Source organism: Melanostigma gelatinosum (genome assembly GCF_949748355.1).
Source record: "Melanostigma gelatinosum genome assembly, chromosome: 21".
NCBI lineage: Eukaryota > Metazoa > Chordata > Actinopteri > Perciformes > Zoarcidae > Melanostigma > Melanostigma gelatinosum.
This window is the reverse complement of record NC_136654.1, coordinates 15,040,191-15,170,124: the sequence shown is the minus strand read 5'-3', so window position 1 is coordinate 15,170,124 and position 129,934 is coordinate 15,040,191. Positions and strand designations below refer to the sequence as shown.

General features: G+C 43.5%; 5 protein-coding genes across 8 annotated transcripts; 1 reads left to right on the top strand and 4 right to left on the bottom strand.

Moving 5' to 3' along the window:
• Nucleotides 1-67,298: 67,298 nt before the first annotated feature.
• Nucleotides 67,299-70,583, bottom strand: cntd1 (cyclin N-terminal domain containing 1; the record flags this gene model as incomplete). Its single annotated transcript, XM_079292692.1, has 7 exons — nucleotides 67,299-67,418; nucleotides 67,620-67,716; nucleotides 68,452-68,596; nucleotides 68,707-68,869; nucleotides 68,955-69,126; nucleotides 69,210-69,285; nucleotides 70,415-70,583. 7 exons carry the CDS (start codon nucleotides 70,581-70,583, stop codon nucleotides 67,299-67,301), a joined length of 942 nt encoding a protein of 313 aa, XP_079148818.1.
• Nucleotides 70,584-70,805: 222 nt separating this feature from the next.
• Nucleotides 70,806-72,322, top strand: coa3a (cytochrome C oxidase assembly factor 3a; the record flags this gene model as incomplete). Its single annotated transcript, XM_079293272.1, has 2 exons — nucleotides 70,806-70,995; nucleotides 71,832-72,322. 2 exons carry the CDS (start codon nucleotides 70,806-70,808, stop codon nucleotides 71,933-71,935), a joined length of 294 nt encoding a protein of 97 aa, XP_079149398.1. The 3' UTR covers nucleotides 71,936-72,322.
• A 977-nt stretch (nucleotides 72,323-73,299) lies between these two features.
• Nucleotides 73,300-107,955, bottom strand: wnk4a (WNK lysine deficient protein kinase 4a). 2 transcript variants are annotated; one of them, XM_079293261.1, is made up of 21 exons: nucleotides 107,845-107,955; nucleotides 106,948-107,622; nucleotides 93,194-93,366; nucleotides 92,617-92,837; nucleotides 92,049-92,206; nucleotides 89,220-89,308; nucleotides 88,282-88,501; nucleotides 86,885-87,245; nucleotides 86,164-86,318; nucleotides 84,165-84,238; nucleotides 83,319-83,454; nucleotides 82,766-82,882; nucleotides 81,409-81,582; nucleotides 79,960-80,014; nucleotides 79,580-79,684; nucleotides 77,504-78,315; nucleotides 76,892-76,979; nucleotides 75,142-75,721; nucleotides 74,254-74,459; nucleotides 74,066-74,166; nucleotides 73,300-73,963 (listed from the first exon to the last, which is right to left on the bottom strand). In XM_079293261.1, exons 2-21 carry the CDS (start codon nucleotides 107,587-107,589, stop codon nucleotides 73,961-73,963), a joined length of 4,470 nt encoding a protein of 1,489 aa, XP_079149387.1. In that variant the 5' UTR covers nucleotides 107,590-107,622; nucleotides 107,845-107,955; the 3' UTR covers nucleotides 73,300-73,960. The 2 variants fall into 2 exon arrangements, with proteins under 2 accessions (XP_079149387.1, XP_079149388.1); XM_079293262.1 differs by lacking the exon at nucleotides 79,580-79,684.
• A 769-nt stretch (nucleotides 107,956-108,724) lies between these two features.
• On the bottom strand, nucleotides 108,725-114,212 carry vps25 (vacuolar protein sorting 25 homolog). Its single transcript, XM_079293271.1, has 6 exons — nucleotides 114,137-114,212; nucleotides 112,221-112,366; nucleotides 112,073-112,126; nucleotides 111,888-111,976; nucleotides 109,978-110,053; nucleotides 108,725-109,526 (listed from the first exon to the last, which is right to left on the bottom strand). Exons 1-6 carry the CDS (start codon nucleotides 114,181-114,183, stop codon nucleotides 109,414-109,416), a joined length of 525 nt encoding a protein of 174 aa, XP_079149397.1. The 5' UTR covers nucleotides 114,184-114,212; the 3' UTR covers nucleotides 108,725-109,413.
• A 637-nt stretch (nucleotides 114,213-114,849) lies between these two features.
• arhgap27 (Rho GTPase activating protein 27) lies at nucleotides 114,850-127,428 on the bottom strand. 3 transcript variants are annotated; one of them, XM_079293265.1, is made up of 17 exons: nucleotides 127,281-127,428; nucleotides 124,139-124,600; nucleotides 123,059-123,277; nucleotides 122,539-122,619; nucleotides 122,232-122,354; nucleotides 120,818-120,904; nucleotides 119,394-119,461; nucleotides 119,175-119,262; nucleotides 118,624-118,725; nucleotides 118,287-118,385; nucleotides 117,736-117,835; nucleotides 117,476-117,610; nucleotides 116,790-116,888; nucleotides 116,618-116,695; nucleotides 116,357-116,488; nucleotides 116,109-116,214; nucleotides 114,850-115,985 (listed from the first exon to the last, which is right to left on the bottom strand). In XM_079293265.1, exons 1-17 carry the CDS (start codon nucleotides 127,353-127,355, stop codon nucleotides 115,808-115,810), a joined length of 2,232 nt encoding a protein of 743 aa, XP_079149391.1. In that variant the 5' UTR covers nucleotides 127,356-127,428; the 3' UTR covers nucleotides 114,850-115,807. The 3 variants fall into 3 exon arrangements, with proteins under 3 accessions (XP_079149391.1, XP_079149392.1, XP_079149393.1); XM_079293266.1 differs by having other exon boundaries at nucleotides 119,394-119,455; XM_079293267.1 differs by lacking the exon at nucleotides 122,539-122,619.
• Between the last annotated feature and the right edge of the window lie 2,506 nt (nucleotides 127,429-129,934).

Here is a 129,934-nt window from a genome sequence, read left to right as displayed (position 1 = left end):
TGTATCTCTCCTAGGGCTGGGCGATAAATCGATTTAATCGATTAATTCGAATGTGTGCTTTAAGGCGATGTGTTTTATTGAAAATCGAGAAAATCGCCCCCACCCCTTTTTCCCGTAGTAGAGTGCGCGCGCATTGTTTACAAACTAAAACAATGGCGGCCAGCAGCTTCACTGCTGCCGCCGCCACCTCACAAAAACAACCCAGCATTTTGGAGACATTCACCAACTGTACTCCGCATGAGAAGAAGAGTGCCCGGTGGAAAGCCATCACGGATGCAGTCGCGATGTATATCGCAAAAGATATGGTGCCCATATACACCGTGGAAAAGCCGGGGTTTATTCACCGTCTCAAAGCTTTGGACCCCAGGTACGTGCTACCAAGCCGTAAACATTTTTCTGACGTTGCCTTGCCTCGGCTGTACAATAGTACACGCCAAAGGATCTCTGCGGAGCTGGAGGGGATGTCATTCTACTCCGCAACAACTGACCTGTGGTCCAGCAGGTTGACCCAGACACCGATCCACTTGACTGGTGGAAGCGTCACCAACTTAACTTTCCAAGGATAAGTACTTTAGCAAAGAAATACCTCTCTGTGCCAGCTACAAGTGCCCCCTCTGAGAGGCTTTTCAGTGTGTGGGGGGGGGCATTGTTACATGCCACCGTGCATGCCTGAAGCCAGAGGTAGTAGACAGGCTTGTCTTCCTGGCAAAAAATATTTAGAAAAAACATGCACTACTGTTTAATACTGTTGGTTATGTTGTGAATGCACTTGATTTTGTTTACATGCACTTATTTACTGTGCAAAATATGTTATGTTGATGTTAGATCAGATGTTGCACTTTTGAAAATGTGAATGTTAAAGGGTCATATACATTTTATTTCATGCTGTGTTTGTATCAGTGTATTCAGTTAGAAAAGCTTACTGTAAAAAGTTACATTTGCACAGTTGTTTACAATGGAAGGCTACTATTTAATGCCATTTAATGTTATGTTTAATTTAATTTTATATTTAAATGATTCAGGCAAACAAAAGAGTGACCAAATACTTTTTGTATACTACAGGCACCTTTCTACAATGTTCAGGTTTTGTTTGCACTTTATTTTTATCAACCTACTTGGGAAAATCATCACAAAATAAAAGAAAAAATTGTTTTCAACAGCTTCTGTCATCTGCAAAAAATTTTGGGGGAAAAAAATCGATTTAAATCGTGAATCGGATTTTTTGTAAAAAAATCGGAGATTTTTTTTTTAGGCCATATCGCCCAGCCCTAATCTCTCCCATCGCAGATTCACACACTGTGTGCCGGTAGCCAAGCAGCGGGCCGGATAGACCCGCTGGTGGACGGGTCGAGCTCATCGATGGCCGGATAGAATGAGCTGTGGGGCATGATTGTGTGAGAACTGGGCCAGCCTGAGATTGCCACTGATTGAAGGAAAGGAGTCCTCTGCAAGAGGATTTACAGTGTTCACACAGGAAGGTGTCAGCACAGATGTGAGATGTTATGCAATCAAGACATTTAATTTGGAGTGATTTTGAGGAGCAATGCAACCTTTTACAGGGTCTCCGCAACTTCTTAAACCTCAAATTCCAGGACTTTCTTCATAGTTTGTGTCACGGATCAAGTTTAATTACCGTTTAAGTAAACCAGATAGATGATAACTTCCTGTTGGCCTACAAAGAACATCATCCCTGCGGCACAAAAAATATTTTTCTATTGCTATTTTTGCACAAAATATATCAATCCAAAACCCTTCAATTACATGTCTAGTGAAGTGTATTTCACAAATGTTTTAAAGGCCTTGCTCACAAATTTAAAAACCTTAGATTCTGCTGCCAACACCTCCATTTCTTGCCTGTTCAACACCAACAAACCCCCAGCAGCTCGTTTCTTGTCAGTAGCTCAAAATGTCATATTTGAGGCGTTAATAATTCAAATGAACAGAGGACAATGCATGTAATAGATACATAGACGTGCAGTACTTCCGATTGTGACTCATACTGCATTACACTTGGCCAGTAGCTTTGGTGTAAATGGAGCAGATTGTGCCGGAAATTTAACAACTTTTATTTCGGTTCAGTTGACGTACATTCCAGCCACCACATGACAAGTTAAACCTTTAATCTAAATTACATTGGAAGTGAGGTTGTGGGAAATATCCACAAAGCATCGATGTGGCTCTACCTCCGTCTTTTTCTTCTTCTCTCCGCTACCATTTCTTTTAAGGCGTGGCAAACTTTGTACCTCTTTTATTCTGCACAGAAAGCTTATTTTCTCCAGTGCAGATTGCTCTCTTGTTGCCAGTGATCACGCTACAATGTCCTGCCGCACAGATCAATGGCCTATTAAGCGGGGAACATGAAAGGGGAGGACCAACGGTCGACAGGAGACAGAGACGCGTTTTCTTTCCGACCGCGGAGACAAAACAGCGGACATCATTCTAGTTCCTTGGAGAACGTCCGTCAACCACTCGGTCGACAGCAACGTGAGAAGCTCAGTATCTCAGTATCAGATTCAAAGTCAGAACAGACAATCTGCACTCTGTAACCGCATCCTATTCAGCCGGAGAATCAAAGCTTTGCTCTCTGAAGCTAAAAAGACCACCTCCGTAATGACGCACTCGCTCTGTTGCCGGATCTTCTGGCCTGTGGTAGGATGTCAAAGGAGCAAGCCAATTTCGCACTTGGACATAGAGTCATTGTGGGAGAAGTCAGTGTGACATCTGATAGTGGTCCCATGGAGCATGGCAGAGGGCTTCGTGATCATTACCGCTGAGACTTTGATCAACCTGCCGGTGTTCACAGTGTTCGATGTGACCTCCGCTCTACAATGAGGTTTCTTTTCCCATGGTATATTGGTTCGAGGGTGATTACTATAAATCGTGCTCTTTTGTGTGATCACCTTTGGTATAACCGCCCCCCAAAAAGACAGGAAGCTAAGTCATCATTAGGGGTTTTGATCTTCACGCTGGATGTCCAAAAAAACTCAGAATAACCAATCGAGAGGAGACTAGGTGGAACAAATTACGATTTGAAACGGTTCCGGTTCTTTTTCCGTCACTGATCGATCACGTCACACTCTTTTACTTGCGATACCCCGTTAAAAAAAGAAAAATCCATGTACCTGAGACACATCCCGGATATTAGGAGGGGCCCAGAGAATTACATCCTTCGGCTCAATGACTTCACTCAGTGACAGCGAAGGGATTCAGTGTGTGGTTCAGGTACTTTATCTCTTACCTTTGCTGATTGCCTCCGTTGGGCCCTAATGTTGCTGTGCTGCCAACTTGTTGTCAATCCCCAGTCAAATCTCAGGAAGTAAACTAAGACTCATAATTAAACTGTGCTCTCCATGTCACAGCAACTTTCTCTCACCGCTCATCAGAGTAACATTCCAGGTTAGAAATAGAGCGAGAATATTCAATGAATTCTATTTTATCGCAGTTTCTTTTGAGTGCTTTACACCTGGGCCTTTTTGTTTTTTGCATACTTTTACAGCGTGACAGAACAATAAATAAATGTCCCAAGTTTGGTGCAATAAATGACCCATTTCTAATTAAGTGCACACCATCCATGCATTATTCTGGACTCCTATTATACGTCGTCTTTCTCCAGAGAGCTCAATGTTAAACTATCTAAAATCCCTATAAATCTGATGAGGAAACAGAGGGATCATGTGTGAGCTGCGATAATAAAACACACTGACATTTATTCAGCACATGGCAGCCCACACACAAATAAAAAACGAGCGAGCGTGCCATATATCACATGGAGTTGTCGTGTGTGTGTGTGTGAGCAGATGTGCGGTCGCGGGCTATTTACCAAAATAGAGATTGATTTAAAAAGAAAAGTTTGAAATTGGAAACGGTAAATGCCAAGGAGTGAATCAGTGCTGTGTGCCGACTTCTGTAGGGAGCAACGATCGCTGCTGCCAAACTGAAACTTTTTCTATGTCACGAGAGAAGAGGCTGCTGGGATACGACGTTACGCGTGATGTGCGCATAAGGGCTCCATCTAATGAGGATTCTGATTAGATCACTCATTTAGAAAAAAACAGATCAGAACATAGTGAGAATTGTCTTTTAAAAGTCTTTGAACTATTTGATTGGCCCAACCAACAATCCAAAGCCTAAATACATTCGATTTTAAACGACACAAATCAGAAAAAAGGTGAAAATCCTCCTTTGCACTATTGTTTGTGTCTAAAGTCAACTTTTTGTCGGCAGCCACAGTGGCAGCACAGACAATCTCCATCCAATCAATTAATCCTCAAAGAATGGATGCCGTGTGTGCTCGAGTTTGGTCTCAGACAAACACGGTGCTCCTCTGCGTTGACATTCATTTCTGTTGGATTGAATCAGATTCTCAACAAAGTGGAGCATCTTAATGAATCACAACGCCACAGTGAGCTGCAGTGAGCCGCACGAGAGCACAGACATCTGTTCGGTTGGAGGACATCTTCATTAGCATCCGCCTCAGTGTACGATGACACAAAAAATGCACATGTGTATACACACACACACACACACACACACACACACACACACACACACACACACACACACACAGTCCTCTATGAGAAGAGCTTGGTCAAGTGCTTTCCCTCCACCGCTGCAGTGAGCCAGCCCTGGTCCACCACAGGAAGTGGCGGGTTCTGACATCCAGCCAATGTAAAACAATAGAGAACCACTTACATCCAAACCACAACACACACACACATATTACTACTGCATATTACACACACACACACAACCAGGAGCAAGGCTGCTATACTGAGATCAGACCAACAACAATTCTTATATTCTTTTTTCTTGAACAGTTCCTATCCATCAATTTTATTTGTAATTGCAAAGTTTCATTGTGGTAAATCTGAGCCGTCATGTTTTCTGTTTTGGGTCCATAACATTGAACAAAGCTGGAATCAACTACTCCGGCTTCTGTTTTGATGAATCACAGTTAAAAGATGAAGTGGTGATGGAAACACAGCAAGACCGCAAACATTATAGATATAGAACAACAAAGATCCATCACCAGCCAGACACAGAAGTACTTTTCCTTTAAAGACCCTTGTTTCACAAGGATAATACTTCTTAAATATTCATTACCAAATGTACTACAATTCAAGTTTAACGGTCAAAAACTCAGCGAATCTGCTGCTTCATCAGGACTGTGTGGCCGTGGTTTTGATCATATATCATATCCATGAGTTCACCTGGAACACAACAAGAAATCTCTCATGTGGTGTGTGACCAGAACTGTTGCTCGTGTAAAAGGACGGGTGAGGCTGAGACTGAAGCACGCTGAACTGCTCGTTTTACCTGCAGTGACAAAAGACAATCCTGTCAACTCTCAAGCAAACCTACTTTGAGGGGAGGACAAACTGCACCAGTTATGAGGGATCCCAGCAGAGGGGCCGCACCGTTATGGACAGTAGATGTTGTGGGTCTGTGGGGAGAGCATAATGCAGGTGTGCTGAGGGGAATAGCAGGAAGGAGACCGAGGGAGGGAGGGCGAGCAGCAGCGCCGGCACTTTCACAAGCTGTTAACGGCGTTTAGGACAATGCTCATTTCAGCTTTGATTTAAAATGTGTGTATCCTACTCTCTTACAAGCAAGAAAAGCAGCCAGCCAGCGTAAGAGCAAAGAAACCGGTGTACTGTGTGGGTAGCAGACACTTGTGAATGTTTCTAGTGCCTGCTGCCTGCGGAATAGTCCAATAATATACAGAAATAAAATGAATTCAAAGCATAACAAACTGGAGTTGTTTCGACGGATTTTCCTTCATACTTGAGTCTGTTTATGAGGAGTGAGTGCGCTAAACACCACTGGCTCAATGTACCAAGTAAATCAAAGAATGCTGAGTTTAAATTAAGAACACCACAGACGGAACAAGCCAGGGAATTATAGTAAAGGGATGGATTTTACCGCTTTTTGACATTCCCAGCAAACTATAATGCACCATGATTAGCGCTCTATATTTGTGGTCTGGTGCCAACACATTTCAATAACAAGATTTCACGGCACACCTGCGTATGGGATTGAAAATGTGACCACCAAACAGCCAATACACACAACCATATGGTGCAGTTTATACGTTTTGGCTTATTTGCTTGAGTCCTCAATATGAATCCAAGCTGAGCCAGTACACGCTCGACCAATGATGTGGGCAAAAGCACCACGGCGTAAACACAGTATTTAAGACAATACAAACACTGCACATAATTGAGATGAATCTTTGTTGTGGCTCATTTGTTCTTTCTGCATATTGGTTTACGGGCCGAGAGCAAAAACTAAATCAGTGGCGTCTTCTAATCATGCCCAAAGCACTACAGGAGTATCGCTATTTGTCATGTTCTTACATAACTGTTGATTATGAGTACAGTGGCTATGACAAATTATAATACAGGTCTATTAAGCTCGTACTACTGCTGCTGCTCCTCTATTTTAGCCTCACATTATTCCGAGCTATAATATGTATGTGCTATTATATATACTTGTCAAAAATGTTTGTTTACGAGTGTTTCTTCAATGTCAAAATATATATATATATGCCAACATATCAGACCTCTGTATTGGTATTGACCTCAAAAACAGTATTGGTTGGGCTTTAAAACAAGTATTTCTAAGGTTTTTAACTGATATATCTTCAGTATATATATATACCTGTATGGTGGTGTACTTGCCCCAAACATGACCCAATACAAATCTGTTTCCTTGGCTTAAAATAACACTTTGTATCCCTCCCACCCTCCAGAACAGCCCGGAGCCCATGACCCTGGCCACCGAGGTATATGTGGAGGACAGCGAGCAGCACGATGGTGGCGCCGGGCCAGCGAGGTGACGCATATGCGAGTAGCTGAGTGCGTCAGGCTCTGGCCCGACAGCACCACAACTCAGCAGTGTCCTGGATGGATGGAGGTGTTATGATGGAGGAAGTAGGGAGAAATAGAGAATGTGTTTGTATGTATCACACACACAGAGAGAGCGAGAGAGAGAGAGAGAGAGAGAGAGAGAGAGAGAGAGAGAGAGAGAGAGAGAGAGAGAGAGAGAGTGTTCTGACTCCTACACTGCCATCCGATGCTGAGAAAAGCTGTGTCGCAGCACTGAGTGGGTGGGCTTCGTTTGAAAAAAATAAAAGAAATAAAAAGGGAGTGAAGAAGAGTCTGGGGAAAAAAAAAAAAGCATCTCCTACCTTCAGTCTGACACACCACTGGGGTTACATCACAGAGCGGAGAAGTGAAACGCATGCAGTGAAAAATAACCAAACGGAAATGGAAGTGATATCGGGATTTTATCTTCGACTGCGTTGAGACTCGGAGGGAGAACCAAAAAGCTGGTATGGCTCCTGGTCTGCCTCGAGTCCAATGAAGAGCAATGGCTTTGTTTCTATACATTTTTAATCCCTGACAAACACACACACAGGGACCACAAAAGAAGGGAAAAGCAGACATCCCACCTGTGCCAACCTCCAGCCTTCTTTCTGCCTCTTGCATGGTTTCTCCATCACTAATACTACCAGCATCGAGACTTCTCTTTGGTTTCCGCCTCTCATTGAACATTGATAGGTTAAGATCAATCGTTTAGTTGTTTAAATGACAAGAAATACATTTGCCCAGTACAATCTCTGAGAGACAACGGTCTTCAAAATTGATTATTTCGCTCGAAAACGAAACACTCCAAAATCCATATATATTTTCAGTGACATAACGCTAAGTGTTGCTGAGTAAACTAAGGAGTAGTCAGAGGTTAACATTGTTTCATTTGATATGTGGACCACATGCGGGACCAACACCACCGCACTGCATCTGCTGTCGAGTAAAGAGGATTTGTGTTTCCCAGTTAATAATGTGCACGTCTGAGTCTGCAGCACGAGAGGAACACCACCTCCGGTTCCCTTTGACCTCGGGCTGTCGGCAGCGAGAGGAGGAGCACGTGCGACTCCTGCTAAGGTTGCAGATGTCTCTCTCTCTGCACCGACGAAGAGTGTTTAATGAGAATAGGTTGGGATCCGGATACGTTCACAAGGGGAGGCTGAGGGGCCAAGAAGGAGCTCATGCTGCAGTCAGTGCTTGTTCACTGTGTTGGGAGATATTTACTGCCTTTTAAATCACTGCCTCGGTGAATGACAGACTGTGTTCTTACCACACAGCGGCTTAAAGAGGAATACCGCTAGATTTGATCCTTTATTCACGTTGCTTAGGGCCCTCTCTGCACCGCCAGGATTTGTAAGCTTCACAACAAAACCTGAAATATGGAGGCAGAAGTTTGTACCACACCCTAATCTCGTCTTTACCAGCTCCACTGATGATGAACTCATCCTTTGAAGATCATTCAAGGATGTTTTCCAACACTCAAAAGATGTTATTACACCCAACAAGACTCAATAAAATGGGTCTAATCAATACAGTTGATGTTGGAAATGTAAAACAGAAGGCATTATGGGAACGCCCTTTGGTTTTGCAATTTAAATGTGAATGTTTAGAATGTGATCTGCCTATATCGCCACGATTGTGTCTTTTTGGGGACAAAACTGGTGCCACGGTTAAGTAAATCTGTATTCAGAGTATTAACTTGTGCTCGGATAATTCTTAGACGTTAAAAATAGCCTCAAAGTCCAACAGTGAAGATGTGGATGGAACAAATGATGGAAATAGTCGCATGTGACAAGATATTGGGGAGACTGAACTGCAATATCAACATGGTGAAGGAACAAAGGGACAGCTTCAGTGGATATATATGAGTGACCTGAACTTGGTTTAGTACAGTGTTGTGTAATTTCTGTCACGCACAAATGTCCACCACATTATTGTAACATAATGATCTTTCCTCTATCAATGTTGGTTTCGTTACTTGGCTGTTTTGATTTATTCATTTCTATTTTTGTTTAGTTTTACCTTTTTATGTTGTGTTTGGGAATATTACAATAATAAAACCCAACAAAACAGTCAACTTATTAAAAAAAAAGGATGTTTTCTTCCACTGAAACCCATGAATACAACACCAAACGTGGAGGAACTGCCACTGCTATTCTCTTTGCAACTCTGCAAAGTTATGATGCTGCAAAAAAGTTCTGCATTAGTTCTCTCTAACAATGCCAAAGGCAACAATTATTTTTCCTGTTTACCTCTGCCTTCCATTAAGAGGAAAATTAGATTCGGTTACTTTATGGTTACAGATATCTCAAATGAAAAATGAAAAAAAAATATATACATGTTAAAGCCGCAACTGTGGCTCGACTTTAAAAATATCAACAACATTCAGACAAACAAGCCACAAGGGCAGCACTGTGTTCGGTGTCAAAGACAACTCCAGGCGGTAGATTCGTTTACGATCCCACATTTACCGACTAAATCCTCTCTCGCAGGTTCAGACAGAATTTAATTTCACTTTTCACGGACTGCCTGCAGGCTGTATGACTAATGTAAATCATTTTGTGTCCATTTGTCGTTTTTTGAAGAGCGACGATTCTGAAATGAGTAATGTTTTGAAAGAATTCCACCCAATTGAGGGGTACTGCATGCTAGTGCCACAAAAGACTTCTACAACAGCCTGAAGAGAATAACAACAAACACAAAAGCTTCTCCAAAATAACAGAATGCAATCACTCGATTATCTTTTATATAATGATTTAATGCTCGGTACCCTTTTATTCGGCCCACAGCGTGAACCTCTCCTTGTGGAACAACCAGCTAAATGCCAAACAAACAACCAGATATTTTTTTAAAGCGCAGCGTACAGTGTCTCCAAAATAGCCACAAGCACAAAAACACTGCCATAAAATAAAAAAAGGGTGTTGGAAAGAAAAAGGCCCGGCGGCAATGGAGACAAAAGAGAGAGAGAGAGAGAGAGAGAGAGAGAGAGAGAGCGAGAGAGAGAGGGAGAGCGAGAGCGAGAGCGAGGTGGCCATGGTGACAGACAAAGCATGGAGGACGGAGAGGTGAAATACCTCTTTCATAGCGCCGAGTGTTATTCTTATCCTTTGCTTGCCTACAGCGGTGCAGTAATTCATTCAGTTCTCAATGTCATTGTCACGATAGGAGAGAGAAACACACACACACACACACACACACACACACAGAGTATACCCACACACCATCTCAATTGCAATGTAGATGGGTCTACAACTGAATAATGAAATAACACATTAAATATAGAATAGACTGGGGGATTGTAGAAGCTACAGTGCCACAGCAGACACCAACACTTACTGAGAAAGTAAGCTACAGTATGTGGCTGGATGTCGTTCATCATTAACATGACAGCTACAGCCTGTAATACAGGAAGTACATATTTAGAATAGTGTAAGTGTAAAACTCATAACCTGATATGACATTCAACTGAACCAGTAGAATTTCACATTTCAGACGACTTTGAATTGAATTAATTGGAAATAAACTAAAGTTTGTATCGAAACTTTTAATCCAAAAAAGCAACAAAAGGTGTGTGTGTGTGTGTGTGTGTGTGTGTGTGAGAAACAGTGAGGGAGAGTAATGTTTTGTTTTTCCATTGTGGAGGTCTCACATTCATTTTGCATGTGTAGCCTTCAGCTTCACTTTGTTTTGCTGCGGTGTTGGTCTCACTGTTCGGTACTTTCCTTTGCAGCTGTAGCTCTGCCGTCTAGTCTGATGAGTGAACGCTGACATGTGGTGTGCAGCACTTTGAAGGGTGGATCAGACTAGAAAGCTGCGATATGATTATTAAATGTCCGTTTACTTCATACCATCTAAAGAGACAAAGAACAACGCAATAACATGCAACCAAGGGCTGAAACGCCACCAAAATACCTGGAGCTACCTGAAGACATCGGATTCCAGCATCTCGAAGGATTGTTTTAGCACCTCATGTCTATCGGGTGCAGCTGATAATTCAAATCATGGTGGGATGACGTAAGGCTGAAACTAAATATTTCTGTGTTAATCAACTCTTTGATTGTTTGCCTATAAGATGTCGTAGTGGAGGAAAATCATAGTTTTCTTAAAACTTGAGGTGACGTCTGCAAACTTCTCAAACCAACAGTCCAAAACCCCAAAGATATTCAACTTGTAATAAACAGCTTCATAATCAAAAGCTGGAAGCTGAAGAATGTTTTGTTTGAAAAGTGACTGAAACGATTTAAAGATTATCATTATAAGTACGTTTCTCTCACTTTATACGTCCATTAATTGACTGTTTAAGCTCCACCTATTAATAATCTGTTGTTGCACATAGTCCAATCCTTAAATCCCAAAATGAACAACCGGTATACATTGACATGAAGTTTGGTCTGTTTTTTCTTTTTTTTTAAATTTAGATGAATGAATGAATTTATGAATGAATTTTATTTATATAGCGCTTTTCACAGACAGTACTATCACAAAGTGCTTAACAGAGCAGACATTTAAAAGAATAAAAAACACAATGTGACCCTACGGTCAATAAATTACATACACAGAGTGAATAAAAAATGTTAAAGAATAAAATAAAAATAAAATAAAAATGTAAAACAAATGTTAAGAGCAGGTCTAGGACATGGGTTTACTTTTACACAAACGCCAGCCTAAACAGGTGGGTTTTGAGCTGGCTTTTAAAAGTATCCACAGTATCTGCGAGGCGTAGAGTTGCAGGCAGAGCATTCCAGAGCCTCGGGGCCACTGCCTCAAAGGCTCGGTCACCACGGGTCTTAAATCGTGTGCGTGGGACTGACAGAAGACCTAGAGCGTTTGACCTGAGAGTGCGGGCGGGTGAATAGGGGCGAAGTAGATCAGCTACATAAGTCGGAGCCTGACCGTGAAGTGCTCTGTAAGTGATGGTGAGAATTTTGAAGTGTATCCGAGATGCTACAGGAAGCCAGTGGAGAGATCGGAGTACGGGGGTGATGTGAGACCGTCGGTTTGTCCTGGTGAGTAATCTGGCGGCAGCATTTTGGATGACCTGCAGACGGTTAAGAGCAGATACACTGAGTGATGTAAAAAGTGAGTTGCAGTAGTCAATGCGAGAGGAGATAAATGTGTGTATGATCATTTCTAATTCAGGCGTTGATAATACAGATCTCAGTTTACTGATATTTCTTAGATGGAAGAAACATGACCTGGACAGCTGCTTAACATGAGGGTCAAATGACATGGAGCGATCAAAGAAAATCCCAAGATTGCGCAGGTTGCAATGTGCAGCAGAGGAGAGTGGACTAATAATCTGCCTGATCATGGGGACAAACTCCTCTGGAGCAATAACTAGGACCTCCGTCTTAGAGTCGTTGAGTTGCAGGCAGTTTTCTGCCGTCCAGTCTCTGATGGCATTGACACAGTCCAGGAGCCGAGTTAATGTGAATGCCTCGCTGGGTTTGAATGACAGATGAAGTTGGATGTCGTCTGCATATAAGTGATAGGACACATTATAGCTTTTTATGATCGGTCCCAAAGGTAACAGATAAAGTGAAAATAACAGAGGCCCCAGAACCGAGCCCTGCGGTACACCACAAGACAGTGGAGAGGTAACAGACACAAAAGCACCCACAGAGACATTGAAACTTCTGTCACTGAGGTAAGATGTAAACCAGTCTAACGCTATGCCAGTTATGCCCACCCAATCACGTAGCCTCTTAATCAGGATGTCATGGTCTACAGTGTCAAATGCAGAACTGAGATCCAGAAGAACTAACACAGAGCAGTCACCTGCATCAGCACACATGAGAATGTCATTTGAAACCCTCAGGAGAGCGGTTTCAGTAGAGTGTTGCTTACGAAACCCAGACTGGAACTTGTCATACATGTTGTGCCTCTCCAGTGCAGCAGTAAGTTGTTTGGCCACCACTTTCTCTAAAAGTTTGGACAGGAAAGGCAGTTTTGATATGGGCCTGTAGTTCATGGGCAAAGCTGGATCTAAGTTAGGTTTCTTTAATATGGGCTGGATAGTGGCATGTTTGAAATAGGAAGGGACAATTCCTGTAGACAATGAGGAATTGACAATAGATGTTACTGCAGGGCCAATAGTTAACAGAACGTTCTTAAATAGAGAGGATGGAATTATATCCAGAGGGCAAGTTGATGGCTTTGTATTGTTAATTAAGTCCATCAGGTCTTGAAGGCTGATAGGCTGGAAAGAGCCCATAACAGCAGGAGATTGCGAGGAGCTACAAGTAGCCGAACAGATCCCAGGCCGAATGCCAGACCTAATACCTGTTACCTTATCATTAAAATAGATCAGGAATTTGTTGCAATCGTCAACAGAATAGCATGGTACAGTGGAGACAGGTGGTGAAACAATTCCTCTAATTGTGTCAAACAGAATCTTGGGATTTTTCTTTGAAGAAGAGATTAGGTTGGCAAAATAAGCAGTTCTAGCTTCCTTTACTGTGGTATTAAAAGAAACTCTGAGGTCTTTGAGATATAAACGATGCACTTCTAGCCCAGTAGCTTTCCAGAGTCGCTCTGCCCTGCGACACTTCTGTCTCACGCTGCACACAGCTTCTGTCATCCACGGAGTAGTGTTATAGGCAGCCCTGGTCCTTTCCTTAAGAGGTGCCACTTTATCCAGCAAAGTGGTGCAATGTTCATTAAAAGATCAATTGTTTCGTCAAAAAAATATTCCCAGACCCCAAATGATGTCAAAATGTTTGTGTTGTCGACCCAACAGTCCAAAACCCCAAAGATATTCACATAATGACATGAAACAGATCAAAGCCTGTGAATGCTCACATTTGAGAAGCTGGAGTCAGTGAACACTGATAAAGCCGACCAATCGATTATCAAATTTGCTTTAGATTAGTTTTCTGCCAGTCGACTGCTGATTCACGCTCTGGTGGGGATGCACCTGTTACAGTGTTACGTGCGTTTGTATGTGCACATGAATTCATCCGGAGGCCTGAGAAATCCAGAGTGTCAGCAGGAGTTACAGCTACTGAGAGTGAAAAACATGGCTGACACAGACTGGAGAGGAGGAGGGGGAGGAGGGGGGGGCACCAGACAGTTAGACAGACACGTACAGACATAGACAGACTGTGGACTCCAATTCAGAGACGGCACGATGACTGCCATCAAACAGAGACAGGCGGCGGGACGCGTTTGGACACACAGCTGGCGTGGGTTTCAGTCCACGCCTTGCTGTCGCGGCCCTTGGAAACCAACGCCGCCGCCGCTCGCTCATGCAACCTTGTGTTTTGCTGCGTTTATCATGCGGTGTAAAGCGACACAATATCCCTCAGTATGCTCGGCTAGCACGGGCACTTCCTGCCATTCAAAGGCACACAGCGTTGAACAGCGACAATGAGCCTGTCCACATCAAGAGGCACAATGGAAGCCCAGTTTCACCCGACTGGCAAAAAAACAGCAGGATGCCACTGAAGGGGGGGGGGGGGGGGCTCATAAGTCCTGCATGGCGTCAAACATTTAAATGGGCCACAATTATGTTATTTCAAATTTATCACGGTCGAATGCACAATTCAGCAGGCTGTTTTGTTTATGGAGGATTTTGGGTCGAGGAGAAGAGAACAGATGGATACATTTAGAAGAAAAAATAGAGATGGGATGGATTGAGGATGGGAAAGAAAGAAAGAACAAGGGATGGCAAATGGTTAGCACCTGTAATAATGAGAATAAATGCACGATGAAGGGGTGGAATGAGTGGGACTTGACAAAAAAAAGGAAGAGGAAGAGGGAAGTGACTCTGGAGGTGGGAGATCCTGAAAGGAAGGAGTGAGGAGGACAAGTTTGGTCATGAGATGATGTGGATGAGAAGGAAGAGGACTCATTAGCCTACGTAAGGCTGGTACATTAAGCCTTCCCCGCTCTACCGTTTCATCTCCCTCTCTCCTTCCTTTTGTTCTCCAGAAATATCTGAGTGGGTGGGAGAGAGAGAGAGTTACAGTAAGTGAAGTGATGACAGAGTGAGGGGGAGAGAGAAGGAACAACAGCGACAGAGGCAGCAGATGAGTAGTGAAGCAGGCATGGCATCTTTAAAAAATAAAAAACGTTCAATATAATACCAGCAGGGCGCCTGATCTCTCCCATGTCATCCAAACCATAACCGCACAACTAAATACACACAGTTCAAGAGCATCTCTGGAGGGTTTCAGGCAGCGCTGGTTATTTCTCCTGCTAACCGTAGAAGAATTCATATTTTTTTATTCACTATATTAATAGGCTCATTGAGCTTCAGGGGAAGTGGGCGGTGGCACAAAATCACAAAGCAAAGGCCAAATATTCCATGAATGAGGCGTTTGAATCGTCTGCAGTGGAGGCGAGCGGTGAAATGGTCACTTAGAAGTCAGGTGAGAACATTAATCTGCACTGAAATGATTAATCGATAAATCGATTGGTCGAATATTCAAATGACAACTATTTTGACATTTCACTGATGCTTTTAAGACATCTTTCAAGCAGCTTCTGAATCATGATGTGCTGTTTTTCTTTGTCTTATTTGGTCGTGAATTGAGATTCTTTGTGTTTTGGGTTATTGGTCAGAAGTCATTTTTGGCTCCAATATATTGTTATGTTGGTATTTGTCACTATTTTACAATATTTTACAGCCCAAACGATCAATTGAAAATTGAGAAAATAATCAGTAGATTCGTCGAAAATTAAACTGATCTAAATCCTTTATTCCTGTGCAATGAGGAGTTATTTACAGCATTTAAACTTTAATTAAAGTCATTTGGATAACTTGGAAAATGTTTTGTCTTGTTTACAACCTGATTGTCTCACTACTCGTGATTTTTAGAGATGTTACTGTCTTCCCAGATCTCAGCAATTAACTCACTGTGTACAACGTAAAGCCACAAAATGAAAATCCCGGCTGCAGAGAAGTAGAGACATCCTTCACAAAATCAGGATTTAAATTGGGAAATATCTGATTGAAAGAACAAAAAAGTAAGACTAAGAATGTGACAAAGTATTTGGTGACAACTTGGGGAAAAGAGAAAAGTCATTTAGAGTTTTTAAGGGATGAACAGAAAATGACAGAGAGAGAAGTAAAGCTGAGTTTAGTGTGATTCTCCAGAACAAAACCAGAACAGAAATTGCCCGTTTTTGGTCGTCTGTGCTACGGACACACTTTAGTCTGTATCACAAAATATCGAGGTTGAATACGAAGACCTAGAGTTAGATGGAGAAAAATGAAAACAGCGACATTATTTTGTGGAAACCAATCAGTAGCAGCAAGCAGAGATACTTGTGGTTGTTAATAAAGTTGAAGACAAAAAGAGCGACTGATATGACATGAAGTCTTTTCTTTCAGTCTGTCACACAATTTCCTCTTCTAATGGCAATCTGTCACACAACATGGCCTCTCTGCTTCTCTTAGTCCTTAGGTGTAGTCAGCACACACACACACTCACACACACACACACACACACACACACACACACACACTCACACACAGTGGTCATGCTTAAGGTGTGGCACAAAGGCCGCCAAGCCACTTGATTGCTGTGAGGGACCCACTACTACCCGGGTCAAGGTGACACTAAGCACAGCAGCCACAACAGAGCAAACACACCAGAGAGGGTTTGACACATGCTGCTGACACCAGTGAAAAAACAGAGACACTCAACTCTGCTCTACTTCAAACCCTTCACCTTTAAAAGAAAAATACACATTCCACCACTCCCCACATTCACATGCAGAGATTCCTACATCTGCATCTGTGCAATCCACCCACCCACCCAATCCACCCACCCTCCCACCCTCCCATCCTCCCATCCTCCCATCCTCCCATCCCGATTCATCCGGCTCACCTTTGTCAGTCGAGCGCCGCGTCTGCCCAGGCAATAAAAATCCTGCACCATAGTAAGGGGAGATCCTACACAAAAGGAGGAGATCGTCGGGGCACGGAGAGGGGGGGGGGAAACAACAACCCGGGGACAAAAACAAATAAATAAAAGAGGATGAAAGATAGAGGGAGGGAATCGAAGGGAAGAGAGGGAGAAAGAAAGAGAGAGAGGTAAAGAATGACCCAGACAGCCAGAGAGCTCTCCACAATGCGAGCAGCGAGGGAGGGCGAGCGCCAGGTGTCAGTACACATACACTCACTGAGCCGCGCATGCACGCACACACACACACACACACACACACACACACAGACCGGCAACTCTCTCTCGCTCTCTTCCTCCCCCTCCTCCTCTCGCAGCAATAACTCTCCCTCATCCTCCTCCTCCTCTCTCTCTCTTCTTTCAGCCAGTACAGAATTACTTAACTCTTTCAAAGCCAGTGATCTCCAACCACGATTGCTCTTTCCACTTCTACTCGCGCTAATTGGTTTTCTATCAAAATTGCGATTTGAAAGAGGGCGACTCCCGAAAAGCAAAATAGGCAAATATCACGCTGCTTTAACCAATTTCCTTTTGACACTTTGGGGCTGCTAAATGCTCCACTTTGTTCACCAGCTAGTTGCTAACTTTGTAAAATTATATTATTTTAAGCTTATCACCTTAAAAAGTCGGAATCAGGAGGCCCCCTCTGATGTAATATCTAGATGGATGTGGGCTAAATTGGTTATATTTTTCCAAGCCAGAATTCGCAAAGTTCGCTAAGTTTTACGCAGAATTAACTGATTATTTCTATTCACAAAGAAACAAGACACATTTGTGATTACGCTTGGCAGGAATATGTCTTGTTTCATGCTATTTTGACCATACAGGCCGAGCGTTTAGTTTACGGGATAAAATTGCAATTAAAATGATATTGATCCGACGGATATTTTTCTCAAATTATTCAGGCCAAACGTTTTCATAACTTGCAGTACAAGAGAGAAGTGAAGGAAAGTATCTTCACTGTATTCTATTTTAGTCTTACAGAAGAGGGTGCTGAAAGTCTACATGGCCTTCTTTAAGGATGTGGACCACTACGTCGCCATAGGCAACATCTTTAGAGCTCCAATATCACAGAGAAATACCGGCAACACAGCGCTCAAAGGGTCCATAGGGGAGTTAGAGCTGAAACATGCCTCTGTGAAGATTCCTCAAATTGTCTTGTGTGTCAGGACGCAGAGAGGGGGCTTCTGGGTAACAGTAAGTCATGGAAGTTTGCAGAGATGCACGCATACACACATGCATCAAACACTGTACCTGCTGTAGCATACGCCTCAATAATGGGGTCCTAACTACTATATATCATGCAATCATTAGTTTTTTTCCCTTTAAGTTTCCTGCACAGTCAGGTTTAGTAAATGTGTGCACGTGGTAGAATTATATAAAATGCATGTAGGCAGACACCTGAGCAAAACGTCACAGGTAACACAAGAGCAGGTGCTTCATGCATCGAATACCACACCCAGCTGATCGGAAAATGATATGATTAGTCTGTTGTATGTCATTTTTTTAAACAACATTTAAGGTGTTTTCCTAATCTTCTGCGACAGCAAGCTGAATATCTTCTTGTTTTGGACAAGACAAAACATTTTAATTGAAATAGAATGAAATGAACAACCTCTTTTCAATTTTTCAAAAAACAAATCCATAGATATATTGATAAAGAAAGTAGCCCCAAACTGAACAGTCAGCAATTTAAAGATAGCCACAGATAAGACAAAAATTGTGCGTCCTGCTCCAGTAAGACGCTGTTCACAGCGACGCAGCAAATACACGCATGAATGGTCTCACCAGTGTTCACATGTTCAAGGCCTATCGCTTTCTATGACCATAAAAAAAAACCTGCCGGCGTTATCTCTGCTCAGTCACCACCTAAGAAAAGACACCATATCTAGGTCACAGTAACACCAACTGCTGACTATCAGTCACGCCTCCCCTTCAATCAAGCTGTCAACATTAACAGAGTAAAGAGTTGACTCAGATCCAGTGCAAGTTATCGGATGGAAGGATTGAAGCACGTGCTCTCACATAGCGATTACGGACTTCCTGTCTGGAGCCGGCGTGAACGACCAATAAGGAAAGGAAACGAGGAAGAGGAAAAAGGCCAAAGAGAGACAGCAGGAAAGTGAGGAAAGAGAAAGAGGTAAGGGACGGGAAAAGGAGTGAGACTTCCCACTATTGACGTTGTGATCAGAGCGCGGAGGAGAGGTTAGACCGACGCTTCTTTACCCACGCACCGTGCTGCCCACTCCCTACTGCCAGAACTGGAACGCAGCACGCTTCCCTCTTCACAAAAGAGCCGCATGGGAGAGACGCAGCAGCCGACTCTTGCGAGATGAATTACTCGGAACATTTGTGGAGAAACAGCCTTCGAACGACCCGGGGATGTCAGTGGGATGTTCAGGACCCCGCTGTGGGCTAAGAGCTGACAGGTGGAGTCTTATGGAGTCTTACACGTAAGCGTACTGATTTTAGACACGCATCAGGCCCTTCATGCAGATTTATGATGGCAATCAAACCAGAACCGCTGAACGCAGGGAGGCAGACTGATGGCTCGACAAACTGAGGCATGATTCACGCCATCTTTCACACAGAGTGCCCTGTAGCAACTAAAAAAGCACAAGAGGATGTGCTTCACTGTGATTGTTGCGAACAATGTGCAGCCGAGTACAATCGACAGCAGTGAGTATGCGCTATTACAGCAGAGAATGCACTTGACAGTATTGGATTTTTTTACTCAGCGATTACAGCAGTGGTTCTCAAACCTTTTCGGTCGCGCCCCACTTTGGAGGAAGAAAAATGTTCATGCCCCACTGCCACAACAAAATTGTAACAAAATGGTCGATGTTGAACTTTTATTGAAACAACATTTTGTGACTCCTCCGTCTGTGCTTTTTCAAAAAATAGAATAAAGAAAATTGCAATCACTTTTAAGTAAACCAGATTACTCCATCAGACAAAATGTGCAATCACTGTGTTAGAACAATGCAAATTAAGTTATATCTGTGCAAAAAGGAACTACAATTTGGCAAAAAGCCTCCTGTGGGCAGGTGTCGTCAATTAGCATTTCGCTTCAAACACTTAACACAGTGCATCTGGGCTTTGTGCATAAATGTATGTTACAATTATAAAGCTACTGTGATGATCAAATAAAATAAACATAACATTATTATGAGATAGTAAGTCATTATTGTGAGATGCTACGTCATTATTTTGAGATAGAATCTCATTATAATGACTTACAGGATCTGTATTTTTCCTCAGTGACGGAAACGGGCTTCCATACATTTCGCCATGTATTTATTAATTACTTTTAAAAAAAAAGTTTAAAAAAATCTGCATTTCCCCCTGCACCCCACCTGTAATACCACCGCGTCCCACTAGAGGGGCGCGCCCCACAGTTTGAGAACCACTGGATTACAGTAACTGGATGTCTGACGCTTTCTACAAAGTACTGCATGTACTCCATGAGGACAGGTGACAAATGAACGGGAAAAAACAGCAGACATTTTCATTTGTCATAGAAGGAACCGTGTTAATTCTATTAACAAAAACTATGAGATAATCTGTACTCAGGGAGTGCAGTTAGTGACAGTGTGGGCTCCATGATAACGTAGCTGTGATAGATGTGTCTGATGGAGTAGCAGCGGGGGGCTTAGTGAAGGGTCCATTGCTCTAATTTTGAAAGAACTTCTGGTTCAGTGACCACCGTAGTCCAGCAACAGTATCAATTGAAAGTATAATAAAGTGACGCTAACCCCCTATAAGACATAGATTACTCTTTAATGTCATGATATTGATTTCAGCCACATCTCCCGGCCTTCAATAGGCCTCTCAGAAAGGACCGTAGAAGAGGTTTTCAGGCCGTCACAATCTTGTCCCTGAAGGACTCAAAGGAGGTATTTCACTAGAGGCACATGGGCGGTACGTGCATCGAGAGGCCCCCTACTGAGCCATAATGACGGCCCCTATAAGTGCCTCCCACACTCCACCAGATAGGAGAGTGCCACCGCTGACACTTCGGTCAAGTCGTCTCTCCGGCCCACGGTCCTCTCGACGGGTCCGTCTGAATTGTCTTTGACCTTCAGCGCACTTTCGTTTTGCTACAGCTTTGTTGCCATCGTTACCCGGTGACAATAGGCCACAGGTGCCCCCCCCACCCACCCACCGCTGACGGGGTTGGCAGCTTCCAGGGAGCCGCGTCGCCCACCTGCTCGACACTCGTTATATTGTCTGTGACCCGGCACGAGGAGCCACCTCTCCTGTCCTTCGTTGTTTTTGGGAGGAGGATGATGATGAGGCCACAGGCGAGCGAAGTGATGAGGTCTTCCTGCTTGTGGCCCTTCATGTCGGCACTCGTGACCCCTTCACAGAGCGACTCCTCTCCGAGTTGTCTGAAAAACTATTATAAGCAACGAGCTTCGAGAGAAGAGGAAAACATAGAAGACAAACCTCGGGGAGGAGATGAATTTACCTCTCAAGCGCTGATGAGGAAAACAGATTACACATATGTCAACGTAACAACTTTACTCAGACAGTTCCTGGTGCTGCACCGTTGCTTAGTCACCATCGCATAAAGGCACCCCAGAAATGAATGTCAACATGCTGAAAGGAAGAAAGCTAAGTGACACGTCGCAGCGGAGCTCAAAGAGGTTGTAGACATCAGGCTGCTGTCCTTAGTAACCAAAGGTCAGCGCTCCACTCGACAGCTGTGCACCATATTGATTCACTGATCCATTGTCTGCTTTGCCATCTACAGTCTGTGTTTACACAGCGTCCCAATGTTCACATTGAAAAAAGGGAATTAAGACATGCAGCGATGTCTAATGCACAGTGCAGAGATCTACAGATGAATCTATGCTCAACATAAGAATGATACAAACAAACCTGAGCTGAGATCAAGGAAAGTAATGAGGACAGAAAATGAGCAGAAACTCCTCTAGCACCAGATTCTCCAATGTGCTGCCAATGTGCTTTTTTCAAACAATAAATGAAGAAAATATCAATGAAAAAGAAAGCAGTCGCTAGTTGCAACCCTAAATTAGAGCATCAAATATTTCCGCCAATGACAAAACTAAAGATTTTCAAAATAATCTATTTTTGGGTAAACTCAAACATCATGTAATCTGTAGTGAATGGGGCAAATCAAGGCTTAAATATGATATCCCTCTGCAGGAGTTTTAAAAACCTTGTCCACTGAAATCCCTCCATTCATTTTTTCCTCCCCTGGGCTCATTAATACAGGAAGGAAGAGCACGTTCTGTGGAGCAGTAGGTGCCAATCTGTCGCTCTGTGGAGATCAGCCAGAATCAGCTCACATTAAGCCGCTGCTGCTCCTGCAGCCTCATCCATCCATCCATCCCATAGGTGGAATGATTCATTTCTACGTACAGTCACTGATGTTCACTGGATATTCCACGGCTTGCTTTGTATGCAAGTAGTAGCAATATATATGTAAATGTATAACATCTGCATATACTTGTCCCTCTGTTGCATTCGTTAGATTTTACAGCACACTGACGAACGAACAGATGAAACCAGTCATGAATACATAAGCAAAGATGAACTCAATAACCGGTGGAATCTGGATGCACTGTGGATCTTTGGTCTACAGAGGGATTGTTTAATATTAGAGTTTCCGCAGACAGGGAACCTAACAGTTATTTTAACCCCTGACTAATTCTATTTTAAAGAATTGCTAAAAGATAGCAATTCTTTGGCTTTAAATTAACTGAAATGCCGCATGTATTTCTTTTCAATACTCCATACATTCCAGTTTATTTGGTGGGGGAACTAGAAAAATCTTTAAGCATATTTAACATTTCACATTGTATCCAAATGTAATTTGATCACATTTTTAATTAATTTTGAAAATAGCAGAAAGCAGCAGTGACGGTTACGCTCAGCCGGATCAAGCCATGTGACGTGAACAGATGAATGAAACTAGAAGGGCACTCGGGGAGCGCAGCCCTTCGCCAAGGTTGTTTCCATAAGTGAAGGATGATGCATAATTGAATGGCTTCTTCCTTGGCCCATGCTTCAAACATGTTTGATGAAAATTGCGTCGGCGGTAATCCTGCTGACAAACAGACAAAGTAACAAACCAAGCAGAAAACATCCTTGGCAGAGGTAATACCAGCTTAATATTGGCCAATATGCTTTAAATCAACTTGTACAAAGTCTCATCTCAAGTCATCTTAAAGTAACATTTGTGACTTCACCCGGTGGACGTGGGCTTATCTGCAGTTTTCAACATTGACGATAATTACCCTGCATCGGGTTTGACTGTTGTGTCACTCCTCGTGCCTGAGAGCTCAAAGCATGTTTGCTGATCTGATGATCTCTAATTCGATTTTCCCACCACTGTGGGAAGCGAGCCATCAATTAGAGTGCTGTGATAAGGCGGACCGATTTGATTCCTGTCAAGCACCTGCTGCCCGTCAGACTCGTTCCACGTCTGACCGAAGGGAGGAAACGTGGGGGAAATCAAAGCGGTGTGTACCGGCATTTTATGATAACAGACTTTTTACCTTGTGTGGGAAATGGAAACATGTGTACGAGGTTCGCGTAACCATTTGTTAGTGAATGCTTCTACTCAACAGCAAGCATCATTGTCCTCTGTAACAGAACAAGAACAGGTTCACAAGAGTTCCTTCTCCAAATCCACAGGAGCCAGTCTGGATCGGTGAGTTGTAGGACCATCCATCTCGCAAGTGTCTCAGTGCATCGATAGCACAACACAGCATTGAAATAGCTATAAGTGAATAAAACTGATTATTCTGAACATAAACCATGGTTGCTTTCACACTGGTCCGATTCAATCGAACTCCAGTGTGTTTCCCCGTTTAGTCTGGTTCGATTGGACCTGTGGGAAAAAAGCTGTGGTTTGAACCCAGGTGCAGACTAAAGAAAAACAGGCCGAGACCACCTGAAGATGAGGGTATTGATCCGCTTCCAAAGTGCAAAGCAGATCCACCACAGGACTACGTCATAGTAGATATATGATTTAACATTGATTCAAAAGCTAAACGACAACTAAATCCATCTGACTTTCTGATCTTTATGAGCAACGTTATACAAGATAATATTCTTGTGAGTGAAGCGTAGTGACCACACAGTCTCGTATTATTACGGTACAACGGATGTCATGAGAAGCGACAATTCGGTACGGAGTCGATGTCAAAATTCTGAAAACCGGACGGTACTCTTTTATTAGAACCGGTACTGAGGAGGGCTTGCGATTACTGTCGTGCTGTCGTCTCAGGGACGATAAAAAATGTCCTTTAAATTGCTACATTGTGACCAACAAATCAATGTCGAAATTGGCAGGTGGAAAGCAAGTAACATTAGCTGTTCGCAGCCGATGGGCTGCACAGTCCTGCTGGGCTAAATGACGGAGCTAACAGCTAACGATAACAGAAGTTGCATTGAGTTACATTATGATGCGTTCAAGCTCTACTTGAGGCGGATCATCAGGGATTAATAATAAAATCAGCATTAGAAGTACACCGGATTCTTACTGTGGTATAAAATTGGGTATTGAGAATAGTGGACTTTCAATGGTATTTGTATTGACAAAATGTCTGGTATCATAACAGCCCTACAGTTAGGGCTGGGCGATAAATCGATTTAATCGATTAATTCGAATGTGTGCTTTAAGGCGATGTGTTTTATTGAAAATCGAGAAAATCGCCCCCACTCCTCCCCCCCGTTGGGTTCCCGTAGTTGAGTGCGCGCGCATTGTTTACAAACGAAAACAATGGCGGCCAGCAGTGAAGCTCTCGTTCTTAAGAGAGGGAAGAATGTGTCTTCGGTGGTCTGGAAATGGTTCGGGTTCATGTCATCTGACACCGAACAAACAGCACCACGATGTAAGGTCTGTCTAAAAGCTATTGCTACAAAATCAAGCAGCACAACAAATTTAATGCAGCACCTCAAACAGAGGCATGCCGCCGAGTGGGAGAAGCGTTGCGCCCTGAGCAGGGAGCAGGACCGCGGGAGCACAAGCGATGCCGTCTTCCTGGCAAAAAATATTTAGAAAAAACATGCACTACTGTTTAATACTGTTGGTTATGTTGTGAATGCACTTGATTTTGTTTACATGCACTTATTTACTGTGCAAAATATGTTATGTTGATGTTAGATCAGATGTTGCACTTTTGAAAATGTGAATGTTAAAGGGTCACATACATTTTATTTCATGCTGTGTTTGTATCAGTGTATTCAGTTAGAAAAGCTTAGTGTAAAAAGTTACATTTGCACAGTTGTTTACAATGGAAGGCTACTATTTAATGCCATTTAATGTTATGTTTAATTTAATTTTATATTTAAATGATTCAGGGAAACAAAAGAGTGACCAAATACTTTTTGTATACTACAGGCACCTTTCTACAATGTTCAGGTTTTGTTTGCACTTTATTTTTATCAACCTACGAGGGAAAATCATCACAAAATAAAATAAAAAAATGTTTTCAACAGCTTCTGTCATCTGCAAAAATTTGTGGGGGAAAAAATCGATTTAAATCGTGAATCGGATTTTTTGTAAAAAAATCGGAGATTTTTTTTTTAGGCCATATCGCCCAGCCCTACCTACAGTACAAGATGCCTCTTTTTGTCCCTTTTCTGTCAGTTTGCCACTATGACACACGAGGTCCAGTTCCAGTTGATTATCGATGTTTATAATCCTCTTTGTGAACACCGGAGGACATGAGTTCAACAGGAGGCGCAGTATAATCCACATGACTTGCTGTGTCTCTTTTCAGGTGAGTTTTTTTTGCAAAAAGCTACATCTTGACTGTCACAGTCAGGCCCATCTCTCTCAGAGCTTATTAGTCATGCAACAGCTCCCGGACCAGATGCCACGACCTTTCAACCCCATTTCTCATTTTCCAATCAGCCAGTGCCATAAACTGAAATTGCAGTGTCAGGCTGTTGACTTTGTTTCAAGTCTAGACCCACTGATGGGAGCAAGAAGGACATGGCAGTCAGAATTATCAGCCGTTACACCACAGAAATAAAACAAAGGCCTCCACTCCGCTCCAATTTCAAGCGAGTAAACTATGAGGCACAATGTCATATCGGAGACCTTCTCATTACCTTTTTGGCTTTCCAGGCAGGTGCACTTGCATGAAACTGCCACCGGCAACAGTAAGAGTGGGCCTCTCTGTCACAAAGAAAGCCTGAAGTACATCCACAGAAACACTGCTGCGGCTATAAATGACAAGACATTTTTAAACAGTCTTAAACAGCCTGAATCTCGGGGTGTTTAGATTATTCATGCCTGCTCTCAAGTGAACATTCACTTCAGATTTGAAAAGGCGTCTGATTAATGGCAAGGTGATTGGAGTGAGAGGAATGGCAGCGAGATCCAGACTGACTCAACTATTAATGATAGTGTCTGAGGACAGAATGGCCTATTGTGTTTTTCCGGAGATAAATAAAACATAAAAAGGTGCATTAAAATGCACACGACTCTCTGAAATTTGATTCTCATTCAATGCGGCGATGACAGTCGCCGTAAACTGTCCAGCCAAGCAGCAGTCACACCATGTGACTTGATGCTTTTGGTATATTTGTAAAGAAAGTCAGTCTGATGACGAAGGAGAGCAGAGCAAAAAAGGCTACAATGGAGCTCGTCTGTCCTCGGTTCGGACATAAATGAAACAAGCTACAGGTGTGAGAATGTGTCACAAAAGGACAAAGCCGTGAAGCAGCGTCTCAGTGCGCTATTATATTATTATATTATATATTATTATTATAGTATTATATCTCTATAAATAGCAGTCTGAGGACAAAACAGTGCACAATGTCGATCCAGGGAGATAACAGCCTGTTCCCCGAGTGTGTCACAATAGAGATTTCCGCAACATCATCGCAATCGGAGCAGCTAATCTGTGTTATTCAATTTAAAAAACGCCATTCACCAGCTTAGTAACTCGGGGCTCACACACAGTGTCTCCGGTGCAGATCAAGGGACAGCTGGCTCGTCTGTTGTCTGCAGACTAGAGGGTGTGTTCCCCTTCAGATCTCGAGCATTCCTGAAGCCGGACGCTCACTTGAAGCTGCATCAAACACACGCACAGAGGACGCTCAGCGTATCTCGCAATCTCACACTTCAACCAAAGAACCGTTCCTGCAGCCAGCGCATCCACAGATTTTTTTGCAGTCCTCTCTTTGAGCCGAGCGCTCCTCCCACAGCAGCAGCAGGATGCAGCTTACTAGCGCTCCCTGTCTGTCATAAGCTGTCAATTCCCTGCAAAGTGACAGCAACGGATATGAAAACACTGGCGGGTAACTCCAGTCACACGCTCGGCCTCCTCTCCACTTCACACATAAACACACAAACATAATGTCGGCAGAGAAGGAGGCAGCTTCACTTCACTTCAGCCTTGCCGGGAAGGACGTCACGATGGAAGTGAATGAATCCACAGACGTAGTGTGTACTGAATTTACGTGTGTCTGAAGAGCAGGACCTCACAGAGTTTGATTTTGATTAATGCAGCTTTTCGGAAAAAATGGCATTGCAATTTCATATTTTTTTGTGGTTTTTATAAAAAGCTGTGAGAACAAATAGGATTTCACTGACAATTACAATACTGTATTAGCTTCAAAGGCTTTAGAGCAGCACGTTGTATTCAACAAGCAGCTGATGACAAAAGCTTTGTAAATTACCTCTGCTCCATGAGAACGAAAAAGCTTTTTAAATCGAGTGTGATCGATAACAACCAGGAAGTCAAATGTCAAATGAGGGTTTTGTTGTTGTCCTGAAATGAAATCTGGCCTCCTGAAGTCTCGAAGAAATGAATTACATACCACTCAAAAACTGGATATTTGGAAAAGAGGAGCAAATAAGCATCTCATACTAGAAACCTTTGCCTCATCGCTTTTTTCTAAATTTCAAATTGTGGGATATTTCAAGCTTTACAAAATGAATTCATCTGTGCAAATTGAGTGGGCGGCTGGACGAAAGCCCTCAGACATCACGTTTTCCGACCATAATAAAAGGCCCTATTTTGGGGAGACAGTTAAGAGAGTGGTGGTTGTTCCATCGCCATGGCAATAACCCGAAACGTATTAGATTCAGATAAGAGCAACTGCGATGTAACAAAACAAACGCTCTTTTCTCTCCCGAGTGTTGCTTTTGTCTGGGAGTATCTACCTCATCCAAGGCCCTGGTCCTCTAAGTGAGGGCTTTATAAGGCTTGATTGACAGTCATGCACGCTGTAAGAACAAGAGGTTTCATGTGGTTTTACCAAGGACCTCAGAGCGACATGGCCACGGTGTTATTTCACCTGACTGTGGAGGAAAAGGGACGTACAGGTTGGTCTGTGAACCGCACAGAAAACAGGTTTGTTTTGGCAGTTTTTTCACTGAATTAAATCTCTTTTTAATGCCACATAAAATGAAATGTAACACTTGATCATACAGATTACACCAAAGAATGATGGAAAAGCAGTAGGAAAATAAGGTCTACTATTATTCATTAAGTACACGATTCTATTGACATTCGTAAACATTTTGTCGGTAGTTCGCAGCTGTATAGTCAGCACTGTTGTCGTTGATGCAATTATTAGCGTTGTTAGCATGGTTAGCTGCGAGCTGGCCGCCATGTTGAGAGCCTGTGGAGGCACTCCCTCAATCATTGATATGCTCTACATTTTTTAACGACTCAGCGCCTCCAGGTTACCTGAGCATTGTGCCAGATACCTGCACCCTATTATGCGTGATAGAACTATGTAAAAAAAACAACAACAATGTTTGGTTTGACATTGAAAACTTGACCTGCAAAAAAGTTGTTGCTCTGCTGGGAAGCTTTTAGTGTGAAACAGCTGCAAGAACTGTTGAGTTTGCGTTGCGAGGAGATTAAAACCGTGCCTATTACAGCTTTGATGGCACAGCAAAGGAAAGGCTGATCGTTAAACAGTATGGTTCCTATATGTTAGACGAAGGAGGGAAGAGGCACGTAGCAAAACAAACCTCCAGTGAAACCTACATTAAGCAGGTGCTACAAAGCTACCGAACTTGATGTGAAGAGAGTTTGGATGAGCTGGTCACGTTGCAGACCACGGCTACACAACCAGGAAAGCAACTACTGCGAATGCAACAAAAATCTTCACAGTTCAACGTGACATGGCATGTTTTAGGTGGCAGTAGAAAAGCAGTGTTAAGATTCTCACAACAGGAGGTGAAGCTATTTAAGCAGCAGAACTGATGAGTTGGCTTGGATCTATTTCAGGCAGATAAAGGGGTCCTCAGCAGTCATAGATTACTCTGTAAGACCCAAAATACATTTCCACTTCTGAGCTGCGTGTCCCTGCTTCCTAAAATACACCCACAGAAGTAGTGAACACCATCTATGTGCTGACAGGATGATGCGGCATCGTTTGTGGCTGGCATCGGAAGACAAGACTCACCACTGCTGCGACTCTTGCGGTTGGCCTTCCCTCCCGTCAGCAACATCTTCAAGCTGTTTCTAAACATGACTGCAGCAGATGCTCTGGACCAGACTACAGAAAAATCTGTTGGAAGAAAGAAAGGACAATAAACATGAATAATGCTGTGAGAACTGACTGTCAACAATAGAATGCAGTAGTTGAAGGCATTACTCAAGATATCAGAGCAACGCAATAAAATTAGGCCGTGTTTTTATATCTCATGAACCAATTCTTGCTTTCTATATGCATTCTGATATAAAGCTTTCATATGGAATGGTATCGAAAAAGCTATGAATGTAATTGTACTGTGTTGTCTTACAAGTATCGGCTCAAAAATAGTATGGCAATACCACCATAAAACATTCAGAGTGCTATAAGAGCGCCTGAATGGTTTTATACGTCCCAAATGTCGTGTTTAAGAGCCTTCAGAGTGCCAAGTGAATTTTAGAGGCGGCACGACTGCTTACAAAGTCAATGCAAAGATGTGAGTGGATGGCAAGAGACATGCATTTACTGCGGGTGAATAGAGTTAAAGTGGGACAACTGAATTTAAATAATGACACCCTAAAAGTTGTAAAATGCACTATTAGCCAAATCCAGAATTTATTTTGTGAATGAACCCCTAGAACAAGGTAGGACAGAGGGCTGGGAGGCGGAGCTAAAGGAGACGCGAGTGTTCTTGCTCTACGGGGCCCCATATAATATTGAAAGATCCGGTTAATTTGGTACTCGGCAGTCGAGCAATTTTGGCTTCACGCGACTCTGAGCAACTTTCACAAGATTGAACGGGACCCCGCCTCCAACGCTGTATCCAGTTCTCTTTATACAGCCATGGTTATCATGCAGCGACACATGCTGACTCGCCTAAAGCTATATAACCAACGTCTCCATTGGCTCCATTTGTGGTAAATAAACAGACTGCAAAAACACTCATTTGTGCAAATAAAGTGAGGAAGAAATGTGCATACGGTCATATCTGATAAATAGAAGAGAAGTTTGGCAGAGAAAATACAAACCATGCATCATGAAAGTATGGAGGACGATGTTTCAGAACAGAGAAGGAGGTACAATGCTGTCAGATAAGCACACCTTAAACAATAACATTGTCTTCATTTCTTGCCTGCAGCTTGTTCTATCCCTCCCTCCCTCATACAGGAACACATATCTCTGCTGTGAGTAGTAAAAAGTATGGCAGCAGATGCTCCCCATTAGGTGGGAGTGACTCAGCAGAGCCCCACAGACAACCTCCAGCTGAGAAGCCAGCTTTGGACCCAAACAATTTAAAAAAAAATTAAAAAAACCTCAAAGAGGAGGACATGGAAAAGCTCTCAAAAAGCCCCCTCCTCCCCCATCTCCCCCCTCAACCCTGCTTAACTAATGTTTTTCACAATCCCCCCCAGACCCTCAGAGAGGGTCTAAAAGGCTCCGGGATCATCAGACTACAGACACAGAGGGGGACACTGGGGAGAAGGCAACGACAACGAGACAACACATGATGTTTACAGTCAGCTGGGATGAAACTGAGCCATACCAAACCCATCTTTTGCTTTACCGATTTATTCATGAATTCGTTCTTTTTGTATTTTTGAGAGTGTTTCAGGAGGTGTAATCTCTCTTAAATTTCAGCCCAAATGGACTAATAGTATCTCCAGACTGTAGCTGTAGGAGAAGGCCCAAAACACTTGATAATGTAGGTGTAGGTGCAGAATATCCTAAATAGAGTGTATGAGTATATAAATAAAGTAATAATAATTCTTCCACAAAATAACAGTTTGTATATCAATTACTCACCCAGTGTTAGCTTGCAATCTTGAAGAATACTTTGTTTTACTTGATTGCCTCTTCAGCAAACAAAGTATAAAAAAACAGAGAAATGTCTTGATGAATTTAAATGTATTTTCCTTAAATCCACACAATTTACAGTTCGGATCGCATGCAAGAGTAGCCTGTTTGCAGAGACCGTTTATGCAGAAGTGTAAAAAAAATATTCAGTCAGTCTTTTCTCTGTTTTTTGATTCTTCAATCGCCGTGTTTCAAGGTAACATGGGGTGAGTGATATATCGACCAATGTTCATTTTGTAGGTATTTGCTTCCTTCAGGCTGTGTGTCAGTCTGTCCTCTTGCAGAGTGAAGTTCTCCACAGTAAGTCTCAACAACATTGCAGTTCTGACAGTTGCCAATTTAGAGTTTAGCTCAAGTGTAGAAATAGAAAGATACAGGAATGAAAGAGAAGCCAACAACATATCAGGTGAAAGTTGAAGTTTCTTGTTTTGAAAGAAGCAGTGTGGTGATACTTAAGTATTCTTTTTTTGTGTCGCGTGCACAAGAAAGTCTGTATTACTGTGTTTTGCCTGTCAGTGAAAAATGCACTGAACTCAGGTGAAGAAGAACCTTTTTTTAAAGTCTTATTATGATGCAAAGATTCGTACATTAGCAGGAATGTAGCAGAACATGAAAGTGAGAGCAGTGCTCTGTTGATTTCATTTGGGTAACAAGTTTTGGTACAATTTTATTTTCGCCTGTGAGGAAGGACCAGTCATGCTGATGCAAAGATTGGTACATAAGCAGGAATGTAGCACAGGAATTAATTTAAATGTGAAAGTGCAATTATGTATTGTCCCAAACAAATCAATGAATAACCGTGATGAATAACAGCAATCTCAATATTGATCACAATAACCGTGATTATCATTTTGGAAATAATCATGCAGCTTTACAGGATCCTCATGTCGGATGTGATTATTTGAAGGATGATTTATTGTCATTATGCAACAAAAGGGGTTACACAATGAAACGCAATTTCAGCCTGTTTGCTACAACAACAAAAACTGTCGGGCATTTTTGTAATTTGCATCAGGCAGAACAAAACATCTCTCTGCAGATAATATGGCCGGCATCTTCTGACACATTTGACAGCAGGTACCATCACCCTCCCCGGTCAATAGCGGCACCTATCAAGGCCAATTCAAATGGAGGTTATGGCATTTTTATAGTGTTTTATCTTCTGATGCATGCAGTTCAGTTTGTATCACAGGGGCTAATAATTCCACAGCTCATAAAAACACGTCTTAACTCCTCTGATTTAGAGGGATCACTGACAGCAAATTTCAATATGTTTGACATCATTTGCCGAGCGGTGTTGTGTCACCCAGCCGTTGTGACAGGTTCCCCTGAATAAAAAATGAGAATCAGTGGGTCTAAGACGATGATGATGCAGCAGTTTCTGGTGTAGTAAAGAGAAGAGTGTCCCACAGGGCTGTCGATTATAAACGCCTTATCAGCACCTGATACGATTGTCTTGGCAAGCGAGTTAACCGATGCTTCGGGCCAATATTCCCTTAAAATAACTCTAATTTAATTTTTTTTTAAATAAACGATGTGTGCCTAATTACATGTGCCACAAATGGTTGAAAATGCATCGGTTCATAGTCAAAGAACAAAGCAGCATCTTGGCCGCGTGTCTCTCGTTAACAAAAAGGTCTGCTGATGAACTAGCCCTGCAAATGCCAAAAGGTTCACATCCACCTGTATTCCCATTTTACAAACAAGTGTTTTGCATGTATCTAGAGTACAATGTGTGGTCCCCTGTGTGGGATCGTTCCCAACATCCACCTCTCCATTAAAGAGGCAATTTCGTCAGACAAGCTGTATATATTCTCGGCCAAGCTGCCCCCGTGTCTCGATCGGTCCATATTCGATAGGTGTTAACCCACCATATAGATTAGGCCTTTTGTTTTAATGAGAGACTCAGACACTCACTTAACTACCTGGAGTTTGCAGCACTGATCTTGTTTCTAAGAATCCTCGTGATTTTCTAATCTTTTCTGCATCACCGCTGCAATTTCCTCGAGCGTAAACGCAGGCCGACGTGCGATTAAAAAGGCGTTACAGTCAAGTTCAACTGGATCAGCTGTGGGGAAAGAACTAGTTAAGAGCCGGCGTAATCGCAGCAGTCATTACAGCTGCTTCATGATACGGTGACACAAGTGATCCTCACGCCTACCAGAGGGACGGATGAAAAGCATTAGTCACATCAAAAGCATGCAGAGATAAATGGTGGTGTGGGCTGACTGGAACAGTCCAATATTTCTTACAATCCAAGCTTATTAACAGGGAGCCATTTGCACACTGTTCTTTACCCAACGAAGTAGATTTCCATGGTTTGTATCATGTCGAAGCGCTTCCCTCTGTCTGAAATCCAATCCACTCATGCACTCATGTGCCGTCCCATGACAAGATGTAGACAGCGGTGGGGGGGGGGGGGGGGTGTAAGGTGACAACGGGTCAGATCTCGTCGTGCGTGCATCTTCTCCAGAGACATAGAGCATAAAATACGAGAGGGGAGCAGCTTATTATGTCTGGTCTGGTTAGCGCACGGGCCAGAAGGCATTCTGTGATTATAAAACTAAATCATAATCTCAAAAAGTCATGACTCAGTAAGTGCATATTGTAGCTGCGCGTCGGCTCTCCGCATAACAGCAGAGAGGACTGGGGATGAAATACGGAGGACTTTAAAAACCTCTGAAAAACCTGTCTGTTTCTAGAGGAGGCGATCAATGTATGAAATCTTAGAGGACAGGACACTGAGTAGGCAAGTGAGCACACATGCACACATACAGACGGGTCGCCACAGAGAGCGACGGGCACTGAAATGCTCCCAAATATACGAGCAGTGTTTCATCAGAGGGTGTACGCGTACACGTCTCTCGTTCCCACTCTCTCTGACCCTGTGTACCGGCCTCTGTGAAGGGAAGCCAAGAAAGCAGCATGCTCTGGCGGATAATGTGCGTCAGCGGATGCAGCCCATCTCGGGCTCTTCCACGGCTCGGGCACGATGCTCCTCCAGTGTGTTTAAAAACCACTTAAAGAGACATTCACCCACGACGAGACACTCTTCATCCGCTCCGGTCAAACCCGGAAGCGGCGCACTCGTTTGTTCTGATGAAATATGAAACACAGACACAGCTCGGTTCATTTGTAAGTAGCAAATTCAATGTGATGATTTATCGCGTTTCAATGGAATCGTATCGCGATGAACTCATTCTTCTGGATACCGTGAATCACATTTACGTCGTCTAGATTGACAACAAGCACATACTGACCCAAATGTGTCAGAAAATCGGAATAAGAATTCTGCATATAGGAACATCTTGGTGCAGTTAAATACAAACTATTGTTGTAATCTGATTACTCCGTATATGTGTGCATGTATAGAATATAGTAGAAATCCTTTATTGTCATTGCATTAAGTAGAACTAAATGACAGTGCATACACATTCATCTGACAGTAATAATAATAAAGAATACAAAATATGTATTATAAATAGAAAATATGTATTTACTGTGACCAATAAAATATATTGCACTTTTGAATATTGCACATTTTCTGAGTTGTGTTGACTTTAAACAGAAGTAATAAATAAATAGGGGAACATGTACAAAGGAATAAACTAAGCTGCAGTTGGAATGTAAAACATCTGTGCAGAGTTCTGTGTATATACATTTTGGACTGCAGTTGACTGGAAGTGTAAGTATCAGTTGGGCAAGACACTTAACCCCAAATTGCTCCAGTAGTATAGTATGAATGTTAGACAGCTAGATCCCTGTTTGTAAGCTTCACAATAGGTCTAAAATATAAATATGCCTTCTGAAACCTGGCAGATATCTGCGTAAAAGGCTTTAATCTCTCCACTCCACGAATAGCTTTAGTCATTAAATAAGAATTGATTGGTCGTGGCATTATGTGGAGCATATTAGAGGATTATATTAGGTATCTTCGTGCTGTGATCCTCCTGTAGAATGATTTAAACTTTTAATCACTAAGCCCCATCTAAATTTTTAAAGATGAGAGAAATCCCGCTGGCAGCAGGCGCGCCCCTCTGAGTCTGAGCCCGGACTGAGAACCGACGTGACCCTCCATTAATTACGAAGCTTATTTACAATCAATAAAGTGTCCTTTAATGGGGGCTGCCATGGCAAAGACCAGTGTTGCAGGGCGGCCGATAGGATTTATCTCGTGTTACCCCTGGCCTCCAAATAAAAACTCATCTGAGAGGAAGCCACACAGACACTATCATAGAATGAGCGAGGAGGGCTTCCCATGGGAGTGCTCTTACTGTGATTACCTACAACACAGATGTTACAGCAGCGGGAGCTTTTAAATTGTGCTATTTCAACGGGGCAATATTGTAGTGCCCACCATTAAAACTTAATCTTTCATGGAAGTGGATGACGAGGGAAATTTGTGAGTAAAATCGAAGTTATCATAAGAGGTATAATACCAATCCGTCTTGAAACTGGTCATTACGAGTCAAAGCAGGGAGAAATAAAGCTTGATATTGTTGTCGGAAGAGTGAAAAATCCCTCAGCACAATGAAGCATCAACAGTTTGAGAGCGACAAATGGACTCTGCCCTGAGGGACGCACGTTTCTGAGAGCAATTATAGTTGAATCCGGCGGTGTGTCTGGAAAACATGAATGTCAGACCTTAATCAAATAAGAACGGTGCCAGACGAAACATTGTTCGGGAATATTTATCTTGAAACGGCAGCATAACTGAAGATGAGTCATCCCTGAGCCGTTGATTTCCTCCACATGAAAAGCAACACAGCGAACACTGTGTTGCTTTCATGGAGAAAGGGCGAGGTGAGGAGATAGTGGCAAAACGGACCTGCTCATTAAAAACTAAATCCTGCTGCATCTCTTAACACAGCACGGAAAAATATTCTCACTCAAAAAGGGATGCAACAAAATCACATAAAATCAGAGCCTCCGTGCTCACGCCCTGCAGCATCAGACGGGGATGAATCACACGCCCATCTCCGGTTTGAGGACGGACGGCCAGGGGAGCAGAGTTCCATAAATCACACTGATATCAATAAGGGGAAGTGTCAGGGCCCGGCTGGCAAGGTGAGCGCTGCACAGGGCGATGCAGAAACCACTTAAGGTTGCTGGTAACAAAGTTTCACTCCTGCCCCGCGATAGATTATTTATAAATCTAGATGAATGCCTCTGCACTCACTGCTTTGCAGGGGAAGGTGGTGATGTCTGTATCACCATGCAACGTATATACGGGCACGATCAGTCACGGCTGAGACAGTTCTGGATCCCCAGGGTGGCCAAGATTGCCGTCTAAAAGCTCCTCGGCTTTCCATCTACATGGAACATAAGGTGTGTTCGGATCAAACTGTAGAGTATTGTCACACACCGAAGTATAAAAGCTTCATTTGTCCAAGAATGGGAATATGCTTGAACTAAAAACACGTTTGTTTCATTTGACATTTTGATACCAGCTATGAGTAAGACACCTATTGTGAAATATACAACTTCAAAAAGTATTGTTCGATATCCTCTCCAACTGCAATCCACCCGACATTGTGTACTGTCAATGAATGGGACTTCCTCCTGCTTTACGCCTCTATAGCTGTGAACACCCAAAACCTAACAGCAGTTACTCGCGTGCTCTCCATTGACACATGAGCTGTAACTTAGACCTGATGTCAGCGTGCCATCTGCGACCTCACGCTTTTAGAGTCTGTAATAATAAATTCTGTAAATAATATGCTCTATACTTGTATGCTTATATTGCGGAGTTGTGAGGTCACATGTAAGGCGGTCAAATACTCCGAGCAGGGCATTCTGGCGCCTGCTCGCACGATAGAAACAGATACTGTGACTCTGGAAGGACACACCTGCTTAAACCACCAGATTAGGGCGGAAACCGCCATCTAAGAGTAGGAGAAGAGCTCTCTTATCTATTCACACAGAGACTTCTGAAATAGCTTAGAAGTGCACCCTTTCGGCACCTCGAGTGTTAACAACATGCATTCACACTGATGACGCAGCGAAGGAGGATCCATCGTGAGCCAGTGTGGGTGAAGATGCCCAGTGCTCCAACGAGGCTCTCTGAAAGCTAGAAACAGAGCCGCCTCCTACTTTGTATTCCACCAATAGGCTCCCATCAGGAGAACCTATAACCTATGATGCGCACTCTGTCTAAGCGCCTTTTTCCTTTTTTCCTACTCCTACAGAGTAGAGATTAGGCCACGTGCACGTTTAACTGCTGGGCATAATACTTCTGTTACAAATAAATGTTATTGCTTGAATTGAGCTAAACGCCTCGATCTCAGTCTGTTCACCCGAGTTTCCTCCTCAACAAGTCCAATGCTGTAAGCTTGGCTAGAACTGCTTATCTGACATGTCGAAGTTAAAAGGGCCAACACTTTAATGTAGGTACGCCCTTCATTAAAGTCCATACTGCTCAAGTTGTGCTTGAAATGTTTCGTCTCCAACACACCGACACGGCCCACATGTGGCCCAGTGAAGTACGATGTGCTTTGGTTGTGTCATCTCCCTGTAAACAAACAGAAGTCCTCCTACACAGGCCAACTGGCACACATTGTGACCAAATCTATGACCAGTTTAAACCAGCTTAGACCAGTCTCACCCTCTCGTTCAAATCCACTCAAAGGAAGCGACTGAAATAGCGAGTCAACCTTTATCGCAGTCAAAGAGAGCCAAATGAAGGCGGGCATAACTCATTGCCTTTTATTTCCTCCCGTTTGTTTCAGTAAATGTAAGGGCAAGACCAAATAATGGGATGAAACACTGTGGGCCATGAAGGCAGGTGCAGCCAGATTAAGGCGGGAAATAAATCATCTAAATGCACAAAACCTATTTATTCTCTCAGAGCTGCGTGTCCCCAGCTTATTTTCTGTTAAAGTTCAGTTGCATGTCTTCTTCATAATCTCTTCAATGGCAGACGGTGCATATGTAGGCATTTGTCAGTGATTAATGATTTTTATTTTCCCTGCAGGCACCGAAATGACAACGGCAGCCGAGCTCTGATTTTAATGTGTTGTGAATGCTCTGCTTTAACGCTCCCTCACTCTTGTTTGGTCGCTGCTGTGAACAACAGCAACACTGTGCGGATGAGCAGAAGCTTGTGTGGGGCGTAAAACCTCTGAGCTTTGCCACAGAGCAGGTAGAGAGAGGGAGCTGCTGGAGGAAGAGTGACTTATTGGGCCTCTTCTACTGATGTAGCATTACCCAGGTGAACACTTAAAAGATTACCATTTCAACAACAAATGAAGCTGGATGATGATGATGTGGAAGGTCAAACAGTGTTAAATACTGCCCAGAGAGGAGGATGGCTTAATGAGACCGTTCGATTAATCCCACCGACTGCTGCTTCCCTTCCACCGGTTCATCCTCTTCATGCAGAGACCTCACTGCTACACCTGCTGGCCGTTGGGAAGTGCTTCTGCACCATCTCGCATTGACAGTCCGAGCAGAGGTGCCAGGAGTTGTATTAATAAAAAGCAATTAATCTAAACCTAATCTAAATAATAGCCTTTCATCTTCCGCTGCCGACATATGCCACGGACATGCCCATCATCGGGTCTGTGGAACACATGGGAAAATGTGCGTTTTGCATAAATCCTCTCGAGAGGCTGCCATTTGTATGCCTCTCGCTCCCCCGATCCGGTTCAAACAAATAGACCAGAGCTCCAGGAAGAAGAACGCTTCGCTGTTTGACAGGCAGCGTAAAGGAGCAAACAGAGTCATGACATGAGCAGGGAAGGTCATTCTGCAGAAGGCCGCTAACCGCAGGTAATCAACATTGGCAGAAGCGCACATTTGCATTGAGATGAAGGTGTTTAAAAATCAGCCGGCGTCTCCGGGCAGGTGCTGATATTAGAATTAAAAACGCCTGCAGCGTCTCCTGGTCTCCTTCACTTCCCTGGGATTCACTCCTCTTCTACTGTCAGTGACATTTGATAGATGCGACATCAGACAACAGGATTACAGGGTAAATAAATGACGATTTCTAAGAAGTTACATTTAATTGAGCTCAAATGCCAATCAAAAGAAAGGTGTTCTCCCCTTGATTAACAGAAAAGGGCACCACTGCAGAGGCCCTGGATTTTTTATATCTCTTGATTGTGATTATTAGAAGATAATTGGCTGGCAACAACATTTAGCATCAAGGTTGGAGCACAAAGAAGGCAAAGCGGGGATCTGCCCCGCGGCTCAAGAACTTCCGGGGCCTCTAATTAGCTGAAAATCTTCCTTGATAATATGCAAAACTACAACACAATATCAGCTGACATGATGAGGACCTTCAGCTGGATCCTTGTTGATAGTCTTATTTTCTTGCCTTAAAAATTCAGTTTTAAAAGGCAGGGTTGGAAATTAGCTCAAACCTTTTAATTATTCACCCAAAACACCCAGCCCAATGCTGCCAATTGTTTTCCAATTACAGTAGCAAGCAGCACTATGCCTAAATCTAGCGAGAAAGTCACAAAGTCGGCAACACTGACAGCCCGTCCCTTCAGGCCTCCCAAAGCCACTGCCCCAGAATTACTTTAATTAGAAAAGAATTGGCAGCCCGTCCAATCTTTACAGTCGGGCCAAATTAAAGGATTGGATGGTCTTATTACAGTCCTGTGACAGCCACAGATACCACCGATTCTTAATTCTTTAGTCTGGGCATTTGATTCCTTGATTGCCGTCAGGATGTAAAGAGAATTCCAATAGAAATATCAACAACCCAACCTATATTTTGCCTATTCCTAACTTGACTCTCCAAAATGGGGATAAAAAGGGAAAACCCAAAAACCAACATTTTGTTGATCAGAGTCAAGTAATCTTAATTGTATCCAGCAAGATTCAGTGTAAGAAAAATGGATGGTCGAAATGTCACAGAGGTGTGAATAATGTATTCTTCCCGCTACACTCAAGCATAACATGGCTGTGATAACTTCTTGTAACATCCCTTCACATCTTGTCCTGGCTCAGCTGTCACACGGATCCAGCGCCAGCCTGAAGCTGGTTTCACACAGAATTGTAACTACCACTCCTTCCCTCTGCGCTGTCATCTCTGCCTGCCTCACATAACATAGCCCTGAGATGAAATCCAAATGGGCTGATTTGACCACTTCAAGGGAAGCACTGAATAACCAACTAGCACAAGCTCCCATTTGCTCTTATTTCATGTCCATGTGTGCGTCGCAGTTTGGTTCATTTCCTTAAAATGCTTGACCACACAACACTTAGCCAGAGGCCTGTTGAGGGCTTGTAGTGACTTTGAATCTCTGAGCAGCAGAGCCAGATAGAGTGTTGGACTTCCTAGCCTGGGGGGGTATTGTGTGTCAAGTGCAGCTGAGTGGTTGATAGGCTTAGCATGGCTTCTCAGTGGAAGTAAAGCCACGGGGGGACTCCTGGTTTGGTTTCCTCTGTGAATCCACAAAAGTCCTCATCTGAAATTAACTGAAACCAACTTAAAAGAGCGCTAGAGCAAAGACACTGCAGCTGTGTGGGATAATATGTAACCATCCGTACAGGCATTTGCAGATGAAATGAATTGCAGACCACAAGTCAAAGCTTCAACTTGCATTGCTGCTTGCACTGCAGCAATGAGACTAGCCAATCAGGGACTTGCTGTTTGCAGTGGGTTTCAACAACAAATGCAGATAAGGGAGCAGTAAAACATAGTTAGTTAGTAAGGTGAGCCATGATAATAAGGCATGAAACGATTCGAGGTAACTGTTGCTGGTCAGTAGAGCACACATCGGGGGAAAGATCACAGATTCAATAGACAGAAATGTCTACATTATCTACATTATCTGCACTTGGAAACTGGTATACAGGTAATTTTTGTATTTTTTAACCTGGAGCCTATTTTCCATCTTTTAGTAATTAATGGGAACAAGAATTTGTGATATTGGTCCAGTATTGAGGGATACCGCTGTGGACAGCAGACGCTTAATAAACCAGATCAAGCGAAAGGTATAGCAAAAGGTTTTATTTCTCTGTAACTAATGTTGTTCGACACTTATAATAACAATCGGAGCCCGTCAGCGGCAAACACAAGCACAATTAGTGGACGTACATCGACAGTGAGGAGTTTCCCAGAGCGATTACTTTGCAGCCCGTTTATTTAGTTGCTGTCTTCTGCCTCGTTCTCGCTCAATACTGAACCAATTAAGAAAATTGTTGTCCCCATTAGTCTCACACAAAAACATGGGAAAATAGGGTCGAAAAATACCGAAGTTACCCTTTAATTAAGGGTAGAGTTAGTGTATCTGGGTATTAAATTCTCCATTGACTGTTATGTAAGACAAAAGAAACAGAAATAGTTATCTCTGACTGCCAGTCAAGTAAAGGTGAAAACACATGACGATGAGGGTCGCATTTTGTTGATGCTTTCTATTTATGACATCCACAGATAGTGCCGGTGACGTCAAGAAAACCCACAAGGAGTCCATGTACACAGCATACCCCAAAGGTAGAGTCATCAGACATTCAGAGGGCGGGTATGGTTTCAAAACCGCAGGACAAGAACAGAACAGATCAATACGGTTCTGCCAACCATCCAAAACAGCCAGAGAGAAAGATAGAAAGAGACGGAGTGGCTTAGGTATGTCAAAGGTGTACCAATAATGACATTTGGTGCTGAGCAAATGAGTTTCTGCCCTTAAATGGGCCCCATAAATAAAAAATAAAAAAACAGTCCAATTTTCAAAAGTGATTGTTGACAACTGCCTCGGTTCTGTTCAAGTCTGGGGAAATAAGTATGTGAATTACATGCGCATGACTATAAACGTGGTTTCATTGGAGCAGAGGCAACCTGACTGAGAAAGGAGATGAATCTGCTTCCCCATAAATTATGCATCGGTTCAGTCCTGTATTACCATGTACACCACCACATTCACTCTGAAGAACTTCATTGTCCATTGTGAATCAGCAGCACCACATCTCTTTTCATCCCATCCACAGACCGTTTCTCTGGGAGATGCGTGTGCCTTTAGCCTGCAAATGAGTCAATATAACTGTGAAAATGAAATGCTGACAGGTTCAAGGAATGTTCTTTCCTTCTCCATTAGAAATAAGGCCTCCAAACAGGTTCTTCCTGAAGGGCTCAGGCTCTACCCACAACCACTTGCTTCTGAAGAATGCTTTTTTGAAAAAGAGGTTTTTCAAGGAATCTTTGTAGGACTAAGAGTCCCAAGAAGAACCCTGTTTATAGAAATAACCCTTTTCAGAAGAAAGAGATCAAGGATTGTTGAAAGCATGGGTAAGCCCAATGTGTGTGGCTTATGCTGCACCACATCAGACTCGGTCCTTAGAATATTAAATAGTTGTCAGTAAATCCCCCTGGGTGGGTTCTAGATGAAACCTGTGGGATATAAAAAGGGTTCTCGGTTGAACCCCCTGGTGGGGTACAAGATGAAACCCTTGGGATGTAAAAGGGTTCCGTTGGAATACAAAATGGTTCTCGAAAGAACCCCCTTGGTGGATTCTTGTTAGCATCCTTAAAAGTTGGAGGGGTTCTAGATAGAACCTCCAAAGAGAGTTCTGGGTGGAACGAACCATTACACCAAAGAAGGGTTGTCCGGGTGGAACCTTTTAATTAAAGATGGTTATAGGTGTAACCTTTTATGTTGGGTTCTAGGTAGAACCCTCCGTAAGGGTCCCGTGTGGAACCTTGACATCCAGACTCACTATTAATTCCAGAGCCAGCGATACGATACCACAAAGAAAGGATCACATCAATGTGCCTCACAAGGGCAACGCTACCTTCAGGGTTGCTATTTGTGACTATGAATCTGTATCCGAGGACAGTATAAAAAGGAAAGAAGGGAGCGTGGGCGGGAGTGGGGAGGAAACATCTTAAATTACTTGCTCTTCCAGTTCAGCCCACCACCAGATTGCTGTCAGGCAGGACTGACGTTTGATTGAAGGCGCAGACAGGACCACGGGAAACGGAGACCCAATTAGCGCGTTAGCTGGCCGCTGACCCCCTGATGGCGATTTGATGACCACCAATAAATGTCTGTTAGATCCCAGCCACCGTAGCAGCATGTGTCAATCACATGGAGCTGCAGTTTACTCCCACACTCGCATAGTACCACGAGCTTGGCTTTTAAGACATTTGGAAAAGGAAAAGCATGAAAATGATTAGAAGTCTCTCATACAGATGTTGGCAATCATCCACGCCGTTTTCTCTTCAGCAGCAAAGCCTCTTAATTGAAAGATACTTATAAGTTATTTCATTAAATTACTTTTGATTTCATGTCCCATTGCAATTATTTGTCTCATGTTATTATGACTAATCCAGAGTGTTGGGTTGACGAGGCTCTGTTGAGAATATTAATGAGCTACACGTACAAGAAAAGGGCACCTTCATTCTGTCTACAGGCCTTATTCATTTCAGGCAGAACACTGCACCCTCCCCTGGGTGATGTCTGCAGAACAGCAGCCGCCATTGCGTCTTCAAGGAAGCACGCGTGTCTGTATGTGCGTGCATACGAGAGTCCTCACACATGTGGACCCGTCGATCAGATAGAGGATGATTAAGTGGCAAATACAGGCGACTTTCGGTCTCCGCCGTGTTCGATAAAAGAACCCGTCAGCCGAGGGTGCGGAGATGGATGGAAACACGCAGGGTCACCTCCAGTCCTTCCCCTCTCTCGATGAAGGTCACAAGCCGACAAATGAGTCCGCCTTTCCGTCGGGCCTTCCGCCGTTCACATTAGCAGGCTGAGCCGGGCCTTGCCGGCATCAGCAAAAGAAAAAGGCGAGGTGTTCTTGCCCTCTTGAGATGGAATGTGTCAGCCTTACACTCACTATCTACACTGAGTGTAAATAGTGCAAAAACAGTGAGACCGTGGGGAGGGATTGTGGAGATTGGATGGAAATAGAAAAGAGGAAATAGCCCAAACTACTGATACAGAACATGCATATTTAAATAATTAGAGTCATGAGCTGCTGATTTTAGGCCATACAGTAGCCAGTGGAGTTTATACTGCAGGTGATACTTCGATCTGTTTTGGTTTCACTGATCAGCAGGAACCTAAACCCATAATCATGAATACGTTTCATATCACCAGTGCACACTGACATTTTAATGTTTTCCACATGTTTCTATATGTATAGTTGTTTGCTGCTATATTAATGCTCTGAATATGGATTAATGCACCTTCAAAAACAAACTAGTATGGTATTCTTTTACATCTCCCTTTCCACAAATCATGTCTTTGAAACAAATCTACTTTAGATCAGAATAGAAAGTGACCATGTAATCTTACCCAAACCAACTAAAAACATGAAAAGACAAGTTAAGTTCTGTCGTTGGCTCGTGGTCTGGTTTCATTACTGAACTTTAAAGAGGCAGGCTGCTCGTGAGAGAACGCCCTCTTAATAGATCCCTGCCAGGAACTTCCTTCACGCAGTAATTGGAAGCGGCCACCACATGTATGTCTGCTGTGCATGTGGGTGGTTTCAGAAGTCATATGTGTCGCTGAGGTGAATATCGCAGAAGTCTGGACTCAAATCAATCTCCTCCACTGAAGCAAATCATTATATTACCATCGTCATTATCAGCCGATCGTCCGTGTTGTTTTTTGTGTATGTATTTGTCGTTTTTGCACACAAAAATGAGAAAGACTTAAGAAATTCTCCTTTAATGACCTGTATTGAACTGAACTGAAATGTCAATCTACCCCTTGTGAACCTGACTAGAGCTGAAATAATTAGTCAATTAATCAATTCGTCGACCGACAGATAATGAATCAGCAACTGTTTTGATAGTCAATTAATTGTTTCAGTCATTTCTCAGGCAAAAATGCCAAATATTACCGCGTTAAAGCTTCTCAATGGTGAAGATTTGCTAAATTTCTTTAATTTTATATACATATTTTTGATAGTTTAAAAAGCTTTCAGGGTTTTGAGCCATAAGTCGGACAAAACAAGCTAGTCAAACAAGTTATCCTTACTTTTTTCCAACATTTTACAAACAAAACCATTAATCTAGTCAAATAATTGGCAGATGAATTGATGATGTAAACAAAGCTCTAAACCAGGGACCACCCACAAACTCACTGTGGCTTTACAAAGTAATCATCTCTGCTACAAAGCACGCTTGCAGGCAATTTTTTTTAAATGTATTAGATTCTGGGGGAGGGGAGAGGCAGCTGTTAGCTGGGCCCAGCTGTCAATGACGGCTGGCAGAGATGCGAGGGGAGGAGATGCTTTTGAACAAACCTGTGCATACATGGTCCCAAAGGAGCACCCAGATGATAGCTGGATGTCTCCGTTTGCCTCCGAGTCTGCGGCGTACTTGCAATCCCATGCACACATTAATTATGATAAATACTGTGATGGAGATCGAGAAACCATGTCTTAATAGCTAGCAATTTACCGTAGGAGTTCACGAAGACTTGGGTCCCGCCAAACACCTCCACAAAGTCCATTTACAAGAGACAAGCTACCGTGGTCTTGTTGCATTACTTCCAAACACAAATCAAATTGAGGTGGGGTTCCTGGAATAGAGTGGTGGAATAAAAGTCCCAATCTTGACAGAGTGAAAATGTATTCACAACAATTTTGCAGGGCCATATCTCCCCCCCCCCCCCCTAGACAATTATTATTCATGAAAAATGAAACGAGAAAAGTATGTGAAGGAAATTGGAGTACAGTTCAGTCTAAACTACAATTTTGCTTTTCATGCCGTTCACACCGTGTTATTTCTCAAACCGTATACATTAGCACCCAGATTTCTGTGCCTTTCATTTCCTGTGCTGGAGCCTGAATAGGACACTGTGGAAGCCGGGCAGCGTTATTGTTAAGGATGTGGCTTTACGTTGGACAATTGATGCCTGTTGGATATATTCTCGAGCAATGGCAAAGTTCCTGGTTACTGTCTGTCTGTCTGCAAACATCTCCAATGACAATTATTGATCCATTAATAGCTTTCTCCAAAAATGCATAACTCTACTGACGAGACAAACACAAAGCTCCTCACATGACAAACGGCAAAATAAAAAGCCTCTCAAAGCCCTTTCATCTACAACGTTTAATATTTCCCTGTGAAAGCCACCGAGTCTACAAACCAATGCGTCCAGCTTCTAAATGACAATTAGACTAGCTTGTAGCGTGAGTCAAAAGAACTACGGTAGTTGGTTGATGTCCTTCAGATCAGGCTGGTTTCTCTCCCAGGGCGTTAAATGAACTGCAGGTCCAGGGATTATCTCGCCCCGACCTGAAGGATGAAGTCAACACATGAAGTCTATATGAGGATAAAGCAGTTCATGAACCTCTCGCCGCCTGCACAGTGCTGCTCTGAGCTGGTGTTTGTATAAGCAGAACCTAGGACAATAACAACGCGGCTCTAATTACAGGCCAAATGTACAGTTAAAATTAGATTCACCTTCTTTTCTGCATCTGTCTAAAGATGTCCTGTAATTTGGCAAACACGTACACCACCAAAGAGCACATGTTCAATTATTACTGTACCGTGTTTCTTAGTAAAGGGAAATGGACGGAAAGGGAAAGCAGTGAGAGTCTCCCTACAAACACCACTTTCACATAAACCCAAGTACAGCGGACATCAGATTACTGCATGAACACTTTTTTATTACTTAGTATGACTTCGAAAAGAATCCATCGTAATGGCATCATTTCAGTATTGGTATCAAGATATTTGGTTAGGTACAAAGAGACAACACTAAACAGGACTTTTATCACGATGCCCAGATAAACATGACACTGGTACCAATACCAGCCACCACTTACTTCCTGGGGAGGTTGAGATGCTACTCGCCCTGGACCGTTCAGACTGGAGTGCAGTGACAAGAACACAATAGTGTTAGCTGGAATGCATGACTAAGCCGGAGGTAGCCCGACCAGGAATTGAGGTCTCTGCGGGGGGAGAGTTTTATGTGCTACACATGTAGGTCTGAGTGTTTTACATTCGACAACACTACACCGCACGAGCCATGTTGACAATCAGAGCAGCAAGAGAAGGTTCTCAAGCATTCCTCAGTCCTTTAGCCATCGATCTTAAAAACAAATGGGCCATTTACAGAGCCAATACCGCAGCTTCTGTGTTTAAGACAAACGTGCATCCTACCTGCGTTGTGTTCCTTGAACATTCCAGCTAAAATAAACTATTTTGTCTTCTCTAAATCTCTGATTTGTGACTACAAGTCCTGACAGAGCCCGAACAGGAACCAGCCTACCTCCCACCACACATGGATGACGAGAAAAAAACTAAAAGCAACCAGATCAAGCAAGGGAGGACAGCTCCCCCACAATTCAAACAGAATTTGTCTTGCCTGGTAAATTGGTTTTTCGTCACAACTGGCTGTCAGTGTTTTGTGGATTTCAGTGTGTCAGACACAGACACAGCTCCGCTTCAGGAGCTGTGGGATGTAGCTCACCACCCACTCACACCCCCCCCCCCCCCCCCCCCCCCCCACTGGGGAGCAACAGTCTTCTTCAGATCCCCTTCAACAATCAACAACTTGACAAGGCTGATCACTCTTTCATCATCGTCCCCCTAGAGCACCCAGCGCAGATTTGCAGCCTGGAGCATCTGATTGGTCAAAGCCTGACTAATGCTGTCGGAGGAAATCTTTAAAAAAAACAAAAAAAACACAGCTGTTTTACTGTAACGGCAACACGAGGCACGTAGGAATTAGTATCGACGGCTTCGCTGTGAAAGAAATAGAGAAATCCAGAGCTTAATGTGCCTGGAGATGCTGTCACGCTTCATCTGTGCACCAGCGATCAACACGAGAGCCGTGCCCCGTCAATCACAAGCCGACGCGTCCGCGCTGCACGCCAAAAGGCACAAGGCAGCCCGTCTCTGGTCCAGGACAACTTGCGAATTACAGGATTTGAGCATCTTTGAGTCGATGTCGAGGAACACACTAACTAACGCTCGACGGAGAGGCTTGCAGGACTAAATTAATTTGCTTTTCCAGGATGTGTAATGTGTAGGAGATGAAAAACGAAAAGCTTTAGCACATATAAACCCAATTAACTGCTCAAACAAAGAAAATTCCTTCCTCGCCCTCAGAAATGTGAGTAATGCAGACCCTTTGCGACCAGTTTATGGTACGATTATAATTCATGCCACCTCCTAAGCGGCACTCGTACACTGTGTCTCTTTTGTGCAGCGCCGGCTATACGGCCGCGGAATCCCAGAGGAAGAAAAGAGCCAGTGTCACGCGGTCAGCAGGCGTTTTAGTCAGACCAAAAAAAAAAATGGTGTCAGCACTTTCTGCCGGGGAGCGAGAGGCTAGCGTTCAGAGCTGTTAGCCTCCTTCTCAGATGAGGGACAGGGTTTAATGGGACTACTCTTCCACTCCATTTGGCGGCACGCATCTCACAGGCCACAGCTGCATGCATGCGAGCCAGCGACTGTCACTCTGCATACCTCTCTGCAGCCTGCGAGCTCCACACTCCCTTCAGCAGCTGACAGAAGTTGTTCATCTTCAGACACACACTTGAAACCGGCTACTGACTTAATGTGTGTGGAGGACACTGCGGAGGTCACTCTCATTACCTTATTTGATGGCCATGGAACTTATCCGAACAAGCCCTGGTGCAGCCATGGTCGTATTTAATTGGCCTCATTCAAAAAGGACTGGGACACAGGAGATGTGCAGTGAATTCCAATACCCCAAATACAATACTATTTAGTATGCTCGAAAAATATTCAGCATGTCCCAAATAAATACATAGTATGTCTAATGCAGTATGCCAAGGAATACCAGGATGTCCGACTGCATTTGGATACATTTTGCAGTTTACAAGTCAGCATGATTTTCTGGCTTTTCTGAACCACAATCCTTTGCGCTGCAGATATATAAGCAAGTTTATCAGTTAAAGTTCAAGGTGCAATGTATGACGATGTAGTATGTCCCATGCATACTGCATGCAACAGTGCGTACTTTGTAAGGGCAGCTGCAGTTTGTACTAAAAGTAAAAAAGTATCAGAGTCGCCAAATTATTTTGCAGATGTTCTTCCATTGTCGTTTATGTAACATCTATTCAGCAATAAACCTTTGAGCCACATGTTTACTGAGGTAATAAATCAAGAGAGAAGTAGAGTCATTTTCTCATAGACTTCTATACAACCTGACTTATTTTTTGTAACCAGAGAATAACCCAATTATTAAAGGCTAACCGACTTTCAGCGGTTGAAAAAAAGAAAAGAGCAGTAAACAAACGTAGAAACAAAGTGCTGCATGTTTACCCATGCATGCACCACAATCACAACACGAATAACAAATGTGCTTTTCACTGAATGTTTCTCAGGAAAAGAATGTTAAAGAATGTAAATGTATTCTCGTCCGTGGCCCACTTGCTAAACACAAGGGTGACAATGAACCTATTGTTATCGTCCCATGCTGACCTTGGTGCGATGCATCAATCGGTGAAAAGAGGTCCCGGCTATCGTCGCCGGGTCAAATGGCATGAAACTTGAGAGGTGACTCACCATGAGTAGACAGCAGGCAGGGCTCCAAATCCGGCTTTGAGGCCAGTGAGGCGCTACATTTCGCTGGGCTGAACCAATGTCCCGATCCCTCTCCGGAGAGGACACCCAGCAGCTCTCTACAAAGGCAACCAAAAAAAATTATAATGTAACTCAAGGAGAGCAACAGACTGAGAGAGCCTTGTATTGACACACAGCAGACGCAGAAGATGCAATTTGACATCCGGCTCAGTGGCGTGGCAAGTCAACGCAGCAAACTGTCACCGTTCGCTCGGTTCACTGTCGATGATCCTTTTGCCAACAGAGAACACAAACAGTGGTTGGCGGTGCAAACAAAAGCGTTTGGGGCAGCGACAAGGGCTGGTCTGTCGACGGGCAGACAGCAGACAGTTGTCCCCCTCTTCAGGGGGAGGATCTGACATAAAGTGCTGCCATTCAGAGTTGTGATGTAGACCCACGCAGTCCCGAAAAGACTCACACACCAAATGTGTCATTTTGTCATTAGGTGGCGAGTTAAGGACGTTGGGGGGGGAATGAATTTCTGTGTGAGAGTCATGTGACAAACACTAAAATGAGTGGGAAATGGAGAGACGCAAATATTTCAAGCCCCAGTGAAACAGGCGTTAGCGCGTCTCTATCCTCTGTAAAGGGACGTATTCTACAGTGAAACTGAATATCTGAGCGGTGAACAGTTACAAGAAGGGTTTACATAAAATCCTTCGCATTTGATTGGACCGCTAAAAACTTAAAAGTGGGCGGGCTTACTCTCACTCACTTCCCTTGTTGTCAAAAGTTGCAGGTTGATTCATTGATTGTCATCATACTAACAATTACGTAAGCACAGTTCATATCTTGTTTCATGGAAAGAAAAGATGATTGTATTTTGATATAAAGATACGGTGAAATAGATCGTTTGTTGCCGGTATGTGATCTAAAAGGGCATTTTTTTTACATTTCATCTCAATTTAAAGCTGCATCGGCACACATTTTGGGTTTTCAGGCAATTATCAACACAAGTGGCCGTTAAAAGCTTCTTATTACGATATTCGAAGCAGAGGGGTTGATTCCATACGGCTCTCAACATGACGCCTGCTGAGCCCAACCGCAAACTTCCCAAACGCATGCATTTTTGTCAAAATCTTACGATTTTAAAACAGTTCCGCCACTACTGCCTCATTAAACAAATTATCATTTTGTAGGTGAAGTATTCCTTAAAACAAACAAACACCTCAAAAAAACACTCCCAGTGTAATTTAAGGAATTCATTCGTCCTTGCTCCAACCCTCAAACATCCTCGAGTGTCGACGCAGCCGATTCGCTCGTATCCATGAAGGCAAACTAAGACTGGACTCTGAGAGGACGCAGTTTAATTTCTGCACGAAACAGAACAAAACAGCAAAACAATAATCAACTTTCCTCAAGGGAGTCACATGGACTTCATAGTATTCTTCATTTTATAATTAGTTTGCACATTTCTCTCTGTGGGGAACACGTTTACAGGACTTAATCTGAATCTCACACCGAGTTGCCAACACATTAATCAAGCTGAGACAACCAATGGGGAGTCTAAGTAAGTTACAGCAATAAGAAGAAGACGAAGCTGTAAGAAAGTCACATCTCCGTCATTCTAGGAAATGTGTTGTGTTCGGGGCTTTGAGAGGGAATTTAAACAGCTTCTGGGAAGCATTTGTTTTATGATATTTAAAGAGAATAAAATGTTTGTCGAATCCCACACGGTGATCTTTTAACACGTTCTACTCAAACAAAACGTGTCTGAAAACATTTTGTTTTTGTACGACTCTTAAATGGAGACGATGCAGCTAATGGTTGGGAGGTAAAAACAGAAAGATGTGCAGAATTACTCCGAGGTCGACTGCTCTCGTCACGAGAAGCTAGAAGGGTCACAAAGGTCGGGCAGCTGTCCGCCCAGCAGACGATGATCAGAAGAGAAGCGAGGGCAGAAACACCTCCCTGTGCAGCTCGTCTGCTTTACAACATCCATATCGATTGCTGAGACACAATCTGGTACACAATGTGGAGGGGGAAAAAACAACAACATCCATTCAAATCTCAATCACGTGACAGGATGCATTGTTCTACTTCGTCCACTGGGCTTCTGTATTATTAACTGAAAAAGGCCAGAAATGAGATCAAAACTAATTATGCGACAAAAGCCTCTAAGTCGCCATTTCACTGATAAATATGGCATTTAGCTTCCCCGTCTCATCGCCTTCTCAGAGGCCAAGAGTGGTTAAGCTCTTATGTAATACAAATGCCCCTGTGTAAAGTCTGCTCATGTTTGCCCTTTTTTTTCTCACATCATGAAGAACCCCTCCTCGGTCTCAGACTCTTTCTGCCAGTTTGAGAAATAGTTTCTCAGATAAATTGGCGTGCTTAGACCAGACCAGGTGTCGGAGTTCTCCCCTGACCATATCTTTTGGTTTGCCAAAGGTCTGGGAAATAAAACACGGGGCCACCGCGGACCAATTACTTACACAACAGAAAAAAAAGCAAATCACCTTCCATTGTCATCGCCAATTAATGGAAGTTACATTGGCCAAGAGAGGATGTCAGGAGAGCAAGCAAAGACGCATGTGTGGCTAATAAGGAGACTCCTTTAACTGTGCGTGTTGCAGACTAATGAGAGTAAGAATATATATCTTTCTGAGGTCTGAGGTCAATCTATTACAACGAGTTTTAGAAATGGACACTATTTAAAAATCTCCCTCATGAAGATGCTGTTCTGTAGAGTAGAAGTAAACAGCCAGAGGATAGGAGATGTCACATCAATTATATATATAATGATGTTTTATCTATATTCTGAACATGTTTCTATCCAATTCATTCATTGTTTAAGTGTCAAGATTGAATAAGAAATACAAACAGAACATCTAAGCAGCAGAGCAGCAGGTGTCTGAGCTTCACGTTGCAGGTTTGAATGGCGGCGTGTTGGAGCGACGAGGATCGACTTTAAACAATGCCAACAACCAAGCTTTACACTCAACGGAGTCTGCAGTCGCTTTGCAGCCGCTGCTATTCTCAGCGTGGTCTCATTGAGTGTTGATCAAGACATTTGGTAATTTACAGGGGGGGGCTGGAGCCAGTTTACATCAATGTCAGTTAGAGCCGGACAATACATGGATATCATATCTATACCGTGATACAAGACCAGATATCGTCTTCTGGATATTGTATCATGTTGCCTTGTCCTGGTTTTAAAGGCTGCATTACACTAAAACACTGAGAGTTGCACAGAGCAACCCTGTCCGTCATCATTACCTCCATCACCTCTGTGACTCCATGTTAAAAATGAATGCTTCAGGGCCTCCTCTGTGCTCTCGGCTAAATGAAGAGGGAACATTACACAGCTTCCTTGGACCTGGCATGAACACTCTGTGGGGTTTTCAGCTGGATATCAATTAGAGGCTCATTAGGCTTTTAGCGATGGCAGTCCCTCTGGCTTCCTGTCGCCCACTGTGAGGCTGGCTGACCCTGAACCTTGAGCGAAGGCTGGCGCTCTTTGTATCAGTTAAGCTTCCTTCAGATCCGGAAAACACATTGTTTAACAATAATTTATTCAAACCGTGAGGCCATGGGCGGTAAAGAAGCAGAGCAGTTAATGGATGGAACATAAATCAATAACAGGAGGTTGAACTTAGTACATTTAGTACTGTTCTTGAGAACTATTTTGAGGTACTTTACTTAGTATTCACATTTTGTGCTATTATACTTCTACATTTTGGAAGCTAATATCGCTAATATTCCACTACATTTATATGACCGCTATAGTTTATTTTAGATTCAGATTATCAACATGAAACATACACCAATTAACTGATTTGTTTTTATGGATTAAGCTGCCCAGCAGTAATTTAACCGTACCTTTACCAGCTTCAACATTAGTGACACATTATTGCCTTGCTAATTGTAATCCAGTGATATTATGAGTATTATTCTGTTCGTAGCCATTCTGCATAATGAGTACTTTTAAATGTGGTACCGTACTTTAAAATATTTCTGGATGTCACAAGAGCAGACACTTCCGACATCGATGCGGATAAATCCGCTTTTGGGCGAGAGGAGACCGAGATGTACGTGCATTTTTCTGTAAAAGCGTCATTTTGTCAAAATATGCTGTGTACCTCAAGCTGCAGAGGGCAGCTTATAAAGTGCATTGCTGAATATGTGAGTCTGTGTGAGAGTCCTGGAGACACCGACTGTAGCAGGAACTACTGCAGAGGAGGTTTTCAGTCCTTTGCCGGCTGTTTATAACACGTCTGTGGACAGATCTTATCTCCACGCTCGCATACCAACCATACAAATTTAAGTCTCTACACTTTCCAGGAGTGACAGGAGTGGCTAATAAACGCCTCCGTCTCACCACTCCATGTAAATGAACACTCATCATAGAAAGAGTTGCTGATTCTCTGCATTAGAATATATCTGACAGACAAGTTAAGAGCTGGCTTTTCAGTTTTTATTTAAAAGATGATATATAATACAAGCTGCCATTTTACACGGGAGGACCAAACTGCCACAGCTGCCTGAGTTACTCGCTCAGATAGTGTCGTTAGTGTATTTGCAGAGAAGTGCGTGTCGCTCTGCTCGGTGCTGCGTGTTCGCTCCTCCGGCCTCGGGCAGCTCTTCTTTATTCTTGCCCCTTGGTGTGCAGTTTGGGGCAGAGGTGGTGGTACGGAGTATTTGTAGGCGGAGTCAGAGGGGACTCTCACGCCTGAACAAGGACATATTCTGGTGACTGGAGGCAAAGCGGTTGACCACTCCCCTACCTTAAAAACAAGCCACTAAAAACTAAACCCTGGTGCTGCTGTTCATCTTTTCACAACACAGAAAACTGGCAAAACCTTAAAAAGGTTTCAGTGCATGTTGAAGGTGTATCTCATACAGACTATTCAGCATTAGACAGAAAAACAGGAACTTTAAAATACTGCGGGAGACAAAATGCAGTCACACTAAGTGCCACTAAGTACAGCATGATACTGTAGATCCCACAGGAAAGCTACAATGGAGACTTTTCATTTGCAAAAAATAAACAAACCCACACAGCTGCGAGCATCGTGGCTAGTAATCTGACATTTGGTTGAGCTGAGAAAACCCGAGTACATACTCTGTGATCTGCAGTTCTCTTAGAAATGTACAAGCGCGAGTAAAACCACCGTGGCCTGAGAGAAACATAATGGTTCTTAAAAATAGCCTGCATACTGTGCCACGTAGCGTTGCAGGGCTGCAGCCTGACAGTGTGCCGCTTTACTCAGATCTGGTTCTTTCATCACAATGTGTTGCTTGTGGGCAAAGTATTCTGTGTGGTTAGTAAAGCACAGGCAGCGTGGAATAGGGCTTTTCTTGAAGCATCTTTCAGTTTTTATAATGATAATGTGGATTATGTTTTTTTAATGATTGTTACTTGCTGATTTATCAAGAAATAAAGTTTATTATTATTATAGAGAATGTCACAACATTTAGACAAATCAATGGGAAGGGTGTACAGACAGTTTAAAAACTCCAAGTGATTCAGTCCATGATATGAATTGGAGAAAAACTGCCGAAGTGCTGAATCTGTTTAATATAGTTGGTTCATTGAACTTTGAGGCCTGATGATGAAAAAGACTTTTCACAGAAAAGAAGATGATCTTCAGGCACTCATTTTAGTTGCGTTAGGGGACAGGGCATCGATTTCAGAAGCAGCAACCTTTTTGTTTTTTCCAGAGCTGATGATGGAAGTAGCTAACGAGTGAGCCACCTCTCTTCTGTTGAGAGTTGCACATGTGCAGTGCCGATCTTGCAGTATGTACAGATAAGCGGGCAGCGAGTGACAAAGTGTTGTTGTTGTTCCTGTGTAGCATATAGGAGCTGATAAATACAACATGTATTTCAGTATTTCAGGGTGTATCGGAGGCCTTTTCAATGCTGCGATCTGAACAACTCTATCTAATAAATGGATGGTTATGGTTAGATATGTATCCACTCCAGCTGTTGGATTATGTTTCTGTATTTCCTTAATACAAAGGGAATCATTGAAACGAGTGCTGGCCCAGACTCAAAACAATGCTGCGTTTTAAATCTTCTTCTCCCACACTCGTCGCCACGCCCTGTTTTAGCACACAAAGCCGATGGAAGCAGCTGTACCGTTAAAAACAAGGTGTCCACTGTGCTCTACAGACACAGAAACGTCTGGTGAATTATAACGGCGTTAACCCATTAACGGCACCTCATATCGCAGAGCGGAGGCCCATCTCCCTCTGCTAACTTGCGCGCCACTCACCGGGGAACAGTGGAGCCATTTAGATGTGACAGAGCAGCAGTGTTTCACTGACAACCTCACGCCGTCCCACAGATCTCGTTTAAGAAAAGCCTCGGCGGCAGCAGTGCCGGTGCTCGAGTATTAAGTGGATGACATGCCGGTTACCCTATTTATCTTGGGCTGAACCTATTACAGCACGCAGTTAAAATGCACGGCCTTCAAGACGGATGGCTAAGTCCTTGGTGATCCGCTAATGGTGGCGCCGGGATGAGCACAACACTTGGATGATGAGTGCACAGAAGGAGACGGAAAAAAAGAAAACTACCTGGTGGGTGTGAAACTATGCACATAAAAATGGGAGGGGGGGTAACAGAGGTTACTTGTTGCTCCAGACTACGCTATAAAGTGAAGGTTGTTGATAACATAGCTGTTGTTCCAGCTACGAGACACAGCTTTCAGGCCTGATGAATGCTCTGCCATTCATCTGCTACCAGCAGCTGGGGTCGGCTCAAGCAGCTGCCTAATAGGCTAACGGGGATCTTCACCTCCCGGGAGGAAAGTTTGAGTGGCAGACGGACTGCAGGCGGCCACTTAGCCAATCTTTGTTATTTAACAGCCGAGCCGTCTTGGCAGAATCCGGCAGCAACCTCCGCCGACTGCCATTCTCTCTAATGGCCATCAGGCGGCGACTCCTCTGGTTGTATAGAAGTCTATGAGAAAATTACTCTACTTCTCTCTTGATTTATTCCCTCAGTAAACATTGTAAACATGAGTTTATGATCTCAATCGCTAGTTTCAAGTCTTCTTCAATACAGCATGATGTTCATTTAGTACATTATGGGCCATTTCGAGTCAAACAGACCATAAAGCAGAGTTTTATGCTTTGGGGCGGGGCTACCTTGAGATTGACAGGTCGCTACCACGGTGTTATCCAGTCTGAGAGTTGTCTGCGTTTTTGTCTTACAACTTTGTTTTCAAACATTTTGGTCGCCTAAAAATATCTTATTCAGCGTTCGGTTGTACTTAGCTCCACCTTCTCGCGTCACTTATGGTTCTAAAAAGCATCCCAAGATGGCGAGGGCCAAAAACAAAGATGGCGAGGGCCAAAATGCCGAACTCGAGGCTTCAAAAGCGTAGCACCCAACCCAATGGGTGACATCACGGCGACTACGTCCACTTCTTATGTGCAGTCTTTGGGCAGAATCAGGTAATGTCGGGTCATTTAAAAGGAGTGCATGTAACACTTCCACTCCTCCAGAGCGAAGTGATTAACTTGATTTCATTAAAGCTGCAATGCAGCAATAAGCCCAAAGACTCCAGTCACAGCAGTAACTGCCAATATGAAATATATCAGTGCAAACTAAGGGGAAACGGGTAGAAATGACTTCCCAGGCTCAGCAGGAACAGGCTTCTAGTCTCAGGCTATTTTCACACATCAGTTTGGACGTGTTGTTACATGTCAGCATCTTTCTGCGTCTTTTAAAAAAAGATAATTTTCTCCATCAAAAAAAAGAAAAAAGAGGAGCACTTAAATTTCCTCTGCAGGGCATTCACAGGCCACTTGAGCCAGCAGCTGTGCTATCTATTGCTCGCAGGATAAACAGTGTGCCAGCGAGTTAATTCTGATTATGCTGATAATGATTAATGTTAGCAGAAGTCGTGTTGTGATGTTTGACTCCACAGGTAGATACGTTGCACACAGCACAGCAGACTGTGACCCATACATAAGTCTATTTGTGCATGTATTTATGCTAATGTTCTCGTCCTAAATTTACATAAAATGTCATGAAGAAATCAGACGTTTCTGCATGCTTAACAAATCAGATGTAGTCTTTAAAGCTATGACGAGGAACTTTTATTTTGTGTTGATGTTGGCGGCCCCTGTGGACACAAGCGGTAGTGTTTCTGAGCACCAGAGTCTGACAGTCAGCAGGGGAGGGTCTGAATATGAGACTTCTATATTTACTACAGCCCTTCTGATCCGATCTACTACACACCTTCTCTTTTGGGACACGGTGTGGTGTTAATAGTCAAAACACGATTACTATAATAGTCTATAAGCAGCGACTCACGGCAACTCAACACATGCTTCTGTCAGATATACAAAACACAATGCTGTGAGACGCAGCCAGACTATGAATATTAAATAAAAGAATCCCAGAGCTCAAGTTATTATATATTGATGCAGTGCTCCCATTTATTGTTATGACGCCGTAACTAGCCTACATATCATAATAGCCTTCCTTGTAAGTAGCAAACGAAAACACTGAAGCCCTTTGATCCTTCGCTGTATTTCCGGTTGAGCGTCAGGATTTGATTTTGTTTTCAAGGTGTATATCCAACTCCTTCGAAGAGAAACAGGCAACAACATGTACCAGAAATACAAAACAGTCTCACCAGCGCCTTTCTTCATATCTCACCTGATGTTTTGTTTAAATCACAGACTTTTCCATGCAAACAGGCATATGTTCGAGATACTGCCACATTGTTGTCGCGGTTGTGTTGAAACGAAAAGCACTTTTCTGCAATAAGAAAGCAACACCTCGACGAAGAAAACCTCGACTGTCTGAGGCGGAGCTGCGGCAAGAGAGGGCTGATTCTCCAACGCAAACTTCAAAAATCTTCATCGAGTCAAAGGCGTTGTGGTACGAGTAGGTGAGAAAATGTTCCCATCAGAACTCAATGAATGTCGCCGACACCCAGCAGTGGAGAGCGTCGCAGCAGCAGCAGCTAACCGCGTTATTCCTCTTGACAGCGGAGCAGGAAAAAAGCCAAGATGAAACGGTCCGGCTTACCTCCACTTCCATTCACTGACGAGAAAGAATGAGGCGCTAAGAAGACGCCTTCTTTTGGCATCATTATTACATAATCAAAGGGCCACGGCGAGATGAGGGACAAGCCTGGGGAGAACCCGTCCCTCATTGAAAGGAGCTCAGTGCACCAAATGAGACAATTCTCAGTGTTTTACGGACTATCACAAATGTCTTTATCCTCAGACTTGTCAATGTGTTCAAGCTGCTGCTGCTGGTGTTTCTCTGATGTAAGCTGAGTTTCTGCTGGTATGGCTGCTGCTGTACTGCCTTGCATTTCTAATATGACTGCCTTGCCCACTCTCGGGGCTCAGAATTGAGCTACTCGCCAAGAAAGGAAATAAATTATGACCGAAATATCAATTTTAATTCTCTTTACACTGCATTTATTTTTCTCAAACTGATGATTACGCTATTCATACTGCGGTACACACACACACACACATACATACATACATGCATACATGCACATGTACATATGAAACTAAAAAGCCAAGCATTTTATTTCCGATAGGCTTTGCTAGTTCTCTTAACTGCCTTCCCTGATTGAAACGCCATAAAGAGTCAGTTCCCTCAGCGCTCAGGGAAATGAATCAAAACATCCATGAGGACGACACCTTTATTGCCCGTGCGGGAAACAAAGTCACATTTTTCAGATGAGATTTAGAGAGCAACACCCAGTCTGGCTCGGTCGTGGATGCACACCGAAAAACAGCCGTTTTACCTCATTAAACAGCAGACTTCTGAGGGAGAAGTCTCTTAGTTAACTCCAACCACTTCAGAGAATGAGCGCGGTGTCATCGTGTTTGTTACTAGAATAAGAAAAACTGGCTATAAATCGCCGCTGGTGACACTTCAAAGGAGAATTTCAACAATATTTCGCAATATCAATCTATCATTTTATTATCTCATGGCAAAGTGCTGTAATTGGCCTGTCTGCCTCGTCCACTCCTGATTTAAATCAGTGATTTTCTACATTTCCTGGAATGACTTTTTGAGTACCAACAAATTAAATGACAAACTACGTTGTTTGTTTGTCCTCTGGAACGGCGCTTAGAAGCACTTTGTGATCCGATTATTCGTCTGTGCCTTCATCAAATGTTACACTTGTTTTGTGTCCGGATGCTGCTGTTGAGGTTTGGTTCGGTTTAGGGAAACATCTTTGGTCGAGGGTCAAAGAGGACGCGGTTCCACACGCACCTCAATGTCACTAAAAGTTGCCGATTGCCGTGATAATATTGGTTGAAATAGTTCCGTACTAACTTACAGAAGCACACAGGAAGCAAAGATGATTGGATTTTAAAATACTATATTATTTATGCTATGTATTTTTGCGTATATTGTTATATGTGTGTACATGACTATTACTGAACACGATATGATCGCAGATGTGATCTAAAAGGTTGCAATAATAAACATGTGATTAAGGTTAGGGGGCAATCGTGGCCATGATTTAAAGAAAGAACCACATTGACTGTTGGCTGAAGGGAGGATCGAACAAAAAGTGTTGTCAAATGTCAAAGTTTTATACAACCATCATGCACCTGGATGTTTTGTGAATGTATCAAACACAAACTCGGTGGAATAAAACAATTCAACAACATGGACGAAATGCATAATATCACAGGTTTAGGGTGGATGCTGACAGGGTGAACTGTCACTCAGACTAGGCCTTCACAAGTGATGATAAAGACTTTTGCTCTAAACAATAAATTACATTTTATCTGGTGCAACAAAGGCATGGTGGGTTTACTTCCAGTAGTTTTGATTCAAAGATTCGAGGCATGTTTTATTCATACTGACGGCTGTTTCGTGTCAATTTAAGTTGCAGAGAAACCCCTTCGTCCGTTTTTCCGCAGCAGAATCTTTTGGTTTTAACCTTTGGCCTGTCAGTGATCGTGACAGGGCGGACTGTGTTGGCTCGTACTGTGGAAAACAAAGGCCCTGTCACTACTACCCCCCCCCCCCCACACACACACACACACACACGCACACACACACACACACACACACTCCTGAGCAGAGAGCGATAAGCACTGACACACAAAAAGTTTTGGGCTGTCCGACTAAAAAAAAGAAAAAGAACATCATGATGATCTCACAATGGAAAACCTCCTCGCTGTGAACTCGGTGTGTCAGGAGAAGGATAGCAAGAGAGAAGCAAAACTAGCGCACGTTCGCTGATGTGATGAGAGAAGGCTTTGAGGATGACTGTCTTTTATCTGCGCCGAGTCGAGCTGACAACCAAGAACTTGAATTTTTTACAGCGAGATGGCAGTCATCTCCAGCCTCATACAAAAAACATGAGTACTGTCTGCAACACAAATCTTAGCAGACTGCAGACCTGTTTTTATTCTGATAAATGCTTTATCACAGCAGTTCCATGATGCCATAAAGGGCATAGCATTCGATTTAAGAGTGTGTGCATACTATGCCCTTTTTCCTCTGTGACAGTTTTACAAATGTCTAATCCTAACCATATAACTTCTACAACAACATCCAATAAAGCAGCCTCGCGCCACACAAAGCGCTGAATGGTGATCATACGGGAAATAAGCGGTTTCCCCTTCCAAACAACAGGCATTACACAGATTAACAGCCTTTGTTGAAACATACCATTACCACATAAGACCCTGTCGAGAAGGACCAGATGTCAGATAATAGGCTGTGCAGAGTGAGGTAGGTGCTGGCCTGAAGCCATTGAACAAGTAAGAACAGCTTCTTCCATATAAACCTCTGCACTTTAGGGACAGCTTGTTGTCTGGGTGGGCAACCCCCTCATATACCTTGAGACTGCGTGCGTTGAATATAGCTTACACATGGAGGATAAGTACCCCCTACAGTACATCCACCACCACATATCTGTGTACAAATGAATACATATGAACCTGAATATTCATGCACCCCGTTAGATCCAGCAGGCCCTCTGTTTTAAAATCATCTGCAAAGATCTACGCATGAATGAAATCGAATAATGTTGGTGAAAACAATGTGTTGCACAGGTCTAACATGAAAGTCGTGTGAAAATGCAATGCACATGTCTGATGAAACAAAATGCTTGTTATAATGTACAAAGGACCAGCTTAAGTCGAGCTCATTAAACGCTACTGGGGGGGGGGTTATTGGCTTAGCAGGCTGGCTGAGCTTTGCCTATGAGCCGCTGCAAGAAACAGGCATTATAAGTTATAGATCGGCTGCTGCAGAAGACCGACACCCACAACACACACACGCGGGCGCGCGCACACACACACACACACACAGACACACACATTGTAGTCTACTGAATGTAATAAAAATCAATTAAAGTTTAAAATGAAATGCACAGGTGAGGAAGAGCAGAAGTTGCAGTACAAAAAGGAGGATTGATTACCTTTTCTAGACTTCGACCTTTGTTATTCTGGCCAGTTTTTTGGCATCACACCCGTGCCTTCTCCTCCTCTGCTGCTGCGGCTCCGGTACCGTGTCTGCTGCTGCTGCGGTTCCGGTACCGTGTCTGCTGCTGCTGCGGCTCCGGTACCGTGTCTGCTGCTGCTGCGGCTCCGGTACCGTGTCTGCTGTTGCTGCGGCTCCGGTACAGTGTCTGCTGCAGCGCTCCGTGCGGCTCCTCAAATCCAGTCGGTCCGAAATAGCTCGAGCGAGCGACTCTGAAAATAACTACGGCACCGATCAGAGCGGCTGCATTCAGTCCGAACGCATGAGACGGTCACAGTAGCGACACCCATGGGTGTACGAGCACGGTCTGCAGCAGGTAGCGGCGCCCCGGACCGACGGCTACTTCTCGCCCAGCCAAATGTGCCATGCGTCGCTGGCCATTCAAAACCACAGTGATGTGTGCGTGCGTGTGTGTGTGTGTGTGGTGCAGTCAGAGCCAGTCGGTGCCCAGTGCCACGCAGCGCCGCAACATGGAGCGCTGACCTGCCTATCACTGTGTCAAGTCGTTTAAAACGAGCAGACGTGCTACTTCCGGTACTTGCTTTCAAAATAAAAAAAGGAAGAAACCGTTGCAACGTTTACATTGGCTGGAGTAAAGCGCGTGAAACCTAAATCAAAATATACTTGAAATAATATTAATGAACTCAGCAAAAAAAAATACTCTTTACATTGTTTTTCGTTTTTGTCATAATCCTTACCGTATTTCCGGTATTTAACGTGTTTTCACCGACTAGTTTGACACAGCTGAACAGGAACAAACACACAGTGTGTGTACGCGTGTGCGTGTGTGCGTGTGCGTGTGCGTGTGTAAAAGGCGGGCCGAATGAATTATTTATGACGAAATAAGGCACTAATACCTAAATCATTTATAATTATTCAGGACAAACAGAGCCGATGCCAATTAAACTTCAATTCGTCTCCTCTGCAGATGATGGCAACTGACATTTTGCGCTGATGGATGGAGAAGAGGTTGGCGAGTGTCAGACATTAGCTGACCTCTTCCTCGATCAGTCAATAGAATTACAGGCCTAACAGCCAGAATTACAATCAGGGATGTTGCATAGGGCGAAATTAACTGTGCACAGTGTTTGATTATAGCCTACAGGGTTAATGGCCCTCCGGTCATCTATTTAATGTCTCACAATTAAACTAATGTACAGTGTTTGCTGAAAGGGTCATTTTTAAAAGGGAACATTTAAATGTGTAGAGAAGAGCTTTGATTACATTTGTGGTTGTTGTTGTTTTTATAATGAATGGTGTTCGTGGTTACATCATCTTTTTTTAAATTGTATTTACCACTACATTAGAGCTGATGATACTGTGTTTATCTGGCATTAGCTTTAATTAATCTACTTATTCTCTTATCGTGTGATTCATTTGCAACCAGTATTCGGATATGAGAGCGAGGGAGAGCCGTTCCTTGCATGGTGTCTCCATAAAGTGGCACTCTGATTTACCTTCTCCTTTACACCCTGTCAACAAAATGCATTAAAAAACTGCTGAACCTACAGTTTTTGTGACATTTGTTCTCGTAAGAAAGACCTATGCTACCACATTTGAGCACAAGTTAAATCATTGGTTAATCACGTTAATGCACAATTGCAAACAAGTGCTCTCAAAGCCGCGGTGATGCCCAGGATGCTACATGCTATAGCTAGCGAGCGACTACCTGAGTAGCATTCCACACAGGACGGGTGGGATGAGGAGAGGTGGATGGGTCAAACAAACACTGGTGTTTCCTTCAGGAGGCCGCAGTTTGTGCCGTGTGTGAACCGAGAAGCCAATGTTGATTTATTTGTGACGTGACTTCCGCACTTAAGCAACGCCACTTCCGTAGATATTTTAACGCAAACCACGATCTTTTCCTAAACCTAACTAAGTAGTTTCATCGCCTAAACCTCAGTTGTTTCCTGTGAAGATGGAAGTTTATTTTGAAAAGACAGTATGCATGTAACAAGCCAAAACAGACTCATGTTGCTGGACTTTTGCTGGAAAAACGCACGAAAAATTAGGAACTTTTCGTAAGATATCAATAAAACGGGGATGAATTTATATATATATATATATATTTATGTATAAAGAGAGTGACATGAGAAGATCAATCTCATTTCTGTAAGTTAAATCAGCTATAATCACTCTTAAAGTGATTAGTGACTCGTCTAAAACATTTAAAAAATGAATAACTTCAATAGAATCATTCTATACACTGTAGCTTCTTTACATTCTAATATAATGTAACTTCTTTACATTCTAATCGAATTGTCTTTTGAAGATGAACAGGACATTTTTCAGTTTCAAGTAATGACTGGGTTGTTACGTTCGGTGCTGCTTTAGTATTGATCATGTTTTGATATTTGAGTCATGTTGTGGATGATCAGATGGAGTTATGATGGTAGCAGTCGCCCAATTGCAGATTCAGCTTGAGCAAAATCTTTGCCTATTGTGTTCAAATCAGGCCCATAGGAGTTTACAAGGCAGGTGTCCTTTCTCTAAACACTGACCTGATGCATCAAGTGGATATGTTTTGCTGAACATAATATTATGCATTGGTCCTCTACATCCTCTTGTCGGAATAAGCATACTTATAAACGCACTGTTACAACTCCTTCATAGTGTCATATTGCATTTTGGAGAATTATGATGATAAGTTCATAGTAGATGCAAAAATATACTTATGTACAATATATTATGTTGAACATTGTTGCTCCTGGATGGATCACAGCCAACCCAATTATTGTCAACACAGCTCCATGTCCTTGGTCATGGTGTCACAGCACCTAAAAGAATAAACTTCCTAATTCTCAAAATTCTGACCCTTTGCTTTTTTATTAACAGCATTTACTTGTACTTATACTTTCAATACTTAAGTACATTTAATATCAGAAAATTACTTTTAATACTTAAGTACAATAAATATCAGATACTTTAAGACTTTTACTCAAGTAGTATTCTAATAGCTGACTTTTACTTTTACTGGAGTAGTTTTCCAGTAAGGTATCTTTACTTTTACTCAAGTATGGCTTTTGGGTACTTTATACACCACTGTCTGAATGTCATTAATGATAATTATGGATCATTATAAAATGTTATTTTCTCCATCCAGCGTTACAGGAAATATCTTTATCTTACAATTTTTAAATTTAACACAAAACGTTTCAGAATATATATATTTGCATTTAAACCTGTCTTAAATGTGTTTATTTTTAATGGAGCCATATTCATTTGTTTGTAGTTACCTTAAGTCGATAAGTGAGATTTATAATTGACAAATGTTGATTTTACCAAAGAATACCCAAGTTTACAAATTTTCTCCAATTTTGCTGAGAACAAAGAGTATCTCCACAATGAACTAGTATAATTGCATTTTATTGGGTTAAACAAAAAGGATGAGACTTTTTCTGTCAATTTCTAATGTTTAACACTATTTGAAATGTGATAAAAGAACCCCCCCCCCCCAAAAAAAAAACAGGAAATGTTTCCTCAACTTGTGGATAACTGCAAGTCTGAGGTTGTAACATATCGCTGGCACACAGTCAACATCTGACAGTGGATACAGGTGTTACACCTGTCTTGCTTTCCCCAGGATTATTTCACACATGAGCCTGAAAATGTTCTTCCACACTTGCCAGCTGCCATCTGTTATGTTGTAATTATGTCAGGTAGTTCTTTGTGTTTCAGTGTTGTTCCTCAAAACCAGGAGCGACAGGGCGCTGAAAACTTCAGCTGAATATGTCACGGGTGCGAAGGAAACAACTAAATTTGGTCCATCGGGTACTGAAAGTTGCTAAACAGTTGAAGAAAAGCTGTCTCACTGTCTCTTTTCAATCCATCACAATCAGTATCAGAGGCGGGATAGAGAAGATACAGATACAGAGGTGAAACCAGAGATTCCTGGCCTGCAGGCTATTCCCTCACTACTGCAACCTGCGAGGAAGGCCTCACAGGTGACAACAGCAACAACAACTTACACCTACATGTAGAACTCACAGCAGCTGCAGAACACACTCGCAGCATTTTACCACAGCCTCAGTACAGCAGCATCCAAAACCTCTTTGCTTCCCACCTGCAGTCGTCCCGCCGACAGAGCACGACTGCAGAGCTGGCAACGACTTCAAAGATTACCCACAGGGGAGAGGGCCCCCTGGCATCCAGATGTAAGTTTCCTTTTTTTGCATTGCAGGTTATGCAGCGGCACACAACCGGCCAGTCCTCTCACTCTATCGAGTGTTTGCATTTATCTCTATATTTTAGCACCTACGCCACCGTGTTTGCATTGTAAGCCAATATGTTTGATATCTTTTCTGAGCACAGCTTTTATTTTTATTTTCAGCATCTCCTTCTTTTCAGTACACCCTGCTCTGTATCGAGACTGTAGGCGTCCTAACAGTGCTGAGACTCTGGTTACAAACCGGTCCAATGAGTCCACTGAATCTGAAGAGGAGTCAAGCTCAGCCTCCACTGGCCTCTCTCATCACCTGGAGTCTTTCAGTTCAGAGCTCAAGGCAACAGTTTGTAGAGCAGTGGTAGAGCAATCAAGGCCACTTATCATTGACAAACTCGGCAGGGGCTCTGCGGCGATCTGGCGAACCTCAAACACAGGCCGGACCTCGTCACCAAGGAGGAACCTCTGTCACCAAGGAGGAACCTCTGTCACAGGAAGTCCACCACGGTGGCCCTTGAGAAGGAAGGATGTACCAAAGAGCGAGCGCACAATCAAGGATGTCAAGCAGCCCAGTCTCTAAAAGATAGCAGCGAAGGGATTTCATGCAGACCCAAACTAAGGTGATCATATGATAAACAGAGAAATACATTTTTGTAGTTTATTATATTTTTTTACCGACCTTAAAGCCTGGCTTTTTAATGATAGGCCTACACTGAATAGCCTCATACATTAGAGGAGTTAATCGTACAGTTAAGTTGCGTTATCATTCAAAATAAAATGTCCTGAAAGACATTCTGATTCATAAGTATAGGCCGGCTGGACCCGTTTTCTTCTTCACATCTCGGCTGATGTGCAACTAAACACTAGTATTACAATAAAACACTGCATCGGATTCAAGCGAGTGGATCAATGTGGCAAATGTAAAAGCAGTGAAGATAGACAGTCGATTAGCATTAACTTATTGTTTAATACAATATCCATCACATTTAGCAAACTATCAAGTGTTCATTTCTATAATAAGTCATCACTCTTTCGTTACATGAGACATTTCGGAACACAGATGTTGCTTTAGACAACTTCGACAGCTGGAAATCAAACTCAACCGTCAACAGTAAAAGTATCGAGTGAAGTGTTGTCTAGACTCGAGTTGATGTGACAGAGGAATTGGTTCCAACAATGTGCGTCAAAGTCACATGAGTGAAATCACTGATGCTCCTCCTTGAGATTCCTGTGATGTGGCTCAGCTCTCCGACTACCTGTGAGGCATGAAACGAAAGATGAAATGTATCTGAGACCGATTCACTACACACTGACATCAACTAAACTCGGATAAGGACAATGACTCTATTTAATACTTTCCGTTAAGATGGCTGCATATTACGGCCACAATTTGACATTTAAAAACACAGAAAATAAATGCAATTCGGTTTTTTTAATGTTAATAAAAAGTGTTTCACCTGTTCCCAGTTTCTGACATAGAGGATGAATGTAGCCACAGCGATGACACCGACACCAAGAAGCATGCAGTCCTCAGTCACTGTCACAAACCTCTCTCTGTTTAAAGAGGGATTATTTAGTATTGAAGCAGCTACTATCAATATTCTTCATTTACAGGCAGTCAAAGAGTCAGATCTTTAGCTCAGGAGTTGGTCGAAACCCAAAGAGAGCTTAAAGGCACAGACTGTTTAGAAGAAGTGGACGTAGTCTCCATGACGTCATCCATTGGTTTGTGGACGGCTGTTTTGAAGCCTCAAGTTTGCTATTGTGGACGTCGCCATCTTGTTTTATTTGCAACCAGAAGTGACACGAGAGGGTGGAGCTAAGCGCAACTGAAAGCTGAACAAGAACATTTACAATCAGACTTCTTTTTGCAACCAGAGGAGTCGCCCCTTGATGGCCATTAGAAACAATGCAAGTGTAAGACATTGGCATTGACATTATTGATGGATAATGGAATGTTTGTGTGTTCACCACATCAACTTCAAAGTAAACAGAAAATCAGTTATTGCATATCTAATAACTACCTCACCAACAGCTTTAGGCCGTACTTATAGTTCAACAGCGCTCCAATGGACTGCGTTTATTTAGCGCCTGCCTATCGGGAGCACTTTGGGGTTCGGTGTCTTGCTCTAGGAAACTTTGAAGTGCAGACTGGAGGACTGCAGGCAGTGCTCAGCCGGTCGGAGTCTACTCAACTGCCAATCAAGCAGCGTGTCCACTCTGCCATGACAGGAACCACCTGTTCCCCAAAGCAAATCTGTAAATGTGTGTCAAAGAGAAATGTACTACCTGTGTTCTGTGGATGGGCTGACACACCGAGTGGTCGTCACTAACAAGGAGTCGTAGATGGCGGCCCTCTGCAGGCTGACGAACTGGAGGACGTGGCGGCACAGTTGGTGCAGGCGCTCCACGGGGATGGATGGCTCATTATGTCCTACAGAAGTTGAGTCATCGCTTTTAAAGTCAGCACAGCTGTTCAGTGGCTGTTGTTACATCCTAATATTTAATATTAGTTACTCTGTGTTTCAATATGAGATGTCTTACCCAGCACCTCCAGAAGGATTTCCACATATGTCAGCGGGTTGGGAGCATTTAGTCTGAACTCAAGCCCCTTTAAGACCATCAGCTCTGATTCCAGGAGAGTCTGCTTGGAAACTCTGTGGCCGACTGAATGCAGAAAGCGCACAGCTGTATTGTTGTCGATTATCTAGAAAATGTTTGAATAATTAAAGTAGATTCCTTCATTCGAAATAACTTTGAAATGTATAAATCATAGGCATTTCAGGACTTACGCGACTGTGCAAAGACAGTTTGCTTGCAAGTTGCACGCAGGAGAAGACGATGAGGGGGAACTTGTCTTTGAGCTTGTCCAACACAGCATCCTCATGACTTCCTGGTTGATCAGCAGCTGCACCTTCAGGTGTGGGCGTGGTCAACAAATCCGTAAGGTGCTTGACCATGAACCTGGGGGAGATGATCATTCACATAAAGCAACATTCATAATGGGTGTGGCGGGGGGGAATAGAAAAGGCGCGGCTCCTTCTTACCTTTGAAGGAATTCGATGGCATGGTATCCGGCCAGCGGATCGAGTCCGAGGTCTTGTGTTATCAGGAAGATGTATTCTACGACACACCGGAGAGGGAGGCAGGGCGTTAGTAAAGAACAGCAGAGAACAAAACAGACAAAGCTTGTTTGAACACAGCATGTTGGGACAGCGTTCATAATCAGAGCACACAAAAGACATTTGCAAGAAAGGAATTCATAAGGCAAGAAATGTGTTTGGGCAATTCTATGTAAAGTACAATTTTGAGGTACTTGTACTCCACTTCATCTTTTTACTCCACTACATATATTTCGCAACATTAGTCACATCACTAGTTACTTTGTAGATTCAGATAAATACAAAATATAAATGTAGCAAATAAATGATGTGGTATTATGGATTAAGAGACCACATTATGATACAATATATATTATACTGAATCGGGCCATTCTGCATCGTCCGTAATTTTACTTAAGTAACATTTTGAATGCACTTTTACTTGTGAGTATTATAGTTCCTTCTGTTCTATGAGAAGCATGTTCAAGAAACAGATTGATTCCCATGAATGTATTTGTATGTCATGAACTACAAGGAAGCATACGGATGTTGATTGGGAGTCATTAACACTGCTTTCCATCTGCTCCTCCTCAGTAGCAGCTTTTTTTCAGGTGCAGCTGTGAGACTCGGCTACCTGGAGGTGTTTGTACAACAGGGCTCACAGTTCCTGGTGTATGAAACACAGAGTGATGACAGGTTACAGAGACGCTCCTGTACATCAACACCACCTGCTGACAACGTTATTAAAACTATTGCCAAATGAGTCTCATAGTCTGTTAATACAAGCCTCGTTTATATGCGATAGCAGTAATTTATCAAATAGTTGCAACAGTGACTACAGCTGCAAATCATGAATCAAGATGGAAAGAGGCATTTATCGAGCTGCACACTAATTATCACAGCTGTGTGTAGTATTACAAATTTAAATTGCACATAAAACAATGTATAGCATACCTTGTTTCTTACTTTTTTGAGTGGAAATGTTCAGTAAATATAATAAAAATAGATTTCTCTCCAAATAACGGTTATCAACGTAAACCCATGCAAATCCGACGTTTGTTTTGCTCTTTCAGTAACGTTACTGCATTTAAAAAGGGCAGAATTAGCGTCAATGGTGCTCTCTGTGGTCAAATAAACGTTAAGCTACTTACCCATTAGTCTTTTATCTTTGAACACTCCGCTACATTTTGCTAAACTGTTGAGATTGTCTTTGTTTCTGTCGTTGAGATTAACGAGAAAATCTGTGAGTAGGTCAAAGGAAGCTTCTCGAAACTTGAAACTTAAACTTTGGCTTGGCGTACAAAAGAAACTTTTCGCCATTTTAGCAGAGAAAAATATATTTACATAAAAGCAAGTTTGTGTTTATGAAGTATAAATTGGGAAAGCCAAACAAAAAAATCGTGATTTAAGCTTGTATCCTTCCAGAAGATGGCGCTGTTTCCACGGTTTTCAACGTCTCCTGGTAGGAACCTTAAAGCTGCCGGTGGGGGCTCCATTTAGCCGTTGCACCGTCAATGTGTTATTACTTCACTCACTGCAAACATGGCCGACAAGACGCCCGGCGGTACCCCCGTTGCGACCAGGATAGACCCGACAAAAGAGGCTATTTCTCAAGGACAGCTGCACTTCATCCGGAAGGTAGAGCTCCAGCAGTGGCAGAAGAAAACACAGAAGCTGCGGACGCGAAACGTCGTGACGGGAATCGCCATTGGAGCACTCGTTATGGGAATTTGTATCCTTTGCCATGCGCAGTGACGTCCAACACAAGGTGAACTATGTAACGTTAGCATAGCATGCTAAAGTTACTCAGGGTTGTTAGACTGTAACTGTTTTTTGAGTGCATGAACAAAATAAGACATAAATAAAAGGTTAAATGTTGCAATTTTATTAATTAGCATTACGTGCCGTTCACTTTACTGTTTAATTGTAACAACGTTAAACGAGTTAAGGCATGTAAGGTAAGTTAGTCTACCGATGACTTCCGGTGTCACATCAACCTGTTCTCGACACTAAAAGACACACTTCTGTTGTTACTGGAGTTTATGGATGACCATGTTTTGTCTTACTCCGTCACAATTGTAAGGTTTTAAATTATGAGCATTTGTTTTGTTTCATCATGCAAACCATGTATAGACTTATATTAACACCATTTATATCACTGAGGGTGGACTTAATATTAGAAGAACCTCACATGATAATGCAACACAATTCAACTGCACTGCAGCTCCCAAAATTACTTTAAAATTGAATGAACACCTTTTTAAAAACTGTTGACAAAACTGAGCACTACCGCCTTCATGAGGTTAGGCAATATTGCAGTAATGGCTGCATTATTTCTAGCTAGGTGCACCTAATAATTAGGCAACAGAGTGTTTCAGGTTCCAAAATAAATGATAAGATGTGATATTTTGGTGTTTTTAATGATTTAAAGGTGACTATAAGGGGTTCACACCGATGGCCAAATGAAGTTTTCAGGCAATTAGATGCAAATTAGTGACTGGCACTGTTTTTTTTTTATTTTTCTTCTTGCTGTCAAATATTTGCCTTGACCACTTGCTCCCCTGCTAGACGGCTACACATTTTACGCCGTCTCCCAGGAGCGGATCATGGATGAAATGGACGAAGAGGCCAAGCGTGCGAGACTGCAGGGACCGAAGACCAGTGCCAACTGAGACCTGCGTTGTTGGACTCTTGTGTCTGTCCTGCACTGAGAAGGGACTTATGTGGACTCTCATATATATTCCATTGGTGGCCGCTGTCTTTCATGTCGAGACAGCGGTGGACTTTGTTTTGTCTTGACGGTGAGGTTCTGCTGCTGACTTATAACTAGATGTATCTTGATTTTTATTAAGTTTGATCTTACATGCTTCCCAGAAGGCCGGACTGAAGAGTCATTTCAACCCTTATCCAACACGTTACTGGCCCTGATCATGTGATGCATATACAGTCAGCTAATGATGTTAAATCTACAGAGGCCTTTAACAGCAGAGTAATGCCAGTGACACCCGGATAACCTGTTGAAACTGCTTTACGTCTGTAAAGTAATGATTTGTAAATAAAAATGGAATGTATATGATTTATTTTAACTATTCATGTGAGAAAAAGACTGAGTGAAGCAGTAGTGGTATTTACAATTGCATTTATTTGGCATATGTAGTCTGATCGAGCCACCAAATCTTGAGTAGAAATATAAAATAAGACATTGTCAGGGAAAGGCACAGCTTATGCAGGACAGCAGCAGCAGCTTCAGAAAGTAATGCAATCATGTTTACATTCAAACTTTTTGGAATGAGAACCTCTGAATATATTATGAATTTTGGGAAGTCTTGCATGAGTTCCACTGCCAGACGATCAGTGTGTTCTTGATATTTCATAAGGCAACAGCTACACAAACAGCTTGACCTAATTATTTAAAACTGTGGGAAGGTAGATCGTCGTTACTGTGATCATACATAATAAACAGAATATTCTCTACCGTCCCTATGGAAAAACAAAAATACCATGAAACATTACGTCTCTTCCTCAAGTGAACAGTCGTATCAACAAACATGTTAAAAATGATTGAGAACAAAAGAAGTTACTAAAGTGCACAAGGTGCTTGATCTATGGAACAAGCAACAAATTCGATTTTTGCTTATGCAGGAGTTAAGGTTACTGGCATGTTTAGTTTATCGTGACATCTAAACATCTATGAATCTACTATATACACATGTACAATCAACAGGAAAGCCAGTAGTCTAAGACCTTGATGGATTTTTTCACAACTTATGAAAACAGAAATCATATTTGAAGACTGTTGTGATCCCTTTGCATTTAATCGTTTCAAAAACAGATTTTCTCTCTGCGGAAGCAAGCTATGCTTCTGTCGCACAACTCCTTTCTGATGCGTTACATCTTCATAATGCATGCGTTGATAGCATTGATCTCCTTGCTGTACAAAGTGACAAATCATTTTCTCTACGTCTAGGACTGCAGTCAAACCTCTCCAGGCTGAGGCGAAAGAACCCAGAGATGTACTTCAACAAAATACTTCCATAATACACATTTGATTAAATCAAACTGTACAATGCATCTAGAGCCCCTGGAAGGAAATATTCACTGTGCAGTCAGCAGGTGCTGAGACATTAACAAACTACAGCAAATAAGTTGCAAGATTATCCAAAATGTCAGTAAAAGGGCCAGAGCCTCGCTGGGGTTCACTTTAAGATGCTCAGATTGACCCTTTGACCCTTCATTCTGGGTCAAAGTCAGAGCAAAGTCTCCGCAGACCTTGGTACCATCGCTTGATTGCTTTAAAGCTAAAAGCTTGCTCGGATGAAACACTTAAAACAACCGGTTTACTGTGGCAGCCTGCACTGAAGGTTCAGTCTGAACCGTTGGGTCTTAGAGTTTATTTACTTTTTAACATGATCCAGACTTGGAAGTTATTCTGTTCTTCGGCTGCAACAATTTCCCCAGGTCAGATGGAGGGCTGAAAGCTGGATGTTACAGTTCCTGTGTAAATTCCAGCTCTATCGATGACAGTTTTTATATATATACGTTGTGGTAAATAACCACTGGTAGAGGGAAGCAGTTTGCTGATCGGTGAGCCAGTGAAAAGTGTTAAAGCGATCCACCTACAGGACGGAGTTGGACCCCTGCAGTCACACTTCAGATGAGGTAGTCCAGATACACAGCGCGCTCGGCTGCAGAGTTCCTTACTGGGGAAGCGAGAAGAAAAGAAATGCATGAAGTGAGAACGAAGCATTTAGTCACATGTTTAAAAGGGTAGAATGTTGGTGATAGTCTGTTAATACACTCACCATTCTACTAATGTCAGTGGCGAAGGTGACGCCTTTGTTCGGTTTATCCTGGGAGCCGCCGCTGCTGCTGCTGCCTCCAATGGAGTTTCTCCTAATGATACCTAGGAGAACAAACATGTCGTATTAATAATAAAAACAAACATGAGGTTGTCACATACAAGGTAGTAAATGTGGACATTCTCGCTTACCTTGGAGTGGCAACATGTCCAAGCGCTGCAGGCTGTTCCTGCGGGACGAGGGGAAGCCGCTGCCCTTGGAGAGGCGGCGCTGCCGGCTGGAGAGCATGGCGGCAGGAGAGACGATGCCCGGAGGCGGAACCTTCCCCATCTTCTCATACAGCTCCTCGATCTCTCTCTTCTGGGCAGCCTGCAGGCTCTGCACCTCCGTCAGATGTCTGATAAGGGACAAGAAGGAGCACATAAGTGCACTTGTACTTATATTTTGTCCGCTCATGTGGTTTAACTGTATTGTGTGCGTTTGTTTTATCAGAATGTATCATGTTCTGCTGACATCCTTTGTATTATTTTTTTATCGCCGAACAACATCAGGCAAAGGGACTGCAGATGAAAACTAGCCTTTCAGCTCACTCACGGTACATTTACATTTGTTTGAATGCTGATTAATGTACATGTACTCTTTTAAAATAAATTTAATGAAAAGTGGAAAAGTTGGTAAAACAAATAGTCCTCGAAAATCCTTGACGGCATGTGGATTAGAGGAAATTAAGGCCTCAACAAGTTTGTGATGACTGGTCTGACTTTTGTTTCAAGATCTATTTTTACTTGACTTAAAAATAAAGAAATATAGCATCATAACTGTAGGGCTGAAACCATTTTTGGATTAATCAATTAGTTCATTTACAGAAATTTATTCTACAAATGTATTCCTAGATGTGAGGATTTGTAGTTTTAAATTGTTTACTTTAATCTTGTGTTATACCAAAACATGAAGTCATTTAAAAGTGTGTGATGAGTGTGAGAGCCCCGGTGAAAGCTCTTAATATTACTATAATATTCATATTCTGGTTGACTACACCCTTTTCAATGTCAAAAGCTGTGTTGACCTTTGTTACTTACTTCTCTCTGAGTTCCTGAAGCTCCTCCAGCATGACGGAGTCTTCGCTGTCGGAGTCGTCGCTGCTGTAGGGAGCGTTGCGGTTGTAAGTCATCAGCCACAGATGATGAAGGGCGTTGCTGTACTGCGGGCTGCCTGCCGCTCCGTCCCACAGCGTCCCCTCCATCTCAGCCGCCGTCACGGAGAGTCCGCTGTCCGCAGACGTCCCCATCAGGCTCAGGCTGTACGCTCTCCTCCGACACCTCCTCCTCGTCCTCTGTCGTTCCCCAACAACCTCTTCCTCCCCCTCCTCCTCATCATCCACCTCTTCTTCTCTGTCCTGCTGCTTCTCTTGGCTCCATCCCAGCTGCCCGTCCCCCCCCTGGAGGACCCCCGTGGTGGACCCTCTGTGGGGATGCTGCTGAGGAGGGGACAGGGTGAGGGAGGTGCCCAGGCTCGTCTCGGACTCCCCCTGCTCCTCTGTGCTGCTCTCTGACGGGGTGCTGCCGCTGTCTGCCGGCGGCGCTGCAGCAGGTACGGCACTGGCTGGCACGCTGGGCGTCACCTGGAATCGCCCCACAGTGACGGGTGCAGACTGGACTTCTGTGAAGAGGAGAGAGAGAAGAGAAGGTGTTCACCTGGGGTGGCCAAACTACGGCCCGCAAGCATATTTCTAATAAATTACAATGTATGTACATTGCACATCATAGTGGAAACACTGAATGGCGACTGAATTTAGTGAAATTATCTGTGTCTCAAACTTTTGGCACAGAAATCAATATTTTACCATTTTTACATTTTTAGTCTGGCTTTAAATCAAGCTTTATTTATTCATTTTTCTAATTATTTACAATATTTAGTCTGGCTTTTAATTGAGCTTTACTTATTCCAAATCCTACCTCTGGTGTTTCCTCATTTCCAGTTTTTGTTGTGGTTCTGTTATTATTGAATCTTTTATTAATTCCAAAGAAATGTATTGTTTGTGTTTGTGGATGGGGGGGGGGGGGGGGTTGTAGCGTGTGAAGCACTTTGTTCGTATGAAAAGGTCTATACAAATAAAGTGTGACTAAATGATGCAGCTATGGCAGATATTAAATGATAACTGTGATGGAGTTGATCATCTGGTGTCACAAACGCTGCGCTGGCTTTCAAATCCTGCAGTGCCTCCGTTCACCCACCAAGTGTCCCTCTTACAGTAAACACAGACGGTGTTTGGGTCTGCGCCCACTGAAACAGAGGGACTCTGTTGAGTGTGGGCTTCTGTGGGGTATAAACACAGACAGGCGTGGGTATGGGGGGGAGAGGCCTGGAACGAGCGCCGCTGCTCGCTGATTGGTCATTGCCGGTGGGAAGGGCCGCAATCACACCTACGTTTGTGTTCGTTCTGAATGGAACATTACATGCAGACTCGCCGTTACGCAATGGCTCCTGAGGCACCGCCAGTAGGTGATAATATCGCAGAGGATACAGCGCAGAGAAAGAGAGAGGGAGCTGAAAACAACTCCAAGGCCAAACTGGCCGTAACCGAGATCTCAGACTGTATTTAGACCGAATACATCATGAAAAGCAGCAAGGGGGGGGGGGGAGAAGAAACTGCGTTTGTGTGTACACACATGCATGTGTTCTGGGTTTGTTTGGGGTGCAAACATAAACTGTATACAGTGTATGTCATTATCCAGCTCTCCCAGCACCCCTCAGGCTTGCAACGTACAACACATTGGGCGTTTCTGATGCAGAGACGGAGGAGAAACTGTTGCAGGAAGTATTTCTTACCAGGTTCAGTAGAGGAGGCTTTTGGTTTTGGGGTGCTGGTTTTCATCTCCGGTATAGCGGGGTGCAATGGAGTGCTGAAGGATGATAACTGGACAGGAAGAATAGACATTGTTTAGTGTTAGATGTGACCCGTGACACATATTCATGGTCAGTTATCTGTCACGGTGTGCCAGCAACACTGTTTTAGTGTCACAGATATCCTTGGCCTGATGCTCGATTAGATAAAACGATCCAAATGAGCACCACACAGTGCAGCACACAGATTTGAGGGAAAAACTAACCCTTCATAATGGATTAGTGATTGGTATTGGTAGATACATAAAGAAGTGAAAGAAGCTGGATTTCCCAGAGCCCAAAACGGTGTCTTCAAATAGCTTGTTCTGTCCCACCAAAATCCAAAGATACCCAGTTTACAATCGTTGAGACTAGAAAAAAGGGGGAAATCCTCACATTTAAGAAGCTGGAACCGCTAAATGTTTGGCATTTTGGCCTGAAAAATCATCGTAGATCAAATCATTTTCTGTCAACTAATCATTTCAGCGATGATTTTCATGCACACAACATAATTCTAAATAAGAGAAACTGAGGAGGAAGCAACTGAAGGTCACTCACAGTGCTTTCTGGGCTCTCAGGGGGAGATGTTGAAAGATCTGAGTTTGAACTGGAGACTTCTGATTTGGGTTCAGCCTGAACTGGAACCAGTGGCAAGTATGAGGCCACATAACCGTGGAGAATGTCCTCCTGGGTCATGCCGGGGGGACTGAAGAGTCCAACCTGCTGAAAAGGCTCCTGAGGAGCCGGCGGAGGAGTGGAAGGCATCGACGGTGGAGAGACAGGATGCAGCCAGCTTGGATAACAGCTCTGAGGAAAACCTGCTCCATCCATCAGAGGCTTCTCAAGGCTGTGGTAGACGTTGTAATGGGCCTCTACCGCTGAGTTCTGGTAATGTTGTGGGTACATGGAGGGGTAACCTGACTGTGGGGACATGTGAGCGGGTAGCTGGTGGTGGTAACCTGGATAGGAGAGCATCCCCTGGGCGGGCATGCCGGCAGGTGGGATGAAAGACTGGGCCATGCTCATCGCCATCGAGATGACATTAGCTAAGGAAAATAGAGGCTGCGTGTGGGCGGGCCACATGTTGGGATGCTGAGGGGTAGATGGAGACATGGTGACACCATCACTGCTGCCAGAGCTTTGGGTCTCATTGTGACTTGGGGAACCGGGGCCCGGGGAGGGGACGGAGAAGAAGGTGGGGTTACTGGCTACGCGTGTGAGGGGAGAATGGATGCCCGGCGTGGGGGAACCTGGGGAACCTGGGTATTGGAATGGGAAGTTATTGTGGCCCATGAAGGGCAAGTGGTAGTGCTGGTGGTGCGGCAGGAGAGACGCAGGGTGGTGGTGGTGCTGATAATGGAGGGGAGAGCCTGGAAGACAGAGATTTAAAAAACAGCTTTAATTTGATGTTTCTTGGGTGAAAACAAAGAAAAAAACAACGAGGAAAGCGTAGTTGTCCGCCAGGTGTGCCTAAAACGACCACTGCTGTAATATGTGATTGAATGGAGCTTTGAGAATGTTGGTTTGCCACAAGGTGAAGCACACACAGCTATTTGATCCAGAGAAACCAGTTAGATCACTCGTTCTCTCTCTCTCTCCTCAGGGTTTGGTCAGACTGTTTCTTCCTGCAGCCCCGTGCCAAAGACATACGCCATGTGGAGAATTAATCTTTCCCGTACTTTCAAATAATGGTGTTTCCATGGTGAACAAACATGGTTTTGTTTGAAGCAGTACCCGACGATTATTGCATTCGTAAGCCGGAGCAGTTGCACACCGGGCTTAGATGGTGAGGGATTCAGCATCAATGGAGCGAGGCTCGATGCCTATGACATTTTGGAGGAGCTCAGAATGGAACACACGTGTTTGTGTACACAGCTCATTCAGGTCCGATTGTGAGATTTAAAAGTGGTCAGGATGTCTACATCACTCACTGGGGAATAGTTGAGCCAATATCCGAGCTCCATCCATTGATTTGACATTTACCTCAACAATGGCTCCACAGTTATAAACCACACCTCCTGTTTCCCAATGATGCAAACCAGCCTCTACGTTTTCCATGCCGACGGAGACATAGGTTCAGCAACACTCTACAAGGGTGGCCAAGAAGCATTGCGAAAGCGAGCATGCAGTGGACGTCCAGCGGAGAAGGGACAGGGAGGGATTAGAGCGTTCAGGGAGAGGGGACATATGGAGGACGTGTGTTCTTTAATTGACTCCCAATGTGGGGAAAAAGACTTGGACGGTGGGAGGAGGCTTTCTTGGAAATTCTGGAGTTTGTGCTGGCAAACAGATGTTGCCAACTATCGCTAACACTGGAGAAAAGCTCATGCTTTACAGCGGCCGCATTCACAGCTCCCTAAAAGCGCCCTTCAGGTGAGGTAATTACCCAAGAGGCCCTGCTGCAAAGCAGACACAGACGAAGGCTTTGAGGTGTAGGGATGGCGGATGGCGCCACGTCTGAACAATACCAAGGATGGGCCGTGAGAAGGGGCGAGAGGAGGAGGGTCTATGAGGTAGCTGAGCTTGGCTTTGACTTATTCTTTGCCAAAGGACTGTAACAGTTTCTTCAGTGTGCTTGAAACAGTAAACAATGCCGGGCCTCTTGACGCAGGGACCAGAGGGAGGGCTATTTACCTGGACCGTTGTGGAAAGACTGCGATCGGATTAGGGGTCGGCCAGGTGAAGTAATGTCTGCGCTGAAGACCTCTCCATTGGGGCTCGGGGGAGAGCCACATGCCTCTACGACAAGACACACATGCATGAGTGGATGACCATGCACACAATTATCATGCACAGTTAAAAAAAAAGAAAAACATGCAACAAACAAATGCAAGTTATTCTGACATGTTGTGAGAAAGACAGTGTGTGTGCAGGTCACACACACTTAATGTTAACTTGGTGAATTTCAATCGTCCATGACAGGATTAGAGTAAAAGATTCATATCAAATATAATCTCCTCATGCATCGAATGATCCTCGTGAAAGCCTGAATTAAGAGCGGACATGAGACTCACCGGGCAGAGAAGAGGAGGAGTGTGTTCGAGGCAGGATGTGACTGTGCAGATTAGGCTGGAAGAGAGCACATTGTGATCAAACTCAGTCTCCACTGCGAACCACGGTGGGATTCAGCTGCAGTACAAAACTAACCGGCACTAATAGGTTGGGGAGAAGCCGATCTGGAGAGTATTGTGTTCATATTGATGGAGCACTACTTAGTATGGACTTAGTCTGTCGTGCCTGTTGCTGCAGGCTTCTGAGCCACAGATGTTAGTAGAATCACACCTCATTATTTCATCCTCTTTGACATTCGTGTGCTTTGCATATGAATTATTGAGTTATGACGAAGTCACAGTGACGTCACCCACAAAATAAGTTATACAGCTGTTTTTACTGGTTGGTTATTAACTGATAAATTGACTTTGAAAAGTAAAATCCAGTGCAGTTGTTCAAGTGGTGGATAGAGGAGACGAGCAACAGCTAGACACACATGGCTTTCCAGGCAGTCAAGCTCCATTTACACACAGTGTCTCTTCCAAAAACTCCCAGAATAGCGCCCTACCTCAGAGATACAACAGCCAGAAGAGAGCCGAGTCTCTGTGGGTTCCTCCCTTAACTCAACTAGCCTGGTCTGTTTTTTTATTTCAATGTCTGGACAGTGCCGGGGAGAGCGGCCATAATGAGCCCATGCAGTGTTTTTAATCAGAGGCTGGAGTGGAGCCATGAGAGATTTATCCACAGTGGTTGAGGATAATGATGCAGCCAATGGGTGGGAAACAGAGTGAATAAGGTAGATAGTTGGCCGAGGTTTACTCCTCTTTCTTGCCCTACATTCAACCACACATTCACTCTTTTCTCGGTCACTGATGAACATATTGGATCATTTTCACTGAAGGGCACAAGGAGATCTTGTTCTGTGGAACATATCTTTGGCAGAACAAACGCTTCCTTTTCTTTGAGCGAACATACCTGATTAGGCATGAGGTCATATCTCGTACACTGTGGCACGGCTACGAACAGTTCTTTTTCCTGGAGTTTTTGTTTTTATAATTTCACAGAATTCGGAAAAGCTGCATGAATCCAAACTTTAATCATTCTACCCATTCAACACGGCCAGGCATGCTGGAAACTTCATTGTGGTGTAAGCACCGGAAACGGTTTGTGGGAATAAATAAAAGGCGGGGGGGGGGGGGGGGGGGTATGTTTCCACAACTCAGAGATTTATGACACTAGTGCTTTTAGTAACATGATGTTCTAAATGGAAGAAATACCTCCGGAGGAATTATGGACAGTGAAGAAAACACTACTCTACAGCTTTCCATTTGCACCAGATTTATGGGTCTGTCTTTGATAAGCACAGCTAGACGCACTATAGCCAATGTAATTTATGATTATCACACAACATATGCTCAGTTACTTCCTTTTGTTCCCGGCTAACGGTGCAGTGATGTGGAGCTGCTGCTGACCTGTGAGGAAGACAACGAGTTGACGCCGTGGTGGAAAGCCGGCGCAGGGAGCCGGTGGCCGCTGGACTGGACCGGCTGCTCATTGGCCATCAGAGCCTCGGCCCGTTTGATGATGTCGCCCATGCGGTAGATGAAGCCCTCCTTCTCTGACGGCAGGATGAACTCATTGTGCACCTTGAAGAAGAAAAGAAAAACGGTGGAATAAGTGTTTAGATACTTTACTTTATGTGGACCAAATATAGAGAAATGAAATGCAAAGCAGCAGTAAGTAGAAAAGAAAAAGTACCTTAAAACTGTACTAAAGCACAGTACTTGAAATGTACTTTCCACCACTCTAAAGGAATAGATGAAGGAATATAGTACATGCTCCAAAATTGTTGTCTATTTGTCTGTCAACTAAATCTAGCCACCACCTTCCCCTCAGCTAAAGACCTGCGTCACTCGCTTCACAGAAAGTTCAGACATATCATCAGCCAGAGATAGCACCGACAAACAAAGAGCCATCAACTGAGAGCACCATGAATCATGTGTACCTTCAGCTGAGATAGAGGAATCTGCCACACTTATCAGCTGACAGAGTGACTTCATTGATTCAGTTCTGTGTCCTATAAAAGTTCTGAAAGCTTCAGTCTGTATCAACCAAGACTGATTAGTTCCACTATGAACCCATAACATCCTCTTCATTTCTCCTTTGCTGGCTTCAATGTGCTGTCGGTCAGTATTATATAGATTCTGTTCTGTTCTCAGTGAAACATCCGAACCCAAACCTCCGTGTTATTTTTATGGCTGCATCATTCAATCAAATAGAAATATCACAGATGTTTTGTGCATCGTTTTATACACACACTTCAGCCTGACATATTTGGTATCTTGAGACATTTTGAGATCTTCCCTAGAATTTGAAATGAAGTGAGCAGCACGAGTCTGTAATGATGTTGAAAGACAATTATTTTTGTCCTCTGCCATGTCATTCAAAATGAGATCATGTGACATTTGAAAGAAGTATAACAGTTACATTCATGATCAAAACAAACGACCATTGGAAACGACCATGAAAACACACTTTAAATCCAGGTTCTGGTTCAAACTTTATTTCTCAATTGATCCGAAGAAGATAATTTCTATTTCACACATTTCTTAGGGTATAGATTCAAGACTCTTATCACGACTTACTTATTCGTCATAGCTACAAAGAAAAAGAGAAAAGCTCCAATTGTGGATATATTTGATCAGAATCAAGGTCCAAAGTCAGCGCTAAAGTAAAGATCTGGGATCAACTGTATTTAACCCGATGTGTTTTATGATTGACATTCTGAATATGGGACCTGTTGGTCATTAAGCAGCAGCAACAACTCACCATGACAGCAGCGATGTCTTCGGGGTTATCTCCATCCAGGTCAAACTTAAAGGTCACCATCTTGTCATTGTGCGTCTGCAGCTGACACTCCACCACGCGGTCCACTTTATCAGAGAGCTGCAGAGAAGGACAGGGTCAATGGCAGTGACAGGTGTCTCTGTTTACCCTCTACACCACTGAGCAAAGCTAAACACAGGGGGAACAATGTGTGTTTGTATGCATGCGAGCAAACACCGACTGTAAAAGGCAGTGTGTGTCGGTGCGCATTGCACGATGCACTCTTTGAACCACATGTGGTGATGCATGATCGGTTTGTCTCTGTCTCCGGGCCAAACACGCTCGTTAAAAGACCAGAGTGTCCCGATCAGAAGAGACATGTACTGCGGTTGCCGGGGGAATAACAGCACGGCTACTGGTAACGTAACGCGGGTGGAGCCTCACCGCACCCTTAATGAATTTAAATGAATCCGCCGATTCGATCATTCGATCCAGCTGCTTGATTTATTTGTTTGTGCTGTTGCAACGTTGTAATTAAACAGAACTTTGGATTTACCCCTGTGATGCGCAGCCTCGAGCGCGCCCTCCTCCTGAACAGCTTCCCCGCCGTTCGCCTCGCAGCCGTCTTCTCGCTCTTCTCGGAGAGGCCCTCGTAGCCGTCGCTCAAGCCCGAAGTCACATCGGAGGCGTAGCTGCAGAGAAACACAGCATACGTGCTACTGTTGAGGAAAAAAACACCTCTCCAAAAAAAAAGCCATTGAAACCTTCCTCAGGCAGAATCATCAACAGATCATCCATCATGGCTGATTGTCTCGGCATCACACATAGTAATAAACAGAACTCTGAGGTGTCAGCGTCTTGGGTGTAAACAGCAGTTAAACAACACATTTTAATGAGCAACTTTATGAAGCAACGCGTCGACGTGATCTCTTGTGTACAATGGACGAGACATTACGGCCTTTGATCGGAAGATAAAGTGCAGACGACCACACACACACACACACACACACACACACACACACACACACACACACACACACACACACACACACACACACACACACACACACACACACACACACACACACACACACACACACACACACACACACACACACACACAGTCTCTCTCTCTTAACATCCCACCAACATGGAAAACAAGGCCTCCGCAACATCACACAGAAACCTGCAAGGGTCCACGGGGCCTCTCTGCAATGAAAACACAGAAGAGCCTGTCGATTGCCTCGAGCTTGTTGTCGTAGCCCCACAGATGTTGAGGAGGAGGAGCTACAGAGGGAAGACCTCTCTACTAGAGGATCTCATTGATTTTCCCCTGACTTCAATAAAGAAGGGAATATTGACCTTCCTTGTTCCTTGGATGTTTAAAAAGAGAGAACGTTACCTGTCCACTGGAGAGCTGAAGCCACTGGGGAGCCCTGATTTGCCATGTTCTATGTTGTTGGATACGGCAATACTCTATAAATAGAAATGAGGGACGAAGATTAAAGACGTATTTAAGTGTTTGATTTACTTCAAACCAATTCCGTCAACACAATCTTAATGTGGCATTATTTATGCATTAAATCCCTCAATTTTGAGATTTGCGTCAATAAACACGTATATGGTGATGGTTTTTAATAAGGGAAGACAATGCTGCTCCACTAAATCATTAATTAAACCATTTGAAGCTCTGCCATAACATTTTATATTACCTCTGACTTTTTCTCTCGCGCCATGTTTTGGGTTTTGAGTGAAATGTCTCCATAACTATTGGATGGATTGCTAGAAAGTTGGCTGAAATATACAGCACACATCCTCCCTCGGGAAGAATTGTAAAATGTAGGTCAACTTTTATTGTCACAGCACAGCACACAGTGCAATTCAGCCTCTGCATTTAACCCATTCTAGTATTGGGAGCAGTGGGCAGTTACTACATAGCAACTGGGGAGTGATTTGGGAGTCTACTGCACCTCTCCAGCTACCAGGGCAAACTCCGTACTTTGGTCCAGGTGGGGACTTGAACCGACAGCCTCTGGTTCCCAAGCCAAGTTCGCACAAACTGAGCTTTACTGACTTTTCATCTCGTGCCATAACTCAGTAAAAATTTCAGTTTTTCAAATACTATTATAACCTGGGACATCCCATCAGCCTCTGCTGTACGTTGTGTTTAGTGCTTGCAGAAGTTAGCATGCTAACACGCAAAACTGAGGTACAGAGCTTTCTAGCTTTTTTCTGGATTTTCCGTTTTCTCACAATTTGGTACAGCAGAGCATTCAGGTTTGGGCTATATGATATAATTATATATAATGTACACAAAGCTCTGGTGAACCACACAAAAAGGAAGAACAGTCACAGACATGTTGTCCACCTGGCCAACTGTAGAATGTATGAAATAATAAAACCAAGAATACTTTCACAATATGCCTTTTAAATAAAATAAATTGGATATTTAATGTTTTTTTTAACAAATGGACATCTACTGTCATAGCCTGGCTAACTGTGAACTATATTATCTGCCAGTAATTGATATGGCATCATGACATTCACATTGAGAAGATACAGCATAACTTGTAATACAGTGAGATTAGATGGTCAGACGTCTCTTGATAAGGTTATCATGAACATACAAGCTACAAATCTCCCTCTTCCTATATAGCTAGCTACTCAACTGATAAATTAACTTGCTAAACACTGGCTATGCACTAGCCTAGACAACATGCTAGCGTCATTAGCATGTTAGCATAAATCGCTAGCTTGATATTATACCCATCACCAAGTATATAGACAGCATGCTAGCGTCATTAGCATCGATCGCTAGCTTGATATTATAACCATCACCATGTACAATAGGCTATGTAGCCAGACCCAGACATAAGTTATACATCAAGCTAGTTGATATCTGTCACACTCAGATAAAATATTTAACTTGACAGACAATCTGTTGAACTTGAAGATCTGAAGACTGAACTCGTGAACTGTTTTTTGATTGGTGGAGAAAGTATTTTGAGTATTTTAAATACTAAATTACTCCACTCTAAAGTATTTTGTTACAAACTACATTCGATTTTTTATCGGCCCTATCAAATATTAATTACAAAATACTCAAAGCAATTGAAATACGTATTTCAAATACAAGTAATAGAAATACTTCCCATCTCTGCTTCAGGGTACTTTAAAATGGAAAAAGTGAGTTACGACTGCTGAAGGTTTTGTGAACCTCATTGTCAGGTGTTACTCTCCAACTATACACTGTTTACATAACTCCCTGGCAGCACTGTGTTGGACTGAGACAAGTTGATGAAGGAGGTCTCGTAAAGTCTTCAAAGTCATCCTGCTCGCCCCCACACCCCCTCCATGCTCTCCACGCTTTGATGACAAGCGCTACAATCGAGGCCACTCACCGAGGGGAAGCGGAGGGCCGGGATGGGGAGGCTGTTTGCAGCCGTCAGCGTGTCGGTGTGCGTGGTGGGAGGGGTCCCGGACGCGTTGAAGCTGCCGGCCTCCAGCGGATCCTGAAGCCCAGAGGGGCTCAGATAGCCGTCAGTCTCGCAGTCAGCTGTTTCAACAAAAGGACATAAGCCATTAATTAGCATGTGACCAACTGTGGCTTCACTAACTGACACAAACTGTACAACACATACACACACGACCTGAAACAACACATCTAATGACCCCAAACTGAGACGTACCCCACTGTGGATTAACACTGCTCTGGAGACACACACATTTGTTTAGAGATCAAACTGATCCACAAGGACCACCAACAAGAATATTTGCGTTGTTTCAGATAAAAACTGAGAACAGCACTCTGATCTGATCTCAAGTCAAGCTAATGCAGTGAAAAACACTTGCCTGCAGAGTTCACGTTTAGAAAAGAAATTCTGAGACATGGCGTTCACAAGAATGGACCGGACGTCAAAAAACATTACTTTGAGACAAGGGAACAGGAAGTTAAAAAAAGCTGAATCATTTGCCAGTTATTGGATTCATTCCTGCAGCACGCTATTTGTTTAAAAAGTGTTTTATGAGCCGAATAATTCGATCTGAAAACATGCAAACCACCACGGCTGTAGAGAGCCTACAAACATTTCCATGTATGTGGTGTTTTACGAGGCGGCTCACAGTTAGCTGAGGACAAGCTGTTGTGGCGGATATGGAAGAGCTGGTCTGCCTCTGGCTCCTCCGGCTCTGCAGGGTAGTTGGAGCTGATTCCAGAGTCCACGGAGCTGGTGACGGGGGACAGGATGGGGGCCCGAGGCGCCAGGGCCGGGATGGGGGACTCTCTGGCGACGACGTCGCTGACTTTAGGTAAAGAACGGTGAGTCTCCGCTTCCTCCTCTGTGGCTTCTCGCTCCTGCTTCTTCTTGCGCTCCTCCGCCTGCCGCCTCAGCTTCTCTCGCTTCCGCTTGATGGCCGCCACCCTGTCCCGTATGGCCTTGGCCACGAGCTTGAAGTCTGCCTCACACACAAAGCCAAGCACAACCTGCGTAAACACAGCACACAGAAATGGTCAGGGCACAACATGAACATATATAAATATATATATAAGTCACGGTCCCTGCTGTCCCGCCGCATTGTGTAGACAAGGGCTGTTGCACTTATTGACCTGCTGTGACATTTGTGAAGCCAAAGCACACAGACTCCATTCTTCTGTCTTACACAGCCTCTTGTGACACCCAGTCCAGCAAAGTGGGACACTCAGTCCGAACCCGCCTCTCAACACATAGTCGGATTACAGCAGATCGGCCGGGCGAGATGTCCCCTGTCGATACCAAATTTGATCTTGATGAAAACTACCACACAGAGGTAAACAGGTAAGGAATTGTGGGTTGCATTTTCATTAAAAGTGACCTCTACGGAGCGGGACATAAAAGCCTGTTTCGTTGCAGGCAGGACAGCCATTATATTATTAAAGGCGTGACCGTGGCGGCTTGCTGAGACACGATCTCACATTACCAACTGCTGATGATTAAATGTTGAGCCGTGCCCTTGACACACTCTGCAAGGCGCTCTGTTTATGTGCTGGAGTGCTTTTCAAAGCCGTAAAAGAAGACACGATGATGATGCCTGGGTGCTTTGGTGAGCCTGCATTTACTGTTTGGGGGTCAAGTGTCAAAAGACGGATAATCAAAGGAATTTCTGTTTCGCTAATACTGTCAGATTCAGTTCTGTGATGTTAGCTTAACCTGTGTCTTTTGATCTGTAGCTCAACTTAGCAATTAGCTACGAGAAACACTACAACTGAGTCCAATCGGCTGTCATCCGACCACATTGCATCCTTCTTTTGTGCGGAGGAATCTGGAGCTTAATTGCGTTAGGCGAGGTCAATACTAACTCCATATCCGGTCATCCTTCCCCCAGAAAACCTATAAAATCACCATGAATCTAGAACAGGATGCACAGAAAGGGTTGGCTGAGGTCGCCGCTGTCCATTGATCAGTTACTCAATTTCCTCGCTGACGGCTGCAACAAACTGGGTGAGTGAAGCGGTAACGGTTGACCTCACAACGTCTGCCTACCATCTCCTGAGACACCTCCTCGGGAACGTCTTTGTAGAGCTCAAACAGGAACTCGATGGCGTTGTTGTCCTTGTACTTCCCGTGGAGCTTCTTGGTGTCGTCCATGCGCAGCCACAGCTTCAGGCCCGACTTCACCATGTCGTCCTCCTCCGCCAGCTCCACGTGCACGCCGTTGTCCTCCTGGAAGAAGGGGTGATCCAGGAGGTCCTGAATGGTGAACCTGCAGCAAAGGAAGGAAAGCAGTCATTACGACACCGCTTAAAAGGACCGGCTTGCAGTCTTTTTAAACCCAGACCTTGATTTAAAGTTGTACTTCATAATGCATCATAGTCATTTGCATCGTAGAAAGTGTTACCGACACATCTGTCAGCCTCCTGGTTTTGTAAATAAAATATTATATTGTTTTTGATACAATCCTGCAGCCGCTTATATGAAGCTGCAGCAGAATCCTGTGGTTGAAGTTGTTTAAACACATCTAAACATGATAGAAAACAGTATTTTAAATAGAAAGAAGAAGCATTCCTTTATTAGTCCCACGGTGGGGAAATTATTCTCTGCATTTGACCCATCCCTGTGTATATAGGGAGCAGTGGGCTGCTAATGACAGGCACCCGGGGAGCAGTTAGGGTTACAGTGTCTTGCTCAGGGACACTTCGACACAGGACACGGTGCAGCCGAGGATCGAACCGGTGACCTTTCGGTTGGCGGACAACCCTCTCTACCCAGTAAGCCACGGTCGCCCTAATTTAGTACAGTTTAGGTAGAAAAGCAGCGAGCCACTTTGTGAGTTGCACTAGTTTGTAGTCAAACTCCTTTTCAAATCAGCCAGGAGGAAACTCCTGGAATAGGGATTAGTGCACTTCATAATCGAGAATAAGAGAGACATGATTCATGCTGTTTGTTATTTTAACGGTGTGGATCACAGTGTGCGTTTCTACCTTTCATCGTTGTTCATACGAATGCAGCCCTCAATGATCTCCTTGAGCTCCGGGACTTTGACTTTGTAGAAGCTATCAGGTTTCATTCCCTGTGAAAACAATCAGGAGAGTTTGACTTCATACTGAATCGACCAGTACCAGAGGAGGGTGTTGCTTTAAACAGAATCAGTGATCAACAGCAACTATCTCCTCCTTGTGCATTTACCCCGCAGTTCTCCCGACACTCCCACCTTCACTGCATGTCAATGCTCTGCTGTGAGGCATCAGCCTCCAGCCAGCATGGCATTCGGCTCTGCGATCATGTCAACACCAGAAGGGACAACACCAAGAGCTCGTACAAATGGAAAGAAACCGTGACAGCTGGAGCTCGTATGCAGAGTTTTCATCTCAAGACTGAAAATATTCAGGCTACTCACTTCTATGGAATGAAATAAGGGAGTTACTCCTAACTGCTATCACGAGAATGTACATAGATTACAGCAGAGCTCCCATCCCTAAAAACGCAGATAAGAGAGCGAAGAGTCGAGGCCGACAGATACCCAAGCAACCAGCTGATGTTCGGTCAAAACACCCAAATAATTAGAGTGATACAATTTGTTATCTCATGAACAGACTGACGCACATGTCACACAGAAGATGCCGTCTTTCTTGTTATGACCACAAATATTCTGCTTAAGATATTTTTGCTGCCTTTTTAAGTGAGACAAAGCACGAAAAAACACGTGTTTGACTTTTGTAATTGTCTTCAAAGAATGCATTCTTAAACTAAACCTTTATTGCAGTTGTCATATACATACAGGTACATACATGACATCTGACCTGTAAATTGAACCCATCCTAAACATTTAGGGGCAGTGGGTTCCAGCGTCTCGCTCAGGGACACGACAGTAGCAACCGGGGATCGAACCTCCAACCTTGGGGTTAAAGGACGACCCGCTACAGCCACATTCTTCTGATAAGTTACATAAGAATTTCAGCCAAACTCACAAATTGCGTAGCCCAAAACGGAAATGCTATTACCTTACATGTGAAATGTGATTTAGAGGATCTGAAGAGAGCACAGAGGTCTCTTTGTTTGAAGCTTTTGCTTCAGTGTCCTCGCAGGCACCATCAGAATGAATCAGGTTTTCCATTAAAACCAAATCTAATTGATCACTCGTTTATTTTTTTCCTGAGGTGACGGGGGTCAAGATCAGATCTTGAGAAATAAAAGATGGTTGTCATATTGATTTTTGTGTATCACATTTGTTAAAGGCAATCATTTCAATGATCTTAAAACAATTATTTCACATCAGAATAAAGCATAAAGGCCTTCAGCTATGGTCATGACGATGGGCTTTGTTTCTGAGGATCCGGAGTAGCCAGCAGATATATATGTGCCAAGACGTCCTTTCCATTGCGCTGCTAATCGTTTACAGTCCGATTAGCAACTTGAGATGCAAGACTGGAGTTGGTGTGAGAGACGGCGAGTACGACAAACAAAGCGAGTACGAGTATTAACAAACTGAAAATCTTTGGGTTTTAGACTCTTGGTTGGACAAAACAAAAGATGTGAATGTGATGTGCATCTTTCACTGTTTTCTTAAATTTAAAAACCAGCCAGTGAATCATCAATGAGGAATATAATATACAACTATAACTATAATTAGTTGCAGCCCGAGCCGAAGAGCAGCAAATTCCTGCAGTCAGGTTAGAAAATGTCGTGGAGGCTCTTATAGTTGCAATGAAAGCCTGTGGTCATGTCAATGTAATGTATACTAGAAGGCATTTATGTCCTTATTAATTTACTTCTGTGAAAATGAAACCACATTTTGAACAAGACCAAGAAAAGTCTGCAGACAGTTGAGACCACCGACATGGAAAAAGAAACACGTCCACGAACTTTACATTTGTTTATGTTCTGCCGTTCACATGCCAAGCTATATTCCTGTCGGCCCCTTTAATAGCAAGTGACTTCAAGTACAAGTCAGACATATAAGTGAACACTTTATGGTGTTTCATGTTTTATACCAATAAACTGACAGATGTCGTCTGTGCTGCACATGCATGTGTAAGCTTCTCCGACTGCACGCGGAACATTATTATGTTGTCTTGTTTGTGGCGGAGCCAGAACCACGGCGACTCGTTGCCGTCGTCCCTTTTCACACATTCTCACTTTCCAGCCTCCGTCAGAAGCGGTTTGCTTCGCCTCCACGACAGGCACGGAACAAACAGCCGTCTTTGTGCAGAGTACAGAGTGAGACACAATTTTCCAAAACATATAATTCTACCGTCGCCTGCTTCTGCCCACCGTGGCGTCATCGAAGGAGAAATACAGCAGCAGTTGTTGTAATGCTACAAGTCTTAACACTCGCTATACTGCTCCCGTCTTCTTTTCTAAGAAGTCCACAAAGAATGTTCTGTGTAAAACTTTCTGATATGATCTGAATCAGTTGAGGTCCTGCAAGTTGGCGGGTATTTAAGCCCTCTTCATCCGTGAACAGATATGTAAGAATTAAGATTTAATTTCCAATACATCTGTCCTTTATTAAAATATCTTTTTCCTGCAAGGCTAAAGTTCAGACAAAACATTTGCAAACGTCAGTGTCGTTAAGTCATTTTTACACGGAGAAGAGAATATTACAGTGAACCAGGATCTTTGATCTGGTAGAAACACTTGTAATGGACAAAAGGAGGCTTTTATTCCATGCGTGGCCTCGCTACTTTCCAAGGAATCAGGATATCCAGACGTATACACAAGACATCCTCTAATTCCTCATGGAAGAAACACATGTGGACAATTACATCAAATAAACCCGAGGCGGTCCTCCCTCCGTTCCCTTTACTCACACTGGTGACTTTGCGGTAGATCTGGGCGGCGTTTTGGCACTCGGAGTACGGGTACTCAGAGGTGGCCATCTCCAGGATGCACATTCCAAAGGCGTAGACGTCCACCGCTTCGTCGTACTTCTCCTCGTACATCTCTGGGGCCATGAACTCTGGTGTTCCTGTCAGGGTTTCACAGGGCAGAGGTAACGGTCAACGGTGCTGCACATACACCATGCACCTGTTACCACCTAATGTTACAAGACGAAGGGCTTGTTTCCTCGTCTTCTGTGCTTTTTCTGGTGTTTCAAAAATCGATTTCTTTGGTGATTTGACAGACGGAAAGAAGACGGGATCCAAGCAGCAGAAAATGGAACTCTAATGCAAAATAAGAAGCATTTAGGAATGTAAACAAAGGCTTAATTTCATTGCAGTCCCTCTACAATTCAAGATTAGTGTCATTTTACATGTTTCAGCCAATTTCCAAAGACTTCTTAAATAGTCATAAACTGTTAGATTTAAGCAAAATGGTGTTTCTGATATCAGTGGAAGGAGATATTTGTGTAATTTATCTGACAGAATGTGCACTTACCAATGACACTTTTAGCAAAAGAGGCACTTTTGAGAGTGGCCAGACCAAGATCTCCAATCTTGACAGAGCCGATGGGGCCGGTGATGAAGATGTTGTCACACTTGAGGTCCCGGTGGATGATGGGAGGAGTGCGCGTGTGCAGGAAGTGAAGCCCTTTGAGGATCTGACGACTCCAGCGCTGCAGCAGCTTCAGTTTCATCTCCTTGAACCTCTTCAAGTACCTAAAACAAAAGAGGGACAAGACTAAACATCCCGTATTCAAACATGCACACGGGGAGAGAGTGCCAAAAATAGCTCATCTCTTATTTTGACAGCCAACAGGAAGTTTTAAAGTGAATCATCTCTCAGAAGATTGGATCCAAAGCGGAGCTATTCTTTATTCTGCAAGCTGTCAAACATCAGACAAAGATCCTCTTTTCTATGGAAACAGGATATCCGCCATTTGAGAGATGTGACACCTTCTCATAAAAAGACAGAGAGGGAAAAAAAGACACTGCTTTTCGTTATGGAGGTATTAAAACAAATCTTTTCTCATAAAGGACTGCAGTTTAAAGGGGAATCGGATGGAGGGACTCACGTTTTGAGCGTGCCTGAGGTCATGAGTTCAGTCACCAGGATGATGCACTTGTGGCCCTTCATCGTCGACTTCCAGGAGTCGTGGAAGCGGACGATGTTGGGGTGCTGCAGGCCCTTCAGCATCTCCACCTCCTCACTGAAGCGCTGTCGCTCCGCTTTGGTCAGCTTAAGGGTCTGCAGAGAACATCACGCTGTTGTGAGTTTACGTGCACAGTAGTTCAGTTACACGACTTATGAGCACCGTGTCATTTCTGTAACCGACGGAGTCACTTCAGCAGCTGTTTGTTTGCTTTGTGGACGGATAAGATAACAAAGGACTGTTGATCGCCGGGGACAAATACATGAGCCTCATAATCAGGTTGCCATTTGGTTTCACGTCATAGAATCAGCCCGACATCGTCTCCGTGTTATGTTGGCCGATTCCTGCTTGGGAGAGGAGACGTTTCGTTTTGCACAATCAATGTCATTGTCAGTCAACACAGAAAGTGATATCGCTTGCTAGGAGCAGTCCTCTCAACATGTTTTTAGGTCTGGCACTGGGCTAAAACGTACTGCGTTTACTGCTCTGCTGGTAATAAAAGCCTCAGACTTTCACTTTTATTACACCGTGTGGCTCATGATTACCTTACTTATCATATTTCTTTGTTTTACTTGCTATCTAGTTCCAACTTGTGTTGCGGATGCCCCTGCATACATGGTAGCGAATGATCTGAAACCTCTTTGAGGTGTTTACATGCTACAGTATGCCAGTTCCTGAGCAGGATATTCAGGTTTCTCAAAACCAGGAGAGAAGAGTTTATCCAGGTAGGACCTTTATATGCACAAACACATGAGTGGTATACTCCAAAATCCTGATCATCACCGGTATAAAAGTGTGATGTAAACACTCCAGAACAGTTAATAAATAAATAAATTTAACTATAGAGGTAAGACGGGGTTTTTTTCAAAGTCAGGAAAGAACTGCGTGCTGATGAAGGTCATGTGATGTGACTGAAAGCTCCACTAAATGGACCTTGAGGTGAGACTGTTGTCAACCATAAAGGAGGCAGTTGTGTTGACAGCTGAGTTGTGGAGCTCTGGTCCCGTCAGGGTTTTGTACGGTTACGTAAGAAGGTAGCAGTAAACACACAGCTCGCTAATACACGGGACCAATTTGATCAATCACCGTTACTTTAACCAATGTGCTCGCCGCGGGACCGGCAACCACAGGTTCATCCATCTGGGCCACCCTGCAGTTACACGATCACATTTATTTTCCAACAAGGGGAGCTCTGACTCGACACATGTCAGGGGGACGTTTCCTCAATCCAATGTAAAACTGAACCAAACACGGCAATCACGCTGGACGAACAAAGACATTTCTGTGCTTCCTCTGAGGATGACTGGGCCGATGTTAGCTGCTGCTGGAGTAACTCTGCCTGTGGTGGGTTGTTAGTGGAAAACTCCTGGGAGACTTCAGGGCCATGAATCCTGCATTGAGGCGGATTTCTGGGAAAAAAAGCTCTGCATATGTTTATGCTTACAATCAACTTAACCGCTACTCTCTCCTTCCTCTCTGCTCGTTCTCAGTTTCGCAGAGGTGTTGCTGCTCAATCAGGCTGTTTCAAGACCTGTCCGGTGTGAAGACGCACAACGCAAGACCCTCTTTTACCTGCGTCAGTCACCTGTCAGGACATCACATTACACCAGCGACTCAAACATGAGGCCCAGGGTTCAAAAGAGGGACACAGGTGACTTTTTAAGTGGATCAGTTTATGATGTGAACACAGGCTGCAGCTTATTCCTCAAGACCTCTGTCAGAAATACCAAATGGTTTCACAAGAACATCTTAAAGTAATGTCTATAGAACATGTTTACAACTGTCAGATCCCTCAAATGTTAATGTACAAGCCAGTTCAACTTTTATCTAAAAAGGACCTTAAAGACGTCAAATCAGCGGACATTGAGGTCACTAGATCTGCATCATGCATCATGACACAAATGATGGCGTGAACGTGTGCGGTTTGTGCGTGAGCCAGGGTGAGTGAGTCAGTGGGTTTGTATGGGTTGACGTGCATCTGGATATTTGTGTATCTAAGCGCGATAACACCGGACCCCATGCATGGCGAGCTTTGTCTCCTGTGGATAGTCGCCTGTGCAGCGGACACAGAGTCAGCGCAGCACGCGCTAGTTGTGGCACGCGGCCCGAGCCACTCGGAGACTCTGACATGTCCAAAACCGCAGGACTTACTAGAGTTTGGCATGCAAAACATGAAAAAGCTAAATGCAAACAATGTTTGGCAACTTCAGAGGAGCTCTCGGCGAAAAAAACAAAAGTCCTGCAAAAAATGTGAGCCGTAGAACAAACTGGGCTACGTGACTCATCAAAAAAGGTGTCCAAAAAAACGGAGGAGTTTCTCATTTAAAATGCCAAAGAAGTGGTAAATGAAGTACAGATGGAAACAACAAAGCACAGATATGAACTGCCATGCTGTTATGTGGTTTTATTGTTATTGGTTCATTTCAGGGCCACATAACGACTGCTCGCAGTAAAAACACGCACTTGAGCTGTGACCAGCAGCAGGAAGGAAGAACCAACCACACAGGTTGACTGAGATTGTTTTCCCATCAGGACCAATGATTAGAAATGATTATTTATTTCACAAAATATAATTATAGTGTGTTTCAATTAGACTTAATGATATCTGTCTTTGGTCAGAGGCCCTGTTTGACATGCACCGCTTCCATCTGACTTTTCCACCAGATATTTGACCGCATCTATCTGTGTCACCACCGCTCTCTTCCCCCTCCCCTCTTTGAAAAGTGAGGCCAAAAAACATTGTGCAACACTGGAGAAAGCGATTTGGGGGGGGGGGGGGGGGGGGGGGGGGTACAATAACAAACCACCTCCGTTTTGAAAAGGCAAGCGAGTATATCCATAAAAACTGTCCAGATTAAGTGGTGTGTGAATGAGTATAAGCTAAGAGTTTTCTCATGTTGTCGCCTCTTCCAGCTGGATATTTTAGTCTTAGCTGCTGCTGCTGCTGGGAGGGGTGTGTGTGTGTGTGTGTGTGTGTGTTGGGGGTCTGAAATAGCATGGGGTTGGAAATAGTTGGGCTCGGTGCCACATAAATGGAGTTACATAAGCAGTGTTGATGGTAGAGGAGCCACTGGTGTTAAGAAGTCCCTGTCAGCGCCCCTATTATGACAACCGGGACATGAACACGACATGTCAGCCGACATTTGCACTAAACAAGGTGGTGTCGGCTGCGGGGTCTTCATACGTTTGCACTGTCCTGATGGTACACTCAAATAGATAAAGTCTCACCAGGATCCAGTCAGTGTGGGCAGACTGTGGTGTCTGTAGGAATCTTGACGAAACACAGAGGGAATAGTAGAGCAAGTGAATAAATGGATTCACTCATACCACTTATAGCCCACAAGGATGTGTGTTAAGGGTTAGAAGCTGGAGTCTCAATGCAGTTTGTCAGAGGGATGTCTTGAACATTTGGGAAGGATGCCATTTGTTGGGGACTATTTTCAGCCGTGGATTAACACACATATGCTGATCTCGTTAGTATTTATGCTGTACGGCATCAGGAACGATTAACTGAAAATAAACCAGTGTCCATGTTTGTCGGAATGAAGCAACAGGTCACACAGTGCAGCAGTTTGGCTCATTTATCAGTGTTTTTAATAGTTGTTAGTGAAAATAAATTGAGCTCTATGGCTCAGAGCAATGAGATCAGACTTTGGCTACAAAGACAACAGCCTACTTGTTCGTAGGACCAATTCTTTGTTGGCTTTGGTCTTTTCATTTGTTGACAATAAGAAATGTAAGGGATATGGCCAGCTCAAATAAAGTGTTTCAGGGTTCTGCGAAATTGTAAGAGCCATTTATGACTATCTTCTGATAATTTATAGTGTCAACACATTGAAAATAATACATTGAAAAAATATGGTCAAGATGAGTTGATTATGAAAACAAATATCAGTTGTAAAGCTAGAAAAGAAGCTGTTTATAGACAGTATGGGATCGAGGCAGACGGAGAATATGTTCAAAATCTGTCAAAGAAGAACTTTTTGTGTATTCCGGCAATAATGGGATTGATCTGACATACTTTTCCGTCTACCTTGACCTCTGCTTGAACCTCTTTCTGACACCTCCTGCTGAAAACCCCAAAAAGTCAGACGGATAAGGTAAGTCCTCCCCTCCTCCTCCCGTCTTCAACATACTAGGCCAAAGTTCACAGAGACCTTTGGATGACAGAGGGGAGAACCTTCAGAGCTCGGTGACGACCAGCTCGCCAACAACTGGGATTGAGGTCAAAGGCAAAGAGGGAAAAAAACAAAAACAGTTTGACGACATGCCTCCAACACGACATACCCGTCCTGACTGACAGACGCTTTGTATAAACAGGCACGTAGGCACTTACACTGGTACAGTGTTGCAGTTCGATGTTTGCAGGTGAGCACTGAGGTGGCAGTGTGCTCTTTCCAAGAGAAACCCAACATGTTCTGTAAACGGAGCAGGCAGAGGGAGGCGAGCCATTAATCTCATCAGGATCGGGGACTCTAACCCGCCTCTGACTGCTGCTCTCTCACACAGACTACCTGACCCGACTTGTGGCGCCCGGCTAATTGCCAATTACCTGCACGAGTAGGAGAGACCTAGATGCAGGATTACAACGTCTCTCGCATATTTTCAACAGTGGAACGTCTTTTCCCATCTGGTTTAGATCCTTATTTTTTTAGAAATTAATATAATTTACAGCACGATCCGTGAAAAATAAACTCGTTAGTGTTCTCTGGTGTACAGACTTTGTACTTAAGCCTACTTTATTTGACATATTTGCACTGCTTTTTCTTATCGGCCAACATATAACACCAATGTCAATAAATGTAAAAAGCTAAGATGCGCTAAAGCTAAAATACATCTGCCTGGTCCATATATGGGTCTAGCTTTAATATATCTGCACAAAGTACAAGGCCGTCCTCGGTTCTGCACAGTACGAGTTGCGTCATCTTGATGGATTGATTTATTTGAGATCCGGGAGATCTCGTATCTTTACTGTGTTTACTTTGTTGTTCTTGACATCTCTGAACCCGTCTGACGTTTACTTTTAGAGACTCACTAAAACCTCAGTTAACAGTCTTCTATAAACTGCTCTGCACTCATACGACGGCCCTTCAAAGGCCTCTCTTCTTAAATAATCCTCTTGCCTTTCAAGCTGAGATTTACGTTGTGCAATTTCAGTAACGGGTAACTTCTCCCTGCCCACCTCATCCACCTCATCTGTCCACATCTATCAGCCCTGCATTATTGTCTTTTGCTACGCTTTTGACATGACAGCTTGTGATAACAGAAATGACAAACACTTATTCTACAGTTGCTTTAGGTGTCCATTAAATGCTTAAATTGTAAACTGCAGCGGCTGAAATGTCAGCGCATCGATAATGTTTTGGGAACGACCCACAGACTGATCGCAATAATTCATCAGTGGTTGATGAACAATGCCGCCTTTGTTTAACTTCAACACTCGTAAACGTCCGTGGCGTGTTTGCAGTTTTAAGACCAGTTTGACACTTTTCAGCTGACCTCGGGGTCAAAGCTAAGTGGAGAAAAGAGGACGATCATGCTTGAATCTGATCAAAAAAACAACCCTGCAAGGAAAGGAAGCTTTGAAATGCGGGATGGGAAACAGTGTCAATGCAGAAAACAGTTTGTCCTCAACAGAGAACCACAGAAAGATCACAAGACGCCCGGAAGATACACAGCTGAGAGTTAAGTCCTCAAAAATACATGCAGAGCAGCTTCGTTGTGGGTCGTCCAATCACACGATACGCAACATGCTTTCCAAAGTTGTGTCAAATTTGCTTATGTTCACCGCTGCTCGTTAGTAACTTCATCTACTGTACGACTAATTGTGAGAAGCCTACTTAACCGAGAGACTGCGTGACAATTTGATAAACTAGTAATGTGTCACATGACATGTGCATCCTGCACACAGGGCCAGTATTGAAAGATGTACGGCACAGCAGCCTGTCAAGCTTCGTCATAGATACGACCAAGACGGCTATAAAAGGCCCGAGGCCGAACCTGTGGGCTCTTAAACCCGATTAATCTGAGCCGAGCCAGCAGGAGACTGTGGCAGCTGCAAACAACAGCGTACACCTTTACAACCTTTTCTCAATCGGTTACCACTACTGGAATCATACATATTTTACCGTGGTATGATGATATAAAACAGAGACAAGCAGGACATCTGCTTATTTGAGAGGCTGAAAACAGCATTTCCTGTCATTTTTGTATGGAAAAATATTGAACAATTGTCAAAACAGTTATCAATTATTTTTCTGTTGATCGATAAACAGTACCTGCACTCTGTGCAAGGACAATAAAGTTGAGTTGAATCTAATCTCACGCCCCCTCAGAATTCACTGTGTCTTGACCTCCGTGTCAGGAGCCACAGGTCCGGACGTCACTAAAGCGGTCACCGTTTGATCCGTCCTGATGCACAAAGCTCCGCACATCTGGAACTGCAGGCAGAACAATATCTGCTAAGCTTTGCTAGGAACTACTACCTGACTGAGATATGACGTTAGAGCAAAGCGCTTTGAAGCTCAGCAACCGCCAGCAAACAGAGGAGGCGCTTTCATCTCAGGTTTGGCTTTTTTTTTTTACTATAAAGCTGATAAAAACCCCTGAATATGACTTGAAATTCCACATACGGGAAAACAATTGAAACATTCTTTTATTCATTTGTTAAATATGTTTTTGTGAAAGTCTGACAAACCGAAACGTGTTGAAACGGTATTTCTGGCGACTTGTTTGTTTGGCCTGCAGGAGAGGGTGCAGCCGCATAGTGTTACACTGACAAACAGGGATGTGCTATCAAGTGCCACTGGCAACCAGCACCGGATATAGTCTACACAGTGACAGTATGCGAGCGGTGGTCTCGTCACAGGAAGGCAACGAGATGAAATATGTGTGAATGCTCGACTCGCTGCTCAACTCTGTCCAATCAAAATGACTCTAGAAACCCAGAGGGGTCGAAGATGAATGTGAACTGAGACGACAGAGTTCAAACCTGGGAGGAACACGGACTAATGCGTTGTTGTTGACTGAGAAAACACATTACAAGTGTTTGTTGACGGGCATTGCAACGTGCCGGAGTCCAAACGAGGCGGAGCCGTTACTGTACACACCAATGGCCGATTCATCCCAGGACTCACGTGGCAACTGAAGAGCACATTCACACCCCCGACACCTCCGTCCTGCGACACACACGGTCAGTTGAGAAATGACCCGAGGTGACCCCGAGGAGCAGGCTTTTCTCTGACCAACTATGGCCTCAGAGCCCCAGCAGCTTGTATAACTTCGGTTTGTTTAGGAAGCAGGAAGTCGGGCCTCAAGCTGCACGGGCATCACATGTTTTCCTCTGAAGGGACGGCCGTACAGTCGAAACTCTGTCAACACTGTCAACACTGTGGAGAAAACAGGCATTTCCAGTGAAAAACAGAAATAAATCAATAGGATAAGTCATTTATCAATCAAGGATTTGCTTTTCTCTTTTCTCTTTACATCATTTTATAGATTATGTTTGGGTTTTGGGCTGTTCGTCACACAAAACAAACATTTGAAGAACTTGGGTTCTGGGAAATTACACATTTGTCACCATTTTATGATCATTTGTAGACAGTTTAATCAATTAACCCATCAAAAAAGCAGCAGATTAAATGGAAAATACTCGATAGTCGCAGCTCCATCATCAACATAAAAAAGTAGTCTTGGAGCATTTTTATTGTTGTTGCTTTTGGGTTTTATTGGATGTAAAGCATAGATATTTTTATCTATTAATTATTAAATTGTATTATTTAACAGTGCACATTGATAAAAATAGCAAAAGAAAAGCATCCGAGGTAATAAAACCGTGATTGAAACAGTTTGTAAGCAAACAAAGCAAAAGGAAATATTGACGTTTAAGACATAATATAGTGCCGTAAACAGAATAAATGTAAAGTTGATAGACAGACAATGAAATGAGATGAGGGAAAGTCTCAGTAGATAGAGAGTCCGGGGCACATATCCAATAATATGAGATACATTTATATATTTGTGCTCCTTTAAAAAGACAACACACAAGAGTCTCCTCGAGGGACCAATATTGACGTTACCTTGAGAGGAAACGCCTGGTGTCAAGAAACAAACTAGAAAAACATGAAGCAGAGCCAGTGACTGAATAATGTGTGAGTCAGCAGAAAACTATGACAGGAAACTGGAAAACAAATCCACCTCATGAAATCTCTCACATGAAGAAGCGATCCGCAGCAGCCGAGGGAGACCAATAAAAGCAGCGACTCAGCAGAGACACGGGCAGCACGTTCGTGTAGGTAGAAGAACAGCAGCTCGGTCATTACCACCGGCAGACACCCGGTGGTAATGACCGCCGGGTGTCTGCCGGTGGTAATGACCACCGGCAGACACACAACCAGTTCATAATCTCTGTTTCCACTTACAGCTCCCAGTTTGTGGCGGCAGAGTTACTTACTGAGAAGCTTTTCACGGCTGACAGATGACGATGATTATCTTTAGATGAAGCTTGTGAGCATTCGCATTTTCTCTGTTATGACTGGTTATGTTTGTTGAAGCCTTGAATGTAATAGATAAACAAACAGAGTCCGATTACTGTGTTTGTATGCCTCGGTGGCCGGACTTCTGGTTTATGTAAGCTATCACGTTTAGCTTTCTATTAATCAGAAATGACAGAGGCCACTGTTACGTCAACACACTCTTGAACGTGAAAAGGAGGAGTGATCAGAGGGCAATTAGTTGGTTGCAATCTGCAATCCTCTAATCTAACATTTAAGTTAAATACGGCCTTCAGCGACACGTGTTCCTTAATTCTTTGACACTTAAAGGATTCTGTAGTTATCTCGAGTCTTCAAAGCATCCGACAGGTTTGTACCAACCACACATCTGTCTCCTGCACCCACTGAGCAGCCCCCTCCAGCATGGATTAGATGAGCGGCAGTGTACAGTCACCCAGTCTAACACAGACAGAAAGACACAGTCAATGCTCGCCTTCGCACCTACGAGCAATTCAGTTCCCCACAGAAACGCACCAAGCGGCCCCAGGCCCCTGAACACTCAGCTGGCCCCTGAACACTCAGCTTGCACCTGCATTATCCGCCCTAAATAAGACACTAACACACTATCAACAGCAGCCAAAGAGACGCTGGTATGCATCTTGCAGGGCAGTCGCCAAATGGGTGCACTTTCCGTACAGTACAGCCCGTCCCCCCCGTCCCCAAAAGCAAACAAACAGTCGGCCCTCGCGTCAAAGTGACGTGCTGCCATGTGTAAATGCAGGCCTTCCTCTCGGGCCTCCTTCACTTTCTCCTCTGAGAACTTTGGCAGGCCCTGATAAGCTGGATCTCGCTGCGCTGCGAGTTAAAGACAGTGTTGATGTTGGCTACAGCGGGACTGATAGGAAGCCCACAGCTTGCGTTCAGTCACTGAACACCAGCCACTTTCAGATAAAAGGTTTACGCAGCCAGGCTTGTGTGAGGCCCAGGAGAGCACGAGGAGCAGAGCAACAGAGCGCTGGATTTACTCCAGTCCTTGAACCTAGCGCCAGAGTAGCAAGACGTTAATACAGTTTTACAGCTTTAATTTAATATTATTATATCTGCCATCCTATGAGCATTACAACTCTGAGCTGAAACACACGCAGAGCAGCTTCCAGCTCTTTCTGCCCAATCAGCCCACTTTCATTCATGGTTCCAACTCTTACTACAGAGGTGGTGCTGCAAATCTTCCACCATCCCTCCTCCTCCTCCTCCTCCTCCTCCTCCTCCTCCTCCTCCTCCTCCTCCTCCTCCTCCTCCTCCTCCTCCTCCTCCTCCTCCTCCTCCTCCTCCTCCTCCTCCTCCTCCTCCTCCTCCTCCTCCTCCTCCTCCTCCTCCTCCTCCTCCTCCTCCTCCTCCTCCTCCTCCTCCTCCTCCTCCTCCTCCTCCTCCTCCTCCTCCTCCTCCTCCAAAAGTCAAGTTATGCTTCATAAGAAACTTTTTTTAAGCCTTAAGCCTCACAAGTTTATAATAAACTAATCGCCACTATAAAAAAGGGGATTGCACCAATTCTTCACATTTGAGAAGGTGGAACCTGTGAATGTTTGACATCTTTGCTTAAAAAATGACTGAAATTATTATTCCACTATTGTGTCTTAGTTGTTAAAGCACAAATAAAGACAGACAAAGCTGAAACAGTGTGACGACAACGGCTGAATATCTTTTGAAAATTAAAAAAAAGTCTGAAACTATCCGACTCCAACAAACAGCACAGATGAACAGCTGATTCATAACAGCAAACACGTGGTGGAATATCAGAGGGTTCCGTCTCCCCGTTTGTGTCGATGCACCCGAGGCTGCTGGCTAATTGGTGTTTTTTTAAAGCGCTCGAGGCGACGGCCCTCATGAACACTGAAACAGTGCTGAGAGTACAGGTGGCTGTGGCGAAGCAGAGCACGTAGAGAATGTCTGGAGAGAACGCGATGAAGGAAAGTGTGTTGGTCCGTGTTTAAAAATGACACACGAGAGTATAAAAGTGTGAAAAGCTGCCCTTGAATGAGATCAGGTATTGTGCAACAATTGCCCTTTAAAAAAAAACAGAAGGGGGCTCACCAAAAAGGATACGTGCCAACAGTGCACTCATTCCTCTCAGTTACCGAGTAGCTCACTGACTTTGCCGGACAGAAGCTTTATGCTCTTGATCCGGCTATAAAAACATGACATACAGGAGCAAACACAACAGGTTGTAATCTCGTTGGGACTCGGTGTAGATTGAATGGAGGCCGGGAGGAGACCGTACAATGGCTCATCCATTTTTTATCACCTCTACATTTCCCTCAAGGCCCAGTTGATGTTGCCTGTGTGGCGCCTGGGTCACCTGTGAGGCCGTGGGGGGGTTTGCTCGGCATGGGAAGGTTTTATTGTAACGGCTCTAAACTTAAAGCCTTTCAAGATCCAAAGTTCATCATAAAGTTATGACAATAATTTCTGAATTATTGTAAAATATATGATAAAAATGACTTGATTAAAAGAATGAATCTGTACTTGTTGATGAACAACTGGAGAAGTGGGACTAATTGATCATGATTATCTATTATCACAGCAACTGCAAAAGAACTGCTCTAGAATCTTACAGCATTTAATAAATATAACACAACAAACACGAGGAACACGAGTGACGTAGAGGTTGCAGCACATCGTCCCAAGAGCTTTTACAGGCGGACGTAGCGGGATGTCGAACATGTGTGAGGCAACCAAAAGAGGAAATCAGCTCTCTAGATGAATTCAATGCGTGTTCAGTCAACCTGTAACAGCACAGATTTCTCTACATTCTTCAGAGTAAAAACAGTTTGTTCAAGGAACGAGAAGATTAGATAAGGAAGAACACAGAGGGCGGGAATCTCCGAGCATGATGTCCAGATATTTTTGTGCAAAGCGTGTGGAAATAATCATCGGTTGAGGCTGATATTTATATGTTACGGTTGAAGAATCGTGCTGTCGCTTTAGTCTTGGTCGATGAAACTCTCTCTGGTTGATTTGTCGTTCTTTCTGCTGAATGACTTGTTGTTTAAGTGGTGCTTTTGTTGTTGATTCTTTGGGATCATATCATTCAATCAACTTACCAATTAGTCGACAAAATCATACGAGCGTTAGTCGACGGATATCTAAATCTTTCATTTCTCTGTTTGTTTGGGTGTTTTCATGGATGTTAGTTCTTGTTTATCGATTTTAAACTGAACATTACATTTTAATGATGATTTAAACTGTCAATGCCCATCAAGGGACTGGTGTTGGAAATTAGCTTCTGCAATAGTCAATAGTTAATTCTGAGCCGTGACGCGAGCCATGTCTTGTATCTTATGCCGTCCTGGCTGAGCTTTTGTGTTGCATGTCATGGAATAATCTAAATGTATCGTTTCCTTTTTGTTTGCTGGCACAAAAACAAAGACCCAGAGAACAACGCCCAAGACAAACCAGTGTAACAACAGAGACAACACAGCGCACACAGGATCTCCTCCGAGTGTCTCAGGTATAATGACGACTCACTCAAACGCTGATCTTTATATGTTCCCATTCTGAGCAGCGGATCTTCTGGCTCGGGCTCTGCAACACATATTTACAGCTCAGGGCCTTTTCTACCTGACTTGCAATGACGCACCTTGGACTGCGGCTCCGTCAACATTACAGAGGCGATTGTGTTTAGCCACCAACAGCCAGCTTTTGTGTTCATTTAAGCAGTCAGGGGCACACGGGGAAGACAGGGGGGGGGGGGGGGCGATTTCAGTTATAAGAAACGCGGCATGCAGCCGAGTCCGTGTCTTTGAGGTTAACTTATCACAACAGTAACCACATAAACAATGGCCTCCTTTGAGCTCATTAAGGGGCGATTAAAGGGGGCTTAACTGGGCTCATGTCTGAAGTCAGGCGATGAAATAGCGAGCTTATTTCCAACATGGACCACGGCCAAAGAGCCGCAACACAATGTGTCACACTTTGTTTCCCTCAACAGAAGTTAAAAGCTTTAAAAGTCACACCACACCTGCTTGTGTTGGACTTGCGGTTGTGAAACAGTTGGGACAGGTAAAGGGACATCCGGTGTCTCTCAGAGAGCCTGGGTGGGACTCTCTCTCTCTCTTCCTTCCCTAAAACAGACACCTGTTGTGTGAACGCGGTGGGCTCTCGAGGCAGAAGTCCCCACCTGCTGGTGCTGGCAGCTTGACCCATCGGGGGCAGATTCACTTCCCAAAAACTCCATCGGACTGAGGTGATTGCAGACGGTGGACATTTAGTCTAATATCAGTGGCGCAGAGTTTAATTTGAGGTTTAGAGGGAAAAACTTCACACCTCGGTGCAAGACACTGATAATGCACGTCACACAAAACAGCAAATGTCATCCTCCACTGTGCTATTGAACCATGTAAGCAGGAGGAGAGGCAGCTAGCCAGGCTGTTTTGTGGCTGCATGTCAAACCCTAAAAATAAAAAACCCTGTGTCACCTCTGTCTGAGTGTTTACATGCTACACATGAGCCATACATGACCTCTCAGATCTCTTGGTGATGCCTCGTATGATGGGAACATTTCAAAGCACAAATGGAACTATGATCACCCCCCCCCCCCCTTTAAACGGTCTCCTGCCTCTCGGTTGTTCTTGGTTTTGCGCGTGGAGGCGTCCAGAGGAACCAGCCTTGGTGTCACCGGTTGTTGATGGAAACAGAGATTAGAGGGGATCACGGCGGGCGGAGTGGTTCAGTGGGAGCTGACAGTTTGACCCGGGGTTACCATGAACGGGCCTGACACAGCCCAACTCAAGGTCAACAAGGAATCATGGCCAGTGGATTAGCTGCTTCACATCAACTCTGATGACCTGAGGGGGGGAGGGGATTAGAGCAGGAGAGCAGGGAAAGTATCCGCCTGTGTACCTGACACGGGTTTGATGCTGTGGGAGGCAATATGGAGTAAAACATGGCTGAAAAACAATGCATCTTTGGTGTGAAGGTGCAGATAAAGGAGATTAATCCTGGAATACGATGACACAAATGTGAGACTGAATGTATCGTTGCTTTCATCAGCAATCATCCAGCGATCCAAACAGCTAATAAAACGCAGTTTTCCTCATTTAAAACTATTTAAATGTCTGCAGACCTTTTCCATCCAAATTGGCAACTGTTGCTCTCCAGTGCAATATAAAAGAGAAGCCTTCCTACCTGTAGCTCACACCATGCAACCTCCACTGTCGTCTCTGTGTCCAGTCCCTTATAGACCGTCTTGAAGGACCCCCTTCCGATCTCTATGTTGAATTTGAGGTATCTCCCATCGGGCGACGTCGCCACCGCTTTGGTCTCCACGTCCTCTCTCTGTTCCTGCTCCCACTGGGCATCAAACATGATGCGAGGCGAGATCTTGTGCTTCTTGTGCTGCTTGTTCGGAAGTTCATTATCAGACTCCGAGCTGGCGTCCCGGGCGCTGGACCTCGGGACGGGATCCCAGTTCCCACCAAGAGACCCGGCTGCGGGCTCCTGGCTGCCGGGGGGCGTGTTGGAGCTGGTGCCCGGGCTGAAAACTGGGGAGGGCGACGGTGGGGACTCGTCGGTTTTTTCATCCTCTGCCCTGGACTCGGACAGCGTTGGGATATTCTCAGCGGACCAGGACAAGGCTTTGGAAAGTGCGCCGCTGTACAGAGGCGAATCGATGTCCATGGTAATTTTCTGCAGCCCGTAAGAGTTTCTCCGTGCGCCACAACCGAGCGTCCTCAGCACGGAGGGGACCCGGGACAAGCAGTCGTCCGTCATATCCACAGGGAGGCCTGGGAAACCGCGTCCTGGGATCTCAACCTGCGCATGTGACATTGTGGCAGGTTCAGCGCCTCCTCGGTTTGGAGCCTAAATGTGGAGATGGCATCAGGATACCGTTACAATAAGTTCAGAGTTACTTTTCCGTGATGTCAGAGGCTTTAAACAAAGGCTGGCCACAAAAGAACAGGTCGAACCAGATCATGACCTGCAATACATCTGAAATGACATTACCTGTAGCGACACTCCACCCAAATATATTTTAGTATGCAAAGACAAACAAACACAGGAAAGTAAGAAAAGTGTACTTACTCATTACAGCCGCTGCGTAAAAACAAATAAGATGAACGCAGATTGGCGCATAGTTACACTCAAATAATCACGAGTTTTCCTCTTCACGAAGTCCTCAGCCATAACCTCGGGTGAAAGAGGACGCTCTGCCTATATCAACAGCTCACAGTCCTGCGCGCTCCTTCCCAACTCCGCCCCTCCCGCAGCTTTGACGCGCTAACACGACTATATCAGAGGGAGTAACTACAGAGGGATTGCAAACTAGTACTCTTTTAAAACCCCAACATTTCATTAGCGTGGTCTGCTTTTCATTTCATGCGTAATTGGTGTCCAAGAAGAGCTTGAAAATCTAAATGTGGGCCGTATTGAGGAGACTGTCTCAGAGAGGATCCATCAACTTTGTGTTTTTTGATATTTCCTTGTATTTATGAGCTGGACATGTCGCCCCTGTTCACTTTGCTCTGTGAGCAGGAGCCCAGCAGAGGAACAGGATGTTCCCTCTTCTAATTGGCCCCTCACTGACAAGTGTATCTCTAGTTTCTCTGAATTAACGAGTCACTTCACTAAAGTCTGTCGTCATTTGGCTAACCTGAATGAAGGTGTGCAGCGTGCGAGTCTAACCTGCAGGGGGAGCCACACAGCGGACAGAAGCTGAAACAGGACACTTTTATCAGCCAAGGCCACCCTGACTGGGCCCCACCTGTCCCGCACACGCAGGCTTGTTATCACCCCACGGGCAGGACCAGTACATGATGTGAGTTTGATCATCTGTTCAGTACAGCTGCAGGCAGAGATCCCCATCACTGCGGTGCACGTCTGCACGGTGCTGTTAACATTATCACTTGTTTCACACACACACGACATGACAAGAAGTCTCAGAGAAACAAAAAGGAAGCAAGTATAGCAAAGTTCTAATTTATTTACCTACAGGATATGAAAAAAGAAAGAAAGTTGAAAATAGACAGAGAAAGAGAGGACAGAACAGTAGCTACAGCACAATAACAGGATGACAGCAATCTGTACATGAAGTCCACTATTATGACACTCAGCTGAGTCGGGCCAGGATTGGTGGTTCCGAGTCTCTGTGGTGTTCCTCTACTCAAAATAAAAAGTCCCCCTGGTGTTGCATTCTGGGATTTCTTTGGGATGTCTCAGACTCAGAGGAGAAACAGCCGAGCAACAGCTTCACAGCTAATTATACCCAGGAGATTTGTTGACAGGGGAAAGAAAAAAAGAAAAGAAATCGGGATAAAACTAGTCGTATTTACAATAAAGAAACAGCTGGTGGGGAGAGATTTCCCCCGGAGTATTCAGATAGTATTTAGTCCCCTGAAAAGGCCCATTGCATGTTTAAATGGCAACAAGTGTTACCTGCGACAACTTTAAATGTGGCGTCACCTCAAACACTTAAGAAATGATATTGCTTCTCTTCCTATGAGAGAAGGCGTCGCACAAACTAAAAAGCAACAACGACTGCAGGACAAAGCGTCCTCTGGGCTGAGCATTGAGGTGCACCTTGGAAAAAATGTGCCCCGCGAGGTTCAGTACGAGGCCTCCCAGACGGAGTGTGTGTGTGAGTCCAGCGCCGCTTCAGAAGAACTTGACCCCCTTTCCGTCATCCATGGTCATGATCTCTGCTTTGCCGTCGGTCTCTAACGCCTGCAGCGAGCGCAGCAGCATCCAGTCCTCTAAACCGTGGAACTCTGCAGGAACAGATTACAGTCAACAAGTTTGCACAAGTGCACAGATCTTTCATTTTAATTGAAATATATTGCACATATTTTATAGTGTTGTTTTAAATATTTTTGTTGCAATATTCTTCTTTTCTACATTAAAGCTTTCTGATTTTAGCAATACTTTTATGTCAAAAACCTACTGGTTCTGAAACAAATTCTAATAAAAGATTTTTTAAAAAAAAGAAGTGAAATAAACAAATAAAACGTACAAAACAAATTAAAAATAATTAAATAAATAAAAGCCTCTTCTTTTGTACTTTTGACAAGTTGATTTAAAAGATGTCTGTGATTCTGCAAAGTGTCCCTGGACATCCTTTATGTTTACTCGAAGTGATCAAATATATTTAAATAAGTTAATGAGCCTGAAATCCAATGAACGGACTCCGATTCATCTTTGCGTTTGTAAATGGTTCCGTACCTTCGCCTTCTGTGTCATCACCATTAGACAACTCATAGAGCGTAAACACAGAGTTGACCATCCCGATTTTGGAAACCTGAAATGTTAGAGAACAGAAGAGTGATCGACGAGGAAATCAGTTGAGGACGGACACAACACGTGGTAAAAATTATTTTTTTGTACCGGAGGCATGAGATCTGGAGCACACGGTTATAAATAGAGCCTTTAATGAGGTGCAGCAACTAACGTTTTGACAAAGTCTTAATCAGACATCCAGGTCTGCTCGTAGTGAATCATCCAGCCGGGACTTCTGATAATCTCTCTCACTGCGGTTTTAATTTGAGTTCCATAATCATTCCTGATGATCTGTCCTTTCATCCGGCCGTCCTGATGCCTCAGCGGTCCTTTCCCTGTCTGAAGTCTCTGTCCTTTAACATGTAATCAGCTAATTACAGCCCTGGTGACACATCGACATGGGCGAGACATCTAGCTCGCATGACATTTAAGAAATCAGGTTACATGCTCTGATGACAGCGGATTACTCTGCTTTCAAATTAGGGCTGGGCGATAAATCGATTTAATCGATTAATTCGAATGTGTGCTTTAAGGCGATGTGTTTTATTGAAAATCGAGAAAATCGCCCCCACCCCTCCCCCCCGTTCGGTTCCCGTAGTAGAGTGCGCGCGCATTGTTTACAAACTAAAACAATGGCGGCCAGCAGCTTCACTGCTGGCCGCCGCCGCCACCTCACAACAACAACCCAGCATTTTGGAGACATTCACCAACTGTACTCCGCATGCGAAGAAGAGTGCCCGGTGGAAAGCCATCACGGATGCAGTCGCGATGTATATCGCAAAAGATATGGTGCCCATATACACCGTGGAAAAGCCGGGGTTTATTCACCGTCTCAAAGCTTTGGACCCCAGGTACGTGCTACCAAGCCGTAAACATTTTTCTGACGTTGCCTTGCCTCGGCTGTACAATAGTACACGCCAAAGGATCTCTGCGGAGCTGGAGGGGATGTCATTCTACTCCGCAACAACTGACCTGTGGTCCAGCAGGTTGACCCAGACACCGATCCACTTGACTGGTGGAAGCGTCACCAACTTAACTTTCCAAGGCTAAGTACTTTAGCAAAGAAATACCTCTCTGTGCCAGCTACAAGTGCCCCCTCTGAGAGGCTTTTCAGTGTGTGGGGGGGGCATTGTTACATGCCACTGTGCATGCCTGAAGCCAGAGGTAGTAGACAGGCTTGTCTTCCTGGCAAAAAAATTTAGAAAAAACATGCACTACTGTTTAATACTGTTGGTTATGTTGTGAATGCACTTGATTTTGTTTACATGCACTTATTTACTGTGCAAAATATGTTATGTTGATGTTAGATCAGATGTTGCACTTTTGAAAATGTGAATGTTAAAGGGTCACATACATTTTATTTCATGCTGTGTTTGTATCAGTGTATTCAGTTAGAAAAGCTTACTGTAAAAAGTTACATTTGCACAGTTGTTTACAATGGAAGGCTACTATTTAATGCCATTTAATGTTATGTTTAATTTAATTTTATATTTAAATGATTCAGGCAAACAAAAGAGTGACCAAATACTTTTTGTATACTACAGGCACCTTTCTACAATGTTCAGGTTTTGTTTGCACTTTATTTTTATCAACCTACTTGGGAAAATCATCACAAAATAAAAGAAAATTGTTTTCAACAGCTTCTGTCATCTGCAAAAAATTTTGGGGGAAAAAAATCGATTTAAATCGTGAATCGGATTTTTTGTAAAAAAATCGGAGATTTTTTTTTTAGGCCATATCGCCCAGCCCTATTTCAAATGTACTTCTTATTTATTGCTTCAGAGAACATTTCCTCCTCTTGGTCAGATGTACACAGTACAGACAGAACAGCATGTGTTTTACGGTCCATGACTCACCCACTGGTGTATTAGCTTTCCCCATTCCTCCGGTCGTCTCCACATCACTAAACACCGAGACTTGTTTTTGTCCAACCATTCCAGGTTTCCTGAATCATTAAAAAAGGAGAAAAAAAAAGTATTTCTGTTGAAATGAATGAGAGAAGTATTTCTAAAATAAACATTTAGACAGAAGACAATTTTACCTTTTTTCCTCAATTCCTCAAACACAACCTGAATGGCTTCCATTGACAGTTTTCCTGGAATTCAGTTAAGGGCAAACCAAAAAACAGAAAGTAACAAATGTTGATGCTTATGGCCTCGACTGAGCCACAGGTGGACCGTAAAGGATACGTTCTATCTTCTTGTTGTTGAACACGGGGCTCTCCTGAGCCTCCATGATGTCCAGGGTGTAGAGCTTGTGGTGGCGGCAGTAAGACAGAGCCAGCGAACACCAGGCCGCCAGCTGCTTCTGTCTGGTGTCAACATTGGGCTGAAGCCTGTCCACAAAGAGAGAGAGCGAGAGGAGCAGAAAGACGGGAAACAGGAAGTCATACGGAACCGCAATCAACAGACGAAGATTCAATCCACCTGTAAATGTAGTGTTTGTCTCGCTTTCCTTAAAAATATATATTTAACATCACATTCAGACCATTTTATCAAAGTCTGCTTCTTCTTGTTATGTGCCATTTATCCCACTGTGTCTTCAAATTCTGGTTTTCTTCTGTTTTTATGTGTGTTTTGCAAATATTTGTGCAGAATAAAACCATGTTATGTTTTTTCAGGTATTAAATTCACTGAACTAGACATTCCTATTTAGTTAGATTATCTATAAACACTTTCTCAACTGGATTTACATAATATTTACTATTTTTGTACACCGGCTTTTGGTCTGGTATGTTAATATTAATTGAACAACATATATTTCTGACAATAATGTTTGTAGAAAGTATTTTCCTGCTTCAACAGAAACAATGTCCTCCATGTACAAAGCCTCTGGGATGAACTTTAACCCTGATCACACTTCACTGATGCTGTTGAACGAAGCAAATCTCTGCATCCAGGTTTGAAAGTATTGTGTAAAGATTTACCAGTAGAGTGGAGGCTTTTATAGCAGCAGATTGAGACGTTTAATAATCACGTTTGAACCCTGTTAACATCGAACAATCAGCATTTTTCTGATATGTGTCGCTGATCCTCCTACATGCTCTACCGATACACTTGATATTTTAAGATTTTACTGACCACTTTTAAGGCTTTTCATAGCCTCTCCCTTCTTAGTACCAGACACACCTTTGAGATGCTCGAGCGTCTGGTGTCTGTTCTAGAGGCTGGGTTTAAAGTTAAAGAGGGCAGAGCGTTTGCATTCATGGCGACGAGGCTCAGGAACAATCTGCCTGAGGGAATTTAGTCGGCTGAAGTCAGTGATCTCCTCTCTAGAGAAATATTTTAATTGGAAAGCCTTATTATGATTTTACTTGAGCTTTAATGTCCTTTATTCAATTTTAATTTCCTTTAAAAAAGGAACTTGAGGACTTGGTCACCGATCCAAGTCCCTGTAAGGACCAAGTAGGGGGGGTTAACTGGTAGCTAGAGAGGTGCCGGTTCGCCTCGTTGGCAATGCCGAGGTGCCATTGAGCAGGGTACTAAACCACCAACTGCTCGGGGCACCTGTGCACAAACATCTCTCCATTAATGCATGTGTATAGAATAGAGTTTGTGAAGTGTAAATATTACAAATAAAGAGGTTTATTTTTGTAGCCTTTATGAAGCACTTTGTGATGTAGATTATGAAAAGTGATATAATTTAAATATAGTGTGCAGCCATAATAAAAATTAAAAAAAACATTTGCAGTGGAATCATACATCCGAAATTACAAAACCAGCCTGGTCACATAATCTGATGGGTCACAGAATTGGCTGTAACACTGTTTGATAGCTATGAACACAGCTAGCTAGTAACAGCTAACGTTAAACTCATTCTCTGAAATTGCACACACCAGCGTTAATTATCTACATGTTAATGTTTGTAACTATCCGCATGCAGTCGAGCCTTATTGGGTCAACACGTGTGGCTGTTACACAAACTTTAGAAAGCTAGTAAGTAGAAAAATAAATCCACTTCCTTAGCATTTTGTGTTTCGTTTAGCCATGTAGCCGAGATAACGTGATGCTAGCTCTCGAAAGCAACGTACGTCAATTCAATAACAAGGTAACAATGGCAGCTAGTAAGCAGAGTTGATAAAGGGTTTAAGAAAAAGTTGACTCACGTAAAAAACGGTGGGAAACTATATTGCCAGGGCCACTCAAAACTCATTGCAGTTGATGCGGTGTTCACAGCTGACAGCTTCCGGAAGAGCGTCCACCCCCTCAAATGGTTCCGACTAGCTACACTGACTTTACAAAATAAATAAAATAAATGGATACAAATAGCTGTAAATATACATGGAAATATATAAAACAAAAATATTAACAAATACATATATAAACAAATAAATACATAAACAAATAAAAATAAGTGCGAGGGTGTATTAAAGTCTGAGTACAATAAAATATCTGATTAAATTCAAATGAAAAGCATTTAGCAGATCACGAAGAAGAAATTTAAATATTAAACAGGTCAGTAAACTGTAAATAATAGTAAGCATATTAATGCCATTTTATGGTCCAATATATATATATATATATATATATTTACAAGTTTAAAATGGTTCTACCTCGACCAAGGTGCAAAATGTAGATGCTGCATTGATAACCATTGGTAATGGTGAAAAAACAACATAACATACGAAGCAAAAACACTCTAAAAGGGGCAGTTCTGTGCAAGAGCACTTTTATTTGTGTTCAAGTACATTTTGTTGATCATACTTCTGTACTTGGATTTCAAAATACCAGATAGTTGTGAATGTCTCCCATTTTTAAGTTGTTAATTTACAGACATAATTTCATGAGCCTATTGACAAGAATAAATAAACAGCTGTACTTTTTTACAAAGTTATTTTTTTATTATGGAATAACTTGTGCAATTCCAACAACATTCAGCATGAACATGCCTTCGATTTCTATTTACAGGTCATACATCTCTTCTAGAATCCACTCTACTGTTTCATGTTCAGACCGATCTTACCGTCAAATAATGAATCATTAGTTTATATTTCTATGGTGTTATTATACAGTTTCTTCAAGAATAGCATGACATGGCATTTCATTCAGTGGAAAATAATCTATAGGTTGCACAAGTATTCTATGTCACCATCTATTTCACAGCGAGATGTTGGTTTTAATATTTCTTATTATACATTTCTATATTACATTCAAATTCATGGGTAAAAATAAGGCAATATTAGAACACAATATCAGTTATTGCCATATGTGATATACTGTAATTTAAAATTCAAAACAATATTTAAATGTCATTCAAATTTCTAAAATAAAGATGGCAGCAATCACTGATCATTTCTTTAGGAGAGCGTCAATGCATCCGTCCAGGCTTGACTTGGGTTCTATTATCGCCAAAAAATACAAAATAGACAATTAAAATCTCCAGAAAGAGACTTGTGAGAGCTCGAGCAATCTGATACACTCCTTCTTCAACTCAAGCAACAAGCTTGTGTGGCTCAATCAGACAATACTGCCAAAGACAGATCCAACAGTGTCAGCCTCCTACGGAGTAAATCTGGACTAAACAGTGGTTGAACACGCTTCAATTATTCTCAGAAAAGAAATTTGAAGATCCTTTTCATCTCATTTTTACGGGGTTAAACCTCAAATAGTCTGAGCAAAGAAAACTTGAAGAGCCCTTTAACTTATTTTTACGAGTTTCATTTCAGATGTTGCACTGAAGCGGTTTATGTGAATGCATGGAGGGTAAATCTAGCACTTCAAATAACTTGAGCACACAGACGTTTGTGCAGGCTCTGCACTGGAGGCCTGTGACCGCTTTAGCTGGAGAAGAAGAGGCGTTCGTATTCGTTCAGGATGAGCTCCACTATCTGGTTCTGAAAGACCATGTGCATGGCGATGTTGGACGCCTCCATCTCTGGCCGAAGCAGAGTCGGGCCGAATACAATCGCCACATTCTGCACAGTCATGCGATTGTCCTCTCCATATTGAATGACCCTGTGAGAGAAGAAAATAGAGGATCATTTGTCACACTCTTAAATCAATATTTATTCACCTGTTATAGATTCTCAAACTGTTTGGTGGAAACATGCAAAGGATAAAAGTTAAAGAAAAAAATACCTGCGTAAATGCCCAAAAAGGAGTTTCATGGTATCATGATTGGAAGGAGGAAGTGAATTGACCAGCTCGTACATGCAAGACACTTTTGTTTTGTAATCAGGAATTCCTATAAAAAAACAGGACAAAATGAACATCAACCAGTCACCAATACCGTCATTCATGCTAGTTTTAAACATAGTCTGTATTTAGACTGAATATTCAAATATAGTGTGTTCAAATTAGATTTATGGATTCAGAAATCTGCTCACTGATGGCTGTGATGAACTTATTAAAGTGGCTGAATGGGAAAAGTGGCTCGGGAAGCTCTCGGAAAAACAACTTCAGCGCTCCGGTGATGACGTGAACGTCCTCCCACTGGCCGTCCTCGAGGTCCAGTTCCTCTGTTTGAACAAAACAGGTGCACAGCGCATTAATGCACGGCAGGGGGCGCTGCTGTCTGCCGTGAGCTGCAGTGTGAATCCTTCTACATCTGGAGTCATTGACTGAATTAAACTAGTTGGAAGATTTACCGTGATCGGCCTTGAAGCGTAGTTTCTGGATGACGGCGAGGTTTCCGCTCACTCTGTAGAGTCCATCGATGTCTAAACCTGCAAATCAACACATCAGGAAGTCAACTTCTTCACTGCACACAGCAACAACAACAAACATACTTCAGGCAGGGACTCAAACATGGTGGATTACCTCTCCTTTCCACTGCTTTGATACATTTCTCCACAAAACTAGGAACTGTGGTCTTCTCTTGTGCACACAGAGTGGCCAGATGGCAACCAAACACATTGTCTACAGGGAGGAAGAACAGTATCATCAGTAGTAGTAACAGAGGTCGTAATAGTTGTAGTAGCAGTACTATCACCCCATCAAAGACATGAATAGAGACAGAATCAATACTCTATTTGAGAAAATGTAGTTATGTTGGGAAAATAAAAATGAATAACAGAAATCGAAGAAAATATAGACAGAGATGCAGCTGGTGGGGTTCAACAGAAGTTCAACATGTAACTATAGATTATGTGTCAAACATCAAGTATTGATAAAAGTACAGATTACACCATGACAGAACACAGCATAATAAGCAGTGGTACAATCGAATGCAACATAAATAATAAATATTTATAGTATAATAGAGGAGATTACAGTCTTAGTATTATTGTGTTTTGTCTTTCTTCATGTTATATTTCTTTATGCTGTCTTTCTGCAAAACAAACGTCCGTGTGTTCAATATAGATGTGTTTACATATCTACACGTATCACCACAAACAGTGCGAGTGTTCAAGGTCTGGTGGAGTGAAACTCACTTTCCCATCAGCTTCTATTCAAATCAGCCCCAGCCCGGAGAGCCCTACCTCGTGTCATGTGTCTGAGTTTACCTCGGATGTAGCCCTTCTCCTTCACAGACTGCAGCGTGGGTCGCTTCATGAGGAACTTCATCAGCTTGGTTCGAATCCGATTCTGGTCCGTCTCTCCTGCAGAGCTGGATGAGTGCGTGACGCTCGGCCTGGAGGCTAAAAAAAACAAAAAAAAACAATGTTTGACTTTTGAATAAGTGTAGCTCTCAATGGGTTCTGATGCGTCTAACTGGGTCAGAACGATGACATCATTCATGCCAGATTTCAGTTTCTTTACTGACATCTTTGCTTGTCAATGCCGCCTGCAACCTTGTCATCTCGCTCTGCGATCTTCTCATATATGTCCCCGTCCTCGTCCTCTGAATGATGGTCCAGGTACTCCTGACGGACAGACGTACAAAGTAGAGTCAGTCAGACCGATCGCTCACCGTCGGCTGCAACATTACCGCAGTTAAACCTGAATTAAACAGTATTTTAATCTCCCGTTTGTCTGCAACTCCATTGTAGAATGGAACATTTGGACATTTGTTTTCGTAATAAGGTCATATTACACAATCTGCCAGCTACTGTCAGTCACATTTTATACATCATTCCTCAAACGGTCTTTGGTGAAAGCACTTTTTTAACAGGTTCCTACAGAGACACTTTAAACTAGATTATTTTATCAGCACAGGGTTAAGAATCATTGAACACTGAACGCACTTGTCTCTGCTAATTCACTGATAATGGAATTTGTTGTTGAAGTCAAGTTTAACTTCATCAGCCAGAGATTTGTTTGCAGTTTAACGTGGATCATTTTCATGTCTCAGTTATGGACGACGGCCGGACTTACCAGTTGCCGTATGGTGTCCATTAAGACTTTGTGCCAGTCTGTGATGATGCTTTCTGTATCGTACTGTATCAAAAACTCCACGCCGTTCTTGCCTTTTAACTGGAGGAGAGATAATGAGATGTTGGGACGAAATCATGAATCACAAACTACATTAAGATAATTCCCAGACCACTTATTATACTATCTTATAGAAATACACAAGATCATGTTTTAGTTGAGAGGCATAAAAACCCTCAGTTTTTAAATGTGTTATTTGCTCGTGGCACATGCTGCATTGTGTTCCATGTCAACAAACACACACACACACACACACACACACACACACACACACACACACCTCTAAAACATTCTTCTTGCTGGACTTGTCCTTTGACGCCCGGCCAATCGACGCTCCTCGCAGGTCCACCGTGACCTCCGGAACGATCTGATTGGTCTTGTGCTGCGTGGAAGAAAACAAAACAAAACAAACAAAAAAACTGCTGTTTACAAAACTGGCGGCGCCGCATTCCAAGAGACGAGCTGCGTTCAAACAAAAGCGGCGAGCGTCCCCGAGGTATTGTTTCTCCGTGCCGTCACTCCCCATAAAGGTGACGCCACACACACACACACACACACACACACACACGCTGCAGTGTAAAGTTTCAACTGTTTTCTCAGGTGTAGAACATGATACCAAAGTGAAGGGAAAAAGCAGCTTCAAGACAAAAAAAGAGGAAAGGTCAGTGACTAATTCTGTCCATAAGCTTTCACCTCATCACAACCTTCTCAGAATGCAACATCAGCAGAGAAAGCAGCGTTCAGGTGTCAGATCTTCGTATTAACGCACTTTCCTCCCCACATACAAACATGCCAGTGCTTCTGTGATTCATATTTAAGTGTAGGTCGTACCAAGGCCCCCGTCATTGCAAACTTTGGGTCTTTGTGGAACGTCAGCACTCCTCCGTGGAGAACCGTCCACGTCTGGGCCCAGTTTTTCCTTCAGATGGGGGAATAAGCGTCACAAACACAGAACAAGGCAACAGAGCGCTTTGGGGGGGGGGGACACATGACTCCAAACACACAAAAAGTGAAACCTGAGCGTGTCCTTAAAGTGAAGATTTAGCTTACCGTACTTTCTTGCCGTTCTCACAGACTTTTGTTTTGTTGAGGATCCCGGCTTTCTCCAAGTTCTGCACCTGAAATGGTCACGACATCTGAATTCTTCATGGGCTATTTGTAATTGTTACGCTCGAGTGAGAAAGTCAAGCTAAGTGTTGATGTGAGGGACACACAATTCTGGTTTGGGTCGAGCACAAACTTGATCAGTCCAGCCATGCATGCATGCATGCAGCGTTCAGGATAATGAATTCCTAATATGAAGAATATCCTCATCCATCTATGCTTAGAGTCACTCAATCAACTGATTGTTGGTTTTGGTCTTTTTGTGTAATTTGTTGATAAGAAGAACCAGAATCAACGTCTCCTGGTTGTATGCGTTGGCCAAACAGTCCATTTGCAGTTTAAGTCCATGTCTGTCACTTCATCATCTCATCCAGTAGACATTTGAGTGAGATTATCACAACGAGCACATGGACTCACGGGTCACAGTCCTTCATCCTTGATGAAGGACTGGATCCACCTGGATCCACACATCCAGGTGGACGTTTGTGCAAAATGTAAAGAAAATGCCTCCAGGCTTTTTGAGGCATCACGAGAATGGGAGGAAGTACGTATTGTACGGTCATGAGTTGGTTTCACGTCCTGCTGTAGTCAGATAGCTCAGGAGCTAATCCACCCAACACTTCACTGCAGATTCTTGACGAATGAATGTGCAATCCACAACCAACGTACGCTTTTATTCCTCCGCACCGGCAACATCCTGTTTAGACAAGCATTCATGTAGCATGTGGTGTTTCATGTTTCAACTTCTGTCTTATGACCGTTTCCCTTGTGCACTTATGTTTTATCTATTTGATTCTACCTGGTATTCTTGTATTTCTTTGACTGTGAAGCACTTTGTGACTAATATCTTTGGGTTGTCCATCCGTACATACGTACGTTGGTTGTGCATTGTGCATTTAAAAGTCAAACATCTGAAGTGAGGTTGACGGGGGATTAGCTCCTGAGCTGCCTGAATACAGCAGGACACATGAGGAACATAAACAGCAGGTCTATCAGGTGGGCAGTGTGGTTGAAAACATGCGTCCCAGCAGAGGGAATCCATGCACTTTGACGCAGGGAATGAAACAAACGCTCCGTGAGTGATTTAAAGTCACACCTTCCACCCGTCATAGATAGACGCTGCTATCTATGAGTCGAGCTCAGGCGAGCGCTCAAACCAACAACCCACATTATAGCGCAGCCACCTGGAGGTCAGATAATAGGGGTTTCTCCAGGGTCTAAACCCAACAGCCTTAAGAGAAAGACAGAACACCGTTCAGATACGAGGCAGCTCACAGTGCTGAATAAGTGCTAGTAGCTAACTGGGTATTCTTTCAGCCTTGAGTTATTCTGGAGTAACAAGTATCAGCAGACTGACAGATTCCACTCACGTTGTGCTGCGTCTCTGGAGAGTTTCCTGTGCTGGAGCTGTCGCTGCTGTAGTCGGACGTCTTCCTCCTGCGAGTTGGTACGAACCTCTGAACAACAGAATAAGACACTTTAAGACCGAACGAGTTTATCACAGTTTGGACTCCTTAAGTTTTAAGTAAAGAAAGTCTTAATGCTCCAGCACACATTGATATTTGAATATGTGCTTCCAACTATGTGCATCCCTTTCCTGTTGGTTTTTCCCAGTTTGATGTGGAAGCAGTTCATTGGTCTGCGCAGAGCTCTGACCTCAACCCCATCGAACAATTTTGGGATGAAGCGAATGCAGGCCACTAATCATCAGTGCTTGAAGAGGAAAAGTACTGCTCCTCTCCTTATTCACATGTTGGCATGTGTACCGGCGTATCAGCAATCACTAAGACATCATGAAGTTCGACAGGAGATAAAACACCCTAGATTGTTTTTTGTGTGTCCTCCCTCAAGAAAATGTTTTTGACGAGTTATGACGAACAGTTCCCAAATTATTTTTAGAAACAGGACGTGAACTTTTTATACCGATAGATTACAAAAGCCCCCTCCCCCGTGTCTCAGCTTGTCCTGATGATGTCCACGTTATTTTTATCATCGTACGGTTTCTGAGACATGACATTTAATGTGAATCACCACAAGAACCTAATCTGGAGCAGGAAGAAAAAGTGCCGGCAGCTGGTGAGAAAAAGTCAACGAGTGAAATGTAAAAGTGCCCGTACAGCTCACCCTAGTGGCTGAATGGTTATAACCATCAGGTTATAACATCTTGCAGAAAGGTATTCCTACAAGAGTGGAGGTTGTTATAGCAGCAGATCAACGCCCATTATTTTGGAATGACTTGTCCAACAATCACATGTGTTGGGAATTCTCAGGTATCCACATACGTTTGGCCAGTTAGCGTGTATTCTTACCTTGTAAGTGTCAAATTCAACCACAACTAGGAGACACATCTACAAACACAACTACGGGATCAGATCACTTTAAAAAAAAAATTTGACGTAAAAAACACAGAGGCCAGCCCTAGCCTTCTGTTGTGCCCTCGAGCAAGGTGTTGAACCCCTGACTGCTCGGTAGGAAGAAGCCTGCACTTGAATCCAGCAGCCCTCCCCTCCCCCTCCCTTCCTTCGCAGCTCTTTCCTCAAGCTGTTGCTGTAAATACGAGTGCACACTGCAGTTGATTTGCCTTGCTAAATAAGGGTTGAAAAACCTGGGCGTGCCCTCACTTCTTCTGGCTGACTAAAGCCTTCTGTCTAAGCTTCGCGGTCACACCCTGGATGAGTGATACAGCATGCGCATGTACCTGCAGGTCTGAGTGAGTGTGTGTGTGTGTGTGTGTGGGGGTGTGTGTGTGTGTGTGTGTGTGAGTGAAAGTATGAATGTGGGTACCCCTTCATCCTGGGCCAAGCTGAGCTGTCCAGGTCCCATGGTGTGCCTCCAGTTTTTGATGGCCGACAGATTGCCTGCCTCGACGCCATTCTCCATCCCGAACTGACCAGCAGCTACAGGGACCTGAAGGGACCATGACACATTTTAGTTTAGTCACAGTTAAAGTATTTGAAACCCTGAGGGACCTGTTTGACTTCAGACGAGGGTACATTTAAGACTGTGTGTCCTGAATGGCACCTATACTTCTACTGATCATCATGAACAAACTGGTTCTCATTGATCCCCGTGTGCAGCGAGGGACCTTTACCTGAGGCAGGGTCCACTGAGACCTGGAGCCGTCTCTCAGATAGTAGTAGGTCTGCCCTCGATCATCCACAGACTTGATCCACTGTGGCACAACAAAGATTTCTTTGATAATTCAAACTCACTGTTGATTTCCCAAATAGAAAATAGCTTTTAAAACATTTTCACAGCTTTAGTTGAATCACTAGAAAGAAAAACGACTTTAATCCAAATTAGCGTAACATAAAAAAAAGTTTGTTTCCGATATAATCGATTCATATTATGAGAAAACATGAATGCTTTTGAATTAAAAGAATATCATACAGGGATAGTAACAATAAGAGTGAGGTAGGGGACTTAAAGGAGTTGCACAATACTTTTCTGCTCCCGATGTGATTATTTGATTGATTGTTATATTATTATTATAAAAGCATCTGCACACTTCAAACTAAAGTGCTTTCTGCAATCAAATAGCGTAGAAATATCTCTTCATTGAAGTCTATCTTAACTGGACTTCATCTTCCTCAGTCACTCCATGGAGCTACCTGCTCTGGAGAGTGCTCATTGGCGAACACCCAGGTCCCGTTGGGTTCCACACTGAGGTTCCAACCAGCCGGGGTGCTGCGGTCCAGGTTGGCCCGGGGGATGATGGTCTGGCTCACATGACTGAGGGTGTACTCTTTAGGGAGGGGATGCTCGTTTCCCTCCGGCTGATCAGCAGCTGAGTATTCCTGTGAGGGGTAGTCCTCATTGGGTAGAGGAGGCTGGGGAGGGAAACACAGCGAACATGATGTAAATACATCTGTGAGTTTTAGTGCAGATGAACTAATGAGTGATGCTCTCTTTGTTTGACCTTTGGTGCAGTTCATTCTTGTTGTTCTCTGGAGCTTTATAGGTGCTGGTACACGGCTTTTGTGACCTTTGTAGAGAGCAAGGCTAGCTATTTCCCTCTGTTTCCAGGCATTGTGCTAAGCTAAGCGTAGCATAGTTAACGTACAGACGCAAGAGTGGCATCGATCTTCTCATCGAAGTCTTGACGAGACAGCAAACGAGTGCATTTCCTAAAATGTCAAACTATTCCTTTAATCAAACCATTGCAGTGATCACTAGACCCGACACTGGTCTTTGTGTTGAAATGTTGCTAAATCTCACTGAACAATGGCAGATGAATACTTTCCCACTATGACCCAGATACTCAATGACTTTTCCATGACTTTGATAAATAAGTCACAGCATTTCCGTGGCCTCAAAGTGCTTCTTTCTAGCTCACAAAAGCCATTAAGGGGCAGAAAAAGGGGTCACTTGTTGCAGCTGAAAACCATCTAATGTTTGAATAATGTACTCGAGATGCTCATATAAAGTGGAGCATTTCAACGATCTCTCTTGAAACGGTCTGGAACAGGAATAAAATGAATTGAGGACAAATGTCTTTTATACTTGCACTATGTTGGGGACATTCTGCACTGGAACTGTGAGCTTTCCTAATGAAAACCAGCCTTGTCTGCTATGTAGGTGCAGGGGATTTAATTCCATTAAAAGCAGACCGCATTTACAGCTTTCCCCAGGGTGAAGCTAAAACAAGAGACAGAGAGAGAGGCTAAGTAGAGCAGCCAGGCAGTCCTTACCGGCCCGTCCTCGTGAAACCTGTGCACGCTCATAGGCTCCATCAGAGCGGGGTACGGGCTCAGCTGCTCCGGGTGCTCCCAGGACGTCTTCCCAGACATTGCGTTGTAGAAGTAGGGGCGACCGCTGGTCTCATCCACCAACTGCTCCCAGTCGGAGATCCACGCAGGAGGCGAGGCGGCGGCCGGAGAAAGGGGGGCGGGAGATTGAGGAGGCGAGGGGGAACAAGGTGGCTCAGGGTCCGTGGGGGAGTCTAGAAAGGGGTTGTCCCAGGTGGTGCGCCCCGTGGACGGGTGGTAGTAGTACTCCTGTCCACTGTCTCGGTCAACGTGCGCCTCCCATCCCTCTGGGTCGAGGTAGGAGGGAGAGTAGGACGAGGGAGCCGAGGGGGGAGACTCGGAGATGCTTTGGCGAAGTTGTGCTACATTGACGTACACGGCTGACCGGAGACTTTCATGCTCCACCTGTGGGAAGGCCAAAAAAATAGAGCTGGAGAAACTCAAGTACAGGCACAGGTGTTTCTACAGAACAAGAACTAAAGATAATGTGGGATTTGTGTGTGTGTGTGCTTTTGTAAAGACATTTTCTGGTAAAACAAGCTTGCAAAAAGTGTTTGGTGTACAAGATTACAGCTGTGTCAAGTGCCAGGCTTCAACCCCGCTGCTCTCACTCCAGCATAGCTCTGAATAATGTCACCCTTCCGCATCTGACAAAGCACAGGAAGTAGCCCACAGCTGAAAACAAAAAAAAGACACGCCACAGAGGCGTTCCGACCACAATAATGATCATTACCTAATTCTGCCTCCTTTACAAAAACACCTACACAAAACAGTTTCATGATCCCGTGTGAAAACAACGTCCAGAGGTTATGTCTGCTTTAGTGTGTGTGTTTTGCTAAAATAAAAAAAATGAATGCTGGATTAAATTTAAAAAAAGACAAAGAAAAACTAGGTTTCCGTCATCAGGTATTGCCACACAATGCAAATCATCACAACTCATTTGTTTAAAGAGCGACAATTAAAGAGTGAAACTGCGATGTGATGAAAGGCTGCCTCTGTCGTCAGCACTCTGAAACTGTTGCACAGTGAAAAGTGTCAACATTACACTTGAAATGACCCCTGCCTGGATAAAAACCTGATCTTTTACACCTGGGCTCCACTGAGGCAACTCTTCCTCACCCCCCGTCGCCCCGCAGAGCTTTTCATGCGACTTCATAATGGCGATGGCACTGCACTCTTTCAGACGCCGCTCTAACTACCTCTTGTCTCTCAGCTAGCCTCATGGTCTATATTTACCAAGGCCTCAGTCCTGTGTGTGTGTGTGTGTGTGTGTGTGTGTGTGTGCGTGCGTGCTGCATCCGTTCATCACTCTGATAAATGTGCAGTGCTTTAATGAAGAGACATGTCAGAGATACCAGTAAGTACATGTACTCGTGTAATGTACATAAGTCAAGTTTTGAGGTACTTTACTTGACTATTTCAATGTTATTCTACTTTATACTTCTACACCAGAGGCAAATATTGTAATTCTTTGTTCAGTGCACAAAATCTCCTTATCAAGTCATTAAAGTCTGTATTTGAGTCGTTTCTTTAAAGATGAGTACTAATATTCCCACCGTAGAAATAGAACAGGAGTAGACCAGACATTCATATTCGTTTTTTGAAGGATAGTCAGAGTGGCGGACATTTTTTATGTGTACCGTTGGCGTAATTATGAATCCCACTAGCCTTCTTGGCGAGACCCGCCCTGCGTAGCTGCTTTAGGTGGAGACGAGTGGTCATATATATATAAATGAAAGAGCTGCATCATTGATCTCTGAAATAGCCACGCTGGAATGCCCCCAGCATGCAATGCAAGGAAAACTGTACAAACAGATCAACAAACGCTATGATGTGTGATAGATTGTCATCGCTTTGAAAGGGAATACCACAGAGTACTGGCCTGCAAATATATCAGTCCAAGTACCTTTACTCTGGTACACGACTTCAGTACAATTTTGAGGTACTTTACTTTTTTTTATGTTTTATTATGATGCTACTTTTCAGAAGGAAGCATTGGGCTTTTTACTCCACTACCTCTATTTGACAGCTGTAGTTAATACTTTTCTAGATTTTACGTACAAAAATATCATATTTTATAAAATACAATGCATTTTCAAAAATTAAACCGGTTTCAAATCTTCCTAAAAGTTCTACCAGAAAGATGTTTTCCTTCTGAACTTCTCAGATAGTTTCATTTAAATGATTGCACAAGGTTAAACAAGGTTCATTGTTTCGCAAAAGAAAAGTCAGATTAGAGGAGTGTCGAAAACATGATTCCAACTTTTTGTCAAAGAACTTTTTTCCGGCCCCATTAACCATCTCATGACCTCTCTGATTCATATCGTGACTCCTATGAGGGGCCGGACCTGCTCTAGGTTTGGAACCGCTGAGAAAACCTCATATAAAGAACTAGCTCCACCTCGACCAGAAGTACAAATGCAACTTAAAATGATGCTCACATATTGAGTAATGTCACGCATATACAGAACACTCACAGCTGCCATATTTATGCAGAAGGAGGACTTTGACATGTAGCTCAGTCTGTATTGTCTGCATGTTGTCTTGACCATAAAACACAAACCTTCGGAAGAAAAGGAACATTTTGAGCACTGAAATGTTCAGTCACTCTTGTATTTTGACGCAGCTACGCACTGTATACATCAGTATTATGTTACACATCATAACTATAGTTCTCTGGTCTGGTTGTTGCGATATGAGTTACCGGTAGTCTTGTTCCCAATATCACAAAACGTCGACAAACGAAACTGTATTATATATATAGAATTCAGACCTAAACGCATGAATTCAGAGTTTCTCGCTGCGTCTTTTCAGATACAAAAGACACGTTAGAGACTGAAGACCACATGAAAGTGTTCACGAACATCAAAAACTAAAAATCTAACACAAACATTAAGAGAATGAGCTTTTAAGCGACACGGTCAGTTCACTATTTATACCACTTTACTTTAGTACAGGAAAAGAAACAAGTGGCATGTTTACGCGAAGCAGGACTGTCATCAAAACACAAGCACGCTGACCACGGAGACTCCAAATGTACAATGTAGCAATAAAAAGGCGCTTTGATGTGGCGGTGATGGCCTACCTGAGGACCCACCGGCAGAGTCAAGTCCGGCTTGGCCCTGTGACCTGACCAGACCCTGGAGTACATGTCCACCATGTTTAATTCCTTCTATTGAAAAGGAGCCATGTATCCAAAACATGCAAAAGGATGCCGAACCGAAGCGGCTCGAGCGTGCGACCGCGATCGATCAACTTGTGATGGGAGAGAGGCAAACGCACATTCATGAGCACGCCCTCAACGTGCACCTCCTCCTCTCGCAGCAGCTGTGACAGTTGCAGCCCAGATAGAAAAGAAGAACTGTGAGCTCTGTTACAATAGCAGCAGGAAGAGGCTGTGTGAGATGTGTGTGTGTGTGTGATGTGTGTGTGTATGTGTGTGTGTGTGTGTGTGTGTGTGTGTGTGTGTGTGTGTGTGTGTGTGTGTGTGTGTGTGTGTTCACATGCATGAATTGCTGTGCACAGGGTAGGGGGGCAGAGGGCAACTGTCTGTGGAGCCAAAAGCAGAAAGAGACAATAAAGAGAGTTAGAGAGAGGGAGCAACAGAAACTGTGCAGGTCACATCAACCTACTTCCTGCTTGTGTGCCTATATGATGAAAAAGGAAATGTCTGCATGGAAACTACGTTCATGCCCTTTAGTTGAGCGTTATACTCAAAGGAGAATGTTAGAGAACAAGAGAACACAGAAAGCTACTTTGTTGTATCTTCATGGTCAGTAGCTGCTTTCCGGTGTACAGTGTTCCACCCTCTACGCTACAGTAGGTCACTCAGCCAAGAATGGGCTAAAATAAGGGAAGCAATCATTTCCCACAATGTTGTGGGAGTGCTGCTTTTGACCGGCCATTCTGATGAGACTGCGTGTTGTTAAAACTGCAGAGACCACGAGGCTCGAAACAGGAAGTCTGGTTTCAGGGCCAATTGTTGTGAGACCATCACTTCCTTCTTCATGGGGCAACACGAGCAAGGCTGCGGGCAGACGCTTTGCGGCAGTTTTAGTTGTTTGAGACGGTCGGGTTAATCTCAAATTAGGCCTGAGGCTTTGTGGGTAACTCTTCAATTCAATTCAATTCAATTCATTTTTGTATAGCCCAAAATCACAAATTACAAATTTGCCTCAGAGGGCTTTACAATATGTACACATTAGACATCCTCTTGTCCCGGAACCCTCACATCAGAACAGGAACAACTCCCCAAAAAAACCCTTTAACGGGGAGGAAAGAGGAAGAAACTCTTTGGTTCATATACTACTACATCTGTGCTTGCCGACTGCTTTCGAAGTTCCAGCGCGTGTCACGGCTGTGATGAATCAATGCTTCCTGGAAAACATTTCACATTTAAGTTCCCATATTGTAAAAACTTCTCTTTTTTAATTTGTATTAAAGAGCAGGTTACATATTTTACAAATGCTGTAAAAGCATCGAAACGCTCGGCCCGTGTAGAAACACAGTTCGTGATCATTGAGACCAGCTCAAAGTTTTAAACGCAAAACTCAATGTGTCCCTGTTGATTTGCAGTTGCAGTGTGTGGGTGGATGACATCAGCTGACAGGACGTAAACATGGACCCACGCTGTTGACTAGCAACGCTAAAACAGAGCATTTCAGACAAAGGGCGAATCCAGGTACATTCAGACAGCCGGTATGAGAAATATTAAGAGTTTTTAACATTAAAACATTCAAACATGTTCTAGTAGAAACCCAAAAGAAAAAGTATGAACCTGAAATTGAGCATAATAATGTCTCCTTTAAGTGTCTGGACAGATTATAGTTTGCCATTCAAACGTGCCTTGGAAAAACCTTGAAAACATTTATAGAGTTTTGTCTGATTTGTGAGACTACAGCAGAGTTTTCTCTGCTCGGGAAAACTGTTTCTATTTATCTTGTTTTAATTGGAAGATACAAATGGCTATCTGGTAGCACTGCTTTTAAACAACTGCATTAAGACCTTACAAACCGTTTTCGAGCTCGATTTCCATCCTTATACGTGGAGAAGACAACGCTCTCCTCTCAGCAATGCACGAAGCAGCAACCTGCCTGATTACTTAACCACATTAGCGCTCATCCAATCAAACAATGGAGCACCAATTTGGGGCCCAAATCACGCCACAAAGCACACAGTCCAGCTATTGAATCAATCTGGCTCCGCCTCCTCTAACATCACACTCCTCATGGCCCAGAATCCAGGATAACTCCCCAAAAAAAAGACCCAATGTGGAATCCATCAGCTTATCACGTTCTTATCTTTGCACTTCGGGCCACGTTTGCATGCCTCACAGATTCCTCTCACTCTTACTCTGTGTGGGTGAAGTATTTTCTGAGTAGAAGAGGAAATATCAAAAGGAGCAGTTGTTGCAAAGCTCTCTGAGGCAACTGTGACTCCCACTCTTTTGCAAGGGGTGCCACCTTGACATTTAGTTGCAGGTGAAAGTAGATATCCACAGTCTGCATGCAAAGAACCGGAAAACCAAAGTATTCAGGACTTCAGCTGGGATTTTTGCCTCCGAGAAGCTTCTTGTTTGCATTAATAACTGCAGCAAAGCACCATTGTATTCAAGGTATTGAACGACAATGAACATGTCAATATAACTTAACCAACACATTTCACAAATACTAATTGCATAAAAGACATTCCCGTACACACAACTCATGCAACTCCAAAGACCAGCTGCTTTGCATGCTG

Excerpts from the sequence above, each read along its gene's own strand:
- wnk4a (XM_079293261.1), bottom strand. The coding sequence starts at position 107,589 with ATGTCACATGCGCAGGTTGAGATCCCAGGACGCGGTTTCCCAGGCCTC. Across the intron at positions 89,309-92,048 it reads TCTACCGCAAAGTCACCAGT|GGAATGAAACCTGATAGCTT; the intron begins GTGAGTAAAGGG and ends TTGTTTTCACAG. Across the intron at positions 79,685-79,959 it reads CTCCTCCTCTTCTCTGCCCG|AGGCATGTGGCTCTCCCCCG; the intron begins GTGAGTCTCATG and ends GTCTTGTCGTAG.
- vps25 (XM_079293271.1), bottom strand. The coding sequence starts at position 114,183 with ATGAGTTTTGAGTGGCCCTGGCAATATAGTTTCCCACCGTTTTTTAC. Across the intron at positions 111,977-112,072 it reads TGAGGAATTGAGGAAAAAAG|GAAACCTGGAATGGTTGGAC; the intron begins GTAAAATTGTCT and ends TTAATGATTCAG. Across the intron at positions 109,527-109,977 it reads TGATGACACAGAAGGCGAAG|AGTTCCACGGTTTAGAGGAC; the intron begins GTACGGAACCAT and ends CTGTTCCTGCAG.
- arhgap27 (XM_079293265.1), bottom strand. The coding sequence starts at position 127,355 with ATGGTGGACATGTACTCCAGGGTCTGGTCAGGTCACAGGGCCAAGCCG. Across the intron at positions 120,905-122,231 it reads GCTTGGCCCAGGATGAAGGG|AGGTTCGTACCAACTCGCAG; the intron begins GTACCCACATTC and ends TCTGTTGTTCAG. Across the intron at positions 116,696-116,789 it reads CAAAGCAGTGGAAAGGAGAG|GTTTAGACATCGATGGACTC; the intron begins GTAATCCACCAT and ends GTTGATTTGCAG.